The 112,924-nt window shown below is 36.5% G+C and overlaps 14 protein-coding genes and 6 pseudogenes across 14 annotated transcripts; 7 read left to right on the top strand and 13 right to left on the bottom strand.

Annotated features, from left to right (window-relative positions):
• The first annotated feature begins 16,371 nt into the window (after window positions 1-16,371).
• LOC139884294 (uncharacterized) lies at window positions 16,372-16,800 on the top strand. Its single transcript, XM_071868346.1, has one exon. It carries the CDS (start codon window positions 16,372-16,374, stop codon window positions 16,798-16,800), a length of 429 nt encoding a protein of 142 aa, XP_071724447.1.
• Window positions 16,801-17,291: 491 nt separating this feature from the next.
• LOC139884293 (protein LATERAL BRANCHING OXIDOREDUCTASE 1-like) lies at window positions 17,292-18,791 on the bottom strand. The gene is made up of 4 exons (XM_071868345.1): window positions 18,555-18,791; window positions 18,207-18,454; window positions 17,792-18,122; window positions 17,292-17,528 (listed from the first exon to the last, which is right to left on the bottom strand). The coding sequence occupies exons 1-4, from the start codon at window positions 18,789-18,791 to the stop codon at window positions 17,292-17,294; spliced, it is 1,053 nt and encodes a 350-aa protein (XP_071724446.1).
• Window positions 18,792-19,314: 523 nt separating this feature from the next.
• LOC139884292 (protein SRG1-like) lies at window positions 19,315-20,754 on the bottom strand (annotated as a pseudogene).
• A 1,152-nt stretch (window positions 20,755-21,906) lies between these two features.
• On the bottom strand, window positions 21,907-22,359 carry LOC139884291 (secreted RxLR effector protein 161-like). Its single transcript, XM_071868344.1, has one exon. It carries the CDS (start codon window positions 22,357-22,359, stop codon window positions 21,907-21,909), a length of 453 nt encoding a protein of 150 aa, XP_071724445.1.
• Window positions 22,360-40,304: 17,945 nt separating this feature from the next.
• On the top strand, window positions 40,305-40,985 carry LOC139884290 (stellacyanin-like). The gene is made up of 2 exons (XM_071868343.1): window positions 40,305-40,458; window positions 40,591-40,985. The coding sequence occupies exons 1-2, from the start codon at window positions 40,305-40,307 to the stop codon at window positions 40,983-40,985; spliced, it is 549 nt and encodes a 182-aa protein (XP_071724444.1).
• A 905-nt stretch (window positions 40,986-41,890) lies between these two features.
• Window positions 41,891-43,489, bottom strand: LOC139884297 (protein LATERAL BRANCHING OXIDOREDUCTASE 1-like). Its single transcript, XM_071868347.1, has 4 exons — window positions 43,253-43,489; window positions 42,649-42,896; window positions 42,238-42,565; window positions 41,891-42,130 (listed from the first exon to the last, which is right to left on the bottom strand). Exons 1-4 carry the CDS (start codon window positions 43,487-43,489, stop codon window positions 41,891-41,893), a joined length of 1,053 nt encoding a protein of 350 aa, XP_071724448.1.
• Window positions 43,490-45,312: 1,823 nt separating this feature from the next.
• LOC139884289 (UDP-glycosyltransferase 708G1-like) lies at window positions 45,313-46,728 on the bottom strand. Its single transcript, XM_071868341.1, has one exon. The coding sequence runs from the start codon at window positions 46,726-46,728 to the stop codon at window positions 45,313-45,315; it is 1,416 nt and encodes a 471-aa protein (XP_071724442.1).
• Window positions 46,729-52,203: 5,475 nt separating this feature from the next.
• LOC139884288 (strigolactones hydrolase CXE15-like) lies at window positions 52,204-53,327 on the top strand. Its single transcript, XM_071868340.1, has 2 exons — window positions 52,204-52,868; window positions 53,021-53,327. The coding sequence occupies exons 1-2, from the start codon at window positions 52,204-52,206 to the stop codon at window positions 53,325-53,327; spliced, it is 972 nt and encodes a 323-aa protein (XP_071724441.1).
• A 1,289-nt stretch (window positions 53,328-54,616) lies between these two features.
• On the bottom strand, window positions 54,617-56,121 carry LOC139884287 (uncharacterized; annotated as a pseudogene).
• A 3,444-nt stretch (window positions 56,122-59,565) lies between these two features.
• On the bottom strand, window positions 59,566-60,060 carry LOC139884286 (uncharacterized; annotated as a pseudogene).
• A 1,069-nt stretch (window positions 60,061-61,129) lies between these two features.
• LOC139884285 (uncharacterized) lies at window positions 61,130-62,587 on the bottom strand. Its single transcript, XM_071868339.1, has 3 exons — window positions 61,987-62,587; window positions 61,646-61,776; window positions 61,130-61,549 (listed from the first exon to the last, which is right to left on the bottom strand). Exons 1-3 carry the CDS (start codon window positions 62,585-62,587, stop codon window positions 61,130-61,132), a joined length of 1,152 nt encoding a protein of 383 aa, XP_071724440.1.
• Window positions 62,588-63,522: 935 nt separating this feature from the next.
• LOC139884284 (N6-adenosine-methyltransferase non-catalytic subunit MTB-like) lies at window positions 63,523-67,229 on the bottom strand. Its single transcript, XM_071868338.1, has 6 exons — window positions 64,947-67,229; window positions 64,685-64,768; window positions 64,468-64,572; window positions 64,274-64,382; window positions 63,966-64,117; window positions 63,523-63,882 (listed from the first exon to the last, which is right to left on the bottom strand). The coding sequence occupies exons 1-6, from the start codon at window positions 67,227-67,229 to the stop codon at window positions 63,523-63,525; spliced, it is 3,093 nt and encodes a 1,030-aa protein (XP_071724439.1).
• Window positions 67,230-69,403: 2,174 nt separating this feature from the next.
• Window positions 69,404-70,021, top strand: LOC139884283 (triphosphate tunnel metalloenzyme 3). Its single transcript, XM_071868337.1, has one exon. It carries the CDS (start codon window positions 69,404-69,406, stop codon window positions 70,019-70,021), a length of 618 nt encoding a protein of 205 aa, XP_071724438.1.
• A 9,601-nt stretch (window positions 70,022-79,622) lies between these two features.
• LOC139884282 (uncharacterized) lies at window positions 79,623-82,703 on the top strand (annotated as a pseudogene).
• Window positions 82,704-83,003: 300 nt separating this feature from the next.
• On the bottom strand, window positions 83,004-84,817 carry LOC139884281 (photosynthetic NDH subunit of lumenal location 1, chloroplastic-like). Its single transcript, XM_071868335.1, has 8 exons — window positions 84,665-84,817; window positions 84,525-84,585; window positions 84,226-84,315; window positions 84,018-84,091; window positions 83,811-83,933; window positions 83,647-83,718; window positions 83,443-83,539; window positions 83,004-83,107 (listed from the first exon to the last, which is right to left on the bottom strand). Exons 1-8 carry the CDS (start codon window positions 84,815-84,817, stop codon window positions 83,004-83,006), a joined length of 774 nt encoding a protein of 257 aa, XP_071724436.1.
• Window positions 84,818-84,850: 33 nt separating this feature from the next.
• Window positions 84,851-87,371, top strand: LOC139884280 (protein OS-9 homolog). Its single transcript, XM_071868334.1, has 8 exons — window positions 84,851-85,025; window positions 85,710-85,786; window positions 85,866-86,069; window positions 86,197-86,268; window positions 86,649-86,764; window positions 86,855-86,921; window positions 86,995-87,101; window positions 87,203-87,371. Exons 1-8 carry the CDS (start codon window positions 84,851-84,853, stop codon window positions 87,369-87,371), a joined length of 987 nt encoding a protein of 328 aa, XP_071724435.1.
• A 527-nt stretch (window positions 87,372-87,898) lies between these two features.
• On the bottom strand, window positions 87,899-91,712 carry LOC139884278 (uncharacterized). The gene is made up of 8 exons (XM_071868333.1): window positions 91,349-91,712; window positions 91,115-91,273; window positions 90,927-90,995; window positions 90,685-90,834; window positions 90,452-90,595; window positions 90,186-90,335; window positions 89,757-90,099; window positions 87,899-89,672 (listed from the first exon to the last, which is right to left on the bottom strand). Exons 1-8 carry the CDS (start codon window positions 91,710-91,712, stop codon window positions 87,899-87,901), a joined length of 3,153 nt encoding a protein of 1,050 aa, XP_071724434.1.
• Window positions 91,713-93,757: 2,045 nt separating this feature from the next.
• LOC139884277 (cuscuta receptor 1-like) lies at window positions 93,758-100,774 on the top strand (annotated as a pseudogene).
• A 2,046-nt stretch (window positions 100,775-102,820) lies between these two features.
• Window positions 102,821-103,396, bottom strand: LOC139884276 (uncharacterized). Its single transcript, XM_071868332.1, has one exon. It carries the CDS (start codon window positions 103,394-103,396, stop codon window positions 102,821-102,823), a length of 576 nt encoding a protein of 191 aa, XP_071724433.1.
• A 1,319-nt stretch (window positions 103,397-104,715) lies between these two features.
• On the bottom strand, window positions 104,716-112,502 carry LOC139884295 (calcium uptake protein, mitochondrial-like; annotated as a pseudogene).
• Window positions 112,503-112,924: the final 422 nt, after the last annotated feature.

Genomic DNA, 112,924 nt, shown 5'->3' with positions numbered 1-112,924 from the left:
TTCCTCTCCACGAAAATGGTTTCCTTGTTTGTGATTCACTTTAGGTAATTTTTAACAAGTTTTCCTGAGCCAGTAACATAGTAAAATTGATAAAATCACTGTTGAGTCATCTTCTCCAAAATCTGCAAAAAAGCTATTTTTCGTTGACCTTTTGGATGACTTGTTGATTCGAGCTTGATCATGAACATTGTAACATCAACGATGGCATTTTTATAGGGGGAGTTACATTGAGGTCCACTTCATTGCATGCTCTCCGTCCCATCTCACATTAAGTTATCCATGAAGATTCTCACCGGGCGCTTGCCACGCAAAAGCCATTCCAAAACTGCCAGATGCACTTATAGCTGAAGGAACCCAAAAGAATTCCCCGACTCTAAGGCATGTCCAGGCAACATGTCATTACATCAACAATCGCTAATTTAGAGGGGCGTTACATAAATTTCCACTGTGCAAGGTCCAAGATTTCATGCATGCGTCCTCTTTTCTTAAGTTACCACGACTCGTGAGTCTCGAGGCAGATTCCGAGTGGCGGGTACTCTTCTCATAAGTTAGGACCGACTCTTGAGGCCCAACAGACTTTGGTTGGATTCTTAACGGCCGATCACGAGATAAACAATTCCACGACAAGCACCGGGTTAGAAGTTCCATGGATAACTTAATGTGAGATGGGCTTAGGGAAGCACAGGATTAGAAGTTCCATGGATAACTTCATGTGAGATGGACCATGTATAACAAAGTCGTTATAAATATAACGCATTCGTCATTTGTATAACGAAGTAGGTATACAATTAACGCTACTATTATACCTTGTGTTGTGGCCATGCAACAAATGCAACATCAACAATCGCATTTTTATAGGGGGCGTTTCATTGAGGTCCACTTCATTGCATGCTCTCCATCCCATCTCACATTAAGTTATCCATGAAGATTCTCACCCGGCGCTTGCCACGCAGAAGCCATTCCAACACTGCCAGGTGCACTTATAGCTGAAGGAACCTAAAAGAATTCCCCGACTCTAAGGCATGTACATGCAACATGTCATTACATCAACGATTGCAACTTTAGAGGGGCGTTACATAGATGTCCGCTGTGCAATCCATGGAGATTCTCACCCGGCGCTTGCCATGCAAAAGCCATTCCAATACTGCTAGGTGCACTTATAGCTGAAGGAACCCAAAAGAATTCCTCGACTCTAAGGCATGTCCATGCAACATGTCATTACATCAACGATCGCAACTTTAGAGGGGCGTTACATAGATTTCCACTGTGCAAGGTCCAAGATTTCATGCAGGCGTCCTCTTTTCTTAAGTTACCGCGACTCGTGAGTCCCGAGGCAGATTCCGAGTGGCGGGTACTCTTCTCATAAGTTAGGGCCGACTCTTGAGGCCCGACAGACTTCGGTTGGATTCTTAACGGCCGATCACGAGATATGTCACCTATTTAACAATTTCACAGCAAGCACCGGATTAGAAGTTCCATGGATAACTTAATGTGAGATGGGCCCATGTATAACAAAGTCGTTATAGATATAACGCATTCGTCATTTATAAGCAAATTAATTACTAAAAAAGGGGTACAAATGAAAGTTTAATTAATATTCTGAAACCTAAGTACTTAACCTAGATATATTGGCCGCTATACTAGGCTTTTTTTGGGTGCAATTTAAGAGTTAGGCAGGAATGGCCTTTCTAGCACGTCTTTTAAAATTAAATTATCTCGACTTGAGAAGAGTAAATAACCAGAAAAAGGATTTAGATGACGGGCCATTTAAAACTAGCAAACATGTCACTGGCAATCGTGTAAGTGACTACGATTATAAAAGTTATATGCTTTTGTAATATGAAATATCGGGCCGTATTATTATAATGGCCCAACCAGACTTGGATTATAATTCCTGAAATCGTAAGTTGGTGGGTCTCGATTATGCTCTAGGAAATCTTTGTCTGGCTGAAGAGAGTTAAGCAAATGCTTGTTGGACCTGCCTGTTGCAAAGGTACAACTTAAATCAATCATAAATGGTTTCCTAAGTTTTTTCCCCTTAAAAAAAATTTTCCAAATAGCTAAAGAGTTTTTGTGATAAAGCTCTTGGTCGTAACTCGTAAGAGCATCTCCAGAGGGTAAAGTTCTACTTCTACATATCATCAATGTTGGGACTTTGTTTTGGACTCTATGATCCTTACAAGGTGTTCGGTCTTTTAGTGCCAAATGTTGTCTTATGAGTTAGATCATAGATGTTATTGTTGATTATGGTTGTCTCGGGAACCTGTTACGATAATAGTTATTAAAAATTTGATGGTCTCAATAGCTGGGAGCTGAGAAAGAATAAGTATCATTTGAAGTTGTAATTTGCGAATTCAGTGGCAAAGAAGTTTTCCTGGAAGACGAGATGGAAAAAGAGCCGGATTATGCGGGAAAACTATTGAGTAATGAGAATGGGTTTTGAAAGTAAGAAGAGGTCAAATGAGTTGATTTTGAATGTGGAGGACTGTGATGTAAACTGGGAGAAACATGTGGACCAAAAAAGAAAACAAAGCAGTTGAAGGATTACGTTATGAAATTGACGGAAAACTCTATACAATTAATGGAATTGACGGATCCTTAAATGAAATTGACGGGAAACGAGTTGGTGACGGAAGCGTCATGAACGCCGACGGAATCAAAGGAATTGACGGAAAAATACATGAAATTGACGGAAACATAATTGGAACTCAGCTTATATAATTTGATCTTGTTTTTCCAACTTTTGACAAGCATTTTCTTAACATTCTAGACATAGAACATTCCCTTTCTTGAGTTTCTAGTTGTGAGAAACCAAGAAGACTTAACCTGATCTGTGTCACAATCGCAGATAGTGACTGGAAGAATTGAGGATTGAAGATAGAAGAAATGAGATTAGGATTTAGAAGAAGAGAGGATTCGGAGAAGAAGAAGACATTTTAGGAGAAATTATGATCCAGTAACGACGGAGCCATTAGAATAACGGACAAGAAATCGGAAAAAAGAAGAATACGAAAGGACTGCTCTATTAACGCGAGAGCTGTACAGGGATGACCGTTTAGTAAAGAGCGATTATGGCTGCGGCCTCTTGCCTTTACGCCTATCAAGCTCACTGTCAAACGTATCAACCTTACAGTAATCTCACAGGAAATAAAGGGGGTGCAATCGTATTATTCTTAATCGATTTAATGTTCATCATACTCCTAACTCAATCAATTAGCGGACATAAGGACCTCAACTATTAATTAATCATTCTACTAAGTATAGAAACATATATGCAGATTAAGACTTGAAACGGAAAATGGAAGAAAGAGATTTAGAAAGACATGTTTTTATTTAGAGAGATTTTCAGAAATTTCGTTCTGAAGTTCTCAATTGATAAACATACATATTTATACTAAATGGAACCGATAACAATGGGATAAGGGTAATCCCTCGGAACCAATAAGAACTTAGCACTAGATAGTGCCTATCTAAAACTGACGTCAGCAATGACGTATTAGACAATTATTAAATAAAAACAAAGCACACAAGAGATAGTGGACACAGCCTTATCTCTTTGCAAAGACATGAGCGGACGCAGCCGCATACAAACGAAATAGTAGATAGTACAAACCAATAATTATACATAAACGTGTAAGAGCGTCTTGTCTTGTCGTCTTCAGCCTGTCAATGGTCCATTTCAAATTGTCGGAGGTGAAAGTCACAGCAACCGAACTCATAATTGCCAAAGGAATCTTTGGGGCAATCTGGGCTTGGGCTGGAATAAGTACTTGGACCTGCTTCTTCATTTAGATTTGTTTGGGCCATAAGGTCTTCGAGTTCCCAATCAGTCATCTCATCATCTTGAACTTGAGAATATCCTGCCATAGGAAAGGCTGGATCGTCATTGGATTGGGCTGCTGGGCTTGATCGTTGCTGCTGCTGTAGCTTCTCTTTTTCTTGAAACATCAAAATATCGTCGTCTAGACTCTGCTGATATTCAAAGGGATAAAACTGCCAATGATCCTTAAATGGGACAAGAAAGGTTTGCTTCGTATGATTCAAGCGAAAAGCTTCAGCTTGAAAATCTTCATAGATAACCTGATCGGGAGGATTCACTGAGGGAGTAATTCCATGGCGATAGTTCTTGAATAGTCTGACTGTCGGCATAGCGTAGACTTTTTTACTTGTCGGATTGATGTTTATCGGACGATGAAAGAACCAGATGGAATGAGGATGCCAATAAGAAGTACTTTCAAGGTACTCCTTTTTTAATTTTCTTGCTGTGAGAGACGGCATGACATACTTGGCTGATGTAAGTAGTTTGCTGTTCCAAACAGCGAGAGACTGGAACCAAGTGAGAAAAGTAGCAAGGCTACCTGGAAAACCTGTGGGACTGGTATTTGAGGTGTACTGGAAAACTGACGGAATATCTAGGTGAACTCCTATAGTATAGATAGAACAGAGATACCATAGAAAGCATAAAACTTCCTCTGGCATAACAAGATTACGAAACTTGAAAAGATGAGCAAACGGGAAATCAGGATGAATACCTAAAGGGCTAATATAGTCATTGTTGGGGCCAAAAGTAGAGAGAATAAGGGACTGGTACATAAAGACTTTGTGTTTAGCTTTCTCATGAAGGGTTTCTGTTTGAATCAGTTCCTTAGCATCGAAGGGACAATTATTAACAAAATCATAAAGACTAGTGTTTGGATAATTTGGATTTTGGGTGGACGAGACTGAAGAAGAAGAGATTTCCTCAGTAGACATTATCGCATGTAAAGAGCGAATTAAAGTAACCGGTTTTCTGCTCAACATGTCAGCGAGGATGTTTTTAGTTCCCTTTAAATAGACTGAAGTAAAGTCATATTTTGAGAACCACTCGCTCCAACGAAGTAACTGTTGGTGGGGGACAACTTTCTGTTTGAAATGTAACATCTTCGGGAAAGATGACATATCCATCTCGACTTGGAACTTGTGACCAATGAGATGAAATTCAAACTTCTCTATGGCTTTTTTGACTGCAAGAATCTCCTTGAATGTGGAGTGATAATGCATTTCTGAGTCTTTGAATCGACCGCTTCTGTAGCCACAGATTTGTCTTTTACCATCAACTTCTTCGAGAAGTACTGCGCCCCAGTACTTGTCACTAGCGTCGGATTGAACAATTCGGAGTCCTGTGGAAGGAATCTTAAGAGGTGGCAGCTTCTGAATAACTTGCTTTAAAGCTTGTACTGCTGCTGTCTGCTTTGATGTCCAAGGGGGAGGATTCTTCGACAGCATTTTCCTAAGTGGCTGAGTCAGCTTGGATAACTTCGGGACGAAGTCGCTGAGATAGTTAATGACACCTAGAAATTGCTGTACCTGTCTTTTGGACAGATTATCCTCTGGGAACGTAAGCAACTCTGTAGCTAAATGGGCCTGAGGTGCAAACTTACCATCTGTAATATGGACGCCAAGGAAATCAATATTGGGCTAGGCCAACACCATCTTCCGGGCTGAAAGCATGATTCCATAGTCTTCTGTAATGGACTGGAACTGTTGTAAAAGCTGGACATGGTCTGTAATAGATGTGGAGAACAGCAAAATATCATCAATGTATACCAAGGCCGTATGCAGAATGGGCCTAAATATTTTCAGCATGGCTTGCTGAAATAGTGAGGGTGCTGTCTTGAGTCCAAAAGGAAGGACTTTCCACTGGAGATGTCTGTTGGGGAGACAGAATGCTGTCTTGTACTGCTCGTCGGGGTGAACACCAAGTTGCCAGAAGCCTGACTTAAGGTCAAACTTCGAAAAGATAACCGCGCCTGAGAGATGTTGCAAAAGGGATTTCCGCGTTGGTAACGGAAACTTAACGTCTTGTAAGAACTCGTTAAGAGGCTTGTAATCAATTACAAGTCTGAGTTTTCCTCTAACCTGTTCAGCACGATTGTTGACATAAAAGGCTTTACAGGCCCACGGAGAATTGGTTGGGCCAACTAATCCCTGCTGGATTAATTGTTCACATTCTTCGTTGGCTTGCTTGAGCAACTCAGGAGACATTCCTGCATGGCTGGCCTTCGTTGGTGTTGTCAATAGGTTGGTTTTGAATGGCAACTGGACAAAGAAATCTGGATTCAACCAGAGTGGATTACTGCACTTCTTGAGGAAGTCAGTATGGGAATCTGCACATGAGCGAGCTATAAAGCTTGCTTTTATACCTTCAAAGGTATTCATTTGGGAGGGCTCCAAAGAGAAGAGCCTGTGAGTAGCAGTAAACTGCTTGAAACGATTTTGCCACTGTAGTCCTGTGGGTTCTAGCGAAATGTTGAACTTGCGTTTGAAAGCATAGTAATTATCCCATCCGAGGATGAGATCTTTGCCTGGAGCTTTAGAACCAAGAACTCGAGTTTGAACCTTACAACCAGGGAAAAGTTCAATGACAATGGGTTTTGATCTGAGAGATATAACCAAAGAGCCTGAATTTGCAACTCTAAACTCCTGTTGAAACGGCAACCACATATTGGGAGGAAGTGTTTCAGGGTTCAGAATGCTCGTATGTGCGCCTGTGTCGAAGAATGCAATTACTTCAACTGGCTCATTAACTCCTTCAGGATCAGAAATCAAAACTGGAACATGAGGAGTTTCAATCTCCTCGTCTCTGGGAATGCTAATCTTGAAGCATTCATCGCGTTCATCAGAACTGTAACTATCATCAGAATCAGTGTCGGAATCAGAGTAGCCACAAATAGCTTCTCGGTCATCACTGTCGTAAGATAGAACCGACTCAAGATCATGACGATCTAAGTCCAGATCGGGTGCCAAACTGGAAATGGAATGGATCAAATGCTGAGTCTTTTTCTTGCTCCTATTAGGACACTCTTTTGCAAAATGTCCTTCCTTCTTGCAGAGAAAACATCGAGTAGACTTAAAATCTCCGCGCTTTTTGCGAAAGAACTTGCGTTTACGAAACCGCAATAATTTCTTCTTTCGATATGGAACAATTGAGGATCTTTTGTACCTGTACTTTTGCACATGACGTTTTTTCTTTACATCACACGTACAAGAGTCTTTCTTCTTTGGGCATTTGATAGTGAGGTCTGGTCTAGAACAAACCTTGGAAAGATCTTTGGTCTTATCAACAAATTCAGACCAAAATTCTTTCTGCTTGCAGAGCTTATCGAGGGCTTTGAGAATGCACTGCTGTATCTGTCCAAGAGTAGCGTCTCGGATTTCCATGCGTTGTTCACGCATATAAGCAGCTGCCTGCTGGCTGAGATAATCGTCAATGGATGCCAGATATGTATACTTCAAGTTTGGATTGTTATTTCCATCAAGATGATGGAATCTTTTTGCCTGGGCCTCGAAGTGCTTTGCTAAATCTGACTTTTTGAGTGAGCAACATTTTGCTGCAAAGAAGTCCTCTCGAATTCTTTCAGTGAGATGGTCTGTTTGACCAATGAATTCTCTGTGTAGCTCTCCCATAAGAACAGGGATTGATTCTTGAAGAACCATGAGCTGTCTATATTCGCCGAGTGAAATCCACCATGCTTTTAAAGCGCCTGAAAATCGAGCAGTAAACTGCTTGATGACTTCTGGAACTGGAGATGTTAAAGCTGCCGATATCAACCACGCATGAAATTCATCTAGTCTCTCATTCCACTTATGATATGGAATGTCATCCAAAGTAAACGTATAAACTCTGGAAGCATACTGCTTTTGAAACTGTGGAGACTGTTGAGTTGGTTGTTGAGGTAGAATTTCCTCATCATCATCGGTATCTATGATTTCTTCAAATGGCGGTGGATCTGGTTCATTTGCCATGAATTGCTGAGGCAAACTGGGAAGTGTATCTGTTTCAGATTCTGTAGAAACAGAGTCTGTACTTGAATCAAGTTTGGCTATGTGAGGTACTGGTGTAGGTTGTACAGGGAAAACTGGTTGAGGTGGGGTTGGTTTATGATTTGACTTGACCTTTTCAGCTAAATCTTCTAAAAGATTTGACATAGAAAACTCGATCATACTAAGGTCAGTTTGTTTTTTTGGGTTTCTGGGAGGATTGTTATATACAGGGTCGGCTTCTTGGGAACCTATAGATTGTGATTCTAAGGTTGAGGAAGAGGCGTAGGTTTTTTGTGGATACATGGGTGTTGAGGGTCTATTTGGGCGAGCTTTGGGTTGGTAATATGAGGGTGGTGGTTCACGTGCTTGTTTGTACACTTTGGATTTTCTGGCTAGGTATTCTGGGGGTCGTAGATTCAGAGAACTGGTTTCATACCTAGAGGTCAGAGAGGGATCTCTGGACAGGAATCCTTGCTGAGAAGGATTGTAAGTAGGAAATGACTGTCCAAACATGGTAGGAACGGAATGTCCAAACATGGGCATGTCAGTGGTCGACACCGACTGCTGTTGCTTTTGTGTCTGTTCTAGGTTTCGCTGCAAATCTCGAAGTTGATTCTTCAAGTTTGTGGTTTCTGCTTCTTTATTCCGAAAGCTGCTAGTATTGACTAACATTTGCTGAGCCATTGAAAGCATTTCAAAATGCAGGGAACCAAGTCGTGCATGAATTTCAGAAATCATTTGCTGAACAGAACGAGCCTGTGAAGACTGAGCTGATGCTAAATCGTCAACTTTGCTACTAATACGTCGCAACATATTATTTTGTGCCAAGGCATTTTCAGTCTGCCAATTGAGCACTTTTTCAGCTTGGTTGATCGATACTGGACCATCTGCAGTCACATTCGTAGCAACAATCTTTGGTTTATGCTCAACTTCATTTCTTTTGAATTCAGTCAATGGAGGAAAATCTTCCGGACTGAACATCATTACTTCCACGGGTGGTGGAGGTTGAGCTGACTGGTATTGAACTGATTGATGACAAGGTTTTGAAAACTGCTTGTCAAGGATGCCAAGAGCCTCAGTATAACAACTGAGAGGCTTTGTTGGTTTATTTCTCGGTAGAGAGGTTGCAGGCTTGCAACCATGAGGCTTAGTTGTTGGAGTCTTCTTTTCCTGACTGCCATAGTTGACTATGAACTCATAGCCACTTTCGCCTAGGGGACCAACGGTGGGATCTCCTTCAAGATACCGTTGATATAACGGATCTTTTTTCTTTCTTCTCCTGATGCAAGTCTCTTCAGGAGTTTCACTATTTTCTTCATCATAGCAATCGTCACAAAAACAGATATCAAAGTAACAATGACCTTTATTATCTGTAAATGGATAAACTAGCTGTCCACTCTTCTGAAATTGAATGGGTTGAAAGCTTCCTGTTGGTTGAGATATTGGCTTGGGCAGCTCCAAGAGAAACTGTGTGAATAAAGGTTTCCGAAAGGAGGAAGACCTTGGTTTTTCAAACCTAATCTCTGTTGTGCCATCTTCGCGGGAAGAGTAACTTGCTTCAGTAGACTGAACTGGTGCACTTGTTGACTGGTGAAGCTTTTCATAACTGGTCAGCCAAGAATCAGGTAATTTCTTGAGAAGCTCTTCTCTAGAAATTTGTCTGGGGATCTGTATTGAACTGGGTGCCTGGGATGCTGAAGACACTTCAAGAAAAAGTGCCTCATCAGAAGAGGGAAGAACAAGATCAAGAGCATGATCTTGAACTCGGTAAACTATCTGGTGGTGCAGGGTTGCCACCACACTCTTTTCTTGCATTGGTGCTCCTACAATCTGTAGTTGCACTTTAAGAGCTTTCATCAAGTTGGGATCTTTTAACGAGACATTAAAATTAGGAAACAGTGTTACAAATACTGTTCCTGCATTCAACGTGGTTTGAATAGTGCCAATGCACGCTTGCTGATACTGCTTCAGATGAGAGTCTAGAAGCGTTATTCTTGCTGTTACAGGCAAGCCTTTTCGTGCATGTAGAGTAAGACCAATTCGGACCATGCCGAAATGGAGGTGAGAGTATCCTTCATTCTGCCATTGTTTGGGCAGATCAGTGGGGATGTTCAGAGATATGAACTGTTCTTCTTCGATAGCTGGTACCTGACAAGAAGAGAACTTGCTGGATTGGACGTACTCCTTGACTCTGTTCCTGGATGAGGATTTAATTAGCTGGGTAACACCTTTAACAGAAAAGATGCTAGGTCTTTTGGTGAAGATTTCGTATGGATTTACAAGGGGTAAGGTGGTTTCAGGTAACTGATCACCTGGAATATATTCGATCTCATAAAGAGAGTCGATTTTAGAACTGGTAGAACTATTCTTTTTAGGTAAGGTAGAAATTGCAAACTGGGTATCGAGCATGGAAAGGTTAGAAGAAGATGATGATGCCATTTTCTAAAGTATCCAATTTTCCAATTTCGCATCTGTAATCTTACATATAAGTAACCATACAAAGAGAGACAATCAAGTAATAGTCAAGACTCTGATACCAATAACGACGAAGATATTAGAATAACGGACAAGAAATCGATTAAGAAGAATACGATTGCACCCCCTTTATTTCCTGTGAGATTACTGTAAGGTTGATACGTTTGACAGTGAGCTTGATAGGCGTAAAGGCAAGAGGCTGGCCCACTAAGATAATATCATGGCTTAAGGCTCTACTAATAACAATGCAATAATATTCCTTCCTTACGGGAAAATGCTTGGATCTGGTGTAGAATGCATTGATATGTTCAGCAAACCCCATTGAGAGGTAATCCTCTCCATACTTGTATCCCAGCTAATGTTACCATGACTAGCCTTGGTTTTAAGCTCATCGAATGAATTCTCTCCATGGCAGCTTCAAATGAATTGGATGTCATACTGATTTTGTGTTTTTCTGTTGTTGTTGTGCAGCGGAAGTCAACTTGGCTCTGATGCCAAATGTCACGATACTGGATAATGATTTGAAGAATTAGATTGAAGATTGAAGGAGTTGAGATGAGAAGAGAAGAGAAATAGATCGGGAGAGATATAGATAGCTTAAGGAGAAAGCATATTTTTGTATTGATAATTGTTGTTTTTCACCTGTTACAAGTGTATATTTATAATAAGACTAGTGGGCTAGGCCCAATGTAAAGATAGTATGGCTTAAAGCCCTATTACTACTGATAACATAAGTCAGATCATGACAATATATTGACGATTTTGATTCGACCACTCCAAGTTCAGCCAAACTAGAGTTGTCCATGCTTTATATCAATTTGTAATTTGTCCAACATGTATAAATTTGCATCATCTCATAAATAAATAAATACTCCTTCCGTACCTAATTAACTATTACCTTATGCATAAATGATAATTAATTAAGGACGGAGATAATAATATTGAACATTATTTGTTTTCAGTTCACATTTGCATCAAAAGAGAGAATTTCCATCAAGCGAAGTCCTAGACGGTTATACAATTCACGAAACGTTCCTTGCTCAGACAAGAAGTTTTGTCTTTGACAAAACATGGTTAAGCTCATTGGATTAAATAAATTTCCGACCTGTAGGTGTAGCGGTTATGCTTACAGCTTAGAAAGAAAAAAATGTAAAATTTGGACAGAAAATAATATTCGGATGCTTTCACTACTCACTAGGAAGTGTAAATAAGGAAGGGAAACAAAATTTTGTGAAAAATTAATTGATCATTAAATGAAAAATTAAGGCCATTTAAACACATTTGACGTTTTCCCATAGTATGCTATATGGAAATAATGACTTATCAGGTACGCAAAAATTATTTAATATGTCAACTTCACAAGAAATATAGTTTGTAGCTTTTTTAATAAGATGGAGAGATCAATGGCACCAAAGACAATTCACATGCTTCTCATTGCAATAGCTTGTGTCGCAAGTTTGACGACACAAGGTTTTGCTAAGGAACAAGAGCAAGAGGAGCTGGCATTGCCACCTCTCCTTCCATTTCATCTGCCTCCATTCCTTCCTATTCCACGACTCCCTCTTTCTCCAGGATTCCCATTTCCGAGAATTCCTAAGGCTGACGCTCCTAGTCCTAGCACTGATCTAGAAAAGTCATCGGTAGTGGATGATTCGAAATTCATAATTTCAAATCCAGAGTTAAAGAAATGCTTCCATACATTTACGAGTGTCAAACGGTGTATCAGAGAGATACAAGAGTCGTTTTTCAGTGGAAAATTCGGCATTATCGAACGTGCTTGTTGCCATGCGATTATTCGATTCGGTGACAAATGCTTGCCTAAGTTATTCCCACTAACCCCTTTTTTCCCCAAACATCTTAAGAGTTTTTGTGATAAAGCTCCGTTGAATAAGGAGCCTTGAATATCAGGCATGCATTAGTATAAGTCCAAAACAAGATCTCAGAATTGTAGTTCCCATGAAATTTCGATCGAATAATTTATTATATGACATTGACAGAACTTGGGCAAAGTTCTGACCTTGCTATTAGATCTTAATTTGTTGTTTCTCTTGTATTGATTCACAAATTCAATAAGAAAAATAGTTTGAGGATGTCTTTGCATCAATTTGTTCCGTGGAAGACGAATATTGAATTTTACAGTCCCATTATATTTCCTCCGTCTCAAATTAGATGATAATTTAGGGGATTTCATACCAACCAATAAAACATATTTTTTAGTTTATTTTCCAACATAATTGTGATTGTATAGACTAAAAAATCCTTATGGAGATATGTGGGTGAAGATGGTGAGGGAGAGTACATAAGAGACATGAAGGTGAAGATGGTGAGGATATAATAAAAGAACATAATTAATGTTCCTTAAATTTGTCAAAATTTACATCTAATTTGGAACAAAAAATTATGTTTATATTAGCATTTAATTTGAGACGGAAGGAATATTCACTTGCTATTATATTTGTTAATTTCTAACATGTACGTGTCCTTATTCAACCTACGGGAAATGTAGGTAACTTGCAACAAAAGTAAAGATCAGTAGATAGTACTGAATAAATTTCCTTAAGAAAACATAATTTTATTCAAAAAAAACATAATTTTATTCAATTTGGATTTTTTTTCGGTTTTTTTCAGGGTTCGGTGAATCATTTAATTTAATTTAATTTTTTTTTATTTTTCATAATTATTTTTCAATTGAATTCATTCGAAAAATTATCTATGAAACTATGATTTTTTTCAATTTAAAGTTAATTGATTAAAATTTAAAATTTGAATATACTTCTATTTGGTGGGTCTCTCCTTTTCGAAAATTTGAATTTTAATTGGCCCATAATTTCGTGGGCAATCTCATTTTTCCACTTAAATACTTGTTCATGGGACAGTTACGTACCAAAGAAAACTAACAGCAGAGAATTTCTACCTCGTACTGCCGTTTACCAAAGACAGAGTAAATAGATATTCTAAACCACACCGATTTGAAATCAGATAATCCTGGTTTGTGATCTTCAATTTTCTCTTTGAGCTTGTTTATTTTTGTTAGATGTACAGTAATTTTCTTATGCTTTTATTTGTTGTATTACACTTTAATTTGGCTTGTATACTTGGTTCAACTCTAATCCAACTACATGGTCGCTTTTTGGCTCATTTCACCTTTGTCATGATGTATCGATGTTTGTCATGTGATTAGTGTTAGTTGCATAGCTTAGACTAATTTCTTTGCTTAGGAAATTAATTACTCCTACAACCTCTCTTGAAAATAACTATAGAGTTACAAAATTTATTTAAAATATATTTACTAGTAATTTTTAAGTGCAGGGGAAAAGACATGGACTTAATGAACCAAGCGAATACCACTAAGATTGTTGAAGTAGGAAAGGGATTGAATGCTATGGACGGATCTATGGCAGCCACTAAATTTGCAGGACTTGCTGAAAAGCCGGAGGAATTCGATGGGAAAATTTCCAACTTTAGAAGATGGAAAAGTAAGATGTTATTCTATCTAACCACCTTGGGACTGGCGCAATACGTGCAAGACAAAAAACCTGATAAGCTGGGAGAGAATCCCAATTCGTCGTGTAATCGCAAGCAAGGTGACTTTCTTTGCAAGGAACACATCCTAGACTGTATAGACCAAGTATCGTGTTATGTAGACAGTAACATTGCTGGAAAATCTGCAAAAGCTATATGGGATTATTTGGATAGAAACTACAATATTCAAGATGCAGCCACGAGTACTCTCGCAGTCGTGCGATTTGTTGACTTTAAGATGGTCGAGTCGAAGAGTGTTATGAGTCAAGTCGTAGAATATGAATCGATTATTGCTAATATCCGGGCTGAAGGATTGACTGTGTGTGATAAATTTGAAGTGGCAGGGCTGATAGGGAAGTTGCCCCCTGAATGGAATGACTTCAAGAGTTACTTGGCACGTAAGCGAAAGCATATGTCTATTGGAAATCTTATATCGAGATTGAGAACTGAGGAAATCATTCGTAGCAGTGATAAGAATAGGAACAAGATGAGGAAAGTCACTCTTGAAGGGACGAACGGACAATCATCTGACAAGAAGCAGTTTAGTGGAAGTTGCTTTATCTGTGACGAGCCTGGACATAGAGCCTCATCTTGCAAGCTTAAAAGAAAATTCAAAAAGTAATTCATAGGTTCAAAATTTTATGTTTGTTCAGGATTTCTCTACATCTTTTGGTTCCTTCTTTTGCAAATTATCATATTGGCGACCTCTTTGTCTTTAAGTTTGTTCCCGTTTTCGCTAAAAAAGAACATTAATTGCTTTAACTAATGTACCTGCCCAATGGTGATTGTGGATAAAACTAATAGGACTGATATAGAGGCTACAACTCGGGATGTATTAAACAAGGCTACAACGGTATGCATTAAACAAGGCTACAACTAGGGATGGTATGCATTAAACAAGGCTACAACTAGGGATGTGTTAAACAAGGCTACAACTTGGGATGGATTAAATAAGGCTATTTCCCTGCATCTCTTTGCAATGTGATTTTGTGTTGTTAATTTCTAGGTAAAATATTAAAATCCCCCAAGTTAAATATATTATAGGATTATACTCTTCTTTCTATTAAAATTATTTAAACCCCTTACCATTTAATAATGTAATCTATTATTACACCCATTAACTCAAATGATCTAAAATATTTTTATTAATAATATTAAAATATCAAAAATACCCTTCTTATAATAATACAAAATCTTATATGTATTCAACGATCCGGTCTTAAACCAACGGTTTGGGGTTATGTTTTCAATGACTCAACCATAGATCGGTTCTTAAACAGTTCCAGTTCAATAAACTGGATTTTAAGACTGTTCCAGATCAGTTTCGGTTCGCAAAAATTTCGAACCTTACATTAACTAGTGAGTGACATGCGGTTCAATCCGGTTTAAGGCTGATTCAATATTGGTTTAATACCGGTTTAGATTTATATGTCATATTTTTAATTTTTTATTGATTTAAGTTGTTACTTAAATATTTTTTATATGTTTAAACTGAGGGTTTTAATATTTTACTCTTAAATCTGAACCGGTCTTTAAATGATATTGAATCGGTCTTAATCCAGATTTGAATCGTATATCACTGGTTCATGAAAAGTTCAAATTTTTACGAACCAAAACTGGTCTGGAACAATCTTAAGACTTTATATTATTATCAAAAAGGTATTTTTAGTATCTTAATATTATTAGCAATGATATTTTATGGTTTTTTGAGTTAATAGGTGTAATAATAGACTACATCGTTGAAGGAAGGTGGGTTTAAATAATTTTAATAGAAAGAGAGTATAATCTTATAATATGTTTAATTCGAAGGTTTTAATATTTTACTCTAATTTCTAACATGTAATGTTTCAACATGAATTTAAGGGAAACTTGTACGACAATAAAAGTCAGGAACTTGTGATGAACTACAGTTATAGTCGATAAGATGTTCAATGACACCTTTTCTTTTTTTGAACATCAATTCCATGATGTTTTGCCGATATTTTTTCCGAAATGTTTTGACATTTTCACCGGGATATTAATCGACTACACGTTGTTAGCTGTATTGATTTTCAATACAATGCAACGCATAAAATATACTCACACCGTCTCAAAATACATGATGTTTTGAGTTTTTAGATTCATTCATGTATACATATATTTAGTTAAAATTTTTCACTAGATACATATTCATGTGAATGAACCTACAAATCTTTTGAGACAGAGACAGTACAAATTTCTTCATCTACATGCTTGTGCCTTCAGGGACAGGCATATCCTCTAGTTTCGTGGCCGCTTCTTCGATAATTTGACCCAAAAGTAAGTTACAGTTTCAGGATAATCTGATTCTTAACTAACCAAAATATCCAAGCTTACACAATAAATTAAGTAAAAGAAACTGATTACTGAATGCAAAATAAATTCCACTTATACCAACTGAAGGTTTTCTGCAGTCAATGCTATACTAAATCAAAAGCATTAAGCACACAAACAAAGAATAAATGACCAAGCAGTTCTTCAAAAGTTTAAAACACAAAACATTATACTTTTATCTGATAATTAGTAGCTTTTCTGATGGAGAGGATATCACTAATGACACGTCGAGTGCTGATGGCTATATCCTGTTTCGCAATTTTGGCCACACGAGGATTAGCGCTCCTTCCCAGGGACCTACACCCAGTTACTCTGCATCCATTGTTTCCATTTCCTCAAATTCCTGATGCTCCTGCTCTGAGCACTCTGGGGAATTCACTGAATCCAGGAGATGCAAAATGGAAATTACCAAAACTCTCATTTCCAGGGGTTCTAGTACCGAAATGCTTGTCTTCTCTTTGGGATGTCGACGGTTGTATCTTGGAGGTTACGCAAGCATATTACAGTGGAGACGTTACAATCATCGGAGGTGAATGTTGCAAATCTGTAATTCAAGTAAGTGCGCAATGCATGCTTCAACTTAAAGCGTTCACCCTAATTCCATATTTCCCAAAATTGGTCCAGAATTTTTGTGAGCAATTAGCGTAAGGTGGCTTGATAAAAAAATTATTATTTGATAAGAAGGAAAAAAAAAAAAAAACAATGTCTCAGATTGCAACTAACGCAAGAGAACTCGAATAATTTAAATTAGGACAAAATGTGGCGATGCTGATAAGTTTTTATGCCACTATTATTAGATTTGTGTCAATTGTCCCTTGCATGAATTCATAATTAGAACTCACAAATTATTGTCCTTTTTCTTAGAACCCTTTACCTGAAATGATTCATAAATTATATATAGTGCCTAGCAAGTAAGCAAGAGCTTTATTGTGCATACAATTAGGATATATATTGCACATTAGCTGCAGCAAATTTATATTTCTAAGATTCCTTTTTGTGATTACTAATTGCCACTCAACTCACACAATGGGAAAAAAACGATAAAATTACAATCATGAGTCACAACCAAACAACCTTGAGAAAAAAGGGGGAGATCGGAGACAAGAAATAGGACCTAAAAGGGAAAAATCAAATGCCGATTAAATCATGGCCGCCTCTAATGGTCTCCTGCCAATCTGGTAATACTTGAACCATAAGGCAGCATAATTTTTCACCTTCTTGTACATCCTTGGCCTTGTTTCATTAACCAGCTCTGCTACTGGTTCAATCTCTTGTTCAGGTCGTGGAATACCGAAAATTGCAACGGAAATCCTCTCCTTCTTTGGGTTTGTGACCACTCTATGCATTGGACTCCTGAATATCCCGTTGGTCATTATCTGTATTTGCCACATCGACAATCATGAATCTACAAGTCGTAAGCTTTAGTTTAACTATGTATGTGGCTATAAACTAAAATCAAATAAACCTTCTAAGGCTATGGGGATTTTTAAAATTTACCCTAACAAAATCAACTTTACATTGTGATAAACCTGAGATTACTCTGGATTCTGGACAAGTATAATATTACTCTCTCCGTACATCAAGAAAAAGAAATGCGACTACTATTTATATACGGAGGGAGTAGTAATTAAGAAGCTACCTCCATCATATCGCCAACGTTAACGAGAAGAGCCTCTGGAACGATTGGAGCTGTAAACCACTGATCATCTTTCAGAAACTGAAGACCTTGGACTTCTTTATCTTGCAGCAAGACAGTAATTGTGCCACCATCGGTATGTGGCTTGGAACCAATTACAAGATCAGGCCTCGGACATGGAGGGAAGAAATTGAACCTAGCTGCAAGTGATGCTTTGTTTCCATACTGATTTAGGAAGCATTTATCTTCCAAATCCAATGACCTAGCCATGGCCTTCAAAAGGACCTCTTCAATTAATCGCTGCACCTTTATTGTATAAGCTTCCAAAGTTTCCCTTCAAAAGAGGACAATAATAGGTTTTTAAATGGGAAATTTCTATCATTGATCGCTGATAAGTTAAATAATATGACGTCGTTACCGGAAGTCGTGTGGAAATTCCGGCCAATATTCTAGTTTTCGCTGATCCTCCGGGCTAACTGTGAGATATAGCCTATCCAGCCAGTCAAGAATCTGTTGCTCTGAAAGAACCATATCATTTCCATACCCTTCAGTGCTGTCAACTTCCCTAGTGTATTTCTGCTTGACTTCCTTAGGCAGTGCAAAGAATTTCTTGGTCATTTCGCGCACTTTTTCTAGGTAATCTGGTGTCATTCCGTGATTGATAACCTGAAATCCTTATATTTTAATATTTTATCTCTCTTCCATACATCATGAACTAGATATTAGCAGATTAAGAAGTAATAGATATGTGAAGAAAATAAAGTACCAGAAAGCAGCCACAGGAGGTGAGAGCCGATTTGAGTTTCTTAAGTTCATCTGGAGAGTCTTTAAGAAGGCTGATATCGACAATCGGAAGATCTAATAATGGAAAAGAAGCATCAAGGGCTCCTTGATCACTGCCTTTGTAGAAATATCTTTCCGGTAATTCACCATTGATGACAAGCTGTTGAACTGTGTTTGATGCCAACTCTAACCTTTCAGCTGAGAGATTTTCCTCTGCCATTGTTCTCGAATGATTAGGACTCAAGTTGGACTTTTCTTTAAGTTGCCATAGTTGAACTTTAGCTTATAGTTTTTAGTTCTTTTGGACATAGGGTTAATAATTGGATAAGGACAATTATGTTCATCATCACCACCACACAATATAGTACAATTATTACTACATTATAGTATGAAGGAGACACTTTGCATTATTTTATGATTATTTTAGTGCTGATAGCCTAAGAAAACAGAGAGCTTGCTCTGCTTTGTCAAACAAGTTGGACTTTTCTCCTATCCAATAATTTAGACTTTATGACAAAAAGGATTAAATCAATGGACAGTGTAAGATGGTTTTCCCACTTTATTAGCTTTAAGCACAGTCATAAAGTACAAAATCAGATAACAAAAAACCAGACAGAAATGCTCTTGGCAGATTTCCTTTTTATACACTTCGAATTTTATTATACGAGACACTTGGCGATAACCATCAAGCATTCATGGAAAAAAGAACATGTGAGAAACAAAAATTAGCAGAAAATGTAAAGTCAGATTATGGCAGCCTCTATCGGTCTCCTGCCAAGCTGGTAATACTTGAAGAAGATATCAACATAATTTGTCACCTTCTTGTACAATCTTGGCCTTGTATCATCAATCAGCCCTTCTGCTGGTTCAATCTCTTGTTCAGGCTGTGGAATGCCAAAAATCACAACGGAAATCCTTTCCCTCGTTGAGTTTGTCACCACTCTATGCACTTGACTCTTGAATATTCCGTTGCTCATTATCTGCATATTCCAGAAAAAAATGTGTAATGCTGGTTATCTTGTTCTAACTTTTTAAACAATTTTTGTCACAATTTTGACAATCTAACTTAGTAAGCAAGGGCCGATTTTGTGTTTTTGAAAAGTACACACCTCCATCTGATCTCCGATGTTAACAAGAAGAGCTTCCGGAATGATCGGAACTGTAAACATTGATCATCTTTCAAAAACTGAAGACCTTCAACTTCATTATCTTGCAATAATACAGTGATTGCTGAACCATCTGTATGTGGCTTGCAACCAATAACCAGATCGGGCCTTGGACATGGAGGATATAAATTTAACCTAGCCACCATGATTGCTCGATCTCCATACTTATTTAGGAAGCAGTTATCTTCAACGTTTAATGACCTCGACATGGCCTTTAGAAGGACTTCGATCAATTTTTGCACCTTTGTCGTGTAAACTTCCAAAGTATCCCTTCAAACATGTAGTGATAAAATCGGAAATTCATTTCATTGTTCAAATAAGATGGTTAAAAAGAAATTAATGATAAGGTGTAATTATTTATTACCGGAAGTTTTCTGGATATTCAGGCCAATATTCGAGTTTTCGCTGATCCTCGGGGCTTATTGTAAGATATAACCTATCCGCCCAGTCAAGTGTTTGCTGCTCTGAAATAACCAAATCATTTCCATACCCTTCTAAGCTGTCAACTTCTCTAGTGTATTTTTGTTTCACTTCCTTGGGAAACGCAAAGAATTGCTTCGTCATTTTACGCACTTTGTCTAGATATTCGCCTGTCATTCCATGATTGATCGCCTGAAAGTTGAAAAATGATAATCAGTCTCTGAAAGATAATAAAATGGAAAACATGCATAGATTTCCTTCATAATTCTCTTTTAAATACTATGAACAACCATTACAGTTCAAAAACCAACTAGTTATTGGCAGATTAATAAATAGATTTGGAGAGAAGCTGACCAGAAAACAACCACAAGAGCTGAGAGCTGATTTGAGTTTCTCAAGTTCATCTTGAGAAGTATTGAGAAGGCCATTAATATCAACTATTGGAATCTCCAACAATGGAAGAGAAGAATCAAGAGATACTTTATCACTGCCTTTGTAGAAATATCTTTCCGGTAATTCGTCATTGATGATCAGCTGTTGAACTGTGTTCAATGCCAACTCGAACTTTGCAGCAGAGATAGTTTGCTGATCTGCCATTGTTGTTGTTTGAATCTGAAGTGACAGAACAAAAGGAACTTTATTTGTTGCAATTTGACTTGACTTTTCTTTCTATAGCTATTAATATAGAAGATTGAGTTGGTCGTATTTGACTTTTGACTATGGACATTATTAGATCACAACCTGGCAAACAAGGGAACTGAGCAAGGACAGATATGATTGGAATACTTTTTGTTTGTTGACCATGAATTAGATAGATTGAATTTATCATCGATAATTCAATAAATATACTTAAGTCTCAAATTGAAGATTTTGATCTAGAGTCAGTTCAACTTGACAGGAACTGATAAGATGTTTGATTTCGTCGTAATTAAGAAAGGATAAATTAAAAATATAAAAATTGTATTAATTTTTTGGGAGTATCATTTACAATGGCTGTAGAAGTTGAATGCATGAATATAGTCAATCGATGACCACAAGCTGCTTATACTCGGGTCCGAAGATAGATTCCTGGAGAATACTAATGGGATCAATTTCATCAATGTTGAGATCGCGACGATTCGAGTATGCTATCAATGTATATTTCAAATATTATTGTCAAATAATATTGACAATATACTCAAGACGATTCGAGTATATTATCAATATATGCTTCGAATATTATTGTCAAATAATATTGACAATATACTCAAGACACTTAATTAATTAATCACTCACACTTACTAACACTCATTCCTTTTATTGTATGCTCACGCCACTCAATCACCAAATGGACACCTTTTTCTTTCTTAACTTGTATGTCTTATATATTTTGTGTCTACAACTTGCACACTACACTTCACTCTACACACAAATTTATACTACTCCTAAGTCGGCATGACTAACCAATATTATTACTCTAGAGATTTCCAATTTCTACACTACATCTTTCTAGCCTTTTCTTAATTATCATTTCTTTTTAATTGTAGACTTTTCTAAAGTCTAGCTAATAACATATAATTAGAATATTCTAGATAAGGTGATGCTGATTTTTAACAGTCTCCCTCAACATCAACTCTCATATGTTATCCTTTCTTGAAATTGCTCCAAGTTGTCGTCGAAATTGGTCGAACTTTGGTACGTTTAGGCCTTTGGTGAAAACATCGGCTATCTGTTCTTCAATCACCACTTTTTTCATTTGGATCTCTCATTTTAATACCCTTTCACTGATGAAGTGGTAGTGTACTTCAATATGTTTAGTTCTTGGGTGAAACATAGGATTTTCTGCCAGTTGGATCGCCGATTGATGTCGCAATGAAGAGTCATTGCCTCCTCTATTGGTTGATGTAGATCCTTCATTAGTTGTATAAGCCATACACTTTCTTGAGCTGCTACTGCTGCCCCCCTATATTCCGCTTCTATTGTAGATAGTGACACTGTTGGTTGTCTCTTGCTACACCATGAGACGGCTCTTGATCCAAGACTGAACATATATCCAGTCGTTGATCTTCGAGTATCATGATCTTCTGCATAATCAGCACTGCAATATCCAATTATCCGGCATGGCTTTCCTTTCTTGTGTAAAAGGCCATAATCAAGCGTGTCTTTTACGTACCTTAGAATTCGTTGAATTGCTTGTAGATGTGGTTTCTTTGGATTCTGCATGTATCTACTCATCACTCCAACCGCATGCGTAATGTCGGGTCGAGTCAATGTAAGATATTTAAGACTCCCAACTAACTATCTGAACATACTTGGATCTTCCAAGTCCTTTCCCTCTACCGCGTAGAACTTGGCATTAACTTCCATAAGAGTGGTACTTGGCTTGCAATCAAGCATTCCAAATTTTTCAAGAACATCCTCGCATATTTTTGTTGTCCTAAAAATAGCCCTTGCTTTGTGTGTTCTACTTCCAGGCCAAGGAAGTGCTTCAACTCTCCAAGTTCTTTCATTTGAAATCGAACTGACAAATTTTTCTTATTCTCTTATTCGGCGTATCTCATCATCATCATCTCCGGTGATGATAAGATCATATACATATATTAATATAGTTGTCAGTTTATAGTTACGTACCCTTACGAACAAGCTCGAATCAGCAGGCGCAACTGAGTAGTTGTTATATGTTAAGAACTGTGCAATCTTGCCGTACCACGCCTTTGGAGCTTGTTTCAGCCCATACAATACTTTCCGTAACTTGTAGACATATTCTAGATGTGTTTTACTTTTGAATCCTTGTGGTTGCCTCCATGTATACTTCACGATCAAGCTCTCCATGCAAGAATGCATTTTTCACATCAAGTTGCCACAACTTCCAATTTTTTCTAGCTCCAAGTGCTAGAACCGTAATGATCTTGGCCACTGGGCTAAAGGTCTCATCATAGTCTAGCCCGTACTGCTGCGAGAATCCACCGTGCTTTATATCTCTCAATTGATCCATCAAGACGAGTCTTTACCTTGTAAACCAATTTACATGATATGGGCTTTACCTGTTTAGGCTTTAGTACAAGCTCCCATGTTTGGTTTTGTCGTAAAGCATGGACTTCCTCCTTCATTACCTTTTGCCACTCTTCATTCTTTTCAGCTTCTTTGTATGATGCAGGTTCTTCAATACCTTCTTCCTTGACAAAAATAGTATTGGCATATTTAGGATTTGGTTTATGTTTCCGGCTTGCTCTTCTTGGTTGAGACTGTGGAGATGATTGTTGTGGTCTTTGTGATTCAGCTTCATCGTCTACCTTTTCGTTAAGTATGTCTTCAAGCTGACTTGGACGATCTTCCTCTATAACCCTTTGGAACACACCGGTCTCCCACGGACTCTTTCTACTTCTTGGCGACTTGAGCTCTTCGTTATTTTCTTCATTCGTCTTTGCTTCTTCTGGCATGCCAAGTTTCTTTTGCTCAATCATTACGTCACCTTTGGATGTCCACCAAGATGATGCTTAGTCAAATACAATATGACGAGATACGTAGCATCTTTTGGTTGTGGGATCAATACATCTCCACCATTTTCTATGATTTTCATATCCCACAAAGATGCATCTAGTTGCATTCTTATCAAATTTGCTTCGAAGATTATCAAGTATAAACACGTAGCACATGCATCGAAACACTTTGAAATAACTTATTGTAGGTTTGGTGTTCCATATCCTTTCAAACAGAGAGATGAACCCAAACTTTGCTTTCGGTAGCCTGTTGATGATGTGGGTCGCGGTCTTCATGCATTCGGCTCAGAATTTTACAGGGACATTTTTGCATGAAGCATACTCCGACAGGTTTTCGCCAAATACTTGTTAAATCTTTCGGCGATCCCATTTTGCTGTGGTGTGTTTGGACATGTTAGATGCCTCCGTATCTTGTGTTCTCTTAGATAGTCATGGAACTCCTTTGATGTGTATTCTTCCCCATTGTCTGTACGTAGACATTTTATTTTTCTCACGATCTCTTCTTCAACTTCTTCTTTGAATTTTTTGAACTTCCTCAAGGCCTCCGACATTTCTTGCATAAAATATACCCAAATGTATCGGGAATAGTCATGGATAAATGTTATCATGTAGCACATACCACTTACTAATGATTGTTTCACTCGCCCAAATACGTCTGAGTGTACTAGCTCCAACGGCTCTCGTGCGCAGTATGTTGACTCCTTAAATGGCAGTTCGTGTACTTTTCCGTATTGGCAACTGGCAGATACGACATCATCTTGGATCGACAGTTTAGCATAGATTTGCTCATCATCTTCTTAAACTTCTGATAGTTGACATGCGCAAGTCGTGCATGCCACAAGTAAGCAGTCTCGTTCCTTTTTGTATTGTCTATGTATGCAGTTTTTGCAGACATTACAAATATAGAATCCACCCTTCGTCCTTCTATGAGTGGCTTCCTAACGATGATGACATCTTTGCAAACTGTCACTCGATAGACCACTTCGATATGGACGCTGTTGGAGTCCTTAGGCTCTAGCACGGTATCTCCGACATGCATGATTGATAATCTGGCGTTGTTGGCAGTTACGACTTCTCATTTTCCTTTATACTCCAACAGATTATGTAGTTTTTCCGTCTTCCCAGTCATGTGATTGGAGCTTCTCGAGTCAAAAATCCAATCAGTCTCATCATTGACTCTATTGGATTTGGAAACTGCTAGAGCATACTCCTTCCTCTCATTAGATCTTTGCAGTGGATCTAGATTGTTCTCCATCTCCTCTTCAACTATAAAAAGAGAAGCTTCTAGATCTCATTCTTCTTCACTGTCAGCACTTTGTTTAGTCTTGCTTGATGTTACAGCATTTCCTTATGCGGCTTTCCTCGTCGACCAAAAATCTCTTGCATAATGGCCTCTCTATCCGCAGTTGAAACATTCAATCGTTCGTCGTTAGGGTGCTTTAGATTTTCTCCAACCTTGATTACTTCCTTGATGGGCTTCCCCAAATTTATGGCCCCCATCTTCTCTTTTCGGACCTCCTTTTTTATTTTCAGTAGCATTTCGCTTTCCCTGAAAATCTCTTTTCCTACTGAAGAGCACCTCCTCTTCAGTCTTAAGCGAAACTCTAGCCATTTGCTTAGCAAATGACTCCTGATTGGCTAACAAACTCTCCAAAGCCTCCAAGGAAGGTTGTGTTGGCCATCTTTGGATAGCCGTAAAAAAATCCTCTATATTCCGTTTTTAGTCCATGAATGATTTTTCTTCTCATTCTCTCTTCACTAATTTTTGATGTCGGTTCTAATTAAGAGATTTTCCGACATAACGATTTAATCTTAGTGAAGTAATCATTTATGGACTTATCGTTTTGCATCGAGAACATTAACTCATTTTCTAATAGCTGGAGTCGCACATCATTTTTCCTTGAAAATATAGAGGCCAAAATGTCTCATGCTTCTTTAGGTGTAGCGGTGTACCTGATATGCTCTATCATATCCTCCTCGATAGTGGTCTTGATCGCAAACATCGCCTTTCCGAATTTGATCTTCCATCTCTTTAGAGCGACCCCATCTTCGACGCCGGGCGTCGCCCTCACTTTCATTCACGACCTCCCACAAGTCTTGCCCTTGTAAGTAGTATTCCATGCACGTGCAACACATACTGTAGTTATGATTATTTAGCCTCTCCATACTGCCTGCACTTCCAATCTCCACCATCGTAATTTGCTTCTCGATCGATGGGCAAAATCTCCACTAATAAGGGTCGCCTCCATTGATAGTTGAACTATCAATAATAATTTTGACAACGCTTCCGCTAAATAATCATCCTGGCTCTGATACCAAATTGTTGAGATCGCGACGGTTCAAGTATACTATCAATGTATACTTAGAATATTATTGTCAAATAATATTGACAATATACTCAAAACACTTAATTAATTAATCACTCACACTTGCTAACACTCACTCCTTTTATTGTATGCCCACGCCACTCATTCACAAAATGGACACCTTTTTCTTTCTTAACTTATATGTATTATATATTTTGTGTCTACAACTTGCACACTACACTTCACTCTACACACATATTTATACTACTCCTAAGTCGGCATGACTAACCAACATTACTACTCTAGAGATTTCCAGTTTCTAAATTATACTTCATATTTCTAGACTTTTTTTAATTATCATTTCTTTTTAATTGTAGACTTTTCTAGAGTCTAGTTAATAGCATATAATTAAAATATTCTAGATAAGGTGATGTTGACTTGTAACAATCAAATTCTTCGAAAATCCACTCAAAAGCGCTACGCCTTCTGCATCGCTTTCACATGTGTTGACCTCGAATTCCTCAATTCTTAAATTTTCCCTTCTGCGACATGTCGTCGACCATTCTTTTCCATTGAAGCTCCGCTATGTGACCGTTGTCAAAATCTTTTAACGAACTGATGATCTCGTGAGGAAGCCTAGCTCCGGCTGCGATTTTTTCATTCCCTGCTTCAACATCTTCCAGATACTTGTTAAACCTCTCCTTATCGTGTTTCAAGAATTTCTCTTTGTAGAAGTTCATTGCCACTGAAGCAACTCTAGCATAAGGAATCATTTCCACTGGTTGGCGCCAATGTAGACCTCTAGAAGCTCGAGTGCTTTTCGTAAAGGTACTAAGACTTCCTTCCTCAGCCGATCCCGCACTCGATATGCGTAATGTGAATCTTGAACATCTGAATATTCGGGGTAGGCCTCGCGAGGGAAGACTTTACATGCAATGCTCTCACAAATCAACATCGATCGATCATAAGAAGAGTCAAGTGAGGGACACCATTTAGCAGCTAAAGAGAGTTTGTTTAGTTCGGATGAACCTAAGTGATGCAAATAAGATATCAAGCAATCAGCAAATACATCAGACACGAAATCATACAATAATTTAAAACCTCGGTCATTCCAATACTTGTCCATGGCCTTCCCTGCCATTGCAATCTTCTTTTCCTTTCTCTTGTCACTTGCTTTTGAAGGAGAGAGTTCGTTCGATTCAGATGAACCTAAGTGTTGCACATCACATATCAAGCAATCATCAGCAAATACATCAGAGACAGAATCATCATCCAGGAGATTAAAAGTTAGGTTTTCTTTGCTCTTTTCGCTTGGTTTCGCTCTTTTCTTTTTGTTGGATTTGTCAGTTGTCGGAGTCATGTCGCTATCTTCTCGATCGGTATCCTACCATACCAATTTTAAAAAATTAAGTTCATTATATATGTGTATATTTTAGGAATGAAAAAGCGCCTTAAAACTAAAGATTCAATCGATAGTGTTTATACCTCCAAATCCGCATCGACGTCTTCTTCTTCTTCTTCAGAAGTCTAGAAAGAAAAAAAAATTCAAGCTTTTATGTTAAAAATATGGGTGATAAATAAGGGAGCCCCAACTATAATATATATATGTGTAAGGTAAATGTGAAAAAGTTTACTCGAGTGCAGTGTTTATCCTTGAACTGTTTAATGAGACCCTCGTCTGATGTCACTCGCTTAACGGTATAAGTTACATCCCAATCCGAGAATAGATCCTCCTCGATAATTCCAAATTTGAATAACAACTCCTTGTCGGCAATTTCCTCAAATTCAGTTAAGAGATTTTTATTTGATTTTTCCTAATGATGATCAGAAAATAGATAAAATGGTTTACAAACACGTTTAAATAGAAATATAAACATAAGTTCAATTTTTTTTCAACCGTGTTTGATGGATTTATAAGGTCCGTTGCAGATTTGCCGATCAACAATTTCACCATCCGATCAAATAGCATTAATGATGTTGCTCCAGTACGATCACAGACTCTCACTTGCATCTTAAATCTGAAAAAAAAAACCATGATAAATAATTGACTTGTGTTGGAATATGCATTAGCGGATCGGAGTTGGAACTTTATTTAGAGCCCATGTAGAATGATGTTAAATTTATATGGTTTTGCCCTTAAATTTGGTGATATGGCTAAGAGTCAGCAATATAACCAATTAATTAAAGAAATATAAGGCTAAAAAAATAACATTACTATTAGCATAAACGGATGAATTTACGAATATGGATTTTCGATATCTTACTTTGGCTCAGCGGTCCCGAGGTCTTGACACTTTGGACACCACCATTTTGGCCCATTCTTTTCAACTTTTTTATTGCATACGGTACATCCTTCATAATACCAGTTCTCCGATGGACTCGACTTTGATTATTCGTGCAAGCATTGTAAAAAGTCCCACCTGCAATAGAATTTTGAATATTTTACTTTTGTTGATAGGTTTGATTATAATAAATTCTCCAAATAAATAACTACTAATTAACACTATGAAATTATTATTACCTCTGGATATAGAAAGTTCTTTAACTAGGATTCTTTTCGTAAGGAGGAATTCATCCGACATCGAAATTGGTCCCGGTAGTTGAGTTATAATTTGTGCGTAGGAGCCTATATCATTAAGTCTATAATACACCATAAATCAGTAAGTAAAATTGTAAAAAAAATATCTAGTGTAAATTAAAATCAATCTATGGTATAAAATAATTACTTTTGGCTATATTCGACATCTTCACGTAGATTCGGGTTGACGAAGATCTTTGTTCCTTGAAAATTATTACTTATTCCAGGAATTTCTATAATTTAAAATTATTTAAAATATATTATGATCTACATTATATTATGAGATTTTAAAAAAAATAATATAGAAAATTGATGAACTTACTATTAAAAGTATTTGTAACAGCTGATTGTAAAATAACAACTATTGATTTTTTTAAAGTTGTAGCATACAATATAGCTTCATTTAATTTCTCGGCAAAACCATCCCACAAAATGCAATTAATCCTCTTTTTCCTTGAGCATAGGAAAAAAATAAGCATTTAAATAAAAAATCATAATAAATAAAACAAAATTAGATCAATGACATAATTAAATTTATATCATAAATAATGATAAAAAAAAATAACTTACTCCAAATCCTCTAAAACAAAAGTAAGCAATTTCATTGTCTTGTCTGGCTTGACTATTTCGCTTATTTTTTCATTCTCCACGACATGCCCAATAACATCTCTATTTTTAAGAAATCTATACGATTATAACCAAAAAAACAGAGAAAATTAAATATAAAAGTTAAAAGTAAACTTACCAAACATAAACGATTCATTCTCCTTATTTAAAATTGAATCAAAGCTCACAAATTTTGAAATCACTTCATCCGAAATCTTTTCGACTGTGGTATTTTTCAAGAAGAACAATTTGTATTGATTTCTAGTAGTTTTAAGTTTGTTGGTAGGTTCAGAGACGAAAAATTTTTGGAAGCTATATACTTCTCCTTCACTTATTTGTTGTCTATATGTTGCAAGAAAATCTTTTTTTATTGTTGCTTGAATGTGGCCATGCTACACACACAATAAAATATATTTTATAAATGACAAATTTATTAGATACATTAAAAAATAAAAAATTCTAAAATTCAACATCATAAATATTCTAAGGATAAAAAAAACCTTATCATCAAGCAAAATCATCTCTATACTTCCATCTCCTATACGGCTACGGAAATTTGGTATTGTCCAAAGATTTAAGACGCGAGCCTTAATCTTCCAATCAATACGTCCCGGACAAACATCATCGATTTGAGAATATTTTGACGCCATCCTACAATAAAACGATCTATAATTAAAAGATTGAAAAGATAATTATTTCAATATAATTTCGTTGATTACAAAACAATAGAATGTTATATTGATAGTTGTATTGATGAGAAAAAAACCCTTACCCGAAACTTCTTTTTGAAATAAAACAAAGCTAGCTTAGCAAAAGAAAATCGTACCGAAAATTTTTGTTCATACGCATGTGAATTTAGTATGTTGCATATAGCTATATATATACTCCTAAAACAAAACGAATAAAAAATAAGAATCTCATATTATTAGAAATACTAATTCAAAAAATATATATATAATAGTTAAAAATTGGATTTGGAAAGATTAATTAAGAAGCCATAATGTATTCGTAATATTACGAAGAATCAGTCAAAATGAGGAATATAAATTAATTATTAAATTTAATAGAGAAGTTGAAACTTTAAACATGAGATATCATATATTCTAATATTATAAGAATAAGAAATGCAATTAATGTATAATATTACATGAATATGTCCGAATAGTTGTCATATATATAAAGATATAAATATATTTAAATATGATCTTATTTATAATAATTAAACTATAATTTATTGAAACATTATAAAAAAAAATTTATTTTAAAACAAAAATATTAAAAAAAAAAAAAGAGTTTTGTGTTGTAGAATAGAGAATTATAGTATTTATGAATGTATGACAACAATGTGAAACAGAATATAGTATATATACTACATATAGTAGATGACGTAAATTCATTATATTTGCTAATTAATTATGTCTAAAATCCCAAAGAAAAATTAGTTAGTTTAATTATTTTATTGTTTTTTTGAAATCCTAATATAATTAGGATCGAATTTGGTAGGAAGATTAATTAGGAATTGAATTTGTCTTCTATTAGGAATAAAATCACATTATTTTATTATTTTATTGTGTTTTTGAAATCCTAATATAGTTAGAAATCGGATTTGATAAGGAGATTAATTAGGAATTGGATTTGTCTTCCATTAAAAATTGGATTTGTCTTCTATTCATAATAATTTGTTTTATTATTTTATTGTGTTTTTAAATACTAATTCAACACAAACTTGATTCCTAATTAAAATAAAATTTACAATTAAAAATTACAATTAGAACAAATTGAAAAAAATCTCTCTATTATTTATAAAATTTTTAGATTTTTAAAACATTTGGTTGACTAGACCCGACACTTTGACCTCTCTGAAACCAAAAGAGGCTCCTCCCAAAATATGTTGAGGACGAGATTTACCAAAATCGAACTCATCTTTGTTAGATAAAAATTGTCAAATCATAAATTTTTCATAAACCGTTTATATGTGTTTGTTTGAGAATTTCGATTTTAGATGTGTTTGTTTATTATTATCGATCGAGAATAGCAAGAGTCACAGCAAGAGTCAGAGCAAGGACGCTATTGAGCTTGAGATGGGGCTATCAAAATGATACCAGACCGGGCAAGAGCAGCTAAAGATAGGTCTCTTAGAGAATGTGCAGCTTGAGTAGCCACCGAACAAGGATTACCACAAGTACTTTCAACCCAAACTCTATTTCTTTTCTTCCATATTAACCATAAAGACACATTTAGCAAAGTCCAACGATTCATATCAAGCAAATCATAGAGCCTCAAGTACCACTCAAAAAAATGTTTCATTCCACCAATCTAAAATGTTCAGGTCAGGAAAGACACATTGCCACACCTCCACTGTAAACGGGCAAACCGGAAACACATGCGCCATGTTCTCAGACAAAACATCACAAACAGGGCATGATTTACCTACCGTGAGGCCTCGTTTCGCTAAATTGTCTCTAGTAGGCAAACTTTGTAAACTTAATCTCCAAAAAAAGATCTTAGTTCTAGGCAAAATATTAAGTTCCCACATAATTTTCCAGTAGCGAGGGAATATGGGACTTACATTGTGAGAATCTGATTTCTCAAGTGCCACATAGTAAGCGCTTCGAACCGCAAATTCTCTACTCTTTGTACCTTCCACGAGAAGAGATCTTCCATAGACGGTGAGGTGTGAACTCGCAGAATCTTGTCCACCAAAGCTCTAGGAAACAATGAAACTAGTAGAGGTACATTCCAGGCTCCTCTTTCATCAAAAAGTTGTGAAACCCAAGCAATACATTTGGCTGCCAAAGTAGCCGATTCTCCAGAAGAAAATGAATGGTGCCTCATCCAGGGGTCAAAAGTAATTCTGGTATTCTTACCATTCCCCACTTGCCATAATCCACCAACTATAAGGGTTTCTCTACCTTCAATTATGCTTCGCCAAACAAAAGAAGGCCTGGATCCTAAATCTGCCGAAAGAAAGCCATAATGGGGAAAATATTTTGCTTTCATAGATCTTACTAAAAGTGAGTCTGGGAAATTTGTTTGGCTAAAAGGGCATGATTAAATGCCTCGAGATTATGAAATCCAAGGCCACCATTTAGTTTAAAAGCTGATAAAGTCGTCCATCCAACCCATCTGATCTTTTTCTTCCCATTCCACCAAAATGTGTGAATCGCTGTTTTAATCTCATTTAAAATCTTCTTAGGAATCTTGAAGCACGCCATAGTATATGTCGGTATTGATTGTATTACTGATTCGATCAAAACTTCTTTCCTGGCCTTAGATAGGAGTCTTGCCGACCAAACATTTAGTCGTTTCCATACCTAATCAGCCAGTTCTTTAAAACAGAAGGCTTTGGCACTCCCACCAAGAAGTGGGAGGCCTAGATAGCGATCATGGGTGAGCACTTCTTCTATATGGAGAATGTCTCGAATTTTCCGACGAAGGGCTCTCTGAGTATTTAGGCTAAAATATATGCCTGATTTAGAACAGTTGATTACCTGTCCCGAGGCAGCTCCGTAATCGTCGAATATTTTCCCTAACCCTTCGACCTCCTCTGGATTAGCTTTTACGAAAAATACAATGCCATGCGAGAAGAGAAGATGTGAAACTCGAGGGCTGTTCCGAGCAATGCTACACCTATATAATACTCCATTCGACTCAGCTTTTGCAATTAAGGGTGATATCCCTTCGGCACACAAAACAAATAAGAATGGAGACAATGGATCTCCCTGATGCAACCCTCTGTTCGTAATGAATCTTCTGCTGGATTCACCATTAATCAAGACTTCAAACGAAACAGTAGAGATGCATCTCCTAATCCAAGAAACCCATAATGAAGAGAAATCCATTTCTGACATAAGCTCTTCAAGGTATTTCCATTCCACTCTATCGAACACCTTTGACATATCCGTTTTAATCACGCACCAACAATCCTCATTCGGCTTTTTGAGCTTTAAACAATGGGTAAGCTCATAGGCCATAATGATGTTGTCTGAAATTAAACACCCAGGTACAAATGCCGATTGATTCGGAGAGATTATTCGAGGGAGGAGCCTTTTCAAACGATTAGCCAACACTTTAGATATGAGCTTATAAAGAGTGTTACATAAGCTAATGGGTTTGAATTCCGTCATGCTCTTAGGTTCTTTGACTTTTGGGATTAGCATAATTTAGGAATGATTAAAATCTGGCAAAAAAGTTTCTCCATCAAGAAACCCCTGTATACAAGATGTGATCTCAAATTTCATCACTTCCCAATAAATCTTGAAGAACCCTGGTGACAACTCGTCCGGCCCGGGAGACTTGTTAGATTTCATACTCTTAACCGCGTATGAAACGTCTTCCACTGAAATAGGGGCAGTAAGGCAACTATTGTCTTCGAAAGAAATTCTCTGATCAATGTTGTCTACAACTGGAGAGAAATTCGAGCTCTTATTAGAGGAAAAGAGATCTTGAAAATATGCCACAGCTACATCAGAAATGTCTCTCTGATTGGAGGCAGAGTTTCCAAGAGGGTCTAAGAGACTATCAATTATGTTCCTTTTCTTTCGAGAGGAAGCTGCTGAATGAAAATGTTGTGTATTGTGGTCTCCGTACGTAAGCTAATGACTTTTCGCTCTTTGGCTCCAATAAGTAGCTTCTCGACGAGTCAAAACATCTATTTCTTCCTGTATGCAGCTAGCTTTCTCCCTGTTTTCGGTTGACATAGGAACTGCAGATATTGAGTTTAACAGAGAGACCTTCTCCTTAATCAATTTTGGCCAATTTAGAGGATGATTCCTCCTCCATTCCATTAACTGGAATCTATAATGGTTAAGTTTGTTCTAGCCATCCTCAACATTATCACATCTCATTCCATTAACCCAAGTATCCTTTATCAATTCTACACAATCAGACTTTAGATTCTAACAGCTGTTATATCGAAATTTAGGAATGATACTTGAAACCAGCAATCCTTGAAGGTGAAGCACGGGAGGCATGTGGTCTGAAGAAAAGTCAAGATAATGTAGAACTTCTGCTGAATTAAATTTCCTTGCACAACTCTTATCTGCAAAAGCTCTGTCTAACCTAGCCTGAATTAAAGCCTGATTCTTCCTTTTATTTCTCCAAGTGAAAGGAAATCCAGTGAACGGAATCCCATTCCAACCACAGTTTGCCACAGCTTCCCCAAACTAGTTAAGCTGAGATTAAGGTTTGGGATTGCCGCCAACTTTCTCGGAATTATCCAAGATCTGATTGAAATCTCCAATCGCTAGCCAAGGTAAAGGATTTAGAGGGAGGAGAGAACACAACAATTGGTAAGTACACCACTTATCATCAGATTATGGCCATCCATAAACCCTTGTAAACCTCCAGCTTCCGTCAATAATTGCGGCAATATGGTATAGAGAATAAGAGAGTATATCAACCGAACCTTCCTCTCCCCAAAACAATGCTAGACCTCCACTATATCCATCTCTAGTTAAGTTTATGTCTACTCCAAAACAACCTTTTGCCTTCAGCAAACACTTTATCCAATCCAACTCTCTTGATAGCTTCTTAGTTTCCGAAAGAAAAATCAAGGAGGACATATTTAATTTCTGCAGTATTTGGACTCTGTAGGAGCTGCCCAAGCCCCTACGGTTCCATGACAAGACATTCATTGCGAATGGCAGGAGTGGTCATATCCCACTCACCGCCAGGTAGTCCTCGATTCCATCATCTCCCAGCTGATCATTACAACATAGCAAAGAAGAAGAAATAAAATCTGGACTAGAGACCAAATGAGATTGAATAGAAGAATGAACCTGATCTGATTGAGAACAATTCGCAGCCAAAGAAGATGACGGAATATAAGGTTCTGGAGCTGAACTGATAGTCGCCGATTTAAGCCTTTCTTTCAGAAATGATTGGCGTGAATAGCTTCTCTCAATGAACTGGGCTGATGTTGAGCTCTCTGGGGAAATTTGGGCTAGAGCAGAATACGCTTGTGCTTGATAGTGGACTTCTAAAGAGATGATCTCCATAAGGCTCATTTGAGATTGAGATTCGATCAAAATAGTAGGAGAATGATCCCTACTAGCTAGCGATTTGCTAAGATATCCTTTAGTACTTTTTATAACGGCTAATTGTCCTTTGGCCTAACTTACATCAATCAGGTTCAAGTTTTACTTGCTGGATTCTTACCATCACTCGCTTCTAGCCAGATTCCGAATTTGAAATCGAACTTTTTCTCCTTCCCTTTCTCTTTCCTCCGATCGGGGCATCCCAATGAACGGTGAGTAAGAAGTGCCTCTTCAGAACGAAATTGAAAAGTATATACGGTAAACCCCACTTCACGCACGAAAAATTCTCGATCAAGACTCCAGATAGAATTTAACGAGACTAAGAGGGCATGAAAGAGGGCCGAAAATCTTCTCAATCAAACACAAAGAGCTCTCTTTGTTTGTTGCAGGGAGCTCATCTTCGTCAATCACCAGTGGATCAGATTCCTTTGCTGATGGATTTGACCAACTACCTTGCAATTTTATCTTGTAGAAATTTAAACAACTTCAACTGTTTTGCACAGTGAAGACTACAACTGGAAACAGAAAACTGAATAGCTTCGACTGCATTTGAATACAGAGAAGACTAATAAGCAGTTCAAAAATAAACTTTTTGAATCATTCCGATTGATGGTGGAATAAATCAGAAAGAATTAACTGCTCATACTGGATGCTCATTTAATTTTCAATTTGGAAGATGTAGTTGAAGCACAATTTTTTTTTTTTTTTTTTGGCCACTAAACAGAAATTTTTTTCTCACTAGACTCTTAGTAGTAGCATGAAATTTTAAATTTAATATATTATAGTATTCATTAAATCATGCGTTAGTCTTATAGTACAACTTAATTAAAATATTTATTGCCGAATTCTAGTCTCGATCCTCCCCGTTCGTCTTCTTCTTCGTCAAGAATTTCTTGAACCAATGCGATAATGATTTTGGGTATCTTTTGAGGCCATTTTTTAAGTCGACGATTATTAAGCCCATGCGAAGTGTGTAGCCCGAATTCCACTCGAATTCATCCAGTAGTGTCCATGCGAAGTAACCTTTGACGTTCACACCGAAGTAACCTTTGCGAATTAACATACAAAAGTATACAATTAAATATAGTAATTAAAAACTACTTAATTAATTTTACTTTTGAATGATTTATACATTTGGCATACATATATACTTACTTGATTGCTCTCCGGACATAACGCAAATGGTTGTGATGGTATCCAACCCTCTTGTGGTCCGCCAGAGATTTCTTCAACGCTACTGAATCGTTACTGGCCTGATCACCAACCCCTATGATTTTTTATATACCGATGGATCATTAATTAATATATACAATATTTTCCATTAAGTTAGTGAAGGAATTACTAAATATTTAGGAGGATCGCCGGTCTCTGTAATGTAAATGATAGGATTCTTAATGGTTGTCTGTGATTCGTAATTTTCTGGAAAAGTCTCAAGAATAATTGTCTGTGATTCGTAATGATGGAGATTTGCAATATTCATCCGAAGTTTCCACGAAGAATAGAAGATTTTCTCAAGCTTCTCTTTGATTATTCGTCTTAGTTTCGACTACTGTGTATTTTTTTTTTACGATTTTAATTCCTATATGTTTGAAACTTCCGTATCTAGGGATTATTGCATAGCTTAATCCAGACATTGCATATTATAATAATCCCTACACTTTCTACACTTGTAAATTCCTCAATTATCTAAAAAAAATGACAGGATTCTTGTACTTCTTCGTGTACGCCAACAGATTTCTTATTCCTTTTGGATAAAAAATGACAGGATTCTTGTACTTCTTCTTCTTCTTGTACTTTTTTTTTTGAAGAAAAAATTATATATACTTGCATACGATATATTAGTATAACTTAATTAAAATTAAAAATACTAGTGACTAATGTCCAAACCTGTCTAATATCAAATGGGGTCCCATGATGGTAGTCTGCATAGGAAAAAAGAAAAAGAAAAGAAACTTAGATGAAACTTGTCATTTTTCGTATGTAATATAAGTCTAGGTAAACAAGGAGATGTGATATTTTTTACCTGAAATGTGAGAGAATGTATCCCATATGCTTGGCCCTTTGCCATCTTCCATTGCTGCGCCTTCATACTACATATATGTGTTAATTATAATAAACTTAGCATGCATATATAAAATTACCAAGGGATTATCAAAAAGAAAAAAAAAAGAAATTAACTTGGTAGATGGAGAACAATATACTATTGTAATTGATAAGAGAATTTGTCATGTACGTACCTGGTAAGCAGATGATGATGTCCCGAAGATGAAAGTGGGCGGGAAACTTGTCCGGCTAAAGGTGGTGGTATTGTGAGTCGACCTCTTCACATGATCACAATAGCCAGTGGTCCAGTTGAGAACAATATAATCATATTTTATTAAAATAAAAATTACGATAAATTTTCATTGCGTGATTTAATGTCCTGATAACGTCGTATAATATCCATGTTACTTATAGTATCAATAAGGACGGATGTAGAAACGAACGTCGGGTGTGCTGAACAACAATGATAAATTTAAATTATCACTGTTATGATTATCAAGAAGAACTTTAGATTTTGTCACACCGTGAACTTTTTTAATGATAAACAAATATCTTTCTAATCATGTGTACATATATTTTTATATCAGATTTGATTACAATTTTCAAGGAATTATATAATTTTTTGGTTTAAAAAAAGAATTAATATGTTGTAGGAGAGTGTGGAACCCATGACATCTTAGATCTAGATGTAGGCATTAACCAATAAATCATGTTTGTCTAATTATTTTCAATATATATTTATGAGTAAAGAATAATTTCGTATATATAGTCTGGTCTTTATAAAATTCGTTTTTCTACTTTAGTCCTTATTATCTAATTGGTTTAAAAAAGTTAAAAAAAATTTAACTAATATGCATTTTGCAATGATAGAACTCGTTACCTCTTTATCGCAGACATACACATTAATCATTGAACTAAATGTTCTATTGTGATTCTTGTGAGATCATAATATATATACTACATTCGTATATTATTTTTTTGGACAAAATATAAACTCAAAAAATTATGCCGGAAACCTGTGGGGTCGGATGACCCCAAATTCTTAGGGAGCTCCGCCCCTGACAATAGCCAGGAGTGATCGATATGAACCCGAGAAGAACAACTATAAATCCTAATTACTGACTAGCAACCATTATGAAATTGTGAAACAACTTATGTACGATATGTTTGAAATCGATATATTGATCAAGCGAGCGCTTCGATTTATATCAGGAAGAGTATTATACGGATATTAAAAATGCTAAAATCATGCCATATCGTAGTCAAATATTTGGATTGAATTAGTTTATTTGTTTCCTCATTAGTATTAGACGTTTTTATTTTGTTTATTAGCAATAGTATAGTTACGTAATTGTCTTATGATGTTAGCTTATAAATTGTCTTATTCACTATTGTAATGTAATAGATAGAGAATTATGAAGTGATAAAATTTTTGTTTTGGAGTTTTTCCATTTGTCCGAGATGGTAATTCAAGCAGGGCTTGATTAATTCTTTTATTTCACAATTTATCATTTATTGATTGTTAGAGAGTTTATTAGTTAAGGTTTTTAGTTCCGTTTCCTCTAATTTATGTGTCTAATTTTCGTTATACGTTTGTTTAGGGATTTTACGTCATTACGATCGTGGGATTCCGTATCATAGTGAGTTTAATTAGCTCAACTTATTTTCTATCTTTTTTTTTCCAAACCTTGCATGTAAACTAAAACTTTAAAAAGTTCGAGGTGTTTATGTATGTATAGGCAGACTGGCGGACCATGTCATCTGACACTGATTTTTGGTTCGGCCATTTTTTCAAATATTAATCATTTTTGCAAATACTATAAGGTTAGCATGACATTTTTCCATTCTAAATGTCACTTTAAGTTTTTCTTAATTTTTTTTCTTATTATCAATAAAAACCAATAATTAATATTTCAAATAATGCTCTAGTAATAGAAATGAAATGAATAAATTAATGTTAGAAGTGAGTTAAAAAATACGTATGTATATATTTTCTTATGAAAGAAACTTTGTATGCGCTTATATTTTATACATATAAGAAAATAATTATGTATATAATTCTTGTATTTTCAGTAAACAAATAAATGAATGAAAGACTTTTTGTTCCCAAAACAAATACTAATAATATGGGGAAAATTGAGTTTTTACCCACCTGTTTCATAATGATGGAGATTTATCCATGCTGATTTGAAATTTGAGTTTTTACTTTCACCGTTTTAAAATGTTAAAGGATTTATCCTTCTGCCATTAACTCACCTCAAGTGTCAAAATTAATCAATAAATAAATGACATGTCACTCTTACGTGGAAAAATTGTCACGTCATATAAAAATATATTTTTTTTCTTTCTAGTAGTATTATTCTAAATATATAAAGTTGAACCTCTTTAAATTAATATTGTTAGGATCGCTAAAATTTATTGATAAATCGAGGTTATTAATTTATCAATATAAGGTCACTTTTCAAAATCGCATTTTGGAACCGGAAAAAGTTACTCCCTTCGTATAAAAATACATGATGTTTTAAATTTTTAGATTCGTCTAAATATATATATAATTAGTCATAAATCTTCATTAAATATATGTTTTTATGGATGAATTTAAAAATTCAAACATTATATATTTTGATACATGGATAGTATTAATTAAATGATCAAGGTTATTAATTTACCAATATCGAATTTCGCATATATATATATGTGGGTGTGTGACGTAAAATATATATTTTATATAATTTTGTTTAAGATAGGATTTTCATCACACAATTTTGACTTTCTGAAAGGTCTAAATACGTGGATAGAGGAAACAAGCATATATGTAAAAAAATACAGTAAGAAATATCTTAAACAAAATAGATGGAAGTTGATGATCTACTTAAGATGATTGTTTGAGGAGTTTAACTGCCCACCAAATATTTTAAAAAGTGCAATTGATTTGGAGCCTTAAAGGCATGATATAAGTTTGGTCATCTAATAATCAACCCAATATTGCTAAGATTATAACATATATGAATGAATTCACATGTGTGCTTAGATGTATATCCTGGATTGAGCTAAACAATAGCTAGAGTGATTGACTATACATTGATCATCATAAATGATGGTTAAGCTTCTTTTTGTTTGCCTTTTGATTGGGTTCATCTCATGCGCTGCTGCTACAACTTACATGGTCGGGGATAGCGCCGGCTGGGATATTAGCTCTGATCTTAATACTTGGGTTGCCGACAAAACCTTCCAAGTTGGCGATGTTCTAGGTAAATAATTGCCACCTCCAGATCTTCGTCTCTAATTACTTGTCACTTTTTCCTATATAATTTGTTCGTTAAAAGTGTTCCACATGTTAATATTCCTAACATGTTCTTTTTAATTTGTTGGTTAATTAAAAGTGTTCCAGTACTCATCATCAGACAGTTTGAGCGAGGTAACGAAAGAGAATTTCGATACTTGCAACACAAGCAACGTGATAACGTCATATTCAAGTAACGGGAACACAACGGTACCATTGACAAAGCCAGGAGAGCGTTATTTCATTTCAGGCAACAGAATGTATTGTCTTGGAGGGATGAAGCTAAAAGTGAATGTGGAAGGCGACAATGCTAATCCACCCAATGCGGCGCCTCAGTCGCAGCCAGGGGCGGCTGGTATGACTCAGCCGTCTTCGAAAACAAACACTCCCTCAACGGTTTTCCCCACTTCAAAGGCTGTCCTTCATCGTGCCTCCTTGCAGGATGCTTCTCTTTTATTACTAGGAATATTCTTCGCTACTTTTCTTCAGATATAATTTAATTGATACATTATTGATTATTTCTTAAATTAAATATACAATCGAATTGCTATAAATTAATACAATCATCTTATCTTCAAATCTATGGGTTTGCTGGAAAACTTGAATTGACACTGCTATTGTCTTCATTTCATCTTTACAAACACCCCCATATGCTCGCATTACTCCAATTTGACTGATACCCAAAACCCCAATTTCGAACACGAACTACATTCTAGATCCCTAACTCTGATTCGTCAATTTTCAGAGCAATTATACGAACGTTTCATCACGAACACTTCAAAAAGGTCATCAATAACAGAAGCCCTATCACAATTTGTCACGACCACTCCTCCTTAATCTTTTACATTTTTGTCAATTTGACCCTCCAGTACTTGTCCGTTCATTATCTGTCCTTTTGTCAAAAGCTCATTTTCAGTTTTCCCTGTTTCGATTACTTACAGTTGTCAGCGTCTTCCTTCATCCTTTCACCAACTGCTTCACTTGCTTCAATAGCCACATTCATTGAGCTTGTTTCGATCTCTCACTTCGAAACTTCTTTAGTTTGGTCGATTGCTTCAACTCCAAGATACTGGAGTCATTTCTTTGAATTTTAACAAGACTTGGGAAACAATCCCATTCAACAGTTTGAACTTAGCTGAAAAGGTATTTATTCAATTCTTGGCGAAACTAATCGTTAAATCACATTACTAATGTATGTGCGACTCCAATTCTTAGTCTATTCAAACACATGACGATATTCCACAATATCTCTAAAGTCCTGGAGAACAAAAATTCAGACATTTTTCCGTCATAAACTCAAATTCATTATACCATACCAGGCATTCAACACTAATTTGTATCTAAAAAATCTGAAGTCAGAGAAAAAAGATAGACAGAATTATCAGAAAACTATAATAAAGTTAAATTATGACAGCCTCTATAGGTCTCCTGCCAAGCTGGTAGTAATACTTGAAGTATATGTCAACATAATTTGTCACCTTCTTGTACAACTTTGGTCTTGTTTCGTCGAAAAGCCCAGCCACTGGTTTGATCTCCTGTTCTGGCTGCGGTATGCCAAAAACCGCAACAGAAATCCTTTCCCTCGTTGGATTTGTAACCACTCTATGCATTGGGCTCTTGAATATCCCATTGCTCATTATCTTCAAATGTCACATCGACAATAAATGAGTTACATGTACCGTTGTACGTCAATGCTCAATCCTAAGCTATATATGTGGCTATAAATTACTGTAATTAGCAGTTGTACCTCTATCTGATCACCGATGTTGACGAGAAGAGCCTCAGGAACTATCGGAGCAGTAAACCACTGATCGTCTTTCAAAAATTGAAGACCTTCAACTTCTTTATCTTGCAACAATATAGTAATTGCCGATCCATCGGCATGTGGCTTGCAACCGATAACTCGATCAGGCTTCGGACATGGAGGGTATAAATTGAACCTGGACGTCATTATCGCTTCGTCTCCATACTGAATCAGGAAAGAGTTATCTTCCAACTCCAATGATCTCGCCATGGCCTTTAAAAGGATTTCAATCAGTCCTTCCACTTTTTTTGTGTAATATTCCAAAGTTTCCCTTCAAAAGGTTAAAATTTGTTTGTATCATTTCAGCAGTTCAATCGTCATATAAAGATCATAATATGATGAAAGTATCATTACCGGAAATCTTGTGGAAACTCAGGCCAGTATTCGAGCTTTCGCTTATCCTTTGGGCTTAATGTAAGATATAGCCTATCCAACCAGTCAAGTGTCCGGTGCTCTGAAAGAACCATATCATTTCCATACCCTTCAATGCTGTGAACTTCTCTCGTGTATTTCTGTTTTACTTCCTTAGGAAATGCAAAGAATTTCTTGGTAATTCCTCGCACTTTGTCTAGATATTCAGCTTTCATTCCATGATTGATAGCCTGAAATTTAGTAAAATGCAAAGCATACATGGAATTTCTTACTATTAGCAAAAAAAGTTCTTAGATGGAATACTACTAATCTCTTTCTCTAATAGATTAACAAAAAAACTACTCTAATATAAATACTCGAATAGCAGAACATTGCTTTGATAGTATTCTAAAAGTTTAAAGTGTCCTTAAACAATTAGCAAGAAGAGGTGTATATATATATAATCATTTAACTTTCGGATCAAATAAGTATTGATCGATCAGCATATATAGTTCTTCAAACTTACAAGTGCATTTGCCGTATAGCAGATTAAGAACAGATTAATTATGTGAACTAGATAAAGTCAAAGTTCTGCAGAGAAGCTGACCAGAAAACATCCACAAGAGCTGAGAGCAGATTTGAGTTTCTGAAGTTCATCTCGAGAGGTATCGAGGAGACTGACATCGACAATCAGAAGATCTAACAACGGAAAAGAAGCGTCAAGGGTTCCTTTATCGCTTCCTTTGTAGAAATATCTTTCTGGTAATTTTCCATCGATGATCAGCTGTTGAACTGTTTTTGATGCCAACTCTAACTTTGCAGCAGATAGAGGTTCTTCTGCCATCCTTTTCTGAATCTGAAATGAAAGAGAGTACAAACACAAGGCAATTGAAAAGATTCGTATTATAAAAAATTTCGTCTTTTATAATGAAATACTAGTATAAGGCTGTAAGCTCTCTGCAATTTGCAGTATTTTATGATGATTTGTATTATTAAATATTGATAAAGCAGATGCTTGCTATAGAAAACTTCTTTCCTTGGAAGTATCAGGTCATGACGAATCTGCATTTGTTTTCTACAGCACAAATAATATATTTTTCGTTATCCTTTGCAGAATAATTAAAGAGATTAAAATTTAAAAGACTAATGTATAGTACAACTTGATAAATTTATAATCTCGTTCAAGTTAACTTCTTTTCTCAGTCCTCGGCTCCTCGCATACCGATAAATTAATAAAATTCATTACTTAGAATTTCAATTATTGTTTCCTCTGTTTCAGTTCTTGCAAAATCCAAACAGAATCGGATTTTACTTTCGCGTTGTGCTGTTTTTATTAATGGTAAAGGTAATATGTTTTTTCCAAGTTTTTTACTAGTTTCAGTTTGTCTTTGATTATTTATATTGTTAAAGAGTAAATGTGCCACAAGCATAGTTAGAATTAAAAATAAATGCTAAAACAGTATATTTTTCTATAAATGCAATCTCTATATATAGCTCAATTTTTTTCAGACATGACAAAATTCGATTTTAAATTCCCCAGCGATGATACATGAATGATATACAATTTGCAGCTCTTATTTGATGACTCGCTGAAATCGAACCATTCAATCTTTTTAATTACTGGTTTTGTTTACAAGCAGGGACAACAAAATCTGGCACGTGAACAAATACAACGGAGTATGGTTCAACTTTTATCGGCTTCTTTGAGAGCGAACGTATTGCGAGTGGCGTCAAGATAGGCATGTTCCCATATTTATCCACTTTCAAAACTTTTCCGTTAAGTTTCACCGTTCGGCTATGCAAATCTCCATGTTGTGGTTTTAAATGGTATTCCTCCCTGTAACAAATCGTCTTAGGAATACCGTCAATTTCAAACTTGGTATGAACAGTTTCATTGCTGTCTAGGTTCATTAGTAGTACTGTGACTCCTTTCTGCAAGGGCAAAAGTAACCATTTGGTCCCTGTTTTCAACGTTTTTGAATTGGTTAGTCCCTCTAAACATAAAACGAACTAAATCGTCTCTCAAACGTTAATTTTTGAACTATTTAGTCCCTCGTCCGTTAGTATCGTTAAGTTTTGCCTACGTGTCAATTTTAGCCAATCAGAAAGCGACACGTGTACATGACGTGTTCAACATAGACTAATCGAACCAATTTAATATAAACCCTTATACAAACCGATTGAACCGATTTAAAACGAATTGATTTGATTTAAAACGGATTGAACCGAGACAGATTGAACCGAACCGGTTCAAACAGTCATCTTCAACCTTGAAGCTTTCTCTCTCCTCGATACTTTCTCTCACTACTGCACAAATTCTGTTCTCACTATTCCGGCCACCTCCGGCTGCATTCTTGGTACCAAAAGATTCCTCTCTCCGTCACGAACACGATGGTACCAATTAATGACTCTAACTCGCTCTAAAGAAGAAATAAATAAGTATGAAAGAACAAGCAATAGGGTGCCAGAGTGCCTGAAAGATAGAGAAATGGACCTGAAAGAGCTAGGAAAAAAGTGACAAGCTAAACATGTTTGGCTATAATCGAATCATTCATGTCTCGATATAGCACGTGTTCACAGGCTACATAGAAAGAAAACTATAATTAATTGTAGAAAGAAATTTGACAAAGAGCATTACTCTCTAAGAACTCGGATCATTGTTTTCTTTTAACTCCATCTTTTTACGAGTTCCTTCAGTGTCCTCGATTCCATAGCAGCTTTCTTAGCCTCTTCCTTGAGCAGCTTAGCTGCTTGTCTCAACAATTCACTGTCCATCATCTCCTTAACTTTGTGTGCAATCTCTTGTCCTCTCACAAGATTCTGCATTCCCCAACCCCAACTCCTATCCCACAACCCAATCCCAGCTGTCTCCAACACTTGTCCGCTAATCGCTTGATCGCCGAGCTGAGGCCACACAAGTATCCGCACACCGTTCACCACCGCCTCAATCATAGAGTTCCACCCACCATGGCTCAAGAACCCACCAACAGAGTCATGAGCCAATAACTCATTTTGGTGGACCCAGTTCTTAACTACCAACCCTCCACTTTCCTTAATCCTCTTCACAAGCTCGATTCCGAGTACCTCATCTAAATCATCATCATCTTCTCTATCGATTGTCTTCAACTTGACAACCCATAAGAATTTATGACCACAACTGGCTAATCCAACTGCGATTTCCCTTATCTGATCCCTTGACATTGGAGTTCTGCTCCCAAAACAAACGAAAACCACCGACTCTGGTCCCTGATCGTTGAGCCAACTGATGATCGTTACATCATCATCAATATTATTATTATAAAAAGTTCTAGTTTGGCAGCTCTTCTCGAAACCTAAGGGTAGCAGAGGTCCGACTGCGTGGACAGGTGGCAGAGTTGTAGAGACGTTAAGTGCATGTAGTGTCTCTGGCTCTAGCTTCTCGAGCGTGTTGAGTAGAATCCCGGATGATTTCACGAGATTCGGACAGTCTTGGCGAAAGATTTCGGTGAAGATATGTTTCGGGTTTAGGAGTACCTGGGGAATCATTGATACAGTGACAGGTGGTAGGCCTGGAATTTCTAGAAGGTCAGTTGGTTTGAGTACCTGACCGGAGCTACTTATAAGCTTATTTTCATTATTTGAGAAAATTGAAGCTACGAAAGCGAGCATTCGAGCCGAGGCTGTGAAGAGGACGTAGCCAGGGAGAGAAAGCTGAGTCAAGATAGGAATGATGGGAGAAGTTAAAGTTACATCGTAGACGATTGCTGAGATCGGTGATATGGAAGATAGGAGAGGATGGAGGAGACTAATGGATCTCCTTGTAGCTTCCCATCGGAGGAAGAAAGGGTCGGTGGAGTTGGCGGTGGATGGATCAAACGGGAGGAGATGAAGCCGTTTTCCGTTGACTTGAGGGTAAGCAGAGAGGAAATGGTCAACTAGCCGAGATTCTGCGTTGGAGATGCTAGGGTGGACAGTGATGAGCGTGACATGGCATCGCTGATCGATTAGCAAGGCGGCGAGTCTAAGGAAGGGTGTCAAATGGCCAACGCCAGCGTTAGGAAACAAAGCTATGTGTGGCCGAGAGAGGCTGCCAGAATCTGCCATGTTTATGACTTAATGGTTGGTTACAAGAATTGGCTCCATTATTGAAGCTAAAATAAATCACTTGATCAATGACTTAGTTTCTTTGTACAACCTTTCAATTAAAAAACAATATACAATATTTAATGGCCAACAGGCCAAGTGCCATACCATCGAGATCCCAAAAGTCTCTCTTAGTTTATCCATGACGGGTCCATTCAGTTATATAATTAAGTATTTTACAATAATAGTGTAGCAATGTTTTGGAAGGAAGTTCTAGCTATTACAAAAAACTTGTAAAAATAATTAATGCTTGAACTATCTTACTTGAAAGAAACAAAGTGGCATACAAAGGCTACGATCCTAGATGGGCGGATGATCTCCATCTTCATCATACACAGAGCGACAACTTGGATGAAAGCTGCCAATAATTAAGAACATCAGTAGCTCCTCAAATGAATTACAAAGAGATCCTTCTCGAGGTCCATCTCGCGATATGTCATGCTTTCATGCCGCTGGTGCAATAGATAGTTTCTGTCCATAGCTCTCTCCAGGTGGTCTAGTTAAATTAAATAATTTAAATGAGTTATAATTTTTTTGTTATACAGTTTTTTATATTTTACTATTGAAGAGGACTCCCGTCCACCGGTTGGCTGTCCGACTAGTAAATTGGAAAGAAAGAATTTGATGAATATTGTAGACACCATTGATGGATATACTCTAGTTGCATAAGATGTGCAACAAGCCTCCTTACGTGCTTCAATTTTCATTCTGCATGCATCTTAACTGTCGACAATAATATTTTTATGATATGAAGTCGTTGTTGATGAGTATTTCGAAGAAGAAAGAGTATGAACAAAACAAGCAATAGGGTCTCTGAGTGCCTGAAAGACGGAGAGATGGTCCTGAAAGAGCTAGGAAGTTGAGCTGTGAAAGTTGTAGGGAATATAGACAAGAGTGGCAGAGTAATGAGAATGGAATCTAGGGACCATACGTTAAATATTGAAAAGAAAAAAAATTGAAGTTGGTCTTAGAAAATAGAATGGGAAGTGTTCAGAGATTCATAGTAATGAGGAGAATCAGAATATATGTTTCTACATCATCAATTGTGAAGGATTGTGACTGAATTAGAAAGTCCACTTTTTGATAACTCCAGATTGGCCACAGTTTACAGGTTTAATGTTCAATCAAGTCCCAGTGAGAACACAGAGTACTTGACAGTTACTCCATCCAAAACACAAAAATAATATGAAGCCTAGTGAAGCCATTTCTCAGTTTCATTGGAGAATTATAATATATCACCTACAAGCTTTGAGTTTGCACTACTACTGTTAACATTTATCAAACCTACACTATCAAATTGCACGATATTTAAAATGTTTTGTATTTTTAGATTCATGTATAGAACAGTTAACTACAAAAATGAGGCTCCAATTTGAAATGTGAACCAAATATGGGGAGAATTTTGAAATGTAAACATGTAGTGTTGTATCCGAAAAACACTATTGCAAGTTCACCTCCTAAGGCTCGACGCTACGCAAGTAACACACCCAAAGGACGTGTATTTTAATATAGAGGGAGTAATAATAATAAAATACACGTTATGCTGTATTTTTCCATTCTCTAGAAAGCAGAAGATCATAGTAAAACATGAAAATAATGATCCAGAAACATCTATTCTAGATACTGGGATTATAAGTTATAACCCAAACCTTCTCTGGCAATGCGTTATTCATTCCGATACCTTTGCCTTGAGTCGACCCATATCCAGCTAAAATCGCAGCTCCAAACCCTTCCACCGGCGTGTCTTCGAATTCTTCCTCCGGCAGCTTCTCCAAATCGCTCTTCAATTTCTCCGTGTCACGAACTTCCAGATTCATCATCCTCCTCATGGGCCGAGAATGAGATTCTTCTTCCACCTGGATGGGAGGGATTATGATATTCTTATTAGGGTTTTTGGAGGAGGAGGAGAAGAGGGGTTTGCTGCCGTCGAATTCGGTGACGAATAAGGTGGTGCTGGCGGTGGTGGTTTCATCTTCGACGAAGAATTTTCGTAAACTAGGGTCTAATTTTGACGATGTACGGGAGGAGAATTCTGCCTTCATTGTTTTGTTTTGTTTCTATAATTATATAAAAAAATATCGCCGACGTAAGTTTTAAAAAGAAAAAAAGAAAAGAAATCAATGGTCTAGCCCATGTCCAAGCCCAAGCCCAAGCCCAATATTCAGCTTCTTAACCTACGTGAGTTACAAGCTTGCGTTACCGTGCCCAGTAAGAAATCGATCGGTTTTAATCAGGTTACGAATCGCAAGTTTCCGACGGTTTTGTTCCATTCATGGTTATGAATTTATGCAATCCTACCTGTTCAACAATCTTGGAGAGCTGAGATCTAATCTTTTGATTTTTATACTATTTAAGATATACTAATAACCATTTCCGTGCGATGCACAGACTCTAACAAATATAAAGATATATTTATTTAGCACGAAGGATATTCTCTAAAAAAAGAACTTCACTACAGTTTCTGGCCTACAACAATCTAACAAACATTACACTCTGGACGTTTTCTTTCAAGTCTGGCAAAGGTCGGACGCCACTACCATTTGACTTATCTCATATGTCGGGTTTCGTGTAGAATTGTGCACAAAATGCAGCTAAGTGAGCATAGTACGCAGGAGGAACTGCGTGCATAAAGAACAATCAAGATTTTCACTTAAAAATAAACAACTCAGATGTAACATCTTATTCAAGAGATTTCAGGTAACAATGAGATTTCTTACCGACAGATACAGAGTGTGTGCATCAGCTTTAGTCCATTTCTTGTTTGTATATCCCTACCAGCAATCCAGCAATAGCATGCTCGTTAGTCCTACGCACATTCAACGAATCCTTGTGCTCTAGTAACTTGTCTATCACAGACAATGAAAAATAAAAGAAAGGAATTTATGATGATGATCATCAAATTAATTCCAGTTCCAAGATGCATATGAAAATTGATTGATACAAATACCAACGGATCAGCTTTGAGGATCAAATAAATCTTAAATACGTGAGGATCACTCATGCGATTGAGAAAGTTAAAATTTTGAATAAATGAAGAGTTCCAATCAAACCAGAATGAGATGTCCATGTAAAATATTACCAAACACCACCAAAGCAGGAATTTCTAATGATTGTTAATGTATTCCCAATAAGAAATAATGACGCTAATTACCAAAGGCCTCACCCTAAACATAAATATATTTCATTGGTGATGACTAAATGGTTGCTCCAAGATCTTGTACTGTTGACCATGTATCTTTTGGTGTATGAACTATCAAGTTCCTTTTTCAACCACTTCAAATCTCAGCCGACCTCTCTCTCGCTCTCTATAACTCGACCTCTCTCTCTTCAAATGAGCATCTCCGATCGGCTCCACCTCTCTCAATGTGGTCGGCCAAAGTAGAAGATCACGATAGTTATCCTGTAGTGATTAGTGGGATGGATTTAATTGATCTGAATCTTTGATATGAGAAGAGATTAATTAGGTTCAATCTTCGTAGCAAATAGATTTTCTTTTGATAGATTGCCCGAACAAACACTTTGTTTTCCGGAAAAAATTTGCCTCCTACTGCAGGAGGCAAGATTCACTACTGCCCATCAATCAATATGCGACACCTGTCTCAATTAATTAATCTTGGCTTCCTCACTTGTTTAATGAGAAGTTCTCGTGTCAAAAGATAGTTTAAGGATCAGTTTTGATGCTTAAATAAAGAGCAGAAGCCTTCCTGTTATACCATCATTCATCGGTTCAATATTTTAGACCGATGACCTGTTTTATATACTTCAAAAAGACAATCACCAGCCTCAGATCTGAGCCGTGTCATACCATCATTTAATCATAATTCATAAATAAAACTTTGGTATGGTTGTGTTTCGATCAAAATTACAAAATGGATACAAAAAATATAGTTATTTTCAGTCTTATTACTTCTAATCAATAATTGTAGGGAATTCATCAACATTAGAAATCACAAATAACAAGTTTCTCATCTCTTGCAATAACACTTTTAATTGAAAGTACATGTAACTGATGGTAGTTTGCTTTAAGGTTTTTTAATTAAAAATCGAACACGTGAGTGGGTATAAGAGGGACTGCCTCTAATGTTTTATTAATGTCAAAATAGATCCTTATAGTTTGTTTTTATTCAAAATCTACTTATTAAACACGTTAATAGAGATGACAGATTAATTAATGATACAGATGTCATATATTGATTGATGGGCAGTAGTGAAGCTTGCCTCCTGCTGCAGGAGGCAAGTTTTTTTCTTGTTTTCCTGGGATTGAAAAAGGTGTTTTGGCAATAAATGTTAAAATTTGGGATTTTGACTTGGATCGATATTTTGACTTTGGAAAAAAGAAAATGGAAAATTAGCGCCTATGTTACTTTGAAACGGGACGGATACACATACGGATATACAGAAGCGGGGATGGAAAACGGGAAATTGAAAATTTTGAAGGTACAGAGACGGCAATTGTTTAAATAATTAAAAATAATAATTACTATAAAAATGTTAGATAACTTTAAAATTAAATCAAATCATAGTATATTTTAAAAGTTTAAATAAATTAAATTGACATTATAAATATATAATTAAGCATTCAAATTCGGAACTCAAATATTAGTGGGCCTATGCCTGAATATCAGCTGCTTACAAAATATTATTTCTGTTTTAAAATAAGTGTTAAAAAATTTTAACAAATAAATTTATATATAAAAATTTATATTTATTTTAAGAAGGAGGGGTATGGAGTCACGAACTAACCACAGTTGAGAGTTCTTGAATTTCCGTGAATAAAAACAGTGCGTTTATAGTTTCTAGTCTAGTCAGCGTCCTAGTCATTCTTTTTACCACGTTTCATATCTAAAACGACAGCTTATTGATCGTTTTGTTTGTTATTTTTACAAAAATTACTCCTGTTTCGACAAATGCCGTTTCTCATATATCATAAACGTCCCTGGAACGGAGCGTACATGTCCCCGCTACGATCCCGACTCCGGGAAGGAAACGGCGCCTACCCACGTAACATAGATTGGTACCGAACGGATTTTATACAAAAAATTATCTCCCAAAACAATTGTCAATGTTCCACATACTTTTACTTTTCTATTCATTCTCTTTGGAGTTCCAACTCTTTGAGAGGCTCTGAAAACCTTTCTTTTTAAATAAAATTTTCGATTCTGAAACATATAAATATAAATACAAAATCCATAACATCATTTTGGGATAGTTACATGTTGTCCTAATTAACAACCCCCTTCACTCAACGACAAAATTCCATCGTCAGCTTAGTCAAACAAATTTCCAAAACCAAACAAACAAAAATAGACAAACCGAAAAAAGCCATATTCTCTTCTCTTCTCTTCTCAACTCTTTCTCTGTTGTTCGATTCTCCTCTCTTCTTAAAAACCCACTCCTCTACAATCTTCTCTTCACACTCAACTTGAAACCAAAACAATGTCTAATCCTCCTCCATACGAGGTTGACGAATGCAGAGGAGTTCTTCGAATTTACAGTGACGGATCAATCTGGAGATCTCCTAATCCAAGTTTCAACGTCCCTGTTAACGACGACGGCTCTGTTTTATGGAAAGATGTCGTCTTTGACCCTCTCCATAACCTCAGTCTCCGCCTTTACAAGCCGGCGACGGCCACTTCCGCCGTTAAGCTACCGATATTTTATTACATTCACGGTGGCGGGTTTTGTATCGGTTCGCGGGCTTGGCCGAATTGCCAGAACTACTGCTTCAAGCTTGCTTCCGAGCTTCAAGCCGTGATCATTTCGCCTGATTATCGACTGGCGCCGGAGAATCGGCTGCCGGCGGCGATTGAAGATGGTTTCATGGCGGTGAAATGGCTTCAAGCTCAAGCCTTGTCGGAGAATCCAGATACTTGGCTGACTGATGTTGCTGATTTCGGGAAGGTGTTTATATCCGGTGACTCTGCTGGTGGGAATATAGCTCATAATTTATCGGTTCGACTCGGGGCTGGTTCGGCCGAATTGGGTCCGGTTCAGGTCAGGGGGTATGTGCTATTGGCGCCATTCTTTGGGGGCACAATGTTAACTAAATCGGAAGCTGAAGGACCAAAAGACGCTTTCCTGAATTGGGAACTCATCGACAGGTTACTTTTGATTTTTGAAATTATCCGAAATCAACTAACTAATTCGGTTCAATTAACTGGGATATCTTCCAATTGAGCCATATCCAATGTCTTTATTAAGATGTTAACTAACCTTTTTGTGTGTTATGATGTGATAAAATCAAAATGGATAGGTTTTGGAGGCTGTCAATACCTATTGGAGATACTACCGATCATCCATTAGTGAACCCATTCGGTCCAGACAGTCTAAACCTCGACCCGGTCGCTCTTGATCCAATTCTGGTTGTTTGTGGAGGCTCCGATCTGCTGAAAGACCGGGCAGATGAATACGCAAAGAGACTCAAAGATATGGGAAAAGAGATTCAATATGTTGAATATGAAAATCAGCAACATGGTTTCTTCACCATTGATCCAAACTCTGAACCATCAAAGAATTTGATGCTCGTCATTAGAAATTTCATTACCAAATATCTTGGCTAAATTGCATACCATTACCAATTACTGAAATAATAAAAGATTTGTACCTTGTAGGAATCATATTCAATTCTCGATAATGATGAAAGTTAAGTTGTTAATTGAATTTAAGATCGTTCAACAAGGAAATTATGTATAGTAAGTTAAGACATGACCCAATTGATTAAACATTTTTTTCGTTAGGAGAATATGTGTTCAATTTTATAGAATATGAATTTTATGTTGATAGTTTGTATAAGGAATTAATCGGGAAAAAAAAAATTGTCTATCTTATTATTTGTCTATCCAAATTTCTTTCATTAAGAAGATATGTGTTCAATTTTATAGGATAAGAATTTTCTGTTGATAGTTTGTATAAGGAATTAATCGGAAAAAAAAAAATTGTCAATCTAATTATTTGTCTATCCAAATTTTAAATCGGCCATGTGGGGAAATAGCAAACTCTTATAATCTAATGCTCATTCCGAAGAAGGAGAGGTCGCCTATAGCAGAAAATTAAAAAGTACTAAACCATTTTATTCGACATCTTTAAAGTCATCAGAAGCAAACAGAAATCATAATTCTATTTCTACTCCTAACAAACAACTCTCACTTATTTTTCATTCACCACTCTCTCGAAATCGGTTTAGGTCTTGCTTCCAACGACTACTTTGCGATCATCAAGTGATGCCCAGAGTGATCTACAATAGCTCTTAAGCTTAGGAGGAAAGAAGGGGTTGATAGGAAATAGTTTAGGCCAACATTCCTCTTTCCAATTTATCGATGGCATTGCAACACTGAGGACCAATTACCTGAAATTGTAAGGTCATAAACGACGTAAGAATCTCTTCTACACAGTTCACAACCTTGTAACCTAAAAGGGTGTCGATGCATTTCAAAGCATCGGCACTTCGATATTCGCGTCCTAGTCCTGGCGAAACCATGATTAGCATACAGGCTAGGACGAGTCCGATTAATTTCGTCATTGTCATAGAATCGAAAATGTATTTTCTATTTTGTGCTGATGTTTAGAGTTTTTGAAGAAGTTTGGAGTTGCAAATGTGTTGTTTTATAGTGCAAAAGAGATGTGGAGTTATGGAAATTCATTTCTTTAAACTGCTCACTAGTATTTATAACATTTAAATGCATATTTAAATATTTGTTTTAAATATCTATGGTAGCATACATTTGTTTCATTGCCAAATGAAACATGTTAGATCGATGCTGACGTTTACTCGTTGTTATGGTCATGTCTAATTGCCAAATGACAGTAACCATCATTAAGAGATTTTCTGTTTCAAATAAAAAACTACCAATTATCTATAGAGTAACCTCTCTATTTCATCTAGTTCATTATAATCTTGGAGCTCGTCATCTTCGTGTTTATCCAATTCTTGTGGCACTATGGCTTTATGCTGCTGGTTAAGTCTTTTTTGTTGATGGAACGCTTCCCTTCGAGAATTCCAGTCGTCCGATATGTTTTCCAGGACATCAACCATCATTTCTTTATCCTCAGCAATATGCTTTGTATCCTGCACATCCACCTCCTTGCTGGCCTCTGAAAATGAAGGGAAAAAAAATGGTTAGAATAAAATCATTCACATTTTAGCTACCAATTAAAACTGATCAGAGAAGTTGAGCAAAAGGCATATACCTCCAATAGCTCGCTTTTTAGCTGCTTCATATCCAGTTGATATTTTCCTTAATTCCTTGAGATCAATTTCCGTACCCTGTTATTTCATTATATGAACAAACAAAGTTAAAAATCTGTTTTGTCCCAAGATAAAACTCCATTTCCTACATAACTTCATAGGATGGATGTAACTCACCAGGTCCATGTCAAGAAAGTGGTCGATCCGAGTATCACTAAATAACCTGTAAAGCAAAATGAATGAAAAAGAGTAAGAAACTCTGAGTTCGAACTAAAGTGGAGAAAAAAAGAGGGAGTTAAGAATGTCAACAAACATACTTGTCACATGCAACTTTGACACGAGCATTCTGTAATTCAGTGAGTTGGTTAACTGTCTGTTTAAAGAGGTGCCTCATTTAAGTCTACACATCCCAAAAGAAACATTTGTTTCTCCAACATTGTTTTTACCACAGCAATAGCTACAGATATCCCATTTTTCTTTGCCTCGATGACAAGATTTTGAAGTTTGTGTAGTTCCTCTGTTGAAGAAACCAAAAGAGCAGATTAAAATAAACAAAGCCTACATTTGGTCATTCTCAACTATTAGCCCTAGCTAAGCTAGCTAGTCCTTAAAAAATTAATCTGAAAAAACAATAAAACTTAAATGAGCAAGAGAAAATCTAAAATACCAAGAGTGATATAAATGTTGAAATGAGGTTTGAATGGCTGTGTCTCGTACAGGCAGTATAGGCAATAGAGGCTGCCTAATCTGCGAGACAAAGAAGAATCAGCACTCACCATGTGACCTGCATCACAAACAAACAACAAAATACAAATTTCACTCACATCCAAGTAAAACAATGAAAGAAAAGCAACATCTCATCATTTTTATCTAAAATCAAACACATAAAATTACACACCAACCTATAGTATGGACGAATATTGATTGCATAAACAAGGCCAAATTGGTGGAAGGTAATGCCTCAAAGATGAATGAAAACTTCCTAGACCGCCATATCCTCTTCATATCAGCTAAACTTGCTGAATCACTCTGTCAGTTCCCAATTAAACAAAAGTAAGAAGCCAGAAAAGATATGAAAGAAAGAAAAATCACGAATGCTGCTCATACGTTACCTGGACAAACTCATCTATAAGCTCATCAATGTCGAGCTTGAATGGAGAGAGGTCCATTATAATATATCTTCAAGCTTAGCTACCCAATAATGATGGAAACCCAACTGAAAATTAAGATTATAAGAATGATGGAAACATGAAAGTCTCGATTTTTATCAATTATTGCAAAACTGAGTTTCCAGTAAAGCCATTCGGTAAAATGACAATCGAATGATCAAGACCTACCTTTGAAAAGGATGTGACTTTGGTTTGTTGCCTTTAGGCTCTGATCGGAGACGGGAGGTGGCGCAGCCAAGTTGACGGTGGCAGAATGGGGGTGTCTTCGTTATCTTTTCCAAATCCTATATGGGGACGCGTTTCAATCATCCCTATCCTACATGAGTGTAAAATCGGGATCGGTGGATAGGATAGTGGGCAGGTGGACTGATAGGAGGCAGCAGAGATGGTGGTGGTAGTTGTAGTGTATGGTCGGCGGCGGTAGTGTTCGGACTCGGAGATATGCGGCGATAGTTATTTAGAGTTTTTAATGATTTTTTTTTAATTAAATCCCTATAGTTTGATATATTAAGTCCCTATAGTTTTTATTTTATCAATTAAGTCCCTATAGTTTCTATTTTAATCTGCTTTGCCTCCAACAGTTTGATTAAGGAATTTCAGAGTAGGAATTAGTTGTTTTTGATATGAAGTACTAATAAACATAAAACCAAACTATTCAAAAGAAAAACACATAGAACCACATCGGCCATACAAACTAGCTAGAGAATCAGGAATTAGGTTGTCCGGATAACGAGTTTGCGGAGTTTGTTTAAGATCTCCGATTCTTGAGGAAGGAGATCAACTTTTTCAAAGAGTCGCCGACCATCTTCACGTTTATATTTTACCATCTTCACATCCTTTACGCAATTTCTCCAACACGACAAGGGATCGGAAGATTTGCGGCAACTCTGTCCTTGGTTTAAGGTTCTTGTACGAGACTTATAAAGAATAATAAAGTCGCAGCCTAGCTGATTATTAGAAAAAACAAATAACAATCGATCGGATTAGTACGTACCTGAAAATGATACTTGATCTCTTTTTCTTTACTCTCTAGTATATATATCACAAAGTGATTAGAGATAAATGTATAATTAATTTCGTACCTTGCTTTCCCAAATCATCTTCTTGGAGCATTGCTTTCATTTTGCAAATAGTTGAATATGTTTGATGCATGACAAATAATCTATCTGACCACCGTTGATCGAAAGATATACAGATGACATAGTCGGTACTTTTGAAAAATAAAGTTCAAAAGCAATACCCTAATAATCAAACTTGAGTAGATTTGGAGTATCAAGGTCGACCAACTCCAATCCCTCACAATAGTTTTAAGATGATCACACCAAATACGAACATGTTTCAACATCTTGCAATGAGATAGACGTAGCTTCTCCAACAATGAGAGTTTAGCAAGTTGGTCAACGAGCCAACCGATTTCAATTTCAACGTACTCTAAACACAAATCCTTAACGTTTCCGCCATGGAGCCCGATGTTTCTTACTCGCCGAGCGCTAATGAAAACTTGTTCGAGGCGCATTCCTTCAATTTTGATAGATTCTAGTATCGTATCATTATCTGATACAATCTTACTCAAACATTCTGACCAAACACGTAATTTCCTAATCCCCCAAATACAATCTTATTCAAACATTCTGACCAAACACGTAATTTCCTAATCATGCAACAACTTGTAATTTCGAAATCCTTCACGTTGGGACAACCCGCAATCAAATCTCGAATCACGTCATCATCTGTTTGACTATGATAAATTGCCAACTTCTTGAGTGAAGGTAAATTTATTATTAAGTTGGGTGGCATTTGCATTTTGCACCCTACAACATCCTAACTCCAATTCTGCCAACGGTGTCGGTCCAACCATTTTGGAGGCCCTAACTGAAATGAAAGAAATATTTTGTTATATATATATTTTTTTAAATATGTATAAAATTTATACGTTTGTATTACACTAAAAAAGTGATAACGTCTCAGTATAATGATTATATTATACAAAATTTTATACATTTTATTACTCTAAAAAATAATAATAATTTCAAAATAATAATAATAATATTTTAAATTATCTAATTTGATTGGTATAATAATTTTTTTGTCCAACAAATATATTGTATATAACTTTTATTTAATTTTTTTTGTTGAAACAATTAGGGGTCTAGCGACGACGTAGGTCTTTTGGTCGGAGTTTTACAGATGTTCTCTTGGTGGACATTTACAGCCCAGATAAGAGGGATTAGTAGTAGGATTTTTAATTACTAGGAGATTATGGTTGTATCCTCAAAAAGGAGATTATGGTTGTATCAGTATTTCTGAAGATTAAATGTTTGGTAACAATTTTTGTTGTAAATATACTTTTATTTAATTTTATGCTAGGTTAAATTACTTTTAAAAGGTAACAAATATATAAAACTAGCTTTCTTTTATAATGATAATTTCATATCAGTTGAAAAAATACAGTCATGAACTCATGATTGATAGAGGTTGATAAAACAGAGCAAGTAAGTGGATAACATAACTACATGCCCTAAATAACTAGCAAAGAAAAAAATGAAAAGAAGAAAAAAAAAAAACATTTAACTAGTGAGTATTATTTTATAAGATACTATCATTTCGTATTATAAAAAAAAAAAATTATCATTCCGTAGGATAGTAAAAATGTATAAAAATAAAGTAAAAATATATAAATATTTTTATACGTTATAATTTTATTCACACTTTATAATAAATTACGTAGTATTTAATAAGAATTCATTTTTTTTTAATTTCGTCTAGAGCTCTCACAATGGTTGAGTGGTCATTGTTAATAGTCTAAATAGTGAGTATTACTCAATTTGAGCTCACTTAGTATGGAGCTTTGAATTTTGTAGTAAAAATTATTTTTGTAATTGCTAAATCCCAGCCGTCCATCTTCATCTTCTGGCAGCCTCTTCTGTCTTTTGTTCAAAGGGGTCCCTGCAAAATTATTTTCTTGCAAAACATCCCCAAAACTTTTTGTTTTAGCTTATTAGCCCTTACAAAGCCTTCTTTTTCAGATTTTCATGAATGAAGAATCTTTCCTGATTCATAAACCATTATAGTCCATAAGAGTTTTTTTCTTTTAGGTCCTTAATGAATTCCAGATTTTCATTTCAGTCACTCACCTTTCAAATGCTTCAAAAACACCCTACAGCTAGCTCGATTTTATATCAAATTTAATCACAAAATTAAACCATTCAATATGATGAACATCTAAACTCAGCAAAAATAACATGAAATTAGGAAATTGTTATCCAAATTTAAAACTCTGGCTCATTCAATATTGAACATCTAAACTCAACTATGCAATCTGTTTATAAGTATATGCATCTACTAGTTATAATAAAATCCTAAGCAACAAGGAAATTGTTACATAGAGGATTAAAATCAAATTATTGAATTCATAATCCTAAGCCGATTATTTCTAACATAGATCTAATTCGTGGCAATGATCAAGGGCATCTAAGGTCGTGAACCTTTAGCACAAAAATTCTTGAGAAGTGGAGGGAAAAATGGGCTAAGTGGAAACAACTTCGGCCAGCAATTGTCACTGATTTTAGTTATGGCTTTGCAGCAAGCAGGTCCGTTAATACTAATCTTTCCGCTGACAAACGACTTCTCGATCTCGACAATACAGCCTTCGACGCGCATAATAGAACTTAAGCATTTGGTTATCTCTTGTCCTATAAATGGAAGGCTGGGAATGACAAAAGCAGGAGGAGAGCCACGCTTAGGAGGTTGCGGAAAGGGAAACCACGGAGCCAAATGCTGGGGCAGTCGTGGAATCGGAAGGAACGGAAATGGAATGTCCGGAAGCAGAATGAGTGGTGGCTGCTCATCCTCCTCACGGGCCAACCCTTGTGAGGCGAAAGTTGCGAGACACAGTATTCCTAACAGCATGTGACTTGTATTTCGTGTTATTCTCTCCATCTTAAAATCCTACCAAGTAGACTTTGAGAGTTCTAGAGAACTGGTTGTGAACTTGTGGGAGCCAACAAGGTGGATTTTATAGTAATTTTTTTTATTTTTTTTTCAGAATTAAAACTGGAAACAGTAGACTTTTGTGAACCTGATGCTTTCATTTAGCATAGCATTAATTCTAGTAAAACTTATGCTTGTGTTAATGGCCTTTATGTTGTATTCAGTGGTCAGTTAATTGCCTTTATTTTCTATCCATTAAAGTTAGAAGTAGAACCTATCTCTATAGAACAACGGGTGGATCTAAATCCATTAATATATAGTCTAAATCCACTATATTTTAGTTTAAATAACATTTATATCCTTTAATTTTATTTATTTATAATTAGTTGCTACAAAATATAGTGCAATTAAAATTTAATTAGCTGGACCTGCAATTAAAATTACTCTTTTTATATAAATTTTGAAATATTTTAAATTAACATTTATTTACGTAAAAAAAAAACTCTCTTTTAAAGTTTCATACATATGTTAATAATATCTTAACCATGCAATATAAAACGAAATTGTCTTTAAATAAAAATATCTTTTAATAAAATATTAAGGTATACGGTACATAGCAATATAAAAATGAGGAAACAATAAATTATACATATAAAATTCTATTTTTTACTTTAAAGTAAATATTTGCTTATTGAAAATGTATATAATAATGAATAATTTTTTTCAATACGTGATACGCTAAAAAATGAATGTTAAATATTCTAAAATAGTGATATTAATCGGTCTAAGATACCTAAATTAAGAAAGTTACTCTATAAATAATACTATAAAAATAATAAATTAAAATAAAATAAAGTTGAAAGTTGAAAATTGTAATTTAATTATTAAAATATTTTTTCGAGGATTTTGAATGCGGAAATGTAGTTGTGTGTAGGTAAACAAAAATAGAGATGGAATTAAAAGGGTAAAAAAGTCAGTTCAATTAAAATATAGTAGATTTAGATTTTGGGATAGTAGATTTAGACCAGCCTATAAAACAGTTTCTTTTTTTTTTTTAACATGGCCAGGCCATAATAAATTAAATAACGTCCAAATGGACTTGCGATGCAATGTTACAAGACAGTGAATTAAATGTAAAGCAAACTAGAGACAAATTTGATCGAACCGCAGCCAAAATGTGAGCTGCTTTATTACCCTCTCGTCTCACAAACTGAAAAGAACATAAACTAAACTTTCGAGATAATTCCTTAATCTCTTTAATCAGCAAACCACAGCTTACCGAGCTCCTCCTCCTCGTCTGTAATTCCTTAATTAAGATCAAATAATCTCCTTCAAGACAGACGCGTTCCACGTTCATGTCTGCCGCCCAAGAGAGTGCCCGAAGTGCAGGCAAAGCTTCAGCCTGTAATACATCCTCAGCAGGTCCTAATCTCCCTGAGGCAGCATGAATCACGTTCCCCCGATCATCCCTCGCTATGTAACCAAATTTGTTGTAGTTCTGACCATATACAAAGGATGCATCATAGTTTACTTTGAGGACACCAGTCTCAGGAACATGCCACCTTCAGTCCGCCTCATCCCTACTGGCCGAAACCTGTCTGATATGACTCACTGATAGCAGCCTGTTTTCCTGCATCCACCATCTGATCTGTTCAGCTGCCACCTTCCCTACAGCACACGTCGATTCAAAGATCGTCCTGTTCCTGTTGCACCAAATCTTCCACGCTGCCCCAATAAATATACATAGTTGTTCATCTATTAACATCGTAAAGAGGCTATTTAACCAGCAGGTCAGGTCAGTATGGGTAGCAACAGTCACCATAGACATATTTAGACAATTCCATACTGAACTAGCCCAACAACAATCCCTGATAACATGCAAGATAGACTCCTCCCTATCATAACAGACTTCACAATGATTTGGTAACGACATACCTCGCCGATTGAGATTGTCTCGAGTACCAAGCAGCCCTTTGCACAGCTTCCAAACAAAGAATGTCACAGCTGGAGTCACTTGCAGCTTCCATAACTTTCCCCAGTGTTGAAACTCTATGCCTGTCTCAGCCTGCCCAGTCCCTATCTTCATGTTCTTGGCCACATAGTAACCTGACTTTATTGAGTATTGCCCATCCGTTGCAGTACACCAAATTAGTTTATCGTTATCCCCAACTCTACCGATCGGGGTGTTTGATATTGCCTCCGCTACCTGCACAGGAAACAAGTCATATAATTTTTCCTGTTTCCATTTCCTCGTGACATAATCAAACAGACTATGCACTCGGAGAGACATATCCCCTTGCATTCCGTAATGAATCCTAAACTCAGGTATGTTCTTAATCCATCTGTCCTTATACACAAATACATTAGCTCCATTTCCAATTCTCCATCGACCCCCTGCCAACAAAACCTCTGTTGAATCCACCAAGCCCCGCCAAATATCCGAAGGCGCTGTCCCATAATGTGCTCTCAAAAAGTGAGTCCTTTTAAAATATTTAGCTTTCAGAACCCTTACCATCAAAGAGTCAGGATTCTCCATTAGCCGCCATCCTTGTTTTGCTATTAGCGCCAAGTTATAAGCTTCCAGACATCGAAACCCGAAACCTCCTTCTTTCTGTTTTACGCACAACTTTCCCCAGGCTGCCCAGCGAATCTTCCGTCTCCCATCACTCGCACCTCAGAAGAATTTTGCACAATCCATCTCGAGACTCTCACAGAAATCTGCCGGTAGTTTAAAAAGAGACATCGCAAATATAGGAACCGATTGCAAAACTGCCTTAATAAGGTTGCTTTCCCTGCTGGAGACAAAAGTTTTCCTTTCCAATTGGCTATCTTATTTTTCACTCTATCCCTTAGGTATTTCAAAATTTATCTGTTTCTTTCTTCCAATAATAATTGGCAGGCCCAAATAGTTGTTTCATTTTAAGAGAAACTTTTTGTTTCATTTCTTTCATCTTGAACAACCACAAACATTTTTTACATTTCTTGGAACTGTGGATCTATAATGTATTATTTCATCCATCTCTCACTACATAGTTATTAATAAAAAAAAAATGAGGTGAATGAAAAAATTTAATATATTTTGATCAAAATTAAACATAATAATAATCTATTTTAAAATAATAAAAAGTCCAAAAAAATTATATATTATGAGACAGATGAAATAATAATGATCTAATAATTAAGACATAAGTTTCTGAGGAATGAGGAAACAACCATCTGAGGAAATTTAAGCATTAGGAATTAGCTGAGCTTTGTCATGAACCTTTTTAAAAGATTCTAGATTATTTCAAAACATGTTTATCAACAATTTGACTATACTAGCTCATAATCGATTAAAGATAACTTATCTACGACAATTACAACAGAACTATAGAGAATGAAAAGGAAGTGCACATTTAGTTTCAAAATTTTGTTAATACAGTACATATTTCATGAATATTCCGTAAGCTTCAAAATCCTAGCCAGTCTAGACTAGTCTCCATTTGCTTGACCACCATATACATGCAGATCAGGCATGGTACCTTCTCTAACCATCGACCATGGAGCCGGAGTCGATGGGTTCGAACCACCGGAAACATCTTGATTAAAACTATTAATGTTTGCATTCTGCAGCTCATTGATGGAAGGCCTTCTGTTCGGATTGCCGGATGTCAACGAAATCGATGGCGATTGCTCTTGCATTTGTTGCTGGTTTCTCATCGGTGACTTGGGACGCAAGCCCTCGATATCGGGAGTCGTCACAACGAGATGTGGCGCGTCTGGTGGTGGGTTCCTTCCTCCCCCTCCTTGCCAAACTTTGCCGTCCTTGTCGGCAAAGTTTCTTACATATGTCTGGAAAAAATATCAATTCACAGTCAATTTGAATAGAAAAACAAAAAATGCAATAACTAAAATACATTCCGTTTCCCAAATACCTTGGCATCAAAATTTGACGATGATAATTCGTTACCAACAGTAAGCCAACCAGAGCGAATATTATGCTCTTCACCAAAGAGCTCAAGCCTTCTACGACCAAGTGAGAAATGCTCGATAATCCGATACATATCTTCAGGCTTTCGTGTTGACCCTGCAATTTCAATAGCATTAATGGCCAAATCGCTAAAGAACATCGCATCAAAGTCGAAGAGTTTGACACTAAAATCGTATGGCAATGTTTTCTTTCAATTTCACTTTTAAATTAGCAGGAAACCAGGTTCTTAGCAATATTAAAGATAATACTGACCATATGGAGGTTCCTCAGCTATAATCACGTCGGTGTCAATGTTAGCATGAATTATGTGGCCATCAGTGCTTCGCCGAACAGTTCCTTTTATGCCCATCAAGCAGTGTTCCTACACCATCACCACAAACTAAAATGTAAAATGCATTACAAAGCAAAAAACAAACAAGGGAATCTAGCAGAGCAAAGAACTCCACCTTTGAGTGCTGAAACAAAGTAAGAGAATCATGTCTCAAGCCTGGAGTTGCAGTACTCTTGTTTGTCTTAACCCAACATATATCCTCACACCTCCGAAATCCCCACTAAAGCATAAATGAAATATATAAATAAATGAAAACTATTCTGAAAGATTGTTATAAACCATGAAAAAGAGAGTAGGAGAAATATAAGTAATTAAAGCGGCTGATCAAGTACCTTCTTCAGGCATTGACGACCCTGTTCGAGCCCCACACCATCACCCACCCAAAGAAAGATAAATGAAGGAGTGTCTGCTATTGCCTGTAAACATCATAGATGAATGTATTGAAAATTGAGTCAAGAGAAGAGACAGTTATCATATACGACCACAAATATGCAATTATGCACCAACAATGCCACATGAGCATCTAAGGATTTCTTTTTTATTTTTCCTTCAGAAGGCTAGGCTAGGCTAGGAAATGGATGTGTTATATATTACCTCAATCTTGAGATTTTGTATTTCTTCGAATGTCCAGGACTCCATATGGTCAGTAACACCAGGAGCTCGATGGACATACTCTTCCCATGGGGGGTCAACAAGGATAACATCAAATTTGGTCCCAAAGAACTCAGGAGAAAGCTCAAATTCGCGGAGATCACATTTGTAATACATAGGAGCCGAAGCAGAATTTGCAACTATCTCGTCCTTTTTCTGTATAAGCTCCCTAAGCTTGGGGTAATCCTCTACAACATGAGTAAGCTCCAACTCTCTGATGAAATTCTGAGGCCTCATTCCAGTGTCAACAAAGTTTTGAGAGTAATCATTCTGCTCTCCCCTAGAAGGAGCTTTACCAGCAGGTCCATTTCTAGGAGTCCAGCCCCCAGGGGTTCTATCAGGGTGTGTTCCTGATCCTATCTGCGACGAGGCGTTGCTCCCGGCAGGCCCGGAGATGCTTGGAGGCCCTTCTCTTCCAGGGCCCGATTGATTAAAGAACATGCTGGGATTTGTAGGATTTCCCATGTTAGAAGGAAATCTGGGCCCTCCAGGACCTGGAGGGACATGGGAGAGATTTGGTGAATTAAACATATTCATATCTACACCTCGAGGCCATACAATTGGAGAAAATGGCGGTATCAAAACACCAGGGGAAATCAGAGGACCTGGGGCAGGTGACATGCCGGGAGTAAGAGGCGGCATTCCTAGAGGCCCGAAGTGTGGTCCCAAGATCGGTAATAGAGGTCCCACCTGTTGGCCGTCTCTTCCACCGGGCCTACCCCTGCCTCCTCTTCCTGGCCTATTCCCCTTCATGCCTCTACCAAAGGATCCCATATCATCATGTCCAAATGGAGGCTGTGGAGCACCACCTAAACTTTGACCAGGCCTAGGAGCTCGGTAATCAGTTTCATCCCTCCACGCATTTAAATCCCCCTTGAAGGCGCCCTCATCCATAAAATTATTTAAATCTTCACTTGATGGCACAGACCCTAACAAATCAGGTCGCTGACTGGTTCCTCTTCCGTAATTAAGAGGCTTGGTTTGGATTTCAATCACATCGTAGTTCTCGTTTGAGATTCCAAAGTTCGATGAAGTTTTTACAGCTTCTCCCCTGATTCCATCCTTCCTGTTACCTGGCCGTAGATGAAGCCTATCATTGTCACTCCTGTCACGGCTACGCCTAGGCAACTCCCACTCACGGCCTCGATCATAGCTGGGGTCCCCATCTTTTGAATCTTTATCATTGGGCTGCCTTCTTCTCCGATGCTCTCTTAAATCTGGATCCTTTTCACCACTCCTTTCATAATCCATCTCGATGTGGTCTGTTTCTTGGTAACGTCTCCCGGTTTTCTCAGGAGTCCTGGACCTATTCTGGCTTTCAGTAGGGTCTTGGCCACTGGACGACCTCTGTTTATGTTTGTCACTCTTACCCCTTCCATATCTGTCTTCATGATCATTTGGGCTACCCCTATCATCTTCTTCCAGGGTTTCCGGCCTTCCTTTGATTCTACTCCTCTCGTCTCTGTTGTTAGAGTTGGAGGCCTTTTCGGTCTCGATGGGCTCATTTCTCGAGCTTCTCTCTCTTATGCTCTCATACTTAGAATCAGAATTGATGCCATTTCTAAGATCAAATGTTTCATAATAATTATCATCAGGTTTCCTGTTAGTATCTGCCTCATCCCATCTTCTCCTTGGATTTTTTGCAGATTCAGAAGAACCGTGAACTTTCTCTCTGGTGCTCTCCTTCTTTTCAGAGTACCTTGTCTCTCTATCCAGTGTCTTCTCCCCATCATATGATTTTTCTTCTTTTCTTTTACTTCCACTCCGGGCGCTCTCATGCTCTGAACCCTTAGATGTGTTTTTCCTTCTGTCACTTTCGTCAGACCTCACGTGCCCCCTACTTCCCGAATTCTCTACATCTTGCCTGTTTTGCAATTCCCCATCCTGGTACCAACTGCTTAGTTTCTCCAAAGAGCTCTCATCATGCTTTCTCTTTCCCTGCTTAGAGCGTAGCCCTTTTCTCGCATCATAATCGTCTTCGTCACTATCTGCTCTACTTGAACCACCTGATCTCCTCTTGTTATCACCTCGATCTTTAGAGCTTCTCCTCCTAGCCTTACTGTCTTGCCCTTCAGTCTCTTCTGCATTGTTGCGAGTTTTCGACTTGCTAGAACCATGCCTCCGTTCATCACTGGCCTCCCATTCTTCATCATCCCGACCCCTTTCCAACCTATCCTCCCTGTCTCGTTTCACATAACTCCGGCTACAGTCAGGGGAATCACCCATCTATGCACCTTTAATATATTGATTCCTACAAATTTCAATGAACGCAAACTTGTTTTAATATATGAGTTAAAAGAATGCAAATAATAAGAAACTTATTGAGTGAACTATAACAACAGGTAACAAAGAAAATAATACAGTCAACATAATTCAAACCAGCTAACCCAAACATGATTCAAAACCAGTGTATCCAAATTCATATACATTGCATCTAAATTTGTCCAAATCTTAATAAACGTCTCTTTTAAAAAATATTGATGCACCGCAACATTTTAAGAACATCTAACACTAACAGATCACCGAACAAAAGAAAACTAAAAGCAGACGTGCCAAATTCTCATACAGGGACAATAAAGGAAGACACCAGAACTAAAAAAGAAAAAGAAAAACATAAGTGCAAGATCATTTATAGCAGACAAATCTGTTTTCCTTGCAAAATTACAAACAGTGCTAAAATCCTTGAGAAAGAATCCATGACAAAGGAAACAAAACATCAAAAGTTAGAACATGAAAAGATTCATAGCATTACAAAATTGAACATTATTAAGCAGTTCACACAATGAACAATATCAAAGCAGCAAAAATCAAACCCAACAATAAAATAGAACATGAAGATTTGAGAAAATGCAATAGAAATCTAAATCCTAACATAAAGCATATTTCAATTGATGGTCAGGGAGGTGGGCCTGTACGTGAGGAAGACGGGACATATATTTGCTTATCGTGAACCGTGAGAGTGGAAGACGCTAAGCATGGACAGAGGGTAGGCTGAGCAATGAAGCTGCGCCTGGTGAAACTTGTGATAATGAAAGCGATTAGTCTGTGTTTGATTAGGGTTTTCACTTTAGATTTTAGAAAGAGGTTAAGATAGGATTTCTTAAACCTCAATATGGCAGAGAATTAATGTATTATATTGACAAATCAGTTCCCGTCACTAAACCGAACTGATTTAAAACAAAGAGAATGAAACCAATTAGAATTGCTACAGAGCACTTTTTGGTTGGTTTAAGGTCAGGTTGGTTTGATTTCTGCTAATAGATTTGGATCGGTTTTTTGGCACCCCTACTCTAGCCATTAGATCAATCAGAAGGCAATAACATGCGGCCATTAGATCAAAAGAATACGAGTTTGTTTATTGTCGAACAGGTTCTATCTTGTTGTTCAATTTTCTATCGAGATTTTATCATTACTGTAATACAACGACATCACCAAACAAATGGCTTGGAATCCATTGTATAAACATAAAAGTCACAATAGTAACTTGATAATTGGAATTCAAACTGATGTTTTCACAATCTCGACCTCTTGACCAACAAAATTCACAATGCAAACTTTAAACAGCTCCAATCTGTATACAACACATAATAATCTAATCATTATGCAATCTAAGCAAGCAATCTGCTACTTTCAGAAAACACCTAATTCAGCAGCATACACAATCTCTACTTTCCTAACTAAGCAAAGAGCAATGGAGAGAGGAGAGAGAAACGGAATCGCTACTGACCTGGAGACGGTGAACGGAAACGGCGGAAAGAATCGACGACGGCGAAGAGAATGTGGACTGAGATTGAGCCGAGCCAGAGGTTCTCCGTTAGGGTTTGAACCTTTAAAAGCCGTCTTTCTTTCCACTCCTCCCAGTAGTCAAAAGCGCTAGCCTTCTGCAATTCGAATCGGGATCCTTTTTGACAAAACTACGATGCAGAATTTCGAAATATTTTGATTAAACTACAAATAAACCTCTTTACTTTTTATTATGTATATACTGCACTTCGACTTTTCAAAAAAAGATTTCTCAATTTAGAGAGAAAAGAAACTAAAGGGTCAATTAATCATTTTATCTATACATTGAGGAGCTAATCATAATTCTAACTAAGTTTACTTTAGGTTAAAGATGAACACCAACACAAGCCATGGAATCAAATAATTGATGAACACAAAGTGATTGAGAGAGAGTGAGAATTATGCTGAGAAGAAAGCCAACGAAAATCGAAGTCCAAATCGAAGATAAGGAAGAGCTCGAAGAAGCTCGTAAACCATCCTCCTCCTCCGCCGCCGCCGCCGCCGCCGCCTCCGCTTCGGCCTCCTCAACCACCGCTTCGTCCTCTCTCCTCCACCTCCTCGACCGTCACGCCAAACCCCACAACCGGATCGGTCTCTCTCCAAACTAAACAACAAAAATGGAAGTTGAAGTGAAGCTACGCATCAAAGACTTAGAAAATTTCGATAAATTGAAAACCCTTTTAAAAACCTTTCATTTCAAGACTCTTAACCAAGAGAACCACTTCTTTGACACGCCTGATAACGATCTGTCCGTTAATCGCTCTGTTCTTCGCATCCGAATCGTTAATAACGATGAAATTGGGACGAAAGCGATCGTCTGTCTCAAATCGAAGCCTGTTTTGATCGATGGTGTGAGTCGGGTCGAGGAAGATGAAGAAGAGATAGATGGAGCTGTTGCACTCAGCTATGTCAAGGACTCTTCGTTGTTAAACACTCTGGATTCGAGGATTTTGAAGCGATGTAGGGATGAGTTTGGGGTTGTTAATGAAAAAGGTATTGTGGGTTTAGGTGGATTTAAGAATGTGAGGAATGTTTACACCTGGAGAGGATTGAAACTTGAGGTTGATGAAACTCAGTACGAGTTTGGGAATTGTTATGAGATTGAATGCGAGAGTGAGGATCCAGAGAGTGTGAAGATGGAGCTCGAAGGGTTTCTCAATGAGAATGGGATTGATTATAAGTACTCTGAGATGACAAAGTTTGCAGTTTTCCGAAGCGGGAAGATGCCATCATGAGTGAGTGTTTAATAAGTATTGAACATCTTTTCATATAGATCATTTGCTGTAATGGGGTTTTGGGGAGAATATTTTGTTGTCCATTTGAAGTTTAAGTAATAAGCTCATTTGATTTGATCAGAAAAACAGGAATCTGCAAGCAGATAAAGTTTTTTTCTAATGATCAATATTTCAACACCAATACTGCTTATTGATTGAAAATTGTGTTCTTTCACACTTGCATAGTCTATGTTCTCTTGTTATCATTAATGTTCGAAACTGAATAGAGCATACATAAGTTTTTGGGTATCCATAAAATCTAGCTTCGAACGATGTAGCCAATTGTGGTAGCTACATAGTAGCCTTGCATTTGCCATCAATGCCTTTAGAAATTGTAACATTGCCATCTTTGTCATGCTGCTGTTTTGACTTAGTAACTATGCTTTAGTTAGATATTTGTATTCGTATTGTAAAGCTAAACTTAGATTCGTGATTGATGATGCTGAAATTCTATACTAAATTATCAAGGATGTACTTTTATGCCATTCTGATTTAATCTATGCTATCTCTTTCTCTTGCAGGACATCCTCTTGGTATGTGATTCTTAACATCTCACTATGCTTTCAAAGAATCCCGGCGACACCAAGGAGGACCAAATTATTATCATTTTTTGGGCATCCCACCGAGACTCTGCCTGCTTTCTATTCACATTTAATGATCCTTTGTAGTAGTATTATTTTCCTAGTCTCATTGGGTACTGATTTGTGAACTTAATTGTTAATTCTGGAAACATTTTACTGAGATTTCTATAATAATATCTTCCTTCCTCTCGTCCTGAACAAAAGATTATATGTATTCATTTTAGTTTCAGAAATTTCGGCCCTGTACGCCCTGAGAACTTTGTATATTCTCTCTTTCCCTGTCAAAGATCCACTCATGTCTTTAGGCGACTATTTCCATTACAATTACAATTGTCATCGGCATCATAATTCATTAATTGAATACTGTTGAAACGAAGGTTTTAGCCAGTTCAAGACTACTGACTATAATCTGCATTATTGGGAGACTGGTCTTACATACAGTAACTGTGTATGCTCCCTAACCAAGAACAATTCATCGAATTCAAGATTAGTATATGCCATCGTGATAAGTTGGAAGCAAAATCCTGGCCAATTATGACTATGCTCTGACTCGATGAGAATAAGAACTTTGCTGATATTCCATCTTCAAATCAGAAGAAACAGTTCATATATTAATCATCCCAAACGGAATTCTAATTCGACTGATCAAAGAGTACTCTAATCATTAATCCACAAGCATTTTACATAATAATAGTAACAATTAGTTCATAAACACCAGAAGAAAATGTTCGTTCTGACTCTGAAGAGGATACAAACAGATAACCTGAAGTATCCCTAGTCCACTAAAATCAATCTACTGCCCCCAAACTGCAAACAAATCAGAGAGCTACAGAGACCTAACGTCGTTACATTCACTTCCTTTTCTTAGAAGGTGGCTGAGGTTCGTCGTCGTCGTCTTCATCTTCTTCCTCCTCATCTTCAGCATCATCTTCACCTGCATCATCGTCGTCGTCATCGTCATCATCTCCGTCGTCATCACTCCCCCCTGCTCCATTTGCTTCAGGATCATCCTCGGGATCAGCACTGGCATCCTCGCCTTCTTCACCTGAGTAATCCTCGTCATTTCCATCATCATCGTCATCGTCATCGTCGTCTTGATCCTCGGGTTCGTCTTCCTCGTCATCATTGTCTGAGTCACTACCGTCCATGTTTTCGGGGCCAGCTTGCTGTTTTTTGTTAAGTTCATCGAAAGGAAACCTGCAGAAAACAATTGAATCAAAGTTACTCGATGTCTCCTTACAAAATAATAATACAAAATTCAGATGACAACACAAAGTGCAAAAAGGTTATTATTAATACCTTTCATCGATTGCTGACAGAGTTTGCAATCTCTGGACTTCAATTAGAGCCAATCCTGCCTGAAATAAGGCCAAAAAAATAGGTTAAGTAATGAACAGAGATGCCAAGTAAGACCAACAACTATACATCATAAAAAAAATTGAAATCCTGCTCCAGGTTGTAAATGTAGAAAACAGAAGTAAAATGATGCAACAAAATCTTGGATGTGGCTCATGAGAATGTTCGATGAATTATATTACGTCAAAGAACTCGTTGAATGACTTCTATATAAAGTAGAAAGAACAGAACCGAAAAAATTATTTGGGGGACCTTGAAGAGTTACTGTTAAAAATTGACCATTTTATTAAACGAAGAACCATTTGAGCAACAGCATAGAAGAATCTATGACCATCAGCAATAGTGTACTATTCATTATTTGAGGCATCCCAGATTCATTGCGTAACATATATAACCAAACAAAGGCAGCAAAAAGGAACACATCCATTCCATACTGTGCAAGTCTAAGTTTCAGATCTAGAGCTATGCTGGCCCCAAAACTGAAAAATGGAGCTTTATAAAAGTAAAAAGTGTCACATGTGAATGGAACTCGGAGACTATTCTTTCTAAAATTGCGGGAAAAGGGAGTGGTCACCATTCGCAATCTACGCAAACGCTCGAAAGAACAAATCGAGCAACCACTGTAACAATGCAGCTTAAATACTATGCAAAAGTGACTTCAAAACAAGAGATCAGCTCAAAATCAATGTAAAATCACTTCACATTACAGGAAAAAACAATCCAAAATTCTTTCAAACACTGAACCCAACACTCAAAATACATCGGAAAGACTCAAAATTTGAAAATATAAAGTTAATGGGTAAGAGAGATACCAGCAAAAGAAGAGATTTTTGTAGAGCAAGCATAGTCTCAGCCACTAGAGTAGCTTCCATGAAAGATAAAGCTTTGGTATTCCTCTCTGCAGAAAGATAACCGCAAATCTCCATTCCTGACCTCCTGCTAGCTGCACTTGGCACTGAACTCTCTTAAGAAAATGATAAATTTGCAGTAAACAATTAGCTCAAAGTACAAAGTTTGGAATTTGAAAACATACCTACGAAAGTTTAGAGAGAGAGAAAGAGAGGAATAGAGAGGTGATTGACTTGTTTGGATCCGATTGATTAGGAGTAAAACCCTAGAGCAGGCTTCGGTCCAATTAATAGGGTTTTTGTTTGGTAATAACGGAGTAATGAATTTGGATTTCCTTTCCGGAAAAGAAAAATAAAAATTCTTTAATACTCCCTCCATCTCAAAATACATCATGATTTTTCGAATTTGAAACAACATTCTCAAAAAGATACGTTTTTTTCATATTTTTAATAAAAAATACGATTTTTGACGTCGAAATATGAAACACGAAACGAACGCACTGCTTTAAATAACATGATGTATTTTGAGTGAGATATACATATATTTATAATTTGTGTAAAAGATTGATTTTAAATATAATCAGAAAAAAAAAAAGACTGGCAGTAACTCGACGGGAGAATTTGGTAAAGACACGAGAATTTCGTGACATTTACATTTTTGCCCTTTGAATTTTAAGTTAAATCGCTTTACACGGGATAATAACATTTTACCTACTTCAAGTCTCAAATGTTTAACAAGTTTCTATTTCGAAAAAGTCAACTAACAAAATCATACATTTTTGTTAAATTTCCTAACAAAATCATATTTCCGTCAAAAAATTGTTTATGTGGCACAAATCTTCTGTCAAATGTGCAGTCAGTGCCACATAAACGACATATCACCTGCTTACTCGGCAAAAATGACACGGCATCATCTTCAACCTTTCTCAAAAAAATTTGCAGATTCCGGCCACCACTTTTGGTGGAGCCGCCGATTTCAGAAACTTTTATATGGTCGGACTTGTTTCGACGAGCTGAACGTCGTGATGGTGTCGGATTTTTCAAATTTTGAACCGTTTGTTGTAGATCTAAGCTTAAAGGTGCGGTGACTGAACCTTTAAGCGTAGATCTACATCAAACGGTTCAACTTTGAAAAGTCCGACACCACCACGACGTTCAGCTCGTTGAAATGAGTTCGGCCATATAAAAATTTCTAAAATCCGACAACTACACCACCAAAAGTGGCGGTATATTCGATTGAAATCATAGAAAAAAAAAAGGTTCAATCGTCTGTCGATTTAGCTTCTGTGTCTATGCTGTGCACCTCTTACATCAAGGTCTTGATATCTTGATAACCAATAAATCTATTACTGTTTAGCTACGAAAAAATTATACGATTTCAAAAGAAAAAAAAAATGCAAGACCTATCGCTTCAGAAAGAGACAAGATATAAACGGCGAAAACGTGTTTTAGCAAAATTGTTGATTCGAGTACAATTATATTTATATTATTTTGAAATTAGGGTTTCTTGAAAGCTAATTTTCAGATTCAACCCTCATCAGTGTTATTGGGTGAACTGTATGGGTTCGATTTTATGATGTATGTATTATGAACTTTTATGTATATATCTTTGAGATGATTTTTTAAGTAAAAACTTCTTTGCATATCGTCATTTATATTTTGGTGCAAATAAATAATTGATATGTGTATATTTTTAAAAATTTGGTCAATCATTAAAAGAAAATGATTGTCATGTAGTTATTTAAGTGGTCTGATGATCTATCTCTTTGTATTTTATTTTTAATGGTTGGGACTACATAATGAGGTAGCATCCAAAATCAGACAATTAAGCAATTCTAAGATTTTTTTTTTTGTCAATAATTTTTGGACCATATAAAGAAGAGTAATCATCTCTCATTCCAAATAATTCTAAGAATAACGTCCCAAAAAATTGGTCCCTTAACCTTCAGTATAAAAATCTACCCGAATAACCATTAAGCCAACATTTCCTGATAAATTCTAAGAATATTATGTGTAATGTCCATAGAGACCGGAATCAAAGTGTACGGCCAACATGCCTTAATTATATTCCATCTAATTGATTATGTGTTAAATCAAATAATTAATCTAATTGAATATGTGTTAAATTAACTAATTAATCTAATTGACTAGGTGTTAAATTAAATAATTAATTGAAATAAGGTGATAAATTGAAAAAAAAAAAAGGAAAACTTAATTTAAATTTTTTTTACAAAAAAGAAATGAAATCGTCAAACATACTAGTTTTAGTTTTCCATTCTTTCATCTCCCCTTCCATGATCAATGCCAAAATACATTTTCTGAATGAAGAGTGATATTTGCTTACATTTCAAAGGAATTTTAAATTTACAGGAATAGAATACTTAAATTGGGGATCTGAGATTTATATCGACTAAAATTGTCGGGTTGGTTTCGTGTCAATGATTTCTCAAATTTTATGAAGTATCAACTAATTTATTCTACACAATAAAAAACGGAAATTATGTACGGAATCTACATTTGGATAGAACTTGCAAAAACCATATTCTTCATTTTGTGATTTCCGATTACAAGCTTGACTTTGTAGAAAAACAAGCTCACTTTTCTCTTTTTACAAGAGCCAATCACATAATTTTTATTTTTATTTCATTTTATAACTGTAAATAAGTTTCTTGAGCTCTATTCCCTCAATCTCAGCCGTCCAAATCGATCTGCTATAGCTTTCTTACGTTTTTGACATTTTAATCCCTGTAAAATTGAATTTTTGCAGTTTTGGTCCTATCATTTTTCTTTGTCTTCAAAACAACCCTCATCTTCTCTTTAATCACAAAATTATATCCAACAGTTCTCCCCTAATTTTGGGATTAGAACATCATTGATGTCCTAAGAACTTTTTGCAAATTATACCATGAGGTCCCTGATAAAACTTAGATTTTCAGTTTGGTCCTCAAACTCTTCTTCTCTTCATAAAGGCCACCGATTGACACAAATTTTTCTTCAAACACAAAATTAATCCTTCTTGTTTCCTTGTTTACAGACGCTATGGTCATGACACTCTCATTTTAATTGTCTATGTTGACGACACCAATGTCACATGTAGTAACTCGGCACTTATCAATGACTACATTCAGACGCATGCTAAAAAATTCTCTTTCAAAGATTTGGGGCCTTTATCTTACTTTCTTGACATTGAAGTTGTTCCAAAGTGACATAGTCTTATTCTCTCCCAACACAAGTATACACTTGATTTGTTACATCAAACCAAAATGCAGGATGCTACATCGGTTATTACTCCTATGGTTACAACTCCTACACTCACAAAAGATACTAGCTCTCCTCTTTCCGATGCTAGAGAGTACTCGACAATCTCGAGTAATCTACAATACTTACTACTGACAAGACCAGACATTTCCTTTATTGTGAATCAACTATCTCATTTCAATTAACATCCGACTACTGAACATTAGGCTGATGTAAAGTGGTTTCTTCGCTACCTTGCCGACACTGTTGATGATGGTATTCAGCTTTATCATGACTCCAACACCAATCTACATGCTTTCACTGATCAGTTTCATAATGCCTCTTTAGAAGCATATTCTGATGCGGATTGGAGTAGGGATCGTGACAATTATCAATCCACAGGTGCATTTTTTTTTGTCGCTAGGTCGCAATCCAGTTTCGTGGTCACAAGCAACATTCTGTAGCTTGATCATCTATTGAAGTCGAATATAAAGTAGTCGCCAACACCACTGCTAAATTTAATTGGATCTCCAACCTTCTATCCGAGCTCATCGTTGACGTTTCTCCTACTCCAATCATCTATTACGACAATGTTGGTGCTCATCTTATCTCAAACCCTGTGTTTGATTCGAGGATGAAGCATGTAGTTATTGAATTTCATTTCGTCCGGGAGCAAGTTCAATCGGGAGTTCTCCCTGTTGCTCATGTTGATTATGCTAATCAGACAGTCGATGCGTTGACGAAGTTGTTGCCACACCACCAATTCCTCAAACACAAGTTCGTCAATGTATCGACTGTTTGATCGGCAGAAGCAACATGAGCAACAAGGAGAACCCCCGATTGAACCTTGACGAAGTTGTTTAATCCACTTCAAGCTCATGGATTTTCGAGTATAATGTTAACTGGGCAAAATAAATCATAAGGGATTAATTTAAGACCTCTTTAGCCCAATTACGAGTTACAAAATTCTTGACCCATTAGGGTTAAGACTCTAAAAGGAAAATGATTCCTAAAGAGATTTTAATTCGCAATTGAATTAAGCTTTTTACACTATTAATAGGCCCCTTAGGACAACATATCCATATTCACTTCACAATTCACCCACACACAAACCCTAACGACTATTCACACGCCACTCTCCTCTCCAAAAGACAGTTCAAAAACCTAGCTTTGCCAGTTGACGAGATCCAGCTGATCTCCACGCCCCTGATCAACAATCTTGAGCAACCCTAGCAGATCACTTCCAGGTCGCAGCCGGTCGAATTACAACAAGATCTCCTGCATTCCATCCGACCGACCTACCACCGATTTCCATTCATGAGTTTTCTTGACAAGTCAAACTTCTCTATCATTATACAATAATGCAGTCTTTGATAAGAAAGATATCTGATTAGCAAAATTGCATGTGAAATAAAATGAGCAAAAGTAGGAGAAAATGGCTCACATTAATTACTTGGTTGTTCAGGTTGAATTCATGAGAAATGCATAAGAAAAGAGTCCCTAGTTAATTTGTCAATCTAGTTTCCATGTCTTTACACCTCTTATATCAAAGAAATTGATCCCTTGATAATCAAAAAGTCATTAGTGAACTATATCTAAAAGATTATACTAAATCAAAGAATCTTCGAGATCTATCGCCATGGAAATACTCTTTAAATTTAAATGGTAGAGAGACAAGGTAGACGGCGGATATGTATTTTAGCGAATTGTTTATCGTTCTTCACTAGTATAATAAAAATTGCACTATTTTTGAGTTAGGGTTTTCTTAAGACACCAATTTGAGTATTGGATCACATTATAAGTGAGGTCACTGGTATGGGATCAATGTTATAAGTAGATGCCAAAAACGCAGGAGGCTCTACAACCAACGTCCAACGAATAATTGACATGGCGAGAAGAGCTAATGAGACAATAATATAATTTAGAAGCTAATAACATGAAATGAATTAATCAATTCATAGTATATCAGACAATCAATTATATGGCATGAAATTAATGCGAGATCATGATATAATTAATATAAAATAGATTAAGAGACGATTAGAGATTGCAAACCGAGGCCTGATTTCGAATCGGTTTCCTTAAGATTTATTTGCTCGTCTACGGTGCTGAACGGCTCGTAGCAAACAACTCCCAAGATACAATGGCTAATACTCGATGATGTCGCACTACAATCTTCGAGACTTTGCGAACCAACAATGTTAGAACTCTCTCAAGACACTAATGTACTCTAACGCTCTAAATGATCTAACGATAGACAAAACACTCAAAGAGAATTCCTTCTTCTCTGTGTCTTTAAATGCTAAGAAAAACAACTCTTTATATAGAGTTTCATGACTGAGTGTCCGCAACTCTTTTGCCACCCCAATTAATATTAGTCAACAATTCCACCATCCTACAGGAAGCTAGCTTGTAATCACAAGGTACACAATGGAGATAATTAACAGTACATGTAAATAGAATAGTAAGTCAATGAACATTCAATTATTACTACACTATAATGATGTTGTCTAGATCTTACTGATCTACATCTGAGGAGATATTTACAAGAGTGAAGTTCACATCAAGAACTAATATTATGTCATAGGGGAAAGATAATTTTGCAAGTTTGGGCTCATATTATATATTGATGAAGGTAAAATCAAACTGAGTTTTTCAATTTTTTTCCTTCAAAATCAATGTTTCAGTGAAAAAGATAATGTGACACTTCCATTTATTTGCTGGTTAGATAACTACAAAGTTTACGAGAAATTGACATATACGAGGTAGAGTAGATCACATAGCTCAATGGTGTAAAGATCATCTCTGTCAAGAAGTCGTGGTTCGAACTTGGATTCAACAAACCACGAGAGAGAATTTGGAAAGGTCGCAATATGTATCAAAATAATGACGATAATAATACCAGTATAATATATAAAACGAAGAAAAAACGAATACCTCTTTAATCCTACTCCATAAACTTCTCCATGTAATTATATTTTGTTTCTATCGTCAGTATTTACAAGAAACTAAATTTTTTTTTTAAATTTTTTTTTTTTGTATATTTAAAGAAGGCGGGATGATAAAACTAAAATCATTAAAGATTTATTTTGTAGAAAAAATAAAATATCCGTATGATAAATCAAATGATTAAAGGATTTAAATATTATACTACATATATATATATATATATATATTTAATTTTAATATCGTTAGAATTCAGACTATATATAGAATCTTTTTATTTCTTTGATAATTTAGACTACAGAATCCTAAGAGGAAAAAAAGTCCATTCACATGCATTAATTTCGGAAAATAATATTTCATAGGATTTTGGATCATGTTTGTTAGAAGCCTTTTTGAATTTTGTTATTGTTTCCAAATATTTGCATTACATTATTTAGGTATTATTTTTTTTTTGCCGTTTTTTGTTCATTCTACTTCCACAAACGAAGCGCACAGTACCATATCTGATCATTTTGGGAGTAAGTTATTTAATGAGAGTTTTGTAGTTGCTACAGATCAACTCAGTCGTCCTACTCTCGTCCGTCTTTTCGAAAAATGGTGGGTGATCATCAGCCTGCCGGAGTATTAGAAACTTGTCCTTCACTAGTCGAATTGTGCATTTCTAAAATATGTGAGGTGAATATTAAGTAATTTGCTTCCTGTTTTTACTTGTTTGTTAATTAGTGTTTCTGTATTACCTTATATGTATATATCTTACTTATGTATGTATATGTAAACAGGACATTGGCAAATACGGCTCATTTTCGATGCTTCCTAGAGACTTAAGTCAACAAATCTATGATGAATTGGCGTCTTCTCGTCGTCTTACCGGTGTTTCTTTTGCCACTTTCCGACATTGTGATCTACAGGTATATCAATGTTTTTTCGTGGACGATCGATATCCTGCCATAGCCCGTGTTCTATTCATATGCATTTTGAGTATTTTGATATGTAAATTTATTTTCATGACTGCTGCAAACTTTTATTTATATATCCCATCGTCAATAGTTATATAAATAATCTTTTCTTTGTAGCCTTTCCTGTCTGTAACATCCCTCAGCTAGTTCATAGATCCATCCCCACGTACCTTTTGAATTGAAATGTTGATCATGATAATGCTGAAAAGGTCTTGTTTACTTTTATATCTTCAAAATGAGACGTTTAGATTTTCATGTCAGGATGTATTCTTGGGTTCTTGTCCCATGGTGAAAGATAGCTGGATGCATGTCGTCGCGTCTCAAGGGACATCGTTACTCTCCACCGATCTTTCTGGCTCTCACGTGACGGATGCAGGGTTGAGCCTTCTTAAATATTGCTTGAATCTTCAATCCTTAACTCTTGATTATTGCCAGCACATTTCAGAACATGGTCTGAAATACATTAGTGGTAAACTTCTTCCAATTAATTCCTTGACTATGTCAATCTTTTCGATGTTTTCATGCTTGTAAAAGAAACGACGTTGTTATTGTTGTTTAGGCCTCACAAACCTGACATATTTTAGTTTGAAGAAGAGTGATTCAATCACTGCTGAAGGAATGCGAGCATTTTCTAGTTTAATTAACTTGGAAAAATTGGACCTGGAAAGGAGTAATGGGGTTAATGGTGGACTCGTTCATCTAAAAGGTGATCAGATCAGTCCCTTCTGAATTGATTATTCTCAAAGTTTTGTTATTATCATTAGATTAAAATTTGATCATTGCTCATCTTTTCAGCTTTAACAAAACTTAAATCGCTTAATATCAGATGCTGTAAAAATATTACCGATTCAGCTATGAAGGAATCTTTCATGTAAGGACATACAATTATTCAGCATCTACTTTAATTGAGTGTTTAGGATAGAAATTTAATTTAATTCAGCAACTTTTACTCTCATTTTTATTATTTCTCAGGGCTTTCAAACCTAAATTAGTTGCTAGTATCTAGCAGTTACATCAACGATGTCGGAGTTTCTTACTTGGCAGGTACGTACTAATTAACTAATTATTTCCTTATTGATGATGTCATTTGTTGTGTAGCTGATCATATGATGGCTTAAATTGACAGCATTGAGCAAACTTGAGATGCTGAACTTGGAGGGATGCAATGTTACTGCTGCTTGCTTAGATTCTATTTCAGGTTAACTTTCTATCTTTAGATTTTTGTTTGGGAGATTAGACAACATTAGGATTATGATTATAGTGCCTGACAGCGCCTCATAATTACAAAATACGTATGATTTAAGCTTGACTGCTTCTTTTGCAGTTCTGGCTGCCTTGGCTCTCTTAAATCTGAATAGATGCCGTCTATCTGATGATGGTTGTGAGAAATTTTCAGGTACGTGTGTCGGCAGACGACACAAAATATTACCACAGGATTTTGTGAAACTTGAGCTTTTGAAATTGAGCACATGGAATTATGGATGTGGCAACAGCCATTTAATACAATTTAAAAGTCCCTAATATATATTGGGTGCTCCTAATTATGTAATTCAGGCCTTAAAAGATTGAAAGTGTTGAGCCTGGCGTTCAACAACATAACAGATGCATGCCTGATCCACCTGAAAGATTTGACAAATTTGGAGAGCCTGAACTTGGACTCGTGCAAGATTGGTAAACAAGGGCTAGCTTATTTGACAGGTTCATTCCTCCCGTTTCATCTTTATTATTGAGATGTCCTTTTTCTTTCTTTCTTTTTTTGTGATTAACCTCTCTTTTTTTCTGTTCAGGCCTACCACTTAAAAGTTTGGGGTTGTCAGATACTGGAATTGGCAGAAATGAGCTCAGGCATCTGTCAGGTTTTTCTGGTTTGGAGAACTTAAACATCTCATTCACCTCGACAGACGACGACTTATCAAGTTTGTCCACACTGACGTCCCTTAAATCACTCAATCTGGATGGTCATCAAGTTTCTGATACAGGGCTTGCAATGCTTACAAGTAAGTTCATTCTTAGAATTTTGGATGTTTCAACAAGCATATATATATGAATGTGTGTGATATTAAGAATTTAAGAATTTGGTGAAATTCCACGGTTTGTTCCTAAAATATTCGGTAATTTTTTTTCTTGCAACCATGCAGATCTTACAAGATTGATGCATCTTGACCTTTTTGATGCTCAAATTTCAGACTCTGGGACTTCCTATTTAAAAAGTACATCTTTGGTAACATTCTCTTTCATCCATCATTGTTTTTTCTTTTCTTTTTTTTTAAAAAAGTTTTCATGTTCAACAGATTTCAAGGAGCTTCGATCTCTGGAACTATGTGGGAGACTAGTGACTGATGCTGGAGTAAACAACATAAAACACCTTGCCTCACTAACTATATTAAACATTTCACAAAACCACAACCTAACTGACAAAACCTTAGAATTGATTTCCGGTACGTACTAGTATTAACCTATCCTCTGTGTTTTTTTTTTCCTTTCTTCTCTTCTAGTTCCTCTAATATCTGGTTTTCCTATTTTGTGCATCAACCCAGGATTGAGAAAGCTGGTGTCGTTGAATGTGTCCTATTCTGGTGTTACCAATGATGGATTAATCTACTTGAAGCCATTTAAGAAGTTGCAGATGCTTAACTTGGAGTTTAGTAAGGTGACGGCTTCAGAAATCAGGAAGCTTCTGCTCATCCTTCCGAATCTTGTTAGCTTTCGTTCTGAATAAGTTTCCCAGATTCCTATCAAATTGCAAATATACAGTAGCTAGGCAAAATGACTTGTCTGCATTTTTTGTGACAAAAATTGGAGCCTGATGGTAGGCTAACAAATTGGATTATTTTGCAGTCTCAAGTAAACACCAAAGAATTACAATTTGATAAATTGTGTCATTCTCTGTTTTTACTGAAATTGGTTTTTTTTTTGGTTGCTGTTTTTGTATTATAAAGATACTTAAGTACAAGTAGCAGTATTCAGAATATACAATGATAGGTAAAATTTATTGACAAGCTTCCGTGGCCCATAGATATTAGATATCGAGCATCTTGAAAGAGTCGGCCACCACTTTAAGCTGGTTGCGATATCTTCTCCACCGTCTTTCGTTTGCTCCGACGATCAATGTGTAGTATCTACCTGCAAGCAACCACAAAATTGCCTATTTATTTAGAGGGAAAATGAAACTATAGCCTATAGGTCGGTACCCTTAACTTTGATCAACATTTCCATTTGCCCTCTAAAGTTAGAAAATTTTCTTCCTCAACATTTGAAATAGTAATGCATATGGGAACATTCCGTATTGGAAATCTAGCACGGAATGCCAAATGTGAGTGAATACTATATATTCCATGTTGGATTTGCTTTATGGTTTCAAAGCTTAGTGCAAAGTAAGATGCAAACTTTGAAAGTTCAGATGGAAAATTGGAAAGATGACCAAAGTTCATATACTATTGAGTTGAAGGTATACAGACCGTTGCCAATTGCCACTGTTGCAAATGAAGTGCTAGAGTATCCCCGATTGGCAAGCTCATACTCAATCGTGTAGTAGTTTTTTCCCTCTGCACTTCTCTGCATTATTCGTAGGATACAATGTAGTCATCAATAGATATTAAGCTTATATATTGATCATTTCTGAATTCAGTAATTATTAAGGGAAGACAAACAAACAAACATACCTCTTCCATGGTGTATATAGAAGGTATTTGATTTGGTGTAGCATAAACATGTTTCACCAAATGATACGCTACCTGCAAAATCCGAGAAATCAGCTAAAACAACCTTTTTAACTTAAGCAGATACTAGTTACTACTAGTAACTATTCAATCAGTAACTTGTTTACCTCATCAATGGGCCCTAAATCATGGATGTCCTTTTTTTGAGTTGGTATGAAACTCACTCTAACATTATGTAGTTGCATAAATCTGTCCTTAAATGCAGAGTCATGCCCTCTAAAGTCAAATTCCTAATAACAGGAACAATCAAAAACCTTAAAAATGTTTTCTTGCCACCCCAATGTGAATTTTATAAGGATTATTGAAAGACTTACCCTCCAGTCTGAAGGATAAATATATGAATATCCGTCACGTTTGTCGACAAACGAACTATATCTTTCTTGTACATCTGTAAAATAAAAAACAAAAACTGAGTTGTGCGTCTGCTACTCCATATCCATGTCGAAAAAACAGAATTACTCATCTAACAATGGAGAATTTTTTTCCCCTTTTTTCGGAATCATGGATTAAGATTTATTGTACCTTGAGCTAAAAGGGACTTTGTTGGTTGTAGTAAGCTTGTTGTTAGCCCTCCAACTCCTAATAACAGCAGACTTCTCTTGCTGGTGTTGCCTGTATAAGTGATGAATTCATTAGAGTAAAAAAATTTCTTTTATGTACCATTCAACAGCAATCTGCAAAAAGTTTTGAAATTTATATACAACTCAATAAAATAATGAAATTCCAGTTACAATATGATCTGGTATGATCATGGGAAAATTGCAATTTTGTCTAAAAATTAAGAAGAAATATGAGATGGGTAGTACTAATATTAATCTTACCTTCTTCATTAGAAGAGAGCTCCTTGTTTAGAGAAATTGAACAAGTAGCTGATCTGGTTAACTGCAAAATAAATTTGTAGAGCTAATGTCAGTGTGTTACTTGTTAAGAAAGTAATTAAGAAAGTTTTTCAGAAACTGACCTTGTTTGATAATGGTGAAACGGTTGGCGAAACGCAGTTCAATGACAGTGAAGACGATGACGAAGAAGAAGAAAGTATCATTGTGTATGTTCGTCTGTTTTGTTCTACAACCAACTTCTCAATTTGAGAAGATGAGGTGGGAATTTGTAGCATCTTTCTCGGACACAGAATAATAGCTAACGGATAATGCCGGTTCGACTCCGAATCGGATCGGAACTGGCCCTGATCAATCTAATTGGTTCAATTTCTGAACCGGTCAAAATTGATATGACAGAAAACTCTATCGAATTTGTTTGGGCCTACATTGTCTTGTCGACGTGGCGAATAGTCATTGGCTCGTATGAGTCAGCGACAACACTGAGTTAACAATTGCCGTGAAGAACATAAAGCTGAATCCTTATGGTCGTCTTCTTCTTCATTAATTTTTCCCAGTTTCATTCAAACTTCTACTTCTTCTTCTTCTTCTAATTAGAAATAAACCAGAGATGAAATTGTTGTGTTTGATCGTTGTTACGTTCACTCTATGTTGTAGCTACGTGTTTGCCGATCAAATCCTCGCAGCTCAAATAGGTAAATTTAAGTTTTCATCTTCTATAATTTGATGCTCTTGGCTCGATTTTAAATGGAAAATTCCAAATTTAGGGTTGGGCTTTCATTGAGTCTCCATAGTTTCAAGCTTAAAATTCTGGGTGACTGACGTATTTGCCGTCTCCAGTATATTTGTTTAATTGCTGCAATGTATTTCCAATGAAGCAGTTTAAAGTTTAATTAGTAAGAGTTTTGGGTTGAGTCTATGGTGGGATTTTTATAAAGTTGAGATTTTTCTGATAAAGCCCTCATTATATAATTAGCTTAAGAGTTTAGGATTATGATGAACAATGTGAATGGAAACAATCATAATGAGTTAGTTGCTACAATTAAAATGTGTACTTTGGAGGTTTTGCTTAGTGTTAGGTGTCTCATTGGAAGCTGTCATCCTTTGGTTTGGGTGCTGGAATTTAGTGGCTCTTTTCTGTTTGTTAACTCTGTAATGAATGACAAACAGGCAGCAATCTTGGTCGAAGTTCTCGTGATCCTAAATATGAGATTGAATTCCTTACAGAAGATTCACGTTTCACTCCTGTAAGTAAACTTTACGATTAGATCTTATTAAAGTAAATACTTGCATTACTATTACTAATGGGCATATACCTTTTGTCAGGATGATGATCAGGAGTCTGTATTGATGCCCAGTAAAAAGGGACAAAATTATTTATGTTTCTTACCTAAAATAGAAAAAGTCAAGACTAGGAAGCCCGTCATTCAGCCAAATACAAGCAGCGTGATTATGGAATCTGATAAACGTGTAAATTTGAAGACGCCAGATGAGCTACTTGAAGCATTGAAAGGCCCATGCTTTGTTAGGGTAATGATCTCTCTTCTTAAACATTTCCTTGTTGAAAAGTATATTTTATAATTTCTAAGTTCCTGAAAGAGAATTATTGATGTTATTCCAAACTGGATTATTCATACTAACAATCTTTTTTATGCAGCAAGAGGGTTGGTGGTCTTATGAATTTTGCTATAATAAAAGGATTCGACAAGTTCATTTGGAGGATGATAAGGTGACATTCTTTTTTTGATCTTATATTCGATTGGCCTATGGTTTATGCCTTTTTCTTGTTAGCTTCTCTTTGCATCGCATTGGACTCTATTTCATGAATGGATCTGGTAGTGGTAGCTGATATGATAAGAAAGAAGGTAGAAACTGATCCATGTGCTCTGAATAATCTTGGTACCAAGAATTGGTGTACACTTCTTATCTATTTACAAAACTCAAAGCTGGCGAAAAATTGAACAGACATGGCAGAATGCGATTCATCTATATCTCATTTGGGATTTTCCAATTGGGGACAAATAGGACAAAACTTTGGAATGAAATATTAGCTGATGGTAATTTGATGGATGTTTAATAATCAAATATGTGCTCCGTTTCTCTTTCCAGCTGGTTGAAGAGTATATTTTGGGTGTATACGATGCAGAAGCCACATCTGCTTTCAATCAGATCCATTCTGACACTTCTACGCTAAAAGATCCTCGCTCAAGGGATTCATCCCAAAGGTATATGGCTTTTGCTGCTCGTTTCGAGTAGAAATTGAAATTTCTTCTCTGCAAAATCAAAAATGGTTTTGAAATAATGCTATTTTGTAGATACCATGCTCATATTTACACAAACGGAACCATCTGTGATCTTACAAAGGAGCCCCGAACGACTGAGGTAAGATATAATTCAGGGTTTTGCTGACTTTATGGCCGTTTATCCATGGCTCATATTTTTGTATCACTATCAGGTAAGATTTGTTTGCTCAGAGCCTAGAACCATGATTAGTTCCATCACAGAGCTATCAACCTGCAAATATGCTCTCACGTTTCATTCCCCATTGCTCTGCAAGCACCCGTAAGTTTCTTTTTCATCCCCGTTGAATCTTTAATATAATTTATATGATCATCCAACCTCATCCATGTATGTGATTGGTCTGCTGGAATTTCTTGGCGCAGTTTGTTCCAGGAGGAGAAACCAGTATCCCATACCATTTTCTGCAACCTTCTTCCCAAGGACTATAGAAAGGATATACAGAAAAATACGGATGCAGAGAAATCTGAAGTCGAGAAGATCGAAATGGTCACTGAAACAGAGAATCCGACAATCTCAGGTTCAGAGAAATAAAAAGGTATCTGTATCAATTTTATACTGCGTCAGTGTACATCAAACAAATACTTGTTTATTTAAGAGTAACTTGTATTTTCATGAGGAAAGACTTGGTTAATACCTGACTTGTTCAAGAAACGAATTTTGTTAGTTTTTATTACTAGTTTAGAAGTTGATATTCCATCGACTCATATAACTGGCTGATATATGGTGAAAATATAATTCAAATTTATACCGTCAACATCTGGTGATAATAGAAGATGATATTTATCCATGTTGTGTATGTGTTGTTCCCTCGGTGCAATGCAATGAATTCAAATAACACACTGTAGTAGTGGCACTCTGATATTCTACAAAACTCTCTTAAGTTCTATTGTAGTTTCAAGTGAGGACTAACTTCAATCATGTATAAATTTATTGATGTAGAAAAAGCACCAGAGAGAAATCAACCCATCTTTCATAAACTCATTGAATACATGAAGCGCTCAAGAAAAAAGAAAATGGTACAAAGAGAAGAAAACTATTAAGGCAACAGTAACACCTTCCTAGGAAATAAACCTTTTAGGTAGATTGTCCACGACAAAGTAATAGGAAGAATACATCCACTCCCCAATATGATACAACCACCACTTTCGCCAGTAAGGATTTATCAAAAGAACTATGATAAAACCTAGGAGCACAGTCACGTAGGATGCCATGAAACTTGCGTAAAAGCATTTCATGTCCATGAAACCACCATCTTCTCCATGATTAACTCCTACTCTTGGGATTACCGATCCAGATCTGCTAGGATCACAACTTCTCGGCAATGGCGTTCCACAAAGAAGAGGATTTCCTTGATAGCTACTTTCATTAAATGTACCAAATTGTGCTGCCATTGGCACTTCCCCAGATAAGTTGTTGTTTGCTACACTAAAGACGGCCAAAGAATACAACCCAACAAATTCTGGAGGGATTTTCCCCGTCAGGAAATTGTCAGAAATATCCAGACTCTCAACTTGCTTAAGATTTCCTAATGCCGGCGGTATCGGTCCAGACAAATTATTGTGCGAGAGGTTTAGCACACGAATGTTGCTAAGATTTCCAATTTGAGGCGGTATCTCACCACAAAATTTGTTACAAGAAAGGTCAATTCCAGACATCATGTTGAGAATATCACCTTGATAATTGTAAAACTTCCTTTTCGTCGGAAACGCAACTGGACCTTGGTCTAAAGGAACTGCGGTAGAAATAGCTGGGCCTGGTGCAGCTGCTTCTGACTCAAATGTGATTTCATATGAGTCTTCAACTGGAGTGATGCACAAGCAATCAGGAATAGTGCCAGAAAGATCATTTTGAGACAAGTTAATTAAACTTAAATGATCTAACTGACACAACTGAGTAGGAATTTCACCGGAAAAACGGTTATTATTCAGTAACAGAAAGTTCAAATCTGAAAGTCCATCTATCCAATTTGGTATACTTCCTGCTAACTGGTTTTTGCTAAGATCCAGTAGCAACATTGAAGAAGAATCTCTGAAAGCATGTTCCAAAGTGCCTTGCAGCTTATTATTGGACAGACGGACAGTTTGGATTTGTGGAGGGCTGAAACAGGACGGTATGCTTCCAGAAATACGATTCTCAGAAAGATCAATAGCATCTAGATTCTCCAGTTGACAAAACTCTACAGGAAGTGGACCTTCTAGATGATTACTAGACATTTTTAAGTAACTCAAACTCGGCATATTTCCCATCCACTTTGGTATTAGTCCCGAAAGATTATTATTGCTAATATCTAAGAATGATAGAAAAGGGGAGTTTGACAAGCTGTCTGGTATCCTTCCGCTGAATTTATTTCCATCCAGTTGCAATACTTGTAATTCTGTCAAGTTATAACCTCCAGGGAATATCTCACCTTCTAAACTATTTTTCGATAACAGAAGTGTGTGTAGTGCACCACCCATGCCCAAGTGTTTCGGTACTTTTCCAAAAAAATTGTTGTTGGATAAGTCTAAGGTTTCTAGAGAGCTCATATCTCCAAATGAAGATGGAATGTGTCCGTGGATTTGATTTGATGTAATGTTTAGGTGTCTCAAGTTCGGAAAAGATGCTCCGAAATTCAAAGGAATTTCACCATAAAATAAATTATTAGATAGATCTAAAAACTCCAAATGTTTATAAGAACGGTTTGTGAAATCTGAAAATCTTGAAAGAGAGTTGTTCCCTAATTCAAGCTCAGTTAGTCTTGTGTTGTTATCCAGCAACCAATTTGGAAACTCTCCTTTGATGTGAGCATCGTAAATATAAACGACTTCCAGATGATGTTGATAGTAGAGAAATCTGGGATATGATCTAGGGTCTCTGTAGCTTCATAAACTGATGCTATAATTGGCCCCTTGGGAATAAGTTGTAATGTCTCTGTACCTTGATGACAAAGTTAAAAATTTTAGCTGAAACTTTGGGGGAAAAGATGGATGCTCAACGTCACAATATATCAAATTGCCATCTCCTTTAAAAATCTTGAGTTTTGTATGGTTATAAAATGGTCTTAAGGAGATTGAGATTTTGAACTGATTTTCTGAGAGAGAGAGCTCTCGGATTGATGTCAGACTTTTAATGGGAGACTCATTTAAATCTCCCGTAAACTGATTGTAGGAGAGATCTAAAGTTTGAAGAGATGTCAAATTGGCTAAACATGCTGGCAAGATGCCTAGAAGATAGTTAAAACTGAGATCTAACACTTGAAGATATCTAGAGTAGCATAAGCCTGCAAATATATATATATAAATTTCATTTTAGGTTATGGAAACCAAAGAAAGACTTAGAAAAAGAAAAAAAAATCAGTATGTAAACCTTGCGCAGCTGATAGAGTCCCATTGAGTCTACAAGAGCTTAGCCGTAAAACTTGGAGAGCTTCCATGTCTCTAAAACTTTGTAGGAAATTGGTGTTTAGTGTACTTGAGAACATGTCTAAAACTTTGAGCTTCTTGAAATTGGGCAAGTCTAGAAATTAAGAAACAAAAGCCATATATTGAGTGAGATCACCTTCTTGCCTAAAGTCACACTTTCACTAAACTTTGCTATGTTAAGAAAAGTAAGGTTGGAAAGGTGTGATTTACCGTGAGCCGTAACTTGTCCATGGAACACAGATTCCGTGCACGTTAAGTTTATAAGAGAAGACAATGCTTTCAAGCTCTGAAAAAGGCTTATATGAACTGAGACCGATCCAAGAATAAGTCTTCCACATTGGGAATATTTTGTAGCTCTAAGAAAATTAAGAAAGAACTAATTCAGTAGTTTAATTTCCAACATAAATTTAGGTGTTGTTTAGTACAAGTTATGTCATGCTTACTGATAGCGGTCACGGTTTTCTTGAAGGTATTATCCTCAAGGTGAAGTTTCTTCAGGAATAGGAGTGACCCCATCGACTGCAGTAAGTTTATTTTGTCGGTGTGAACTCTCTGCAGAGAAAGAACTTTCAACTTGGACAAACTTTTATCACCTGCTCTAAGCCAGATTCATGAATCAATATTTAAGGTTGTTGTTTTATAATTGAGATTGTTTAAACTAGATAGGTTTAAATAGACTACGTACCTTTGGGTGCCACGAATTCCTTGATTGGATTACCACTTATGTCTAACTCCTCTAAGTTCAGCAGAGTATCTGATTCCAGGATATCATGATCAAAGATAATATTTAATATAATCCAAGTAAATCAGGTATTTCTTGAACTCTAGGCTCAAAGCTTGAGCTAATTAAGAAATTTAATTAAAGATGAAAACCTTGAATGTGAACTGTTCCTTGGAGTGCATAATTATCACTTAAATCTAAGAGTTTTAAAGATGGTAGTGCCCTTAGAAATGTCAGCACACTGCTGTTGAAGTAGTTTTTGGATAAATCAAGTATCTCCAAGTCACCCAATTTTGATAGGGTTTCAAAACCTGAAACTAAAGTGATTAGACAAATTTTAACTGGCAACTAGTTAAAGAAAGCTGGAATTTATATAATGTATTTACCTTTATCTGCAACAACAACACCTGCTATGTTATTTTCACTCAGGGAGAGAAATTGGAGTTTCCGAAATGGTAGAAACAAAGTGAAATTTACGTACCACTCTGCTACGCTTGCCGAAGAAAGATAAAGTTTGATCACATTCTTGGTGGAATTGTCACATACAACCCCTTCCCATTGACAACAGTTTGAATTATGCTCAGTGCTCTCCTCCCAATTTAATCTGTAAGGGTTATCAAAGAAAGGTTGGAGTTTCAAGAGAGCAATTCTCTCATTCTCCAAACACGCTTCAGTAGTAGTAGACTTCCACTCATTTCCTACTACTAACAATATTATAAACATGAGCATCCTAAGTCTTTGTAATTCCATACTTGCTTACTTTTAGTTCTTGAGTGTTGATTAATTATATATTGAGCCTGTTATATAGGAAATTCAGTCTTTGTATGTTTAAGAGCATCACAGATAAATAAAAATAAAATAAAATGATGGAGCAAAAGAAGTCAGGAAATAAAATGATGAACCCCACCTGCACATTAATAGTCTCATTGGAGAAGATACCCCACCCTCATGACATGAGTCAAGGACGACGTTGTGGAAATAAATACAATCTATGCATTTGGAGCTTTGAAACATCACTAAAATGTCGACCAGGTTATAATGGAGTAGAAATGCTTGTCTTTGTAATAAAGACTCTTTCTTTGTATCTCACTGGAAATTTCCTACAGATCCCATTTTGAACTATGGAATGCTATTGAACTCACTAGTGTTTATATCTAATTGATACGGATGGAGTATCGTTTTTCGTTGATCGAATTTTACTTTAATCACTTTCAGTTATTGATCACTTATATTATTCGTCTGAATACAAATTTATTTTCTATTTTATATAACTTGAGGAACATAGGAAAAATGTATTCCAATATATACATATATGCCTCTCTAAATAATTTTAGTACTTAAATTCAAAAAAAATAAAAAAAAATAGTACTTATAATTCAAGCCCCCTAGATTTAAACTCCGTCGTAAAATCTCATGTTAAAATCTCTCTCGAGTTCTCCAAGTTCAAGTTAAGAGAGTAAAACCTTCGAAGAAACTCCAAGTTCAAGTACCTTCTCAGATTAAAATTACGTTGTGATGTGTTCCTAATTTATGTATCTACCACGAAAATATTTAAACTTGAAACAGAGAATGATGGATATGGACCATATAGTGAAGTGTGAACTGATAGTAGGAAAATTTAATTGTCAAAACCTCTAGTCATTATGATGGTGAAATACTAATGGAGTGTCTATTTTAAAGTCAAAGTCTTCCACTTGGTCGGCTTTAACGTCCATTTCACGCTTCCAATATTCCGAGAAGATACCGATGATTTGCTATTTTTCTCCCTCATTTTATTTAAGAAAAATCTATAATAATAAATTCCTAAATACTCGAGACACATTAACATAAGTTAAAATATTATGTATCTTAAATTTAAAAATAAAATTATAAATATTAGATTAATAAATATATGCATGTATGATTGAGTCAGCAATTTGTCCGTGATTTTCTTGTTCTTATGGAAATCTACAGTGTCACTATATAAATGTTTACACGCACAAGTTAATTTGTCACTCAAAAAGTCATTTTGATAAGGATACATCTAGTTATCTCCACTTTTTTATTTTATTTTTCATAAGGATATATCTACTCATTATGATAGTGAAGTTAATTTGTCACTCAAAAAGTCAATACAACTTCCTTCAGCCTGAGCTCTTCCTTCAGTCAATACAACTTCTAAAAGTTCTTATCATAATCTAGAGAGAGGTTCAGAGCTTAGATGTTGACCAACCTTGTATATCAAATGTCTGCAATTTCTAGAGTGTCAGGGTAGTTGCTATCAATTTCCAAGGACACTTGTGGAAAACCATCTACAGCATTTGATCTTGCAGAGAGTGAACTGTCATTTATGGGTTTAAAACAATAAATAAAAAATAGACATGTAATCTTTTCATTATTTATTATTTCTTTAAAATTCGCAAATCAACTCTATTACGCGACTGAATCCGGAAGTAGTCTATTGCCAAGAAGCTACCGTTTTATATCTTTTAAGCAAAATTTTTAATTTTCTTTGTCAACTATAAGATTCGAGGATATTATTTTCTTAATACTTTATGTACGTTTCCTATTCATTTTACATTTCTAGGAGGCTGCTCATTTAATTATATTTTTGTATCTATTTTCTTCTTCCAGTTAATTTCCACAAATGTTGCATCATGCCCTGTTCCAAGAACTTTATATAGTCTCTTTGTATATAAAATAGTTCAACATTTGGTGCAACTAATTATAAAAGAAGGAACTTCCAAAAATTTAAAAGAAAGGAAAAGAAACTATTTATATATATATATATGGAGTTAAAAGAACTGTATATAATTATGGTTATGATGTTAGTTATAGGAAAAGAGTGGAAGTGTAGTGATGGGTGTTTGGATCATGAGAGGATCGCTCTCTTAAAACTCCGGCCTATCTTTAATGATTCTTACCTTGCATCAGATTGGAACCAGAACAAGCTCGAATCAAATTGTTGTCAAATGGGGAGGAGTAACATGCGACGACTCCACGAAGAGAGTGATCCAACTTGATCTTTCTCCAGTAACAGGCTTCCGCACTAACAGAGAAGTGGCATGTAAATGTTACTTTGTTTCTACCATTTGAGAAACTCCAAAACCTTTACCTGAGAGGAAATAAATAAGCAGGTTTTGTTGAAGGTAAATGTGAACGATTTTTATTTTTTATTTGTCCTTTCACAAACATTGGCGTTTGCGATTTAAACATGGTCTTGGTTTCAGGTTTTGAAAGGCTATCAAAATTGAGGAACCTGGAATTTCTTGATTTAGCAGAAATAGCCTTAACAACAGCATACTGACACTTCTAAGGGCTCTACCATCTTTAAAAGGCTTAGATTTATCGAGTAATGCACTACAAGGAGAACTTCACATTCAAGGTTATATCCTTAAACTCTCGATGCATTGAAAACTTGGCGAAAATTAAATACATCGAAGCTAATTTACAATTAATACTGGATTTTTAATTTTTATTCTTCCCGGAACTAGATACTTTGTTGAACTTAGAGGATTTAACCATCGGTGGTAACTCGATCAATGAATTTGTGGCTCCCAAAGGTAGATGAAACCCTTTTCAAATTATCTTGAGTTCACAGATATTAATTTTTCATGAATCTGAGTTGATGGTGCAGATGATAAAAGTTTGTCCAAGTTGAAGTCTCTTGAGGTGTATAGAGTTGACACTGACATAGCCAAACTTCTGCATTCAATGGGGCCACTCAAATTCCTGAAGACACTTTACCTTTTTGATTGTACTTTCAACGGAACTATCCCTACTCTGAGTAAGGATACGCTACATGATGATTCTTATCTTCTAATAACTGATATCAATCATTTTTATCATAGCAACTATACAGAATTTAATGAGTTGATTCTTTCTTCGTTTATTTAGAGCTGCATAATTTACCTAATTTGGAAGAGCTGGTCATGTTGTCTTCTCATACTCTCCATACTAGCACTTTTCAGAGTTTTCATGCGTTAACTTCCCTTAAACAGATTATTCTGTTTTTCTCGGAGTCGATGGAAAATTATCTGCAAGAGGTATGAACTTAAGATTTTGGTTGCTGTGTGGCATTTCAGCTAGTGCATAAAGCACTTTATTAATGTTATAAGCCATATATATCAGGTGGACTCACTCGAATATGATATTATATTTTTAGATTTGCCTAATTTCAAAAGGCTGGAAGTATTAGATCTGGGACTGGAGTCATCCTATCCTTTGGATACTCAGTTCCTTCAAAGTATTAATGATATGGTCGCTCTCAGAGTTCTAAATTTACGTAATTCAGGACTCAGTGGCACTCTACCAGTTACAAAAGGTTTCTACTTAATTCTCTCTTTATGTAATCCTTGATTTATATATCACCTGATATGAAAAATATATTTCCAGGCTTCTGCGGATTAAAATATCTTGAAGAGCTAGATCTCAGTTATAACAATCTTTTGGGAAACTTGCCTTCATGTTTATCCAATTTGACAGCCCTTCGAAGATTAGATCTCTCCACACAATCGGTTTACAGGAGATTTAAGTGAGTCTCCCATTACAAGCTTGATGTCAATCCAAGAGCTCACTCTCTCAATACAATCGCATTAAAATCCCAATCTCGTTTAGACCATTTTATTGTTGAGATCGCGACGACTCTAGTATACTATCAAAGTATACTTCTAATATTATTGTCAAATGATCTTGACAATATACACTCAAGACACCACTCTTAAATATTCACTCACACTTAACTATAGCTAACACTCTCTAGTTAGCTAAGCCTCACGCCACTCACTTAACACAAATGCACACTTACTTATATGTAATGTGTATTTTTATAACTTGCAACTTATAGCTTACATTACATCTCCACCCCTATTTATACTACTTCACCTCCTCAATGAACGGTGGAGATTTATCGCAATGGACGGCTAAGATCTAATCTCTAGAGTATTCCATACTTATCTCATACTCTATCCTTATCTTTTTCCTACTCCATCCTTATCCTTTTACATCCACATTATTCTAGATTTTTCTTATACATATCATTAATAATTTATTTTCTATAATATTCTAGATATCTCTTATTTTACTTATGTCTAATGATATCTAGAATAATCTAGCCAATAGTTGATGCTGAATTCTAACACTCCCCCTCAGCATCAACTCTCATGTCAAAATCTTCCTCTGATTCTTGATCATGTTCGATGAAGTGCGTGTCCATCGCGTCGTCCAACTTTTCAGTACTACCATCTTCAATAACCTCTTGATGTGTATCGTCTTGTACCTTGAGAGAATTCTCCTCTTCTAATTGTTGGCGTTTTGATCCTTCGTCGAACACCACGTCACGAGACACGTAGCATCTTCCAGTCCTAAGATCACAACATCTCCATCCTTTCTTCTGAGTATCGTATCCGATGAAGATGCATTTTATTTTCGCCTTCACATCTTGCACATAACACGTGCTTCCGAATACCTTGAAATGTCTGACTGAAGGCTTCCTCTTCCACAACTTCTCGAATGGTGAAATGAATTCCATCTCCTTCTCTGGTAGCCTATTGAATGTATATGTTGCTGTCTTCATAGCTTCATCCCAATATTTTCTTGGCACATCCTTTACTTGAAGCATACTTCTAGAAGTCTCCATCAGATGACGATTAACCCTCTCAGCTACCTTATCTTGCTGTGGACTGTATCCAAAATTCAGCTGCCTTCGTATCTTGTTATCTCGTAGATAATCATAAAACTTTTTCGACACGAACGCTCCCCCATCACTCGTACGTAGGCATTTCGTCTTGACACCTAGCTTGCGCTCTACTTCATTTCTAAACTGCTTGAACTTTCCCAGCACTTCTGATTTATCTTTCATAAAATATATCCAGACGTACCTGGAGAAGTCGTCAATAAAGCTAATCATATACTTAGCTCCTCTTGCCGATGGTTGCCTCACTGGTCCAAGTATTGCCGAGTGCACAAGCTCCAATGGTCTCCTTGTTTTACTCTTCGACTCCTTGTATGGTACCTCGTGTGCCTTTCCTTGTTGACATATAGCACACACCGTATCTTCTCGAACGTCTAGCTGAGGGAGACCTTTTATTTTTGACTTCTTTGTTATCACTCTGAAGTCATGGTAGTTTATATGCCCGAGTCTCTCGTGCCATAGGTTTGTCGTCTCATCATTTCGCGTCTTCTTGACGTCTGCTTCAGCTGTCATAGTAAAAGCCGAACCCATTCTTTCTCTCTTCATAATGGATCCTTTTCGACATACCTTAGCACCGTTTCTTCTTTGATATGAGATGGGGACACCATTCCTCTGATATGGATCTAGATTCTTCTTTTCACCTCCATCTTCTATAGCCATGGAGGCTATTAGATCCCACTCATCTTCACTACTCATATTTTGCTGGGATGTTCTCGACATTGCAGCATTTCCTTCTGCACCTTTACGCTTTGACCAACAGTCTCTTGCATAATGGCCTCTTTTTCCACAGTTGAAACATTCAACTGTCCTCCATTGAGGTCCCTTCGATTGCTTCCAATTACCTTTTTCCTCTGAAGCTCTCCCTATTTTAGAGCTATCACATCCACTTTCAGGACCTCCTCTCTTAGTTTCGGCAAAGTTTCGTATTTGCCGATAATCTCTTCTTCTACTGAAGAGTGCTTCCTCGTCTTTAGCCTCGCGCGTCACTCCAGCCATTTGCTTGGCCAATGTCTCTTGATTGGCTAGCAAACTCTCCAAGATCTCCAAGGATGGGGGTGTTGGCCATCCTTGAACAGCCGTGATAAACCCTCTATATTCCGGCCTTAGTCCATGAATGATTTTTCTTCTCATTCTCTCTTCACTAATTTTAGATGCCGGTTCTAATTCAGAGATTTCCCGGCATAACGATTTAATCTTAGTGAAGTAATCATTTATGGACATATCATTTTGCATAGTTGACATTAACTCGTTTTCTAATAACTGGAGTCGCACATCATTTTTCCTTGAAAATTTAGAGGCCAATATATCCCAAGCTTCTTTAGGTGTGGTGGCGTACCTGATATGCTCCAACATATCCTCCTCAATAGTGGTCTTTATCGCGAACATCGCCTTCCCAGCTTTGATCTTCCATTTCTTCAAAGCTACAGAATCTTGCTCCGTCGGTGGTGTCGACTCATTCCCAACCACGACCTCCCATAGATCGTGTCCTTGCAAGTAGGACTCCATACACGTACTCCACGTACTATAATTATGATTATTTAGTCTCTTCATGCTGCCTGCAGTACTGAACTCCATCGTCGTAAATTGATTTTCGATCGACGGGCAAAACCTCCACTTATAAGAGTCACCTCAATTGATAGTTGAACTATCAATAATAATTTCGACAGCGCCTCCACTAAATAATCGGCTTGGCTCTGATACCAAATTGTTGAGATCGCGACGACTCTAGTATACTATCAAAGTATACTTCTAATATTATTGTCAAATGATCTTGACAATATACACTCAAGACACCACTCTTAAATATTCACTCACACTTAACTATAGCTAACACTCTCTAGTTAGCTAAGCCTCACGCCACTCACTTAACACAAATGCACACTTACTTATATGTAATGTGTATTTTTATAACTTGCAACTTATAGCTTACATTACATCTCCACCCCTATTTATACTACTTCACCTCCTCAATGAACGGTGGAGATTTATCGCAATGGACGGCTAAGATCTAATCTCTAGAGTATTCCATACTTATCTCATACTCTATCCTTATCTTTTTCCTACTCCATCCTTATCCTTTTACATCCACATTATTCTAGATTTTTCTTATACATATCATTAATAATTTATTTTCTATAATATTCTAGATATCTCTTATTTTACTTATGTCTAATGATATCTAGAATAATCTAGCCAATAGTTGATGCTGAATTCTAACATTTATAACCTTACGAAACTCAAGATTTTTAGAGGTGATAACAACTTGATATATGATGACATGGAGCTCGAATCTTTACCCCCAAAGTTCCAACTAAACACCATCAGATTGTCAGGCAGTGGAGTTAGCGCATTTCCCAAATTTCTCTACTATCAACATGACTTGGAGGATGTTTTTATCGACGACGCTCAAATCAAAGGAGAGTTTCCGCATTGGCTGATGATTAACAACACCAGACTCAAGGTTCTTCGTTTAGGGAACAATTCTCTGTCAAGATTTCCGGATTACTCAAATGACTATCAATCAAATTTGGAGATATTAGATTTATCTAATAATTTAATTCATGGAGAAATTCCTTTGGATTTTGGAGCTCACTTTCCGAATTTGAGAGATTTAAACATGTCTTCAAATCAATTACAGGGAATCATTCCATCTTCGTTTGGCGATATGAGTGTACTTGAAACCTTGGACTTATCCAATAACAATTTGTTCGGACCAATACCGAAAGATTTGGGAATTGGTTGTGTTGCTTTGCAGACTCTTATATTATCACACAATGGCTTAGAAGGTGAAGTTTTTCCTGCAGATTACAACTTGACTCAATTACAGATGTTGCGATTGGATCGGAACAGCTTCAGTGGAAAGATAGGGGACAGCTTGTGTAAGTCCCATTTCTTATCTTCATTAGATATTAGCAGGAATAATATGTCAGGGAGCATTCCTTCTTGCTTGGGAAATATATCAAGATTGAGTGACTTAAAAATTTCGAGTAATAATCTAGAAGGTCCAATTCCAGTAGAGTTTTGTCAGCTAAAAGATCTGGAAACTCTCTCTCTTTCTGATAATAGTATCTCCGGCAGCATACCATCTTGCTTCAGCCCTCCGAAGCTCCAAACTGTTCGTTTGTCAAAAAATAAACTGCAAGGCACTTTAAACCGTGCATTAAGTTTGAGTTTTTCCATGTTGCTACTTGATCTTAGCCATAACCAGCTAACAGGAAGTGTTCCAGAGTGGATGCAGAGGCTTAATAATTTGAACTTCCTTTTATTGAATAATAACAATTTTAATGGAAAACTCTCTACTCAGTTGTGCCAATTGGATCATTTAAGTTTAATCAACTTATCTCAAAATGAATTTTCTGGCACTACTCCTCATTGCTTGCGAATCAGTCCAGTTGTAGAACACAATGGAATTTCTGTGATTGAAGTTCATAACACAGACGTTGCTATGAGTCCCAGAGCTTCCGATCAAGATCCTGTAGAGTTCCCGACAAAAAGAATGTCCTACAGTTATCAAGGAGAAAATCTATACATGATGTCCGGAATCGACCTATCGTGTAACAAGCTTTCTGGTCATATTCCTCCTCAAATTGGAAATCTAAGCAACGTCGATGCTCTAAACCTCTCTCACAATAATTTGTCAGGGCCAATACCTCCAACGTTCTCAAACCTTATCGAAGTTGAAAGCCTTGATCTTTCCTACAACTTCCTGAGTGGGAGAATCCCTCTGGAACTAGTTCAATTGTATTCTTTAGGCGTCTTTAGTGTCGCAAATAACAACTTATCCGGAGAAATACCCACAACAGCACAATTCGCCACATTTAATGGAAGCAGCTATCTAGGGAATCCTTTTCTCTGTGGGAAGCCGTTGCTCAAAAGTTGCACTGATAGCAAATCTTTACCAGTCGTGCCAAGAGAGATAGTCAGTAATGGAGAAGATGGCTTCATGGACATGGAATCCTTCTACGTAAGTTTTACAACTTCTTATGTGGTTTTGCTTCTAGGATCTGCTACAGTTCTTTTTGTAAATCCCTTATGGCGTAAATGGTTGTTCTATCACATTGAAAAGTGGACGACTACTTCCTACTATTTTGTCATAGACAGTTTCCCTACGAGGCTCTTTCTGAGGAAGGCGATGCCGTAGACCTTATATTTCCTTTGTATCAAATTTATTTATAGTAATTTTGTGATATATTCAAGCTTCTAGCTTATGAAATATGGCTGGCTTGCTCTCTGGTATTTTCTTTTCAATATGCAAGTCTCGGGGTTTTACTTTATAACTATCCTTACCTGGCCACATTTTAAGGATGTATGGAAATTGTTCATGATAGTTGGATATTTCAAAATGTGAATTGAAACTTCTCAGACATCATGAATTAAACACCAAAACAACTTCAACAGATCTTGCCCCTGATTTTTCCATTTTGCTGCATAGAGCATCCACAGATTAAAAATAATTTTGGTAAATCATAATAAGTTACTTTTGTTACCCATCTTACTTGATTTATGAGCTTGATTGTATATTAAACACTTAAGTACTTTAACATCATATCTGTTATTGAGATGCTTGGTAGGGTATGACTTGAGAAACCATATGGAAAAACTGAATACTAGGCAAAATATTTCGTTATACCAGAGGCGAAAAGTTTGAGATTTTGAGATGCTGCACAATTAGTTTATGCCTAATGTGATAAATATTAATTATTTAATCTTGATAGCTTTATTATGTGCTTGAGCTAAACATATATATATATATATATATATATTAGTATATACATATATAGGAGACCAACAAAAATGGCCCCAAAAATTAGCCAAAACATATTCATATGACTATTCTTCCCACTATTCATTGATTTCGTCCGTTGGATTTGGTCGAAAAACAAATCAAACCGTCCATTTCTAGCCCAAAAAATCAAAAAACATATGAATTTACCTTTTTACCCTCGCTCTTACATGCCTTACAGAATGGGTTTGGGGACAAAAACGTAAAATAAATACGAAATTATTTTTTTACCCTCTCTCATCCGCACCATTATATCTCAACCCAAACGAATCAAAGATTGCCACGTGGCAATCTCTCCCTCTCTCTTCCAAAATAAATTCGAAACTTTAAAGTCTCGTAGCTACAAATTGGAGACGATTTACAATATCGATATCAAATACAAAAATGTAGATGCGCATATTTACAATCACATGAAAGTCGTTTCTTATTTTTCCGATTTCGTATGAATATTTTATGATTTTTGAAAAAAAATTGAGCGAATTTTGAATTAAAATTAGATTTTCCCTCAACTTTCTCCTAAAGTTCCGAACGGCCCTCAAAGTTTGTCTTCTAATTAGGCCACATTTTTAAGCTTAGATCTACGACGTTTGAAATATGAAAAATCTGACGACGGCGCGACGTTCATCTCATCAAGAAGACTCTGGCCATATAAAAAATCCAGAATCCGGCTACCACCCACGACGGCACTATCATTCCCACAACTATCTCCTAAAGTTCCGAACGGTCTTCAAAGTTTGTTTTCCTATAAAAAAAAAGGAACCTAGAACCATTGTCGGGAACAGTTCTCAAAATTTATTTTAAGCTTAGACCTACGGCAAACGATTCGAAATTTGAAAAATTCGACGATAACACGACGTTCATCTCATTTGTCACGAATATCATGTATATATAAAGCTATATTTGTAGGAAAATGAAAGCCGTTTTAAAATTTTCAATCCCATACAAATATTATATTCTCTTCAAAAAAATCTTATACCTTTATATTTTTTATTTATAATTGTTCAAACACCTATCATTTTTTCTTTAAACTCGTAATAATAATCGATAATTCGAATCACAACACATTACACACGATAAACCTTCGCCTAATATATATATATATATCAAACAATGATTACAAGTTGATGGAACCTTCACTCCTTAAGCATAACATCATGTCAGAGATGGTGGAAAAGTTTCCTGACGTATTGACCGAGAACAAATCAAGAACAAAATAAAGCCTGTAAAGCGAAATTGAGAATAGAATGAAGCGTCCGTCCTAAGTTAAAACAAATATGTTTCATCGATTAAACCACCATCCAATGTGTCGGTCCAATTAAATTGTGTTGACTCTGAAACTTGATTGTGATATTTATAGCATCCATCTAAAAAAAATTTTTTTTTTAGTCGGCCAAAGCCATTATATTAATTAAGGTCCAAAAGGACTAATGATGCTACATTATATGGCAGCGAGTTAAAAGTAAAGCATATTACAGGCATATTGTAGGACAAAGTCGCTAGACTATGAGCTACTTTATTCGCCTCCCGTTTTACAAACTTGAAGTTACATAATGAGAACGTCTTGGCTAAATTCTTGATTTCGTCAATAAGGAGGCCGCAGCTTGCAAAGCTTCTTTCATTCCGTCTTAGATCATTTATCAAATAGAGACAGTCCCCTTCGATATCTATCTTTGTCACATTCATACTTGCTGCCCAAGTTATCGCATGGAGAGCGGCTTTTGTCTCTGCATGTAAAGCATTCTCGGCAGGGCCTAGCATGGCTGATTCCGCATATATGACTTTCCCCTGCTCGTTTCTAGCAATGATCCCGATTCTGTTGCTGGAGTCTCCATAAACAAAGGAGGCGTCAAAGTTAATCTTCAACGTCCCATGTGAAGGCGTCATCCAGTTTTCCTGAGAATGGATTGTTTGAGCAGGCCTGTGAGTCGTGAGACTAGGAGGCATTAATCTGAGTTCATTGAGCCATCGACGGACTGCCATAGCTGTTGTCTCCGCTCTTTCACATATCCCTTGGAAGATCGTCTTGTTTCTATTACACCATAGTTTCCAGCAAGTTCCAAGAAAGATACATAGTGTTCACTCGACAAAGCAAGGAAGACTTCATTCAACCAATCAATTAGATTGTCTTCAGGAGAGTTGTAAACCATACTCAAGTTTAATTGATTCCAAACCGAAACAGTCCAGCAACAATTCTTGACGATGTGAATTATGGATTCATCCATGCCAAGACATATATTAAAGCGATAAAATTAACACAGTATATACTATAAAAACTGTACGTCAGGCAAAAGGAGACAATTACAGAGGACGAGAAGAGCTTCATACCTAGATAAAGCAAAGAAGTTTGAATGAGAAATGAATGACACCAATCTGACGAGTGCCGGAGATGGAAGAAAGACCGAAGCTTTAGTAGTTATATACAGAAGTAATATGAGTTATAGTCAAAACAATAACAATTTTCGTTATAAATTTTATTTTTAAAATTCTAAAAAATGAAGGGGTTATATCAGTCAAGTTGGTTTTTGAAACATGTATAACCTCCCTTTCAGAGTTACTTTTATTAGATACAATTTCAAAAAAAACCCTCTAAGAGTCGGAAAAAACTTGCCTCCTTCGATATGAGGCAAGTTCCCAACTGCTGGCCAATAGTATTACAACACATGGCATCATGTTTGAAAAAAATTCAACATGTGCCTTTTATCAGTTAAAAAATATATAAGGCTATATTTTGATACTTTTAGAAAGAGGAGGGACTCCATCTGACATTTAAAATAAATAACCAATGTGTTAACTACAAAACATGTAGAGCTATATGGAGTTGTGGCCGGCTGCCGCCTTAAATAGTGTAGTACTTGTATGGCGTCGAATTGGAGAGAAACTTTGACTATATAAGAGAGAGGAGTCTGCCCTCCTCATTTCGCTTAAAATACCCAACTGTCCCCATTTTCCTTTCGAGTTGGATGCTGAGCTTCAATCTCTGTAATGATTTTTCAAATAAGATTGTAATCTAAATTCGAAATTTCCTCTGATCTAAAACAATAACTTTTACTCCGTAATTCTTAAATACTATAGCAAATAGCAATAGCAATAGTTATTTTAATGAGGAATAAGATTATCTTCCACCCAAACAGCCATTACTGCCAAATTCTGGATTCTACAAATCATCATGACCAGTAACTGACTTCACCTTCTTCAATGCCAAAAGACAAGAATACACTTGAGTTACTTCTTACATCCACCATGATGTATGTATACATAAACGTTTTCTATTAGTAATAAAATGACAACCTTTACAAAAATCAGAATATTTTTGGCTCATCCACTTTCTAATAAAATTACAAAAAAAAAAAAAAAATGTAATGTAATGTGGATTATTACATAGGTGTAAACAATTCAATGTGCAAAACAGAATTGAGTTAAGTGTGTGCTTCGAAAAGAGGGGCGTGTATTCAGACTCGCCTCACTTTTATGGCATGGAACAAAAACATCCAAACCACTTTTTTCCTAGGAAGTCATGTTAACACACATGATCATACAAGAGTATTTTCAGGAGAGCTATTTCTTGCACAGCCTAACCAGCAAGATATCAATCCCTTAATCCCTTCCTCTCTAGTATTCAAAACATTCTTTTCCCGTAGTTGTTGAACCCTTATAAACTCATTCGAGCTTAAATTTCCATCACGATTTGCATCAAACACGTGGAATATAATGTCTACCACATTATCTGAAATCGAGATTCCACATACCTTTTACAAACAAAAAACAAACTTATATTACTAGTCTATGATTGTATTATGTTAACCTAAAATGGTTAAGAGCATTGGTAAGTTTACCTGGGACGCAGCTCGCTGAAATCCGATTTGGTTAGTGCTCCATTCACTTGTCCATAACTGAAAATGGCCATAGACAAGGACTGCAAGCTTTTTCGAAGCTCTGCAAAATTTTTGAATTCCTCGAACGAAATCCTGATGTCACTGAGCTTTGGTTCATTAGACAGCTCCTCAACTCGATCTAGCAACTTGTTTATATGATTGATATCGGCAGATGCTACCAAGGACAAAGCGAAATCCTTAGCCGATATGGTACCGCGTGATTTGTAGTCATAATGAGCAAATTCTAGATGTAGAATCTGAGAAGTTGTAAACATAAAATTTGTAAGCACAGAGTAAATTAAAAGAAATTGGAAAGAATTTACGTACCTCATCATGTAAGTCTCTAATGAATTTGACAAATCTTTCATGCTCCAGGCATGTCGCGCCATCTTCACCGAAGAAATACTTGAATATTCCCCCATCCTCCACAGAATCCGGAGATTTTAGCCTGAATCGTCGACGATCCTTTTGGTTAGCTATTTGTCTGTTTTGAGATCTCATCAGAGTCATTACTTTCCTGAACTCCTCTCTGTCGATCTCTCTGTTATTTTGGGGGTAACCCTATATTAGCACATGCATAGTACTGTACTTGATTAATAAAAATGAAAAACAAGCATCACAATCATGAACATACCCATTATTATCAAGATCAAACATTTTAAAAGCGACGGAAATGCTTGATTCAGGAATTCCGAGTATACTGACAAAAAATATGTACCTGCATTAATTCAACAGGCTGTAAATGAACTCAAATCTTGTTGATTTAAAATATAATCTTTCAATGGTTAAATGAAATATTTGGTGCTCACTCAGGAAAAGAAATTAGGCCGTCATTGTTGGTATCAAAAAGCATAAAAAAATTTGATGGAGGACAATGTAGGTCGCTAGGGCCACGTTCGCCTCTTAAAGAGCCTCCTCTTATGCTATTCGATTCGGAGGGAGGAAATACAGGGATTATTGCTCTCATCAGGTCTGCTGGTGTCATGAGAACCTCCCCTGTAGGGGTTTCAAATGATGCAAAGTACTCGAAAACCTGTATAGTATACATCAATTATTCTTATCAATATTCAATAAATTCCTAATGAATCTAGATTCATCTGGGTTTGGGCTCGAATTTTTCACTTCCTAAAAAGTTTCAGTGTCCAATTCTAATGAGATTGCTTCAATTTTATAAGATTTCCTAGATTTCTCTAACTTATAGAAACTTGTTTTGATTTTTAATTTCCTGATGTTGTTTGTTTCCATGAAATAAACATGAAGTTGGGTACCTTTTGTTGAGGTTAGCATTAATTATCTAGAAAATTAAATAAATATAGAAAAGTCTAGAGAGTTATCCATATAGATTAGTAATGCTTGTAATAACTCTAGAATAATCTACTATGTGGATAAGGATGAGAGAACTCTAGAATAATCTACTATATGGATAAGAATGAGAGAAATATGTAGTAGTCTAGAGAATAATCTAGAGATTAATCTTAGCCATCCATTTAAATAAATCTCCACCGTTCATTAAGGAGGTGGAGTAGTATAAATAGGAGGTGGCCTCATTTGGCCAAACCATCCACAAAAAATCTTAAAGCTCTCTTGTATACACTTACTCAATAAAGCTTTAGTTACAAATAAAAAATAAGTCTTCACTTGTGATAGAGTGAGTGGTGTGAGTACTAGCACATTAGAGAGTGTTGTAAGCTAGTCAAGTGAGTAATCAATTAAGAGTGGTGTCTTGAGTGTATATTGTCAAGTTCATTTGACAATAATATTAGAAGTATACTTTGATAGTATACTCGAGTTATCGCGATCTCAACAATTTGGCATCAGAGCCAGGTCGATTATTTAGCGGAGGCGCTGTCAAAATTATTATTGATAGTTCAACTATCAATTGAGGTGACCTTTATAAGTGGAGGTTTTGCCCGTCGATCGAGAAGCAAATTACGATGGCGGAGATTGGAAGTGCAGGCAGCATGAAGAGGCTAAATAATCATAACTACAGTATGTGGTGCACGTGTATGGAGTCCTACTTACAAGGGCAGGACTTGTGGGAGGTCGTGAATGGAAGCGAGACGATGCCACCGGCGGAGGAAGATGCTGTCGCTCTAAAGAAATGGAAGATCAAAGTCGGGAAGGCGATGTTTGCACTCAAGACCACTATCGAGGAGGATATGCTAGAGCATATCAGGTATGCTGCTACACCTAAAGAAGCATGGGATATTTTGGCTTCTAAATTTTCGAGAAAAAATGATGTGCGACTCCAGCTACTAGAAAATGAGTTAATGTCCTCTATGCAAAATGATATGTCCATAAATGATTACTTCACTAAGATTAAATCGTTATGCCGGGAAATCTCTGAATTAGAACCGGCATCTAAAATTAGTGAAGAGAGAATGAGAAGAAAAATCATTCATGGACTAAGGCCAGAGTATAGAGGATTTATTACGGCTATCCAAGGATGGCCAACACCACCTTCCTTGGAGGCTTTGGAGAGTTTGTTAGCCAATCAAGAGTCATTGGCTAAGCAAATGGCTGGAGTTTCACTTAAGACTGAAGAGGAGGCACTCTTCAGTAGGAAAAGAGATTTTCAGCGAAAGCGAAATGCTGCTGAAAATAAGAAAGGAGGTTGGAAAAGAGAAGATGGAAGCCATAAGTCAGGGGAATCCTATCAAGGAAGTAATCAAGGTTGGAGAAAATCTAAGGGATCCCAACGACGAATGATCGAATGTTTCAACTGTGGAAAGAAAGGCCATTATGCAAGGGATTGTTGGTCGAAGCGCAAAGTCGCAGAAGAAAATGCTGCAACATCAAGCAAGCCTCAACAAAGTGTTGATAGTGAAGAAGAATGGGATCTAGAAGCTTCTCTTTCTATAGTCGAAGAGGAGGTGGAGAACAATCTAGATCCACTAGAAACATCTAGCGAGAGAGAAGAGTTTGCTCTAGCAGTTACCAAATCCAATAGAGTCAATTATGAGACTGATTGGATTTTGATTCGGGAAGCTCCAATCACATGACTGGGAAGATGGAGAAACTACATAATCTGTCGGAGTATGAAGGAAAACGTGAAGTCGTAACTGCCAACAACGCCAGATTATCAATCACGCATGTCGGAGATACCGTGCTAGAGCCTAACGACTCCAACAACGTCCAGATTGAAGAGGTCTATCGAGTGGCAGGTATGAAGAAGAATCTTCTCTCAATTTCGCAATTGACCAGGCCAAATAATTATGTAGTATTTGGACCGGATGATGTCAAAGTCTGCAAAGATGTCATCATCGTTGGGAAGCCACTGATAGAAGGACGAAGGGTGGATTCTATATATGTTTTGTCTGCAGAAACTGCATATGTAGACAAGACAAAAAGGAATGAGACTGCAGACTTATGGCATGCACGACTCGCGCATGTCAATTATCAGAAGCTTAAGAAGATGATGAGTAAATCTATGCTAAGAGGTCTCCCTCAACTGCCGGTCCAAGATGATGTCGTATGTGCCGGTTGCCAATACGGAAAAGCACACCAGCTGCCATTTAAGGAGTCAACATACTGTGCAAGAGAGCCGTTGGAGCTAGTACACTCAGACGTATTTGGACGAGTCAAACAATCATCGATAAGTGGTATGAACTACATGATAACATTTATCGATGACTATTCCCGATACGTTTGGGTATATTTTATGAAAGAAAAGTCAGAGGCCTTGAGGAAGTTCAAAGAATTCAAAGAAGAAGTTGAAGAAGAGATCGGGAGAAAAATAAAATGTCTGCGTACAGACAATGGGGGAGAATACACATCAAAGGAGTTCCATGACTATCTAAAAGAACACAAGATACGGAGGCAGCTAACATGTCCAAACACACCACAACAAAATGGGATCGCTGAAAGATTTAACAGGTATTTGGCAGAAACCTGTCGGAGTATGCTTCATGCAAAAAATGTCCCTGCAAAATTCTGGGCCGAATGCATGAAGACTGCGACCCACGTCATCAACAGGCTACCAAAAGCAAAGTTTGGGTTCATCTCTCCGTTTGAAAGGATATGGAACACCAAACCTACAGTAAGTTATTTCAAAGTGTTTGGGTGCGTGTGCTACGTGTTTATACCCGATAATCTCCGAAGCAAATTTGATAAGAAGGCAACCAGATGCATCTTTGTGGGATATGACAATCATAGAAAAGGATGGAGATGCATTGATCCCACAACCAAAAGATGCTACGTATCTCGTCATGTCGTATTTGACGAAGCATCATCTTGGTGGACATCCAAAGGTGACGAAATGATTGAGCAAAAGAAGCTTGATGTGCCAGAAGAAGCAAAGATTAGTGAAGAAAATAATGAAGAGCTCAAGTCGCCAAGAAGTATCAAGAGTCCATGGGAGACCGGTGTGTACCAAAGAGTTATAGAGGAAGATCGTCCAAGTCAACTTGAAGACATACTTAACGAAGAGGTAGACGATGAAGCTGAATCACAAAGGCCACAACAATCATCTCCACAGTTTCAACCAAGAAGAACAAGCCGAAAACATAAACCAAATCCTAAATATGCCAATACTGCTTTGGTCAAGGAAGAAGGTATTGAAGAACCTGCATCATACGAAGAAGCTGCGAAGAACGACGAGTGGAAAAAGGCAATGGATGAGGAAGTCCATGCTTTACGACAAAACCAAACATGGGAGCTTGTACCAAAGCCTAAACAGGTAAAGCCCATATCGTGTAAGTGGGTTTACAAGATAAAGACTCGTCCTGATGGATCAATTGAGAGATATAAGGCACGGTTGGTCGCAAGAGGATTCTCGCAGCAATACGGGCTAGACTATGATGAGACCTTTAGCCCAGTGGCCAAGATCACTACGGTACGAATTCTTCTAGCACTTGCAGCCAGCAAAAATTGGAAGTTGTGGCAACTTGATGTGAAAAATGCATTCTTGCATGGAGAGCTTGATCGTGAAGTATACATGGAGCAGCCACAAGGATTCAAAAGTAAAACACATCCAGAGTATGTATGCAAGTTGCGGAAAGCATTGTATGGGCTGAAACAAGCTCCAAGGGCGTGGTACGGCAAGATTGCAGAATTCTTAACATATAACAATTACTCAGTTGCGCCTGCTGATTCGAGCTTGTTCGTAAAGGTACGTAACAATAAACTGACAGCTATATTAGTATACGTAGATGATCTTATCATCACCGGAGATGATGATGATGAGATATGTCGAATAAGAGAAAATCTGTCAGTTCGATTTCAAATGAAAGAACTTGGAGAGTTGAAGCACTTCCTTGGCCTGGAAGTAGAACACACAAAGCAAGGACTATTTTTAGGACAACAAAAATATGCGAGGGACGTTCTTGGAAAATTTGGAATGCTTGATTGCAAGCCAAGTACCACTCCTATGGAAGTTAATGCCAAGTTTTGCGCAGTAGAGGGAAATGACTTGGAAGACCCAACTATGTTCAGACAGTTAGTTGGGAGTCTTATATATCTTACTTTGACTCGACCCGACATTGTGCACGCGGTGGGAGTGATGAGTAGATTCATGCAGAATCCGAAGAAACCACATCTTCAAGCAATTCAACGAATTCTAAGGTACGTAAAAGGCACGCTCGATTATGGCCTTTTATACAAGAAAGGAGAGCCATGCCGGATAATTGGATATTGCGATGCTGATTATGCTGGAGATCATGATACTCGAAGATCAACTACTGGATATATTTTTAGTCTTGGGTCAGGAGCCGTATCATGGTGTAGCAAGAGACAACCAACAGTGTCACTATCTACGACAGAAGCAGAATATAGGGCAGCAGCAGTAGCAGCTCAAGAAAGTGCATGGCTTATACAACTAATGAAGGATCTACACCGGCCAATAGAGGAGCAGTAACACTGCATTGTGATAATCAATCGGCGATCCAACTGGCAGAAAACCCTGTGTTTCACGCAAGAACTAAACATATTGAAGTCCACTACCACTTCATCAGAGAAAAGGTCTTAAAAGGAGAGATTCAAATGAAGAAAGTGGTGACTGAAGAACAGGTAGCCGATGTTTTCACCAAGAGCCTAAACGTACCAAAATTCGAGCAGTTTCGACAACAACTTGGAGTAGTTTCAAGAAAGAGTATGACATATGATAATTAATGCTAAGGGGGAGTGTTGAGGTTAGCATTAATTATCTAGAAAATTAAATAAATATAGAAAAGTCTAGAGAGTTATCCATATAGATTAGTAATGCTTGTAATAACTCTAGAATAATCTACTATGTGGATAAGGATGAGAGAACTCTAGAATAATCTACTATATGGATAAGAATGAGAGAAATATGTAGTAGTCTAGAGAATAATCTAGAGATTAATCTTAGCCATCCATTTAAATAAATCTCCACCGTTCATTAAGGAGGTGGAGTAGTATAAATAGGAAGTGGCCTCATTTGGCCAAACCATCCACAAAAAATCTTAAAAGCTCTCTTGTATACACTTACTCAATAAAGCTTTAGTTACAAATAAAAAATAAGTCTTCACTTGTGATAGAGTGAGTGGTGTGAGTACTAGCACATTAGAGAGTGTTGTAAGCTAGTCAAGTGAGTAATCAATTAAGAGTGGTGTCTTGAGTGTATATTGTCAAGTTCATTTGACAATAATATTAGAAGTATACTTTGATAGTATACTCCGAGTTATCGCGATCTCAACACTTTTTCAGGGGAGCTCTGAACCCGTATACGCTTTTCGTAATTGAAGAAAACTCTTCTTCTATAGTCATCTACAAATAAGTTAAAACATCAATAAGTTCCGGAGAACAAATTAAAGGAAACAAAAAGGAAATTGTGTATCCAAGTAACCTCCAAAGAGGAACAAAGGTTTCTTTTCAGGGTCAGAGTCTTCATTCTGATTTGCATCTGTTTCTTTTATCGAATCCGCGGATACCAAATAGGATTTCCTATCGGATAAAAGAGAAGATCCATAAAAGAATCCTAAGCTCGACGCAACAATCAGAGCCCCTGAAGACACAAATCTCGTTAGGAATCCTAGGATTTTATCCCTTTCAAAGCCATTATTCCTGTCATCGGACCTGCCACCGCTTAACGATCTCAAGGACGGAGAAGCTGTAGTTGACGATGATGACGTGGCAGAGGAGGGTTGTGCTCGGTTGAACAGAGGACGAGAGGTGTGGTGGAGCCGTTGAATGGCGGGAACTTGATGGCAGATCAGAAGTTTAGATTTTCTTTGTGAAATAGCCCTAGTGAACATAGTATGGTCACGAATCACGATTTCCTGTTGAAGAGTAATTAGAATCCTACTTTTTTGGAAAAAAACAAAGAGAAGAGAGAGATTTGTGGTGATTTTCTCACAAGCAGTGAAGTAGGAAACAAAAATGTATTATCAAGAATGTCTTAATAACCTGGGAAAAGATGGGTGATGTTGAGCGAGAAAGAAGGATGTTTGTTTGACTGTCAGGATTTTAAGCGATTCTTTTTTACAAAAGTTTTTAACGGTTTTTTTGAAAGTTCGTTTTTTTACCACAAAAAGTCTCTCTCTCTTCCTAATATGATCCCAGTACTAACATTACAAATAATGTCTTCATAACATAAACAAATAAAAATATTGTACGCTTGACTTTCAGCTATAGATAGAATAATTCGAGTATACGACGATCAACCTACCATAACTTT

This window comes from Rutidosis leptorrhynchoides, unplaced genomic scaffold, assembly GCF_046630445.1.
Source record: "Rutidosis leptorrhynchoides isolate AG116_Rl617_1_P2 unplaced genomic scaffold, CSIRO_AGI_Rlap_v1 contig53, whole genome shotgun sequence".
Lineage (NCBI taxonomy): Eukaryota > Viridiplantae > Streptophyta > Magnoliopsida > Asterales > Asteraceae > Rutidosis > Rutidosis leptorrhynchoides.
This window is presented reverse-complemented; position numbering and strand designations above follow the sequence as displayed.

Bases quoted from the DNA above. Each gene is read 5' to 3' on its own strand.
- LOC139884294 (XM_071868346.1), top strand. From the start codon at position 16,372: ATGACACGTCGAGTGCTGATGGCTATATCCTGTTTCGCAATTTTGGCC.
- LOC139884293 (XM_071868345.1), bottom strand. From the start codon at position 18,791: ATGGCAGAGGAAAATCTCTCAGCTGAAAGGTTAGAGTTGGCATCAAAC. The intron at 18,455-18,554 runs GTACTTTATTTT...TAAGGATTTCAG, and splicing joins CCTCCTGTGGCTGCTTTCTG to GTTATCAATCACGGAATGAC. The intron at 17,529-17,791 runs GTAGCTTCTTAA...TGGCAAATACAG, and splicing joins ACGTTGGCGATATGATGGAG to ATAATGACCAACGGGATATT.
- LOC139884291 (XM_071868344.1), bottom strand. From the start codon at position 22,359: ATGCAGAATCCAAAGAAACCACATCTACAAGCAATTCAACGAATTCTA.
- LOC139884290 (XM_071868343.1), top strand. From the start codon at position 40,305: ATGGTTAAGCTTCTTTTTGTTTGCCTTTTGATTGGGTTCATCTCATGC. The intron at 40,459-40,590 runs GTAAATAATTGC...GTTAATTAAAAG, and splicing joins CCAAGTTGGCGATGTTCTAG to TGTTCCAGTACTCATCATCA.
- LOC139884297 (XM_071868347.1), bottom strand. From the start codon at position 43,489: ATGGCAGAAGAACCTCTATCTGCTGCAAAGTTAGAGTTGGCATCAAAA. The intron at 42,897-43,252 runs GTCAGCTTCTCT...ACTAAATTTCAG, and splicing joins GCTCTTGTGGATGTTTTCTG to GCTATCAATCATGGAATGAA. The intron at 42,566-42,648 runs GTAATGATACTT...AACCTTTTGAAG, and splicing joins GAGTTTCCACAAGATTTCCG to GGAAACTTTGGAATATTACA.
- LOC139884289 (XM_071868341.1), bottom strand. From the start codon at position 46,728: ATGGCAGATTCTGGCAGCCTCTCTCGGCCACACATAGCTTTGTTTCCT.
- LOC139884288 (XM_071868340.1), top strand. From the start codon at position 52,204: ATGTCTAATCCTCCTCCATACGAGGTTGACGAATGCAGAGGAGTTCTT. The intron at 52,869-53,020 runs GTTACTTTTGAT...CAAAATGGATAG, and splicing joins AATTGGGAACTCATCGACAG to GTTTTGGAGGCTGTCAATAC.
- LOC139884285 (XM_071868339.1), bottom strand. From the start codon at position 62,587: ATGGAGAATCCTGACTCTTTGATGGTAAGGGTTCTGAAAGCTAAATAT. The intron at 61,777-61,986 runs GTATGTCGTTAC...TTATTGGGGCAG, and splicing joins AGACAATCTCAATCGGCGAG to CGTGGAAGATTTGGTGCAAC. The intron at 61,550-61,645 runs GTTTCGGCCAGT...GTATATGGTCAG, and splicing joins CAGTGAGTCATATCAGACAG to AACTACAACAAATTTGGTTA.
- LOC139884284 (XM_071868338.1), bottom strand. From the start codon at position 67,229: ATGGGTGATTCCCCTGACTGTAGCCGGAGTTATGTGAAACGAGACAGG. The intron at 64,573-64,684 runs GTACTTGATCAG...TTTATGCTTTAG, and splicing joins GTCGTCAATGCCTGAAGAAG to TGGGGATTTCGGAGGTGTGA. The intron at 64,118-64,273 runs GTCAGTATTATC...TTGAAATTGCAG, and splicing joins AGCTGAGGAACCTCCATATG to GGTCAACACGAAAGCCTGAA.
- LOC139884283 (XM_071868337.1), top strand. From the start codon at position 69,404: ATGGAAGTTGAAGTGAAGCTACGCATCAAAGACTTAGAAAATTTCGAT.
- LOC139884281 (XM_071868335.1), bottom strand. From the start codon at position 84,817: ATGCTACAAATTCCCACCTCATCTTCTCAAATTGAGAAGTTGGTTGTA. The intron at 84,316-84,524 runs GTAAGATTAATA...TCACTTATACAG, and splicing joins GCTCTCTTCTAATGAAGAAG to GCAACACCAGCAAGAGAAGT. The intron at 83,108-83,442 runs GTCTGTATACCT...GGTTGCTTGCAG, and splicing joins AACAGTGGCAATTGGCAACG to GTAGATACTACACATTGATC.
- LOC139884280 (XM_071868334.1), top strand. From the start codon at position 84,851: ATGCCGGTTCGACTCCGAATCGGATCGGAACTGGCCCTGATCAATCTA. The intron at 85,787-85,865 runs GTAAGTAAACTT...ACCTTTTGTCAG, and splicing joins AAGATTCACGTTTCACTCCT to GATGATGATCAGGAGTCTGT. The intron at 86,070-86,196 runs GTAATGATCTCT...TTTTTTATGCAG, and splicing joins AAGGCCCATGCTTTGTTAGG to CAAGAGGGTTGGTGGTCTTA.
- LOC139884278 (XM_071868333.1), bottom strand. From the start codon at position 91,712: ATGGAATTACAAAGACTTAGGATGCTCATGTTTATAATATTGTTAGTA. The intron at 90,996-91,114 runs GTTTTCATCTTT...TCCTGGAATCAG, and splicing joins AGGAACAGTTCACATTCAAG to ATACTCTGCTGAACTTAGAG. The intron at 90,835-90,926 runs GTACGTAGTCTA...GGCTTAGAGCAG, and splicing joins GGAATTCGTGGCACCCAAAG to GTGATAAAAGTTTGTCCAAG.
- LOC139884276 (XM_071868332.1), bottom strand. From the start codon at position 103,396: ATGGCAGTCCGTCGATGGCTCAATGAACTCAGATTAATGCCTCCTAGT.